Genomic DNA, 144,179 nt, shown 5'->3' with positions numbered 1-144,179 from the left:
CAGAACCATCACTTCTGGTTGGATTGCCAGCCGCAATCCCAACCCTGCGCTGCTCTCTTTATTTCTGGATAGGCCCGCACACAGCCCAGCAGCCAGATGCCTCCGGGCCCAATCTCTGGCCTAGCAGCCCGGGGAGCATGACACACGTCCACCCTGACAGCCGTCCAGGTGGCACAGAACATAGATCACCTGACTTCACCCGAATAAATAGGTTCTCCCAGCAGGCCAAGGGATTCAAGAAAAGCCCGGCCCATTGGCTGAGATACCCCATATACTCATAACCTGACCTTGGGTTGCCCTTCTCATATCTAGTACCACCAAGTACCCAGCCACCTAGTGGTATAAGAGAAAAGTGCAACAAGGCCAAACTTAGGAAGAAATCAATAGATCTCTATCAATCGACCAAGACCACTACTCCTGGCAAATAAATTTGTGAGGAGCTCCCTGACTAAACCCCAGGGTGCTACATCTAAAACAAATGTCACTGTAAAAAATGTATACTTAGCATATTTTAAAATTTAGCAGGTTGACTTTCTCTACTAGTTTCAGGCCTGGCTGGGCTTAATTCTTGCCCGACTGACTGGATTGAGTTCTGGCCAGTGTTTGTTGTATGTGGAGCAGTGTATAGAGGTCAGTAGCATGTATGGCAATGCACAGGGGTCATTAGTGTGTGGGGCAGTGTACAGAGGTCAATATATTGTAGGGTAGTGTACAGAGGTCAGTAGTTTGTAGGGCGGTGTACAGAGGTCAGTAGGATGTGGAGCAGTGTACAGAGGTCAGTAGGATGTAGAGCCGTGTACAGAGGTCATTAGTATGTAGGGAAGTGTACAGAAGTCATTTGTATGAAGAGCAATGTACAGGGGTCAGTAGTATGTAGGGCAGTGTACAGATGTCAGTAGTATGTAGTGTGGTGTACAGAGGTCAATAGGATGTAGGGCAGTGTACAGAGGTCATTAGTATGAAGAGTGGTGTACAGGGGTAATTAGTATGTAGGACAGTGTACAGAGGTTAGTAGGATGTTGGGCAGTGTACAGAGGTCAGTAGTATGTATGGTATTGTACAGAGGTCAGTAGTATGTAAGGCAGTGTACAGAGGTCAGTAGTATGTAGGGCAGTGTACAGAGGTCAGTAGTATGTAGAATAGCAAATCCAAAGTGTGTACAAGTACACAGTACATACAGCGCTCTTAGGAGAAGCGCAAAGTCCCTTGGTCCATTGGAACTTTTATCTGTATCTGTAGACCATCAACAGGGTAGAGGAATGGATGAGGCAACTGGATGGATGGCTGAACAGAAGAAGAGACCAAGACTGGAACCTCTGCAGCTGCTGCAGAAGATCTAGGTAGGATCACCTCAAACAAATAGTAGGGTGCTGAGGTCAGTATAGAATTAAAAACACTTTATTAACCTCCCTGACGGTATTCCAGAGTGTGGCTCGGGGTTAAATTTCAGCACTATTAGCGGTAACCCCGATGTCCCCCCCACGCTGTCTGCGAGGCTCTGTCCTCTGCCCGAAGCCTCTCCGTGCCAGGCTACGTTCCCTGCGAGCGTTGCGACGCATGGGGGTGGACTCTGGCGGCAAATTCAAAAAAAGTTAAAAATCATAACACATACAGTACTGTAATCTTACAGATTACAGTACTGTATGAAATCATTTAACTTCCATTTTGTCCCCATGCTTTGGCCCATGCCTTGCATGCAGTTTTTTTTTTTTTTTAACTGACAATTTTTATTATTTTTTTCACAAAAATATACAAATCTGCAGCATTGGGTACAAAAAATAGAGTTCGTAATATCACAGTTCGATTTGACAGACAGTCAGCTGAACGTTGAATGACGATGCCATTCGGTGCCAACATTTAGTGATTAAACAGAATGAGTTTACTGGATTATTATACATCTCAAACAGTATATCCATTAATACCCTTTGCACAAATATATATATACACATAAAAAAGAGAGAAGGAAAAGAGTAGAGAAGAAGGGAGAGGGAAAAAAGGACAGCCACCCACCTCCAGAGTCCAGGACAGCCCGAGAAGGAACGGGCCATAAATACGCAAATGACACAGATCATTAGGTCGCAGGAGTCTCCAACAGGACCCAGGGTTCCCAAATACGGTTATGCTTATCAAGAGTGTCGTTTAATGAGGCCGTAAGATATTCCATTCCTTTAACATCTCTGATCCTGGAGTGCAGCTCAGACAGTGAGGGGGGTTCCCCCTTTTTCCACTTTAGAGCCACCAAACAGCGTGCTGCAGTGAGCACATGGGCTAAGAGTTTTTTTGATATTTTAGAGAAGGTGGCAGGTGGGAGACCCAGAAGAAAGATCTTCGGATCGAGGAGCACCCCAGTATCAAAGATGGACTAGAGTAAGGATTGTACCATACCCCAATAAGGGATGATTAGAGGGCAGGTCCAATAGACATGAAATAACGTCCCCCTATCTTTATAACATCGCCAACAACGTAAATCGGCCGCGGGGTATATGGAGTGGAGCAGATCAGGGGTCTGATACCAGTGGAATAAAATCTTATATTGATTCTCTTCTATAAAGCGTGCATATGGAGCTTTTAGTAGCCTGGGTCCATATGGATTGCCAGGTCTTTAAGGATGGGTCTGTACCCAAGGCCTGCTCCCACTTAACCATATATGAATTTCGTGGCCCATCCGGTGAGAAATCTGTGACCAGGATCTGATAGGTGCGGGAGATCATGCCCTTAGGGGACGAACCCTCTAAACATAGCTTTTCGAAGTCTGTTTGGGGAGAAAATCTTAAGTTCGACACTAGTGATTGTGCATAGTGACGTAGTTGTAGGTAACTAAAAAAAAGTCTGTTTAGGAATATCAAAAGCAATTTGCAGTTCTCGGAAGGACCTTAGCAATCCGGTTTTAGGATCAATTAACTGGCCATAACGAAATGAAGCCTTATCCATCCAGAAATGAGACATCTGTGAGGTTAAGCTGTCAGGAATGTTGGGTGTAAATAGAAATGAGGTGACTGGGGAAGACGTGATAGAAAGAGGGTACTTCTAATTTGACACGTCGCCATGGTGTGCGTAAGAGGGCCATTGGTCCTAACAGTTGTACACTGCCAGGTGGTATATCAGAACTCCAAAGCATGGAGTTTGGGTGGATGGGGGCTAACCATAACTTCTCAATCTGTGTCCACCTATTATAGGCATGTAGGGTACACCAGGAGGCTACAGGTCTTAACTGGGCTGCTAAGTAGTACTTAGCTATGTTGGGGAACGCCAGTCCACCTTGATTACGAGGAGCGTATTAAACCAATCTAGCAATGCGATGTCTTTTATAGTTCCAGAAAAAATTTATCAGGTCACCCTGAAGTTTTTTTAGGTGTGAGGATGGGATGGGAATAGGGAGCGTCTCAAAAAGATACAAAAGTCTGGGTAGTATCGTCATCTTCAGGGTTGCAAGTCTACTGAAAAGGGACAATTTCAAAGATTTCCATTTAGTTAGGGAGGCTCTGATAGAGGTAAACATTTGAGGAAAGTTAGCTTTATATAGAGTGTCGTATGTGGGTGTGATATGTACCCCGAGGTATTTTAAAGAAGAGGATTGCCAAGAATAAGGAAATGTTTGCGAAAGTGTTGATAGTGTTTGAGGGGATAGATTGAGAGGAAGGACCTCGGTTTTGGAACTGTTAATTTTTAAACCCGAGAGGGTGCTGTGTCTATCCAACTCAGCCTGTAAGTTCCGAAGAGATATATGAGGTTGGGTGAAGGTAAGAAGGACATCATCCGCAAATAGGGAAATCTTAAAATCTCTAGTACGGACTGGGATACCATGAATACTTGGATTATTTCTGATATGGGCTGCTAGAGGTTCAATGCATAGGGCATATAGAAGAGGGGAAAGTGGGCAACCTTGGCGAGTCCCGTTAGAAATCAGAAAGGTAGGGGAAGTGGCAAATTGAGTGTGGACCTGGGCCGTAGGGGCCGAGTATAGGTGGGCGATAGCTCGGAGGAATGGACCTTCAATACCAGCCCGATTGAGAGTTGCAAACAGGAAAGGCCAGCCCAGCCTATCAAAGGCTTTTTCGGCATCCAGACTGAACAGTATTGCCTCCATTGTATTCCTGTTCACAACCTCAACCAAGTCGATGACCCTCCGGGTGTTATCTCCGGCCTGTCGAAAAGGAATAAATCCCACTTGATCTCTATGGACCAGGGATGGCATGAAGTTGTTTAATCTGTTTGCCAGCAGTTTCGTAAAAATTTTTAAGTCTGTATTGAGGAGAGCTATTGATCTGTAATTGGACGGAAGAGTGTGGTCTTTTCCTGGTTTTGGGATTAGTGTCAGGTAGGAATTTTGCATATCTCTGGGGATGGGTGTATCAGAGAGAAATGAATTGAATGAAAAAGAGATTTGTCATGTGGGGGAGTAAATGTGGTAGGAACGTCTTGTAATAAAGGTACAGTAATCCATCAGGTCCAGGGGCTTTATAATTTGGCAATAGTTTAATCGTTTCTGTTACTTCCTCCTCTGTGATGGAGGCATTAAGCATCTCCAGAGCAGAGGAGGTAAGCCTAGGGGTATCCGTGTCTGCTAAATAGGCATGGATGGCCTGGGATAAGTCAGGAGGGGATGGGTTGTGCGGGACACTTGGATCATTATACAGAGTAGAGTAGAAATCATGAAAAAGCTGTGCTATTTTGTTAGGGTGAGATTGAAGGACACCGTTTGTGTCTCTAAAATGTGTAGTGGTAGTTTTTGCTGCCCTGTCGCGAAGCTGTTTCGCCAAGAGCGTGTGTGGCTTATTGGCTTTGTCGTAATAAGTCTGTTTAAGCCTAATCAACGCCTTTTCTATCTTACCCAGGTCAATATCTCTCAATCCTGCCCTAACACTGACGAGTTCTCTAAGGATCGTTAGTGACGGGGATGAGAGCAGGCGCGCTTCTAAATGTTTAAGTTTGTCTAAAAGGTCGCAGCGTGTTGCATTAGCGTTCCTTTTCAGGGCAGTAGAAAGCGAGATACATCTGCCTTGGAAGACTGCCTTATGGGCCTCCCACAGAGATGAGGCGGAAATCTCAGGGGAACAATTTTCCGCAAAGTACAGCTTCAGGGTTTGTTCCAATTCTACTCTAGATGTAACATGTTTAAGTAGCAAGTCGTTCAGACGCCAATGGCATTTACGAAAGGAGCTTGAAGAGAGTGCCAGGGAGAGTGTAATCGGGGCATGATCCGACCATGAGATAGCCTGAATATCTGAGTCCATGCACGTTCGCAGAGTCGGAGCCTTGACAAAAAAATAATCTAGTCGTGAGTGGGATTTATGGGGATGGGAATAGAAAGTAAATTTTTTAGCTGATGGGTAGGTGGTACGCCATGTATCGAACAGGGCATATTTTCTAGTTAGTTGGCGAAATTAGGTGGCTTTTCTATTGATAGTTACTTGGGTTTTCCCCTGACCCACAGAATGCTTATCAAGACCCGGAGAGTGGATGAGGTTAAAATCCCCTCCAATCACCAGGTATTGATGGGGCCAAAAAGAGAGAAGAGAAAGCAGGACTTTAATGAGACATATCAACGCATAAATATTAGTTAATTGGCCAGGCACATATAGAGTTGGCCTGTATCCAATATAAATATGGTCCGGACATCAATAAAGTCTCATAATTCTTTTTCTCCCCCCCACAGCACTCCACATGCGCTTGCCAGGTTTCCCCCCTTCTCGTTGGGCCATAGTGTGTGGGGTGTCCTGGTTTTAATGGCAGCCTCCTCCCCTTTAGGGTATACCTCTGGGGGGCTGGTCCTTGCCTCAACCCCGGGCGAGACTTTACGGGTCGGACCACCTTCCCATTTTATCATCTATCCATCTAAACTTGTGAGTACTATTGTAGTTTTTGCTTTCTCGATATGTTTATGTCAATCATTAGATTAATGACTGCTTTATTATTTTTTAGTTATTATGCATCTGAACTCCTGATGATTGGTTGTAAGCCAAGAAACGCGTAGAGTTAACAACTTAAGGATGCCTACAATCTAACAACTACCTGTACTGTAACTGTATACTTTTTGTATCCACCATACCCTTGATTGATTGACTTTTATCAATTCTCTTTATGTCTAATGATGTATTAAACAATGTTTTATACGAATATTGCTGTAAATCCTTTGTGATTACGCCCAATGTCTCCTTGGTTATAGAATATTGATGTCCGGACCATATTTATATTGGATACAGGCCAACTCTATATGTGCCTGGCCAATTAACTAATATTTATGCGTTGACATGTCTCGTTAAAGTCCCGCTTTCTCTTCTCTCTTTTTGGTATTATTAATTGGGATGGAGACATATCAGCGTTCATAATGTTGGCATGGACAGGTCACAACCCCCCTTTATGTGCAGGTATTGATGGGGGGCCTCGAACAAGCGGTCAAAGACCTTAGACAAAAAGGGAATTTGATTCGTATTTGGGGCATAAACATTGCATAAAGTGAGATTAGCACCCTTCCAAAGGCCTTGGAGGATGAGGTAGTGTCCCAATGGGTCTGAATATAGAGATTGTAACTGGAAGGAGGAACCTTGCTTAAAAAGGATTGCTACCCCTGCTCGCTTATGTGGACCAGAGGCCTGGTATATGTGAGGGTAGTGTCTTCGCACAAATGTCATGGTGCCCGTTTTAGCAAGGTGCGTCTCCTGAATGAAAACAATGTCAGCCTTAGACCGTTTAAACTCTCGTAATGCTAGGCTTCTCTTAACATTCGAGTTAAGGCCTTTTACGTTTAGTGAAAATATGTCAATCATGGTGGATACATTGGGGAGGGAAACGGTAGCTTACCCAGTGGATTTAGTAGAGCCTCAGTGTATAGGAGGTCCACGAAGCGAATCTCCATGGTGGGTGCGGTTTGGAGGTCTGCGACCCCCCGAGCAAGAACCGGGTCCCGGAGATGGATGGCGTCCAAAAGGTTGAGAGGAAGAAAGACGAGAGGAATGGAAAAAACAGTAGGAAAGATGCAGAGAAAAAGGTACAAACAACAAACAAAAAAAAAAAAAAAAAACACAAAAATTAGTACAAGATTAAGGTTAGTTAACCATTCGCAGTATAACCCACCTGCACGAAGTGGTAAGCTGGGAAATTCCGGAGGGCCCCCTCTGACATAGGAGGCAAAGGTGCCACCGTCAGAGAAAATAGGGAAGGGAGCCATTCGGAGATCCCCGGGGGGAAGAGAGGGCGGACCCAAGGAGGGGGCGACCCTCTTCTGGGCCTGCTTGCATCAAAATTCAAAAAAGAAAAACTAATTAACAGAAGAAACATGGAACCTGCATTTATCAACTGATAACCGACATATCTATAATCATAACTATGACCCGAAAAAAAAAAAAAAAAAAAACCCGATGAGACCATTGATTCGGGGAATATTGAGCAATAATAAAATGTAGTCTGTGGATTCAAAAGCATTGAAGTAAAGGTACAGGGGTTTTCCCTCTTCATAATATTCCCCTAAAGCTTGTCCTTAAACAGAAGGAAAGAAAAAGGGGAGGGATATCCTTCCCAACCAGCCATGCCCTCCCCCTGGGGCAAAAAAGTAAGAGGAAGGGGAGGGAGGGGGAGAAAGGGAGCAGAAATAGGTAGATAAAAAAAAAGGGGGAGAGGAAAAGAGGGGAAGAGGGAAGAAGGGGGGAGCAGGTAGGGAAAGAGAGGGTGTGTTAGAGAAAGGAGGGATAAGGGGGAGGGGGGTGGTATATCCCAGCTAGCTGTATGAATTCTATCTGATGCTTATAGTCACAGTCAAACATGTATTGCTAACATAAAAGAAAACCTTCTCGCTAAATAGGCCCAAACGATGGATGAATAGGATGAGCAAGATATATCTGCGGGTTCTCAGGTAGAAAAATAGAAAACAGACAGAATAAGTCTATTATCAGACATCAAGGTGGAGTAGGGATTTAAAGAAGCAGCAGTTCATCTCTGACGAGGTGGTGGGGAAGGGCCCGCAGAGCGCGGTCTTGTACGTTTCCGGGCAGTGAATTGGATCCAAGGGTCTGGACGAGGTGGGGGTACCGGCAGCGGTTCCCACCAGGGGTAGGTGGGACCGGGATATCCAATTCCCTGCAGAAAGATTGAAGATCTTCTGGATATCGGAGGGTTGTGGACCTCCCATCTTTTTTTGCCGTGAGGCTAAAGGGGAAACCCCAATGATAGCGAAAGTCATGTTCTCTTAACAGGGTGAGAAGTGGTTGCAAGGATCGTCTTTGTTGGAGGGTGATCCATGATAAGTCCGGGAAAAGTTGGATGGAGGCTCTGTCAAAATCAATGGCGTGCATGTTTCGTGCCTTTCTCATAATATCCTCCTTAAGGGTGTAGTTGTGCACCCTACAAATCACATCTCGTGGTCTGGATCCTGGCCCACGGGGGCGCAAAGCTCGATGTGCTCGATCTAACTTAACTCGCTGATGCTCCGGGCGACCTAGAATGCTGTTGAAAATGGCTTGCAAAGTCACATTCAGATCTTCTTCCTGGGTCGCCTCCGGAAGGCCTCGGACCCTAATATTGTTACGCCTACCTCTATTATCGAGGTCTTCAAGATGGCGTTGGAAGTTTCTAAGGGTAGAGGCTTGTGAGGTTAGGCGATCATGTATTTGCGAGAGTTCAAGTTTAGTGTCGCATTTTTCCTCCTCCAAAGATGCGACTTTAGTGGACAGTTGATGAAGGTCAGTGCGAAGCATGCTAATCTCGGTTCTACAAGTATCCCTTACTTCTTAGATGAGCATACGGAAGTCTTGTTTTATGGGCATACAACGGACGTAATCTCTCCAAGATGTACATGCTTCAGGATCAGGTTCAAAATCCGGTGTGGTGTGAGCATGGCAGCCCTGCACTACGGCCGAGTATGAAGTTGGCATGGGGGATCCCCTCTGAAGTGGTAGTGAGGGGGGAGTAGTGCTGGATTTTTTGGTTATCGATGGGCCCTGCGGACTCCCCGTGTGAGAATAAGCCCCCTGGAATCCTGATGGCCGTGGGGCCTGGGGAGGTGCTGGAGCCTGGACTGCGTCTCTCTGGAGAGGGGAGAGAGAGGGGGCTCTGTCCCTATGTGGCTGGGAGCGTTGTGGTAGGGAACGGGGGTCCCAGTCCGGAGCATAGGAGTCCCAGGAGGGGGATGGCTGGTCGGAGGATACAGAGGACGCGGGTCCTATAAGGCATGGGGGAAAAGTTTGTGACAGGCTGCCTAGTATATGTCTTCCGGAGGGGGCCGGGGAGCCGACCGAGAGATCGGTAGGGGGGATCGGAGAGTGTGCAGTTGGCAAGTCCCCTTCGGATCCGTACCTGTTGTTCCTGCAATCTATGGAGGCTTGTAGAGAAGGAGAGGGAGCGGCTGCTGTGCATGGCGCCGGCGCCATCTTGGCCTCGTGCTGTCCGGCCGTAGCTCCCTGCCCAAAATACTCGGTGATGAGCGGCGGGGGGACCGTGGAAGAGCGGTTGGTGTGTCCCCTGGGGTCCGCTTCTTTGTTTTTGCGCGGTTTGCCCATGATTGATGGCGAAAAAGAGCAGGTTCCAGCTGTGTGCAGGCAGGCCGGAGCGGGAGCTTCAGAGAGACACGTCTGCCCGGGAAGCCATCCACGCCACGCCCCCTGCATGCAGTTTTATATTACATATACTGTTCTTTCTGCCTGGAAACTTGAGATTGTCCATAGCAACCAAAAAGTGTCCCTTTACGTCAAAAGTGGCTTTAGACCAGCTAGAAAACAGCGATAGTAAATTAGAACACTTACAGAAGTGAGCGATAGTGAATCGTGGGGAAATTTATTTTATTATTATTATTATTATATATATATTTTTTAAAATTATTTATATTTATTTATTATATTATAATTTATGATTTTGTGTTCCAAACTTCATCATACCCGGGATATCTACTAGACTCTTGGTGGACAGATCTAAGTGTGTTATTGCTAATAATTACAGACCTACAATATAAAACGCCAAATTTCTATGCAAAATAATTGTACAAAATCTGAAATAATCATACCGCCAGGGAGGTTAAAAAAGTAGCACACTTACATTGAAGTTAACATGAAACAGCATGGATAGGGAACACTTGAGACCAAGCAGGTGTGATCAGTGTGAGGCTATAGGCATCACTGAGTAAACAGAGATCGACGATGACAGGGAGCCAGCCAGCTCAAAGTATGGATATTAGTAGCGGCGTTCTAGACTGCACACAAGGATGACAGCTGCCAAAATGGATGGTGGATGTCGGGAGAGGGGGCGTGCATGACGTGTTTCCAAGGACTTTGCCCTCTTTGAATGCATAATTTCTGTCTCCAATGGCAACAAATCTTGTAACAGTCACTAACGGTAGTTGTATTAAACTATTGGTAGCGCAAATAGTTCTCCTCGCACTCTACAGTCTCTCACTGTAGGTCTTTACTCCCCGAGCTCACAGTCTCTCACTAGACTCTCAGATCCAATGGCCACTGGATCCCCTGAGCTCTTCCACTTCCATAACTCGGTATCTTCCTCAAGCGTCACCCCCGCTTCCCTGCTGGGTCCCTGGCTTGGCACTCCAAGATACTCCTCAAGTGTCACCCCTGCTGACCCGCTAGGTCCCTGGCTTGGCACTTGCTGATGCTCCTCCAGCGTCACCTCTGCTGCCCTTCTGAGTCCCTGGCTTGGCACTTGCTGAAGTTTTCCCACTTCTTCACCATCCCCGGCTGGTGAGAAGACTGCTCTGGTACTGGCTCCAGCTTACTCACAGTGGTCTCCGGTAACAAGGTGGATGGTCCCTTAGTAGTGACAGCTTCCCTTCTACCTCCGACCACAACTGGTTCCCCTTCTGGCTGAACCGTTACTCTCGGTTGGACTCCAATCCTGCATCCCCAACCCTTCTCCTGCTTCTGGATAGGTCCTCATACAGCCTAGCAGCCAGATGTCCCTGGGATAGGCCTCAGCCCGGGGCAGCATAACACACATCCACCCAGACAGCCGTCCAGGTGGCACAGAACCCCGATCACCTGACTCTACCCAAATAAATTGGCTCTCCCAGCAGGCTAAGGGACTAAAGAAACCCCCGCCATTTGGCTAAGACACCCCATCCATTCGTAACCTGACCTTACTAAGCCCTTGTCTAGCTAAGGTCACCAGCATGATGCCACCTAGCGACAGAAGAGAGAAGGTGCAGCAAGTCCAGAACTAGAGAGGAATCAGTGGATCTACTAAGAATTAACCAGGGCAACTACCGCCTGGCAAACTAAATTTTCTAGCAACCCTGCCTAAACACCAGGGTGCTACATGTGAAATGATTACAAAGCCTTTTGTGAATGGAGGAGGTGCCAAGCAAGCAACCTCCTGTGATATCCGTACTACAGCCAGCATTACAAGTCTTCTGGGGCCACGCATCAGGCACCTCTGTGAATACTGCCATCTCTGCCATCTGCAGTATGGATTGGGGAGGACAAAGGTGTCAGTAGCTGAAAAGGTGGGCATTAATTTGGGCAATGGAGCACAGCATTATTGTGGACACTGTGGTACATGGGAACCCTTTTGAGAAATGTGTGTAAAGGTAAACTTACCCTTTAACAGATTTAAGATCTCACTTATTAAATCTATTCTTGGGTATTGGCGATATGCAGTTTGCCAGAAGTATACAGCTGAACAAAATTACAAATACTTCAGCAAGTAACACATTTCACTTACACATAATTAAACTGTGCATTTAATGTTTAGGCTGGAGTACTGCTTTAAACTTTAACATGGAAGTTCAATCTTACAGCATAACTGTAGATATAGTTACTGGCAGGAATAGAGGCATTTTATTATCAGAGATCACTTTCAGCTGGGGATGGATGTATAATGTTCATTGATTAATGACAGTCCTCCTCCATGTGTCTCCATGAATGAGCACAATGTAAACCTATGTCTTGGAGACCTTGACGGCGTCCTTGGTGTGATTTTTATTCACTAGTGTGAAAAAATAAGTCCATTTTCTGTACTTGCCATTCATAAGGTACACTCACTCACTGTACTGAAACTAGCATTAGATTTAATCGATTTCACGTACTTTATCAGTCATTCTTATCTTACATGGAAATTCTATTTTTCTCAATTAAATAACATACTCTATAACCACTAAATGACATAAACATGTATTGAAATACTGATAAAAATTTTGTACTGGATCAGTAATAATCGGTAATATTATATGATGCCACAAAGGTAAAGATAAATGGGAAATTTATTAAGAGCTGGGTGCACACCAGGGACGTGCGGTGAGGTCAGTGGCTGGTGAGGCACTGATTAGTATCAGAGCCAGATGCACACAGGTTACATACCGTTAGAGCAAGAGTAAAAATTCTAGCACTAGACCTCCTCTGTAACTCTAAACACGTAATCTGTAAAAAAAAAAAATTATGCTTATGGAGATTTTTAAGTACTGAAGTTTGGCGTGATTCCATGAGTGTGCGCAATTTTAAAGCGTGACATGTTAGGTATCTATTTACTTGGCATAACATCATATTTCTCATTATACAAAAAAATCGGGTTATCTTTAGTTTTATTTTTATTTTTTATATATTCATGAAACAGTTTTTTTTCCCAAAAAAACGCGTTTGAAAAATTGCTGCGCAAATCCTGTGTAACATAAAAAGTTGCAATGATCACCATTTTATTCCCTAGGGTGTCTGCTAAAGCAATATATATAATGTTTCGGGGTTCTGAGTAATTTTCTAGCAAAAAAAAAAAAAAGATGATTATTACATGTAGGAGAGAAGTGTCAGAATTGGCCTGGGTGGCAAGGGGTTAATTGCCATAAGTAATATACAAATAATTATTATATATTGTTTTAAAGGTAATTTTGCTATATTTTCAAAAACTGTACTCAAGCAGGTGGCTTAACGCACAAATTACTGAATTCTGAAGTTATAACTTCAAACCAGTAATTTCACAGTAAATAGATAAATAATAAATAATTATCTTATAACATATAGCATAATAATATATGATTTACAGTGGGAACGGAAAGTATTCAGACCTCCTTAAATTTTTCACTCTTTGTTATATTGCAGCCATTTGCTAAAATCATTTAAGTTCTTTTTTTTCCTCATTAATGTAGACACAGCACCCCATATTGACAGAAAAACACAGAATTGTTGACATTTTTGCAGATTTATTAAAAAAGAAAAACTGAAATATCACATGGTCCTAAGTATTCAGACCCTTTGCTGTGACACTCATATACTTAACTCAGGTGCTGTCCATTTCTTCTGATCATCCTTGAGATGGTTCTGCACCTTCATTTGAGTCCAGCTGTGTTTAATTATACTGATTGGACTTGATTGGGAAAGCCACACACCTGTCTATATAAAACCTTAGAGCTCCCAGTGCATGTCAGAGCAAATGAGAATCATGAGGTCAAAGGAACTGCCTGAAGAGCTCAGAGACAGAATTGTGGCAAGAGACAGATCTGGCCAAGGTTCCAAAATAATTTCTGCTGCACTTAAGGTTCCTAAGAGCACAGTGGCCTCCATAATCCGTAAATGGAAGACGTTTGGGATGACCAGAACCCTTCCTAGAGCTAGCCGTCTGGCCAAACTGAGCTATCCGGGGAGAAGAGCCTTCGTGAGAGAGGTAAAGAAGAACCCAAAGATCACTATGGCTGAGCTCCAGAGATGCAGTCGGGAGATGGGAGAAAGTTGTAGAAAGTCAACTATCACTGCAGCCCTTCATCAGTCAGGGCTTTATGGCAGAGTGGCCCGATGGAAGTCTCTCCTCAGTGCAAGACACATGAAAGCCTGCATGGAGTTTGCTAAAAAACACCTGAAGGACTCCAAGATGGTGAGAAATAAGATTCTCTGGTCTGATGAGTCCAAGATAGAACTTTTTGGCCTTAATTCTAAGCGGTATGTGTGGAGAAAACCAGGCACTGCTCATCACCTGTCCAATACAGTCCCAACAGTGAAGCATGGTGGTGGCAGCATCATGCTGTGGGGGTGTTTTTCAGCTGCAGGGACAGGATGACTGGTTGCAATCGAGGGAAAGATGAATGCGGCCAAGTACAGGGATCTCCTGTACGAAAACCTTCTCCAGAGTGCTCAGGACCTCAGACTGGGCCAAAGGTTTACCTTCCAACAAGACAATGACCCTAAGCAAACAGCTAAAGTAACAAAGGAGTGGCTTCACAACAACTCCGTGACTGTTCTTGAATGGCCCAGCCAGAGCCCTGACTTGAAACCACTTGAGCATCTCTGGAGAGACCTGAAAATGGCTGTCCACCAATGTTTACTATCCAACCTGACAGAACTGAAGAGGATCTGCAAGGAGGAATGACAGAGGATCCCCAAATCCAGGTGTGAAAAATTTGTTGCATCTTTCCCAAACAGACTCATGGCTGTATTAGATCAAAAGGGTGCTTCTACTAAATACTGAGCAAAGGGTCTGAATACTTAGGACCATGCAATATTTCAGTTTTTCCTTTTTATTAAATCTGCAAAAATGACAACAATTCTGTGTTTTTCTGTCAATATGGGGTGCTGTGTGTAAATTAATGAGGAAAAAAAATGAACTTAAATAATTTTAGCAAATGGCTGCAATATAACAAAGAGTGAAAAATTTAAGGGGGTCTGAATACTTTCTGTCCCCACTGTAGCTTGATTAAAACATTACCTTTTCAACAGCAGCAGATTCTCATTCTCCCTCCTAACTATGTGAAAAAAACATGGGATTGTGGGTAAATCTTATACCAATAAACATTTTTTTTTCCCTTGTAGTTAAGAGGGCTGGGCTGGAAGGGAGTATTTGTCTTATGCCGCGTATACACAATCGGACTTTACGGCATACTTGGTCAGGCGTACCGGATTTTGTCGGACAATTCGATTGTGTGTGGGCTCCAGCGGACTTTGTTTTCTCAAAAGTTTGACGGACATAGATTAGAAACATGTTTCAAATCTACCCGACGGACTCGAGTCCGGTCGAAAAGTCCGCTCGTCTGTATGCTAGTCCGACGGACAAAAAACGACTCTAGGGCAGCTATTGGCTACTGGCTATGAACTTCCTTGTTTTAGTTCGTTCGTATGTCATCACGTACGAATCCGTCGGACTTTGGTTGATCGTGTGTAGGCAAGTCCGTTCATTCGGAAAGTCCGTTGAAAAGTCCGCTGGGCAAAGTATGCCGTAAAGTCCGGTCGTGTGTACGCGGCATTAGACACATTCCCTCTTCTATGACACTGCAGTGAGAGGTGTGCCTCCGCTGCAGCATTTTTATTGGACAGCTGGGGCTAATGGTACTTTACCATTGGTCCAAGACTCCAAGCTGTCCATTGAGCTCAGTGCCTCTGACAAGAAGTGAGGAGAGGCACTGTGAGCTCAACCCCTCAGTCTGCTGCAAACAGAGTGTGCCATCTTTAAACTTTAGCTTCTGACAGGCTGCGAAAGGAGCCCTCTATCTCCGGAACCATAGGTCGTAGGAGCCCCAAATATTTACTAGTGGTGGGGTAGGCTACTTGCACCCCAAATTTGTGGTCTCTGTGACCTACGACCCCCAAAGCTCAATTTAAAAAAAAAATGTTATTGTTCATGCCTCACCTGCCTCCCCTGACTGCATGTCCCTGGTGCACACAGCTCTGGTAGGGAAAATGGGGATCATGTGATAAATGACAAAAAATTCTAGTGAACTGACTGAATCTTCTGGACATGTATTCATTAAAATTTGTGAATACAGCAAGTATGAATACCTGAATCTGACATGCATTAAATTATTATAACTGTGCAGCCTTTCCTTAAGTCTACTTTTACACTCAGACTGCCCGAGCATTAGCGGTAAAGCACCGCTAGTTTTAGCAGTGCTTTTAACCCCAAAGAAGGGGTTAACAAGGGGTTAAAAATGCCCGCAAAGCGCCAATGCCAATGCGCCTGCAAAGCGATTCGGCAGCGGTGCTTTGTGGGCGCTTTTAACCCCTTGTTAAAAGGGCAATGGGCAGGGCAGTGCGGGAGCAGTATACATCGCTCCCACACCGTCCCAAAGATGCTGCTTGCGGGGACTTTGCTGATCATCCCACAAGCGCACTGCCCCAGTGTAAAAGCATTCGGGCTTTTACACTGGAGTGGCATGAGAGGCGCTTTACAGGCGCTATTTATAGCGCTAAAACGCCTGTAAAGCTCCTCAGTGTGAAAGGGGTCTTAAAGTGCATTTCTAATTTTGCTGCCAAATTAGGATAATGCCTACTTTATATTTGTTACATGCTCCATTCACGTAGTATAACTTAACATAAATATTTAAAAAATTGCAGCTTGTAAGTATTCCAGCTTTAGAAAGGGAAAAAAAATGTCTTCAGCTTGGAACTCTGCCGAAAAGACAATTGTACAACACTTCCAAGCTATGTTTAAGATTCCTATTTCTGCCCTCAAATATCTGTGTGCTAAGTATACCTTTTTTTTTTTACATAGGGGAGAAAAGACTCGGGACATCTGAGGACACCAGGGACCCACAACCTCCTAAAGAAGGGGAAATACCACCAACACAACCAGAGGATGTGGAGGAAGGATAGGTTTATGAAGTGGGCGAAATAGTGACCACAACAGGTGAGTGTCTGAGACCACAGCTTCAGGTAATAGATGGATGCCTGCATATTTATAATACATGCCTGCATATTTATAATACATTTATTTTAGGTGATGTGAATGTTGTGGAAGAAGATTCGCATTTCACAAGTGCAAGTGCACACATCCTCATCGGGGAGATCATGGTGTGCAATCGTGATTTACAAAAGATCAAGGAAGACATCAATGATATTGAAAAAAGACTCAAAAACATCATAGATGTTTTAGGCCGAATCTAAAAAACACCTAAAGTCTTCATTTTTTTGCTATTTTTCACCAATTTTTTAAGTATCTTGAAAGCCAAATTTTGAAGATGCACACAGTGTGTCAACATGTGCTATCTGCCATCACGGGATATCAAGGTACGTGTTTTAGGGGTGCAACCCCTTCCTCGCAACTAAAGTAGCTGAGAGGAAGGGGTTGCACCCCTCCGAAACACGTCCATTGATCACCCATGATGGGCACATGTTGACATTAGGCATGGGATCAGGAGGGAAATCCCCATTTTGACTCAATTTGTGTGCAGCTTCAAAATTTTGCTTTCACAGGGGTGACATCACCCCATCTGATGAAGGCAATATCAACACTGTTTGGACATACTAATGTCTGATATTGCCTTTATTTTTTCAAAAAGTTCAAAGTTTTGTGTTAAACATGCCTATTTAACACAAAAAAGGCTATTTGTACTGTCTATACCAAAAATGTTATTCCAAAAATATGTTGGTTTGTTAAAAAACCCTTTTCTAAAGCACATGCGAATGTGCACAGAGTAAAAAATTTTAAAATAAAAAATGTGTGGCTTCTTCTTTCAATGCTCAATAGCAGTTTTGGTACTAAGTTGGTGTTTACAGTGACAATGGGGGTTATTTATTAAAGGCAAATCCACTTTGCACTACAAGTGCACTTTCAGTGCAGTTTCAAGTGCACTTGGAGAGCAAAGTGGATATTCCTTTAGTAAATAACTCCCACAGTGCTTAATAATTTGCCACAATCATGCCATTTTCTTGACTCCCAAAAATTCATTCATGGTGCTGAAAATTATGAATCTTTTTATCATTAATGCATTACATACATTAACAACAAAAACAAGGTGTGTGTGTAGCAGACCAACAACATAATAGTTTGCTGAAGAAGAGATTGTCACCTCATGTACCAAATAAATTAAGTTTGCACCATTGAAGAAAATGGCCAAAAAGAAAAGCCCATTGGAGAACCTAGGAGGCAGCTAAAAGAAACACAAGCATTAAGTCAAACTAAATATTATTTCAGTTTAACAAAAAAATGTATTTTTAAAATGTTTCTTAAACATTGTCTGGCATATCAATGGCCCCCCTACCCACAAAGTACTCTAGATACTTTTCGTGAACTTCGTGGGTGCTTTGGGGGGGGCAAGCCAGGACAGCCAGCTTCAAGAGCCGTCAGATGTGTTGGATCCGGTAATAAGCCAGCCTCAGTCCCAACTGAGGCCACATAGTTTGATGCATTATTTCTTAAAAAGTTATGTAATATGCAGCATACAAGAACGATGTGATTGATTTTATATTCCGCCATGTTTATTGCAGTGAGGAATAGGCCGAACCGGCTGGCCATTATCCCGAAAGCGTTCTCCACCACTCTTCTGGCTCTGACCAACCAGTAGTTAAAAACCCTCTGGTCCAGGGTGAGGGTCCTTATCTGGAATGGCCGCATCAGGTGATCACCCAGCCCAAACGCTTCATCAGCGACAAGGACGAACAGGAGTCCTTCCACGTTCTCTTCAGCAGGTGGCAATCCCAAGCCACCATTCTGGAGTCGTCTGTAAAACTCGGTCTGGGACGATGACTCCACCATCTGACATCCGCCCATTCTTCACTCTTCATTCTTCATTCTTCCACGTCCACATAGAGAAACTCATATGTCGCCGACACCACCACTATCATCACAATACTATTAAACCCCTTATTGTTGTAATAGTATGACCTCGAGTTGGGGGGTGGCACGATATGGACGTGTTTCCCATCAATTGCCCCTCCGGAGTTGGGAAAGTCCCACCGCTGGGCAAATTGGGAATGATGAAAGAAATACAATACATTAGCAAACATTAAATACATATAATGTGATGTTAAAGTCTACCATTCCTGTGGGTTTGAAGGAAACTGTGGAGTCAAACAAGAAAAAAAAAATTGTCATTTTGCACATAACATTGCAAGCAGATTAAACACAAACATTCTTGGCCAACATAAGTATAACATTTATTTTAGGGAGTATTTAAAGACAAAAATATAAGCTCCACTTATCAGATTCCTCACCCCCTCTGATGGCCCATTGTAAAAAATTTAGAGGGGGGGGGGGAATGTTTTGGACAGGTAATCCTCTCCACTACATTGAGAGCTGAATGCATAGATAATGTGTGTTACTTTGGCTAGCCCCTCCTTACTTACACTATTGGAAGCCCACTGGACAGGTAAGAAGTGTCATAATACAAAAATATAAATACACACTGTACGAATTGAAGCACTTTTTGACATTCTGCAATTACTTAGCAAGATAATAGGAGAACAAAACTTTAAACAGTACCATTTGAAAGTATTCAGGCAGGCCCTTTCACTACATGCTTTGGTGAATTCATCCATAAATATGAACACAAAAGAGGTAGGTATAGTGTGTATGGGTTTGGCAAAGTCAGCAGATAGAGGATTGATATCAGTTGACTTAGCAGTTGGGGGGATAATTTTGGTACCCCAAAAAAAGCCTCTGGCACTCTGCATGAATTTAAACACAAATAACATTTAAACACATTTTAGGGGGTGTTTAGGGTAAAGCAGTACTATGGAACTGACAAAATACATTGTTAAGTGCCTAGACTAGGTGTGTATGGGCCCAGGATAGCATGCTGGGAAGGTTAGTGAAGGCAAAAATGCATGAAGGACAAAAAAGGAAGTTTAAAAACTTCCAGCATGCATGAGGACAAAGGGGACATTCACAGCATATTACAATCATGGTAATTAGGGAATGATGAAAGAAATACAATACATTAGCAAACATTAAATACATATAATGTGATGTTAAAGGAGAAAATAATGGCAGAACAGGTCTCTGGAATAATGATTCCCAGAGCCTGGGGGGAGATGCCTGTCGAGAACTTGATGTCCTGCAGACTTCTCCCTGTTGCCAAGTATCGCAACGTTGCGCCTAGCCTCTGCTCGGGAGTGATGGCTTGCTGCATGAAAGTGTCCTGCTTCGTAATATAAGGGGACAGCAAAGCCAACAGACGGTGAAAAACTGGGTCTGTCACCCGGAGATAATTCCTGAAATCATCAGGATTATTCTCCTGGATCTCCCACAACAAAGACATGTGCGAGAATTGGTCACGCTGGAGTAACCAACTCCTCCCTGCCCTGTTCATGGACTGGGCTTGGGTCAAAGTAATAAGAACCCCAAAACTAAGCCCTTGCACAGCACGAACTCTACGAGGAGTACATAACCGCAACATGGCTTCAAAATGGTTGGCTGGTCAGAACGAACTAACAGAATGCACTGAAAAACAGAAAGGCCTGAGAAGAGTGAGCTGAAAATCAGCAATGAGCGGACAAGAACGCACTGCAAAATCAAATGCGTACTATAAAATACGCACTGAAAAACAAATGCGAACTGACTACACGCACTGAAAACCAGATACGAACCCACAAGCACAAGCTGAAGAGCAGTAACGATCTGAAAAGCTTGAGGCTGAAAAGCGCGAATCGTCTCTCACCAAACTTCTACTAACATGAGATAAGCAGAAGGAGCCCAAAGGGTGGCGCACTTGGTATTGAACTTCCCTTTTATATGAAGTTCTCCCCCGCCTGCAACCTGTTGGGACATGTCACAGGTCCCAGGAGGCTGAAGGACCATTCACAAGGTGTGTGCAGCTCTGGATCTCCAGACAGGTAAGTTTCCTTTTCGTTAAAGTCAGCAGCTATTTTTTATTTTTCTAGTGTCTAAAGATCCCCATTCAGGCTCCATGCACACCAGGAGCAGAAAAAAATGTCAGCGTTTTAGCTGGAAAAAACATGGCATAAAAAACGCGAATTGAGAGCATATTATACAAAGTTTAGGCAAGTTTATGAGAGTTTATGAGCGTTTGAGTTTACAGGCGTTTTTTGCACTTAATAACACTCCCCTCTGCAAAAGCAAATAAAAAAAACTTTGTAACTTGACATTCACAACAGATAACAGGAGTTTAGGAGCGATTGACGTTTTTACAGCTCCTAAATTTCTCCAGAAAACGCGATTGAGAAGGTTTTTTTCTCCTGCCTCTGAACGTCCCTGTCAGAAAATGCCTGTAGTTGTCATAATGTGCAAAGACCCATAGAATACAATAGAAGTGCTTCTACAGGCAGGTGAAAAAAAACATCAAACGCCTGTAGAATCAACGTTTTTATTTTGCCAGTGTGCATGGAACCTAACCATATAGTTGAATAGAGTTCCCATTTGCTGTTGCAATCATACAATAGTGCCACAAGAGGGAGCTGCAGCATTATTTATTCTATAAAAAAAAGACATCATAAAGGCTGGCTGGATTGGTGGTTGCAATGTTGGTATTTGGAACCCGGAATATGCATTTTCCAATATATTTTTTTAACACTACACCATGGCACATTAGCTTTGTGATATTAACTCTGTTTCATACTTTGCTTAAGTACAGAGTCATGCTTTTTTTATTCTGTTTTTCAGCCTTTGCATCACTTTGCTGAGATCTGACTACCTAGCCCACATTTTCTAACTTTACTGGTTGCTAAAAGTGATCTGAATATGAGAAAGCCACTACTGTTTGTGCATGGAGCAAAATTGTCATCACGATCAGCAGGTAGCAGGAGAGGCGTAGCTCATCAGTCCGATTGTGGCTACAGGACGGCACTCTCCTCCTCTTGCCTCGCTGAGCTTGGTTACCATTCCATGTTGCTAGCACACAGCACGGACACTTCCCCATCCTGGGCTGTTCTCACCTCCTGCTCCTCTTCATTCAGGAAATGGCTCACAGCTTCTCCCCAGCCAATGGGAACAGAGGGTGTGGACTGTGGAAGGCAAAGTAGAAGCCTAGTACTGGAGCATGGCTGTGGGGCCCTAGGGCAGATCAGAGCTGGATTTTGTGGAGGATATGATAATATGACAGGGAGGCTGCAGGGGCCCCCTGGAGCTAGGGGCAGGGCTGCGATTGTGACCCCTGCAACCCCTTATGCTACGCCCATGAGTAGCAGGTAGCCATGCAATTTCTGAACTGCCAACATTTTGGAAACATCTACTATAACGCTAGGTTCACACTAATGTGACCTATGTTTTTCAAGTAGCAAGCCCATTTATTTTAATGATCTACCCTACCCTACCACGTGGCTTGGCATGCATGAAAACGCAGGACGGTTGTTGATGCGTGGGAGTAGTCTTAAGAATTTATGGCACCCGCGAGTCTGCTAAAATGCAGCGCATTTCTCTGCTTGACGCTGTCTTCATAGTAAATATGTGAAATGCATTTCAATTTGTATCTTCATATCTGGTTTTGGCACAGCACCATCCATAGCAATCACTTTGAGCACCCACCAATTATCCAAAGGTCCAGTACTGTGAGGAGTTTGGACTTTGTTATAAATACTGGTATCTTCAAACCACAATAATTTTTTTGCCGGGCCTGGCTGTTAGCGTTTGCTTTAAACTTGATTAGACAACTCTGGATTTTTAGGGGTAAATACAGCACATGAACTGTAGGGATGGAGATAGAAGCCTTATCAAGAAGATTTACAAGATTTTCTCCAGCTCCAAAAGTATACAGCCATCTCCTCTTTCTCTCTATATGCTCTTCTGTATGGTAAATTTCACAGTTAATGAAAGCTCAGCATCCAAGCAGACTGCTTGCCATCACTGGTGCCTTAAGCACACAATCTCGATGCCCAAAACAACACCCTTCTGCTAGGGTCACCTTTTTTATATAGAACCTTTTTTTTGTCCGAACCTGGCTTAAAATTTTGTGATAATTTGTAAATAAGTTTATTTTTATTGACTTTATTTTTATTGGTGGACATTCTTAAACAATGTCACTGATACCCACTTTCTAGAGACTTTGTCATCATAAAAAATCTTTTTAAAGTATTGCAAAAGAAGAGTCAAAATCCTTACTAGTCTAGCAGGGGTTACTCCAATTTTTAATACAAAGAGCTGCAGTGGCCAAAGAATTTTCATCATCGAATGTCTCCAGGCGGGTGCTGTGGTTCAGCTGTTATGTCACTTGTTTGTCCCCACACAGCATCTCCTGATGACACTAAGGACATCCATCAGTGGTGACAACAGCAGCTGGCCCCAATGCAGAGTGGTACTAGAGGTCTGCCAGGGATGCTGGACCTCAGTAAGGATGGCACCGAATTCATACTGCAAGGGATACTGGACTTCAGCACTACAGCACTGATCCATCCATCTTAATTGGAATTTGCTCACCAGAGGTCATAATGCCAGGTATACTGAACCTCGAACTACAGCACTGATCCATCCATCTTGATTAGAAGTTGCTCACCAGAGGTCATACTGCCAGGGATACTGAACCTCGGAACTACAGCACTGATCCATCTTGATTGGAAGTTGCTCACCAGAGGTCATACTGCCAGGGATACTGAACCTCTGGACTACAGCACTGATCCATCTTGATTGGCAGTGGGCTCCTTTCATCTTAGATGCAATTCCTGCTTACACATCACACATCTCCAATATGTAATTACATATCTTGTACTGATGAGATACAATATGCTTTCTGAATCTTTTTGACCTCCCAACCAGCTTCACCTAAAATATATGTAAACCCTGGTAATTAATTTCTCTCATTTTATAATCTCCACCTCCTTCTCTCTTGGTCAGCTGATAGCCTCCCATGGCTTTCAATATCATTTCTATGCTGACGACACCCAAATCTATCTCTCTAACCCTCAGCTTACAACATCAGTCTTGTCATGCATCACTAATTTACTGACCGACATATCCGCCTGGATGTCACACCACTTCCTCAAACTCAATCTATCAAAAATTAAGCTCATAATATTTCCTCTACCACGTGCCCCTTCCATTGACTTCTCTGTTAAGATCAATGGCACAACCATCAACCTATCTCCGCATGCCAAGGTTCTAGGTGTATTCCTGGACTCTGAACTTTCTTTTTGGCCCCACATCCAATCACTTTCCAAAGCTTGTCGCCTCAACTTCCGCAACATCTCCAAAATATGTCCCTTTCTAACCAATGAAACTACAAGCTTCTAATTCACTCCCTGGTCATCTCTTGCATTGATTACTGCAATTCCTTCCTCATTGGCTTACTTGTACATATGCTATCCCCCCTTTACAGGGTTGCCAACCCCCGGAAGCATTTTTTACTGGCAAAACATGGAAAATTTACTGGTGGAGCCCATTTTTTTACTGGCAACCTGAGAAATGACAGAAGTCCTATTGAAAACTAACACTGTGAATATTTGAACAGTAGAAAAAAAGGTATGGAAACACTGACAATACCTATAACAATGTAATTTGCTTGATTTACACTCAAAAAGTCAACACAGCATGAAATTATGAGCCCCTAATATTTACTGGCAGTTGTAAAAAAATCACTGATTTTTACAAACTGACAGTATATTTACTGGTGGTTGCTAACCCTGCCCCTTTAGTCCATCATAAATACTGCTGCTAGACTCATTCACCTTACTAATCGTTCAGTGTCTGCTATCCTTCTCTGCCAATCCTCTATTGGCATCTGCTCACCCACCTAATCCGCTCACCCAACTAATTAAATTCAAAATACTAACAATAACTTACAAAGCCATCCACAACTTGGCCCCCAGCTACATAGCTAACCTGGTCTCAAAATACCAACCAAATCATTCTCTTCTTTCCTCCCAAGACCTCCTGCTCTCTAGTTCCCTTGACTCCTCTTCCTTTGCTCACCTTCAGGACTTCTCCCGAACCTCTCCCATTCTCTGGAACTCTCTACCCTTATCTATCCGACTATCACCTACTCTGTCCACTTTTAGGTGATCCCTGAAAACTTTTCTCTTCAGAGAAGTCTATCCGCCTTCACCTATCAACTGTACTTTTATTTTCTCCATCAGCTCATCCCCCACAGTTATTACCTTATGTATCACTTGACCCTCCCTTTTAGATTGTAAGCTCTAATAAGCAGGGCCCTCTGGTTCCTGTATTCAATTGTATTGTAACTGTACTGTCTGCCCTCATGTTGTAAAGTGCTGCGCAAACTGTTGGCGCTATATAAATCCTGTATAATAATAATAATATTTGCTCCATTGTGGTCTATCCACACTATTGAAAACTTTTTGTTATATCTATTTTATAAGTATGAAAAATACCTGTTGATCCTGCTAGAAATATGGAGCGCTGATAAAATCCAGTACACTCTATCTATATTGCACTTAAATGTAAAGCAGTGTTATCTATCAGCCCTTCAACAGAACATGTTCCACCTATGTGATGGAGATGAGGGGGTGAGGTGTGCTCTGTAGTCATAGGCGTGTGCACAGGGTGTGCCAGGGCACACCTTAATCACCCCATGCATATTAGCATTATCGCTCTGTGTGCCAGCAGGAAGATGGGAAAGATCTCCATTTTACTGGCTCTGCCATAAGAGAAGTGCTTGTGCACCTCTCTTTCACTGTGGCGGCGGGGAGATTTATCTCCCTGTCTGCACCATATATACAGTATATATAGACACACATGTGTGCTTGAGCTTTAGGGTGCATACCGTAATGCAATAAACTGCGCACACCTATGTCTGTAGTCCAAGTCAGGAGCAAGCGGCCTAGGGAGACATAGCTGCTCCTCTCTAGATACAGTATGGTGAGAAAACATTGTCACCCTAGGATGGGGGTTATGTTATTGACAGAATCACCAAGTTAAAATAAAGAGAAAAGACTGAATAGGAAAATGAATGTAGCCACCACATCTAGGGACTGGCAACTGCAATACATTACATTTTGCACTTGGGTTTAGATACATAAAGCTAAATAAATCCTCAATTTAAACAATTTTTTTGAAATTGCATTTAATAAGTTTAGGGGCTACTATCTCAGGATTTCCACTTATAATTATCCTAGAGTTTCTCTTTGGTTTATTCAATAGCCGAGCTCTGCACATAACATACTAATTATTAATATACAATAACAATCATATAAGGTAATAACAGTCTCTTTGGTCTATGTTTTGCAGGTGATAAATCACATATATTTTTTTACCGGGTAATTCTATATTATGAATAGTGAATGTAATAGAAGAGTCACAATCAATATTTGGTAATCATTGAAGATGGCACGTAATTATGCAAAATATTTTTTAACTATAGCTTCTGCAGATGGACTTAATTGGTTGTATATTAGGTGATTCAGAAAGCCTATTGGATTCATCAGTACAAAATATGAAGTTACAGTGAGAGTTTTTTTTTTCTCGGGGTCACCTTAACCACTTCAGCCCTGGAAGATTTGGCTGCTGAATGACCGGGCCATTTTTTGCGATTCAGCACTGCGTCGCTTTAACTGACAATTGCGGATTGTCAGTGTCTCCCCAATTTTCTTATAGCCTAGGCCATATTTATGTAGAGCAACAATTCTTTTTTTCAGGTCCTCAGAGAGTTCTTTGCCATGAGGTGCCATGTTGAATTTCCAGTGACCAGTATGAGAGTGAGAGCGATAACACCAAATTTAACACACCTGCTCCACATTCACACCTGAGACCTTGTAACAAGTCACATGACACCAGGGAGGGAAAATGGCTAATTGGGCCCAATTTGGACATTTTCACTTAGGAGTGTACTCACTTTTGCTGCCAGTGGTTTAGACATTAATGGCTGTGTGTTGATTTATTTTGAGGGGACAGCAAATTTACACTGTTATACAAGCTGTACACTCACTACTTTACATTGTAGCAAAGTGTTATTTCTTCAGTGTTGTCACATGAAAAGATATAATAAAATATTTACAAAAATGTGAGGGGTGTACTCACTTTTGTGAGATACTGTATGTGTGTGTGTCTGTGTGCCTCTGTGTGTCTGTGTAAATCCAGGAAGTGAACAGGCAGCAGCTTCAGCTGCCCACAGTTATAATGGTTGCAGCCAGACTCATTGGAGGGAGATTTCTGCTGCATATTTGGCAAGTACAGAATCACAGTATATATAAAATAGAATGCAAAGTGGTTGTAGGGAAGCTTCAGAATGGCAAATATGTTTTTATTACAAGTTATGTGAGCAGACTGCAGTACCTCTTTAAAGGATATTTGATATAAATTGATATTTCCACTTTTGCAGTTGAATTTGAGAAAACACAACTATATGTTGGTTATATATTCCTATTTACACAGCATGTCTTTAAAAAATATTTCTTACCTTTTAGATGTTTCTAAGGGGAAGTTGTCATTGCTGATTCTAAGCATTTCTGGACAGTCTTTGTCTCCCCTCAGTGAGATATCCCTCATGGACCAACAAAGCAAGAGGATGTTTCTAAAATTTTAACCCTGTGCTAGGACAACTGCGAATGCAGTAAGGACAGGGTTAATTATGTTCAACATTACTCCACAGTCCCCATTTTAAACATTACAAAGCAGGGGGAGCGTATTAGGATTTTTAAGCAAGTAAAAATCACCTAAAAAAATAACCAGCAATTTTTTAATATTTCTTTTACAGTATACTATGTAACAAATATAAAGTATTATGTTATCCTAGTTTGGCAACACTTTACTATACAGAAGCCTTAAAGTAGAACTATAGACAAAACTTTTTTCAACTTTTTTCAAAACTTTTTTCATTTTTAATAGAGTAAAGGAGGGTTATAAACCCTGTAGGGTTTATTTTTGCCTTTTTTGTCGTGACGGGGAGATTTCCCTTCACTTCTTGTCCCATAGCCAAAACAGGAAGTGAGAGGAAATCACTGAAAATTATGGCAATCTACCCTCTATCCATGTCACCCCCCTATAAGGTTAATGGATTGATTCATGCATAGCATTAATCTATCCATGGCCGCCGCGGCCATCCCCTTTCAGGACTCCGGGCGCCTGAATTGCAGCGGCAGGGGTGTTTTTTGAAGCACCCGATTAGAGCCATAGGTTCTAATAGGCTTCAAAATAGGGTGGACTCGGAGCGCAGAGCATTGCGTTCGGAGCCCCCCCAGGTGTGTTGTAAAAGCAAATGAATATTCGCTTTTCTAACTCTGAATAGCCTCTTTTCCAATCAGGAAGCGTGGGTCTGTTACCCGTTTCCCGATTTGTTTCGCCCTCCCCCCAAACAAAAAATCACCAGCTGCCACTGCGTACGACAGAATAAAAATTCAGAAGTGATGTAATGCGTTGTATTGAATTTTCAAATGAGAACTGTACTGATTACATTTAAAATCATACGATCTGGTATTGTATGAGAAACATTTTTATTCTTGTCCCATTGCATAATTTTACATGAACTGTTGTGATCGGGTCCCGAAAGCTGTTTTATAACGATGAGATTATTGTGCGATCGCTTCGAAAGCGATATTTTTGAGGGCCATAAGGTAAATGCCTCTTAGACCTACTTTCAGTCCTAATGGTGACAATGGTTATTGGATAAACAGATGAATGAGGGTGAATCTTGCCTGTGGGGTCACAGGGAGCTGTACAAATGTGACAGTGCTTCTAACCCTTACCAACTCTGTCCAAAACAAAAAAAAATCCTTTAGACATACTTTAGATACTCCACCCATAGTGGAGACACCCTAAGACAAGAAGTGTGTTACTGGCTGGAAATCAAAGGGAATAATGTCTATAAAAAAGAGAACAAATGAAGCCACCACATTTAATGATTTGTAAGCTGCAAAATACTACATTTTTGTATTTGGATTTAAAGTGGTAGTAAACCCACCATTTCAACTTTTACCTATAATAAGGCTCACCTGTAGGTACAGTGACTATCTCCTAAGCTTGCACTGTTAAGGAGATATTCACACTGCATGCAGTGACATCACCGACGCATGCCTTCTAAAGGGGTCCGGCATATCATGCCAGATCTTCAGAGCCTGTGCCATAGCCGAGGACTCATGTAACCAGAGGCCTGCGAACCCGTAAGCAAGACTGGGGGAAGATGGAAGCCCTGTCATCGTTGAGAGCGCACTGCTGGATGGGCTTTGTATTAAAGTAAGTCTCGCATAATGTGCTAATATGCATCACAATATGCATTTGCCTTACAGCAAACTTTTTTTCTCTCTGCAGCGGTTTACTACCACTTTAATAACATGTTTAATTAGAAACATAGACATACTTATGAAAGGACTATATTTGCAGTCATATTTAATTTCACTCACTCAGTATGAGTTTGATTCCTCAGCTGGATTCAGGCGATTAGGTCAAATAAACCCTGAGAGTTGATGCAGTCAACTGCCTGACCTTGCAGGATTTACGGGCTTCCACGTGTACAACATGTGAGGTCAGGCAGCAAGCACTGGACTTCAAATGATGCATATTAAGGGGTTGGATATTGTATAATAAACATAAAACATTTTAGTTTGTTTCAGTCCATTTTTTAAACTCGCTATACACTCTACTGTCTGATTGTACAATCATCTTTAGATTTACCAGTTTACTATATGACAGCAAGCCTAAACAATCCATTCACTTTGTATCAAATGAGGCAGCCCATTGCACTATATAACCAATGGTAGATCTAAAGGAAATTGTACAATCAAATTACATAGTGTATGGTCAGTTTAATAACATCAAAACACCTGATGGTTATTTACATTAGAGGGCTGGAAGCTTGCCAAGATTTTGTTCTTATAGAAAAAAGCATGTGATATGAACTTTGAAAATGAATTTATCGACAATGCTTATAGATACAGAGATGAATGGGGAGCTTGTTTTTAAGTGCCTTTACTGTTTGTTTTGAATCTGTAAATATCAGCATGATCTGGTCCCAGCTTCACTTTAAACAGGAAGGGTAAATTTGCAGAACTCCAGATTTATTTCAACTGCAAATATATGGAAAAACTCCACTTCTTGCCTTGATGTTACAGCCTTTCACAGGAAATGAGGTGAATTCTCCATAAGGCCCGGTTCACACTGGTACGACATACTCTCCGACTTTAGGAGAACATGGCATGTGTAAATCAATGATTCCCTATGAGAGCCATCCTAACTGCTCTGACACAAGTCGGTCTGACTTTGAAAAAGCTTCCTGCACTACTTTGTTCCGACTTTAGCCCTTTAAATTTCATTGAAGTCGGATCAAAGTTGGATCATCATCTTAACTGATCCGACTTTGGCATGCGACTTGTGCTTTGAGGATCTTGAAGGGGAACCCCACACCAAAATGTAAAGAAAAATTGCGTGGGATCCCCCCAAGACCATACCAGACTGAAGGGTCTGGTATGGATTTTAAGGGAACCATCGCGCCAAAATAAAATAAAAGGCGCGGGGTCCCCCCTAAGATCCATACCAGACCCTTATCCGAGCACCCAACCTGTCAGAAAAGGGGAGGCAGCAAGTGCCCCCTCCTCCTGGACCATACCAGGCCACATGCCCTCAACATGACCCCAGATCCTGGCCCCCCACCCTATGTGAATGAGTAAGGGGTACGTCGTACCCCTACTCATTCACCCAAAAAGGTGTTACAAATTAATAAAAGTGCACTGATTTTTGACATAGTCCTTTATTAAAGCAGCTTCATGTCCTCTTCCTCCGGTCTTTACCCCTCTCCGGTTCTCCTGCCTCTTCAAATGATGTCTTCTCCCTTCTTTGGTTTTTCTCCCTCTTCTGGTGATGTCCTCTCCCCTCTCTGGTTCTTCTCCCTCCTCTGCTGATGCCTTCTCTGCTCTCCAGTTCTTCTTCCTCTGCTGTCTTCTTCTGCTCTCTTCTTTCTCTGGTACTTCTGCTGCCTCCGGTTCTTCTTCCTCTGATGTGTTCTGCCGACGCTAGCTCCTGCAGTTATGCGAGCTCTGTGGTGACATCACATGGGGGCGGGGTCTCCTGTGATGTCTCCGGATGGCTACACCCTGTGTCTATAAAAGAATGGAAGAGAGTGGAGCTCGCATAACTGTGGGAGCTAGCATCGGGTTTAGACATTGGAGGAAGAAGAACCGGATGCAGCAGAAGAACCAAAGGAAGAAAACAGAGGAGGGAGAAGAACCGGAGAGGGGAGAAGACATCAGCGGAGGAGGGAGAAGAACTGGAGAGGGGAGATGACATCACCGGAAGAGGCAGAAGAACCGGAGAGGGGTGAAGACCAGAGGGAGAAGACACAGAGCTGCTTTAATAAAGGACTATGTTAAAAACCTGTGCACTGTTTTTATTTATTTTTGACACCTTTTTGGGTGAATGAGTAGGGGTACCCCTTACTCATTCACGTAGGGTAGGGGGGGCCAGGATTTTGGGGCCCCCTTGTTAAAGGGGGTTTCCAGATCTTGATAAGCCCCCCCGCCCGAAGACCCCGACAACCACTGCCCAGGGTTGTCGGGAATAGGCCCTTGTCCCCATCAGCATGGGGACAAGGTGTTTTGGGGTGGGGAGCGCAGAGCAACCCCTGCTCCAAAGCACCCATCCCCCTATAGTGGCCTGGTATGGTCTGGGGGGGGGGCGACTATCATGTCGTACCAGTGTGAACCTGGCCTAATGGAGTCACAGACGATAAATATTTTGAGAAAAGTATACATTTTTCCCAAATCTATCCAAAACTAAAAAAAAAAATTCTGGCTTGTATTGGGATTTAACCTCTTGCTGACCACCTAACACCTCGGCGGCAAGGAGGGTGAATCTTGCATCACACATGTGCGTCCATGAATGACCAAAGTTTCTATGCTGACATTGAGAGCCGAACTCCTGATCATGTGACAACTGTGACAGCCAATCACAATTATCACATGATTGGGAAGTCCTCACACCTTCTGGTCTTTAGTTAAACCCAGTTAAAGGGCCTCCGGGAGGGGGCAGGAAGGGGTCAAATAGTTCTGTTGTACTACTGCTAGATGTAGCCACAGCATAAGCTGAAAAGTTCATCCCTTGCCAGAATGAGAGAGAAAGACCTTTGCTGTTTGTGTGAAAGCAGTGGTCTCTCTGCAGAGGTCTAATTTGCCCCTCGCTGAATCATAGCTAGAGCTCCGCTTTCAGTTTTAGTCATTTGGGTACTTCCAACCTTGCTGTCACAGCTTGGAAAAGACCGTTATCTGCTCCAGCATGATTGTACCTCTGTTGATGAGTTTGGTGTGGTGGAATTTGAATGGCCTGCACAGAGTCCTGGCATCAACCCTAATAAACACCTTTTGGGATGAAATAACAAACCAATTATAAGACGGGTCTACTTGTTCAAAATCAGTACCTGAGATCACAAATAATCCTTTGGCTGAATTGCCACAAATTCCAAGAGACACTCCAAAAGCCTTTCCAGAATAGTGGAGACTATTACAAAAACAAAGAGGGGCCAGTTCCATATAAATGTCCATGGTTTTGGAATGGGATGTCCAACATGCTCATTTAGGGGTGATGGGCATAGAGTGTAGGTAAATGAATGGATAGACAGATAAATAAGTAGACAGACAAATAGGGATATAGAGATTTTTCTGCCCCATTTTCATACATGTATGTGCACTCATAAAGTGTATTTGTCTGTCTTAATCAACATTAACTATTTTAGTCCTTATGCTTCTAACATTAGTAAATAGATAAGAAGGTATAATACATTTAGTTCTTTTAAACCTTTTTTTTTTTACGTTTTTTTATTTGCTTCCTGTTTTCTAGCCTAGGGCAAAATGATGTCATACATTCCAGGAGCCTTTATGGGCAATTTTTTTCTTTCATCTATATGAGGGGAGGAGGGTCTTTCTCAGCTAAGCACACCCTTCTGCCAGCAAGCCTGAGCTAAGGGCAGATGGATTCCAGGAATTAAATGCTACATCTGCCCTTACCCAGGATGGACGCGGCAAGAAATGCAAGGGGGTGTTTTTCAAAGTGATTTCTCAACAAAACAAAACATGCAGACATGGATGGACGAGCAAGTTTGCCTTGAATATTAAACAAATGAATTAAATAGCGTTTTTTAGCTTGTGGTGGTCAAATACAGTTTAGCTCTACTTTAAGACTTTCATCGAGATTTTTATCACATTTTAAGCTCCTTTAATGCAAGTTTTTTTTTTTTCTATTTGCTCTTCAAAATGTGCAATCCACATTTTTCTTTGTTTATTTACTTAGTAATTATAGCTATTATACTCCAGTTGCAAAGTTTTTTAGCTTTGATAAATGCAGATATTTTATTTTATTTTTTTAATTCATGACCATGTGCGCTTCATAAAGGGAATCTGTCAAAGAGCAACAAAAAAACACATGGACAGTAAATCACGGAATACATTAAAAGACCTTTCCACTAACAGCCTGTATCCAGATTGATGTTATAATGTGACAGATTTGATTTAATAAAATATGTTGTATAAAAATCCAGAGAAATAGTTTGCTGTAGCAAATGAAGAGGGTTAACCACTGTCACACATGGAGCATATAAACGTATTTCATACCACCGCCGTCCGATGTATACACACTGCGGTACAAAATGTTTTACATAGTCTGTACAGCTCAATCCTCTGAGCTTCCCCAAACATTCATTTTCCATTCCTACATATGTTGCTGTCACATTTTCCAAACACCTTGCACCTCCAGGCAGAGGGTTTCCTGAATTTCACATGCTCTCAGAAAGTGAACACAGGCCTATGTTTCTGGAGGGACCATGGAGAGACCAGAGCAGGGGGATAGAGCGTGAAGATTTTGAGCAAAAGTCAACAAGAAACACACAAATGGGGCTCGGGATTGCAGAAGATGGTCAACAAAAGTCTAACTTCCCTTTCCAGATGCCCTGCAGTGCTTGAGGATGGCCAAGAATAGAACCAAGGTCAGTATGAATTACATCCAGATGCAGGTCAGGTACACAGAGGAAAAACAGGCTAGGATAATCGGCCTTTCGCAGTTACCTGCTAGGGTCATAGCTCAGGGGCACAACTGGCAAAAGCTTCATCAGGCTGTTTGCAGAGACCCATTACTGCTTAGTGTTCTTTTTTTTCTGTTGTGTTTTATTCTAAAAGAAAAAAAAAAGTAACATTTGGCTTTATATCTTTATATATACATGTAGGCACTTCAAAATAAATAGATGAATTCATTATAAATAATTACTGGTACATCTATCAAACAAATGCATTAATCAAAAAATAAAACAACACCTTCTCAAAGCATACAAGGACAATTCCAGTTCAACCTGAAATTTGCCACTAATTATAATTGTAATTAGAAATAAAAGATGTCTACAAACTGTAATATAAAGTGATGATGATAAATTGATTACTGTGTTTTTTATTCTGTTCAATATTTCAAAAGGCAGGAAAAAAATGTACATTTTGTCACTTATTTAATTTTTAATATAGTTTAGCATGTATAGGGGATGTAAAGAAATAATTCATTTAAATGTTAGATATTTAGAGCAAAGGAGTATCACAAAAATGGCATGAGCTTAATTAACTATTATTAATAAAATATATATACTATAGAAACCATTCTAATAGTATAAAAGATATTTTATAGCACTATTTTACGTGCCAGACATTTTTAATATAAAAGAAGTGCCTCATAATGTACATGACTCAACTGCAATCTATCATAGTTAAAAATGCAAAAGGTTCCTTGTTAATGCCTAAAAATTGGATGTTATTCTTTTTTTAATCTCTATAATTTATTTTATAGGAAAATTCTGGTATACCCCTTTTTAGTTTAATTTCTATAACAACATTTCATTCTTGTGGAAAGGACCATTTACAATTGTACTACACGCAAAGCAAATATTAAAATGTAAATGTCAAATAAAATGTTAATAGATTTCACATATAATTTTTACCATATAATTTAAATCTTATATTTGAATATACTGCATTATTTACAGTTATACCCTTACGTTTAAAATTAAATGGGACACATATAAATCAATTTAATTTTACTATATTTAATGAGTAATAAAGTAGATATTGTCTGAGCTTCAGTTTTCATTCAAACATTGCTAATGAACTTGTCTGGGGTCTAACTACTAAAATTCTATTGAAAGTTATATAGAATGTTACCAGTAACAGTACAGTTATTTGTAGTATATTATTACTGGCTGCCAGTGACTTAACTATGTAGACTTGTGTAGATGCCTAAAAAGCCTAGATCTGGAGTGGCAGGGTATTTCTCATATTGCAGTCAAGCGTCATAATTATTCTCTCTTATTTTTTCTTTCTTTTATTTAATCACTTAAATTTCTCAAAATTAAAGGGTTAGTCTATCAGAAAACAATAACTAATATCTCAATATCAATATCTTCAGTAGAGTTGCAGGCAAGTTGAATTATTCAGAATCGTTAAAACTGGTCTCTTACTGTGGCCCTTCTAACAGAAATAATCCTGGATCCCTCCAAGTTTGATCAGTTGCTTCCTCACTCCGCCTTACGAACAAACCACTCTTGGACATGGTGTTTGTATATTACTGAGGGTGAAACAACAGCCAGTCAGACCTGAAGTGAGGCCACTGTAGGACACCTGCTATGTATTTCTGGGCTAAAACTGTTACTATTAGGCACAATAAAGGGAGACAGCAGAGGTATAGTTATTTTTTAACAAAAAATTTAATTGTAAAACCACACCACTGCTAAAAGGTCCAGATTCAACTTTATTCCATTAAATACAGAATACGGAATACTTTATTAATCCCAAAGGGAAATTGGGAAATTGTTAAATCAGTGGTATAATTCAAAAAGCAGCCAAGACGTTTTGGGGGTCCAAAAGTGCCCTCTTCATCAGACCTTGATTGACACTATGTGAACAAACCAGAAGTGAAGTGAACCTACAATGGTATATTTTCCAGGGTGCATTACAAACACAGGCCTTGCCAGCAGATTATTTGGCAACCAAAAATGCTGCTGACAAGGCCTGTGCTTGTAATTCACACTGGTAAAATGCCATTCCAGGTCAATTTCATTTCTTGTTTGTTCACATTGTTGTCAATCAAGCTCTGATGAAGGGGGCGCTTTTGGACCCCGAAACACATTGGATATTTTTTGGATTGTACCCCTGACTTTTATTGAAATAAAGTTGTATGTGGACCTCTTAGCAGTGATGTAGCTCATCAATCTCAATTTTTGTTACATTACACAACAAGCCAATGAGGCTGTGGAGATCCTCTGGGGTGTAGAAGCTGCCTGCCTGGGAACCAGATCATTTACACAAACATAATTACCTTAAGATAACAACACCAGCAAGATAACCCAGCGCTATTTTTCCACTTTCCTCAAAAGTTATTTTTTCACTGTAGGTACACTGTAAGTGCCACCCAGTGGCGGAGGGTATTTGTCATAAGAACACGTTTATACCCTCCAGTGCCACTGGGATCCAGGCTACCTACTAGCAAGAGGACCATATAACAAACTAAAAACCTTGTCCTATGCTTTGCCAGAGGGCATCACCTGAAACAAAATGTGCATTCTGTTTCCTGGCAGGAAAGACCCTCCACCCACTCATTGCCAACGTCACTCAGGGACTTCAAAGCTAAGATCTGACTCAGATCTCAGATCTTCCAAGGCCACGATAGAGGGGCCTCATTGTCCAATACACATATTATATATCACATTAATTGCAGCAGCAGGTGCTGGAAAATAACCCAAGGGATTCAGGAAGCCAGTGGGTAAGGCACCCATAATTAAAATACTTTTTCTTGAGTTTATCCCAAAGTTTAAAGAACTGCTAACACTATCCAAAAAATATTGCCACTATGCCATAGTCAGAAAGAGTGCACAATTCTTAAATTAATGCCTCTTGCCTCTTTAAGCTCATACCACAAGATTCTGTGCATGCAATTGGCTATTTAGTCTTTAATGTGTGTGAGGGCAGCTGCAGAGTGAACAGACAGGGGGTAGTGCTGGAACACAGGGATAATCAAGCCTACTTTTTGCAAGCTCAGATTTAAAGGTACTTTGAAGGAGATGTTGATGATTTATGCTGCAGGACACCTTGGTTAGTTTGGTAGTATATTGGGATATACAGTATTTACTGGTATTTCATAGGTTTTAATTGAAAAAAAAGTTTGCTTATTTTTTGTTTATTTATATTTAATTAGCTTAGCCTCAGTTATTTATCTAGAAAATACATTAAATATTTATAATAACAGGCACAAGAAAATCAATAATTTGTTTGCATAAATAATTAGTGTTACATTATGTTAAGGTACAGCTTTTTGTGGACTGTTGCCCTGTCTCCTCAACATCCTGTTTGCCAAGGTTACCCCTAAAATGTTCAAAGAGTTATAGAACCTAATCTTATTATTCTACTATAATACTACACCGTGATCTTGCTTGCTTTAACCTTGTGTCTTTATAATATGCTTGTAATGTTTGCTTTACCTTGTAGTCCATAAAAAAGTTTATAAAGAAAAATAAAACAAATTTCATAGAGTGATAAAATTTTCATGGGCTTGCAATCATGGAAATTCATTGCACATACCAGTGCGAGTTTTTGATGCTCATGAAATAAGTGCACATGTCATCCAGACCATCCAAAACATTTGAAGACATGAAATATTTTTTTACTAATATAAATATTATTTCAATTTTTTCAATGTATTATCTAAATTGAGTGACTGAGTATCAAAGTCAGATGGGACTTTGACCAGTGTGACCAGTACCAATGCTGTTACAGATCACATATAATACTTAAGAGTTATTATCAAGCAGGGATCAGTATGGCAGAGCTGGAATCATAAAGACCACTGCAGCTCACAGAAACTTGTATAGCAGGAAAATAGAGTATTTTCTGTGTCCATTTGGGGGAGATTTTCCCCAGCTCCTGTTGAGTTGACTGGTGTCAGACAAAAAAGGAAGTGAGGGGAAATTTCCACTATGAGTACAAAAATAACATTTACATTAAAAAAAAAAAACACTTCCCAATGCTATCCAAAACTAAAAAAAACTGTTTTGCCTGAAGCTGGGCTTAAATATATGACAATAAATGTACCTGTAAACAAGGTTAAACAGTAGGGTGTTATTTCTTATTAATGATGAACTCAAAACATAGTACAGCACATTGAAATATACATATGGGAACTGGTTTACCTGCAAAATGATTTGCACTTGTGTTATTTGTTATTGGTAAGATAATTCCTCATCACTCCTCTTCCGGCTTGCCACTGGACAATGAATGGGGAAGCAGCAATGATCATGCCATCCTTTTGCTTTCTCCTCTCGTCAACATGTTCAGACTGTTGACTGTACTGGTCGGATTCAGAGTACTTGAAAAGAGAAATTAATGGGACTTTATATGAGACCATGACCATCCGGTACATAGGTCTCCATCCCTATGTATACGAGAAAGAAGAGGGAATCAGGGGGAGGCGGGGTAATTGGGACTTTATATGAAACACAACACTAGGGCAAGCTAGGTCATCAATTAAAGATAAAATCATTTTATTGATTCCTCATGGGAGCAAAGTGCAATAGATGATGGACACATAAAATCAATAAGAGACGGTACAAAGTAAATAAAATATTAATTGTATCACATAGTAGTCATATAGTAATATCTTATACATTGTAACAAATGATATATAGTGATAGCAACAACATTACACCCAACATGAGTATGCATAGTAGATAATTATAATCAGATAGAATCGATGACCTAGACATAAAAATACTCATAGTAGATGCATGATTGCTGTGGCATGACATCAATTGGTGAATGCTGAATTGTAAATGCTCGACGCGTTTCGTGGAAGTTTGTCCACTCATCAGGAGCAGCTAACTGGGAGTACCTGAGGTATAGTGTAATAAAATAGTAATTAATGGTAATTAAGTTACACCAGGAAGAGAGGGAACACTAACTCTGATCCTATCACTCTTACCTGTGGATATGTAGTACACTCAGAATAAAACATCTATGGTATTGTTCATAGTAATAGGAAAATAAGAAGGGTGATAGTAACAACCCCCCGGGAGCTGAGGCGGTGACCAGGCGGCGGCAAGGCGAGGCAAACCAGGACTCACGTGTGAGGATAGGTAGCAAGAGGGTCCCTCCTCCAACATAATGGTATAGATTACGATGACCCCATATAACTGTAATATATAAATATTATAAATTGTATAGGTGTATAATAATTTTTATAATAATAGTAATAATAATAGTGTAGGGGAATATGTGGGAGGACCACTGAGTGAAGGGTGTGGTGTGAAAGGGAGTGAAAGAATGATGATGATTCAGAGTACTGTTCCTCTCAATGTAAAAGCTTATGTTCAGGGGGTTACAGAAGGCTGGTATTAGGAGAGATTTAAGTATTTATGATAGCTCTAAAAAAAACAAAAAAAAAACCAAACAAACAAAAAAACATTTTTTTTTGGGGGGGGGGGGTACTTATGTAAATTATTATTTTTTATCTGTCTAGAGTTAAAATACAATTTGTTTTAGTTTTGTAAAGAGTAGGAAATGGTCACAACACCTGTGATGTGTTTTTGCAATATTTGTTCTATTGATAAGATTAGAAATTTTCCCTCACTGTCATTCTTGATGAAAATTGTCAATGGCAGACAGCACTAAAAACCTGACAGTAGATCAGTAGATCTAACCCTTCCCCACTCTATCCAAAAAAAAGTAATATATCTATATCTATATCTATAGCTATACACATACATATACATATATATATATATATATATATATATATATATATATATATATATATATATATATATATATATATATATATATATATACACACACAATTTGTTTTGTTTTCAAAAGGAGCATCCAAAAATGAAAAGCAGCACAGATGGATAGCTGATCATATTCATATATGAATTTGTGTTTGACCTGGAGTTCTTCTTAATGTTTACCAAAAAGTAAGTCAACAAAAGACTTACAAAATAATTTGTGCCCTCCGGATTCCAGTCTCCTGGGAGGTTCGTATCTGGCTTTCATCTGTAAGCATTTAGAAACGTTGCTCCTTTATCTATAATTTGACCATTCACTGTGCTGTGAGCCACTAATTTCATTTGCCCGAAGAACAGAGACTTCCATAGATAGATATTAAGTCCTCAAAGCATTAGGAGTCCTGGGTTAATTATCAATGACATTTCTGGCAGATGATGTTTTGCGGTAAGAGCTGTATGCACTAGGCTGCTGAAAGCTTTAACAATCAGGAGCTGACTGCTGGGAGGGTTTGTATTGTACAAATTATCACTTATTGCTCACCGACTTTCAGGATTAACAGTGCTCACATCGGCAGTCAAGGGTTTTCCAGTTTTGTTGTACCTTTTATCATATCAGTTTTACATACCCTCCCTCGGTTTTTATCAGAAACAGCATTTTTCATTTATATTTTTCTTTTTTTAAGCCTGAAAATATCTTTGAAGTCAAACATTTTTATTTGCTTTGGATAGGCCTGGGAATAGTTAAAACTCCTGTTGATTTTTTCTTTCTGTTTGTGTCCCATTTAGGTGATTTATTTTTACTTTCTGTCTCACAGATGTAGCACGCTCTAGTGTGTGCTATAAGTTAGCTTAGCCATGGAATCTGGGTCAGGGTTCAATAAAGTTCAGGGCTGGATGACTCATCCTGGCAGCCCTCTGGTGCCTCTCCCTGGTCTAGAAGGTTGGAGAATTCTTCTAGAACTAGAGGAACGAGGTTAGGAGGAGCTGCTATATTAATGAGCCTTCAGCCAATCCCCAGTAATGGGCTGGCAGGGGGCAGAGAATACCTCATAAATAGACATGGGCCACGCCAGCAAAGGCGGTCAGGTAGAAGATGAAGATACAGTGTTGAGGAGGCTGTTGGAAGCCCTTAGGGGTGTTCTCTATCTGGGGGGGGGGTGTCCTGCCTTGGGCCGGGGCTCAGGTGCTGGAAGGATCCTGCTAAAACACAGGGCAGGATGTCTTCCTGGAGGCACTGGAGCAAGAGAGGACAAAGTGAGTAGTGCAACACTGTGGGGACTAACAAAGGGGGAAGACTGCCAAATGTAGCCAGTATCCCTTCAAGACTACGGAGTGCTTAAGTTTGCAGTCCTTTTCCTGGGAAATAGCCTGAGAGTCTGTCAGGTGGGCTGGTGAAGAGTCAGTTGGGTGGACTGATGTGGAAAGGCAGCCAGGAGGGCTGGTGAAAGGGGCAGCTACAGCCAGGTGGGTTGGCAGTGCCTCAAGAGGTAGTGCTGGGATCAGTGGCCACAGCGGAGAAGTTACATGCTGTTTCACTATATTTGAGCTACACTCAAATGCGCTGCAAGTTCCTGCCTGTAATGGGCTGTTGCTAAATCTGACTGGGAGCCTGTGAGATCATCTTAACCACTTGGCATCTGCGCTATGGCCGAATGACAGCCACAGCGCGGACCTGAATTCCCGGGAGGCCGTCATATGACGGCCTCCCCTGTGCATGCGCTCTGTGCGCGCCCTGCAGGGCGTGCGCCGAGCGCGCTGTGATCACCGAGTCACTGAGACTTGGGTGATCACCGATCTAAGGAAGGGGCCAGTCCCGGCCCCTTACCATGTGATCAGCTGTCAGCCAATGACAGCTGATCACATGATGTAAACAAAAGATCGGTAATCATTTTTTTTTCTACTCGCGCTGACAGCGTGAGTAGAAAAAAAGCCGATCACCGGCTCAGATGTGAGGGACATCGGTCCCGAAGTGGAAGAGGCACACCTGCCTCATCAGTGCCACCTAATAGTGCCACCTAACACTGCCCACAGTGCCACCTAACAGTGCCCACAGTGCCACCTAACAGTGCCACTTAACAGTGCCCACAGTGCCACCTATCAGTGCCCACAAGTGCCACCTATCAATGCCCACAAGTGCCACCTATCAATGCCCACCAGTAGTGCCAATCAGTGCCACCTAGCAGTGCTGCCTATCAGTGTAACTGATCAGTGCCCATCACTGCTGCCTATCAGTGCCCATCACTGCCGCCTCATCAGCGTACATCAATGAAGGAGAAAAATTACCTGTTTTAATTTTTTTATAACAAAATATAAAAAAATTAATTTTTTTTTTTTTTTAATTCAGTTTTTTACATTTTTTTTAACAAAAAGTAAAAACTGCAGAGGTTATCAAATACCACCAAAAGAAAGCTCTATTTGTGGTGAAAAAATGATACAAATTTCATATGGGTACAGTGTTGTATGACCGCGCAATTGTCATTCAAAGTGTGACAGTGTTGAAAGCTGAAAATTGGTCTGGATAGGAGGGGGGTTTAAGTGCCCTGTAAGCAAGTGGTTAAGATTGATTCAGCTGGAGCAAGCAAGTGTTTGTGCTGGATAAAAGAGGAGAAGAGACTGTATTTAGATGTATATAGGAAGTTGTCCTTAACCACTTGAGCCCCGGACCATTATGCTGCCTAAGGACCAGAGGTCTTTTTCCAATTTGGCACTGCGTCGCTTTAACTGCTAATTGCGCGGTCATGCAATGCTGTACCCAAACGAAATTTGCGTCCTTTTCTTCCCACAAATAGAGCTTTCTTTTGATGGTATTTGATCACCTCTGCGGTTTTTATTTTTTGCGCTATAAACGGAAAAAGACCGAAAATTTTGAAAAAAAATGATATTTTCCACTTTTTGTTATAAAAAAAATCCAATAAACTCAATTTTAGTCATACATTTAGGCCAAAATGTATTTGGCCACATGTCTTTGGTAAAAAAAATGTCAATAAGCGTATATTTATTGGTTTGCGCAAAAGTTATAGCGTCTACAAACTAGGGTACATTTTCTGTAATTTACACAGCTTTTAGTTTATGACTGCCTATGTCATTTCTTGAGGTGCTAAAATGGCAGGGCAGTACAAACCCCCCCCAAATGACCCCATTTTGGAAAGTAGACACCCCAAGAAAATTGCTGAGAGGCATGTTTAGAACATATTGAATATTTATTTTTTTTGTCCCAAGTGTTTGAATAATGACAAAAAAAAAAAAATATTTACAAAAAGTTGTCACTAAATGATATATTGCTCACACAGGCCATGGGCCTATGTGGAATTGCACCCCAAAATACATTCAGCTGCTTCTCCTGAGTACGGGGATACCACATGTGTGGGACTTTTTGGGAGCCTAGCCGCGTACGGGGCCCCGAAAACCAATCACCGCCTTCAGGATTTCTAAGGGTGTAAATTTTTGATTTCACTCTTCACTGCCTATCACAGTTTCGGAGGCCATGGAATGCCCAGGTGGCACAAACCCCCCCCAAATGACCCCATTTTGGAAAGTAGACACCCCAAGCTATTTGCTGAGAGGCATATTGAGTCCATGGAATATTTTATATTTTGACACAAGTTGCGGGAAAGTGACACTTTTTTTTTTTTTTTTTGCACAAAGTTGTCACTAAATGATATATTGCTCACACAGGTCATGGGCATATGTGGAATTGCACCCCAAAATACATTCTGCTGCTTCTCCTGAGTATGGGGATACCACATGTGTGGGACTTTTTGGGAGCCTAGCCGCGTACGGGGCCCCGAAAACCAATCACTGCCTTCAGCGTTTTTAAGGGCGTGAATTTTTGATTTTACCCTTCACTGCCTATCACTGTTTCGGAGGCCATGGAATGCCCAGGTGGCACAAAACCCACCCAAATGACCCCATTTTGGAAAGTAGACACCCCAAGCTATTTGCTGAGAGGCATGGTGAGTCCATGGAATACTTTCTTTTTTGACACAAGTTGCGGGAAAGAGACACATTTTTTTTTTTTTTGCACAAAGTTGTCACTAAATGATATATTGCTCAAACATGCCATGGGAATATGTGAAATTACACCCCAAAATACATTCTGTTGCTTCTCCTGAGTACGGGGATACCACATGTGTGGGACTTTTTGGGAGCTGTCCTTGCATTTTATGCACAACATTTAGAAGCTTATGTCACACATCACCCACTCTTCTAACCACTTGAAGACAAAGCCTTTTCTGACACTTTTTGATTACATGAAAAAGTTTTTTTTTTTTGCAAGAAAATTACTTTGAACCCCCAAACATTATATATTTTTTTAAAGCAAATGCCCTACAGATTAAAATGGTGGGTGTTTCATTTTTTTTTTCACACAGTATTTGCGCAGCGATTTTTCAAACGCATTTTTTGGGGAAAAAACACACTTTTTTAAATTTTAATGCACTAAAACACACTATATTGCCCAAATGTTTGATGAAATAAAAAAGATGATCTTAGGCCGAGTACATGGATACCAAACATGACATGCTTTACAATTGCGCACAAACGTGCAGTGGCAACAAAATGAAAACATTTTTAAAAGCCTTTAAAAGCCTTTACAGGTTACCACTTTAGATTTACAGAGGAGGTCTACTGCTAAAATTACTGCCCTCGATCTGACCTTCGCGGTGATACCTCACATGCATGGTGCAATTGCTGTTTACATTTGACGACAGACCGCCGCTTGCGTTTGCCTTAGCGCAAGAGCAGGGGGCGACAGGGGTGCTTTTTTTTTTTTTTTTTTTTTTTTTATCTTATTTTTAAACTGTTCCTTTCATTTTTTTTTTAAATCATTTTTATTGTTATCTCGGGGAATGTAAATATCCCCTATGATAGCAATAGGTAGTGACAGGTACTCTTTTTTGAAAAAATTGGGGTCTATTAGACCCTAGATCTCTCCTCTGCCCTCAAAGCATCTGACCACACCAAGATCGGTGTGATAAAATGCTTCCCCAATTTCCCAATGGCGCTATTTACATCTGGCGAAATCTAAGTCATAAAATGCTCGTAGCTTCCCTTTTCTTAGGCCATAGAGATGTTTGGAGCCACTCTGGTCTCTGATCAGCTCTATGGTTAGCTGGCTGAATCACCGGCTGCATTTTCAGGTTCCCTGTTGAGACAGGAGAGCCAGAGAAAAACACGGAAGACGGTGGGGGGGGGCATTCCCTCCCACGGCTTGTAAAGGCAGTCTAGAGGCTAATTAGCTGCTATGATTGCTTTTACATGAAAGCCGACCGCTGGCTGAAAAGAATGATACCAAGATGATACCTAAACCTGCAGGCATCATTCTGGTATAACCACTCAAAGTCGTGAATGGCGTACCTGAAGACAAAAAAATGGTTAACAATAAAGCACAGTAAACGGTAAAGTATAAAAAATTGCATACCTGAAAAACAAACATGATAAAACATAATAACAATAAAACATTGCAGAATAGAATACAGTAAAAAAGAGCAGAACAATAGAGAGAGAGAATAGAGAGAGAGAGAGAGAGAGAACAATAAAACGACAACAATTTTTTTTTATTTTATATATATTTTTTTTTTTTACACTTTTTTTGTAACTAACTTTTATAACTGTAACTGGTTCCAGGTTCGGGTCTCTCAAAATGCGATGGCATCTTGGGAGACCCTGTAAAAGTGTGCCTAGTCTGTGCAGTGCTGTACCCTACGCTAATACTCAACTAGTGCATGGTAGTGTTCAAAACATTCACCAATGCAAAGACCAGGATTGTCAGGACAGGAGGGACAATAATAGCGGGTGTCACGCCTATATCCGCGCTTGCTGCAGACACGACATCTTTTTTGGGGGGGTTCCTTGGGTAGGGGTACTCGGGAGGACATAAAAATGCCTCTCATGCAGCCGACTGCATTTGGTTGGGGATGTGAATGGGGGAAGTACGGGCGCTGCAGAAGTGGTGGGTTCCCAATTAGTAGGATTGGCGAATGCAGCAGGAAGGGCATTATGGGCACGACGGGCCTGTGTTTGTCTTTTTGGTGGCAGCGGGACACTACTTGTGCTTGCCACCTCACCAGCTTGAACTGCACTTATGGGACTCGCCACGTCACCAAGTGTTACTGCAGTGCTGGTTTGACTACGACCAGGGTGTACTAGGCCGCTGGTGCTTGCCAGTTCAATAAAAAGCTTCCAAAAAAACTGTTAGCGATCGCAGGGATCAGGCCTGACTCTGCGAACGCTGCAGTTATGTGTTTAGTATTTTGTAAGTGACAGTGATCGATCGATACTGCACTTGGGTGGGCTGGGCTGGGCCGGGCGGAGGGGCAAAACGCAGGTGCTAGCAGGTATCTGGGCTGATCCAGCTAACACTGCGTTTTTGGGAACCCTAAATTGCTGGGGACGCTAGTATAGATCTGATCGGATCAGATATTGATCCGTTCAGATACTATACCACTAAGGGAGGTGTACGGCGCGTGTGTGGGTGTTAGCGGTACTGGCGCTAACCTGACGCTGCCTGGGGCTGGTGCTTGCTAGTTCACCAAAATGCTACCAAAAAAACTGTTAGGGATCGCAGGGATCAGGCCTGACTCTGCGAACGCTGCAGTTATGCGTTTAGTGATTTGTAAGTGTCAGTGATCGATCGATACTGCACTTGGGTGGGCTGGGCTGGGCCGGGCGGAGGGGCAAAACGCAGGTGCTAGCAGGTATCTGGGCTGATCCCGCTAACACTGCGTTTTTGGGAACCCTAAACTGCTGGGGACGCTAGTATAGATCTGATCGGATCAGATATTGATCTGTTCAGATACTATATCACTAAGGGAGGCGTATGCCGCGTGCGTGGGTGTTAGCGGTACTGGCGCTAATCTGACGCTGCCTGGGGCGACGCATATCACCGCCGGGCGATCGGGGGGCTAAACCTTTATTCGGTAATAAACGGCGGGTTCCCTGACACTATAAAAAATAAACGAACTAACCAGCGTCACCCGTAACGGTTATACGGTGATCAGTGGTGAAAGGGTTAACTAGGGGGCAATCAAGGGGTTAAAACATTTATTAGGTAGTATATGGGGGTCCCTGTCGCTATAAAACAATGACGGCGAACCTAAATATTTACCTCACTAACTAGCGTCACCAGCGACACTAATACAGCGATCAGAAAAATGATCGCTTAGTGACACTGGCGACAGGGGGTGATCAAGGGGTTAAAACTTTATTAGGGGGGGTTAGGGGGGTATCCTAGACCTAAAGGGGGGTAATACTCACTGTCCCAACACTGTAACTGTCACAAACTGACACCAATGCTGTAATCAGAAAAAAAAACAAAAAAACTGCTGGTGTCAGTTTGTGACAAAGGGGGGGGGGGTGATTGGGGGGGGATCGGGGGGCGATCGGGGGGGATCGGGGTGTTTTGTGTGCCTGGCATGTTCTACTGTGTGTGTAGTGTTGTGCACTCACAGTTAAGTCTTCTCTCCTCGGCGCTGCAACGGAAAATACCGAGCCGAGGAGAGATGACATCATTTCCTTTGCTGCTGTTTAGCATACAGCAGCAAAGGAAGTGATCTGATTGGCCGGCGGCGATCGCGAGGGGGGGGCCACGAATGGATGGCCTCCCCCTCACCTCCGATCGCCGGGGGACAAAACAGGACCGCCTCGGGTATATGTACGTGATTTTGCCTGCCCGTGCCGCCTTGCCGACGTACATCGGCGTGAGGCGGTCCTTAAGTGGTTAAAGTTGTTGAAGTCAAGTGGGCATGCCATATCCTCCCATCCCTATCCAAGTTATTAACCCTAATTAACAAAAAACAAAGCCACAGACTGTTCTCTGACTCTGGGTGCTTGTGAAGATTCGGTGTGCCTGGCTGTGCAAGAGTGGAGGTCCCTTTCATCTGCAACTCCTATGGGGGTAGTGCTACACAGGTATAATAGGAAGTGAAAAAAAAATCTCCCTCCCATTAGGATCTTGACATTTGAAGCACCTAAGGTCCTCCCATGACATTCTGCTGAGGGAGCATTACAGTTAGCTTCAACTTAGTCCCTTTATTTAATACCTCCTTAGGTCCTTTTGAAAGTCTTTGTAGAGCCTGACTCCACTATCCAGGTTTTATTTTGCTGATTTATTCCTCAATAATATCTTCTAGAAAACCCCCGGTGCGATCTTACCATCTTCACTAGGAAAGCGAAAAAGGGGTGAGGACTGGCAGATCATCACCTTGACATTATCTAAGAGCTCCAAGAATGTACTTATTTTGGAAAATGCTTACAAAATCTTGTATAGATGGTATTACACGCTGTTACATCAGGGGGGAGGAGCTTTGTTACGGACGTCACCCGCTGCCACACTGTGTTTGTTGGTACTACACTGTGTTGTAGTCTGAATATTTTTAAACATTGCGACTACGAGCGCTTGCTTTTTATTGCTTGTTAGCAATTTTTTTAATAAAACCACACGGATTACTCTTATGCACTGTACACACAATCGGACATTGATCAGACATTCCGACAACAAAATCCATGGATTTTTTCCGACGGATGTTGGCTCAAACTTGTTTTGCATACACACGGTCGCACAAAGTTGTCGGAATTTCCGATCGCCAAGAACGCGGTGACGTACACCATGTACGACGAGACTAGAAAAGGGCAGTTCTGAACCAAGCGCGGCACCCTTTGGGCTCCTTTTGATAATCTCGTGTTAGTAAAAGTTTGGTGAGAGACGATTCACGCTTTTTCAGACTCGTGGTTTTCAGATCGTTTTCTGCTGTTCAGTTTGTGTTTGTGGGTTTGTATCTGTTCTTCAGTGCGTGCAGTCAGTTCGTATTGGATTATTCAGTGCATTCTTGTCCGCTCATTGCTGTTTTTCAGGTCACTCTTCACAGGCCTTGCTGTTATTCAGTGCGTTTTGTTACTTCGTTCTGAGCAGCCGACCGTTTTCTAGCCATGTTGCGTATACGTACTTCTCGTAGAGTTCGTGCTGTGCGGGGGCTTGGTGTTGGGGTCCTTACCTTGACACAAGTCCAGTCCATGAACAGGGTGGGGAGGAGTTCATGGACCAAGAATTGGTTGCTTCAGCATGACCAGTTCTGTCACATGCCTTTGCTCCGTGAGATCCGTGAGAATAATCCTGATGATTTCAGGAACTTTCTCCAGATGACGGACCCCGTATTTCACCGTTTGTTGGCTTTGCTGACCCCTTATATTAGCAGGCAGGATACCTGCATGAGGCAAGCCATCACTCCGGAGCAGAGGCTCGTCGCCACCCTGCGGTACTTGGCGACGGGGAGAAGCCTGCAGGACCTCAAGTTCTCGACAGGCATCTCCCCCCAGGCTCTGGGGATCATTATCCCAGAGACCTGTTCTGCCATCATTCAGGTCCTGCAGAAGGATTATATTAAGGTAAGATTTTTATCCTTTTATATCATATTTTATTGTATTTAATGTTTCATAATATATTGTATTTCTTTCCTCATTCCCTAATTACCATGATTGTAATATGCTGTGAATGTCCCCTTTGTCCTCATGCATGCTGGATTTTTATGTACTTATTTTTTTGTCCTTCATGCATATTTGCCTTCAATTACCTCCCCAGCATGCTCTCCTGGCCCTATATTCACCTCATGTAGTCACTTAACAATGTATTTTGTCAGCTCCATAGTAGTGCTTTAAAAACCCCCTAAAATGTTTAAAAATGTGATTTGTGCTTTAAATTCAGGCAGAGTGCCAGAGGCTTTTTTTTGGGTCTCCAAATCATTTCGAACCCTCCCTTCCCCCAACTGCTAAGTCAGCTGATACCAATTCTCTATCTATCCTCAATCATCTATCTGCTGACTTTGCCAAACCCATACACACTGTACCCATCTCTTTTGTGGTCATATTTATGGATGAATTCCCCAAAGCATGTAGTGCAAGGGCCTGCCTGTATACTTTCAAATGGTACTGTTTAAAGTTTTTGTATACTATTATTATCTTGATAGGTAATAGCAGAATGTCCAAATGTGCTAAAATCTGTACAATGTGTATTTATATCTTTGTATTATGACACTTCTTACCTGTCCAGTGTGCTGTCAATAGTGTAATTAAGGAGGGGCTGGCCAAAGTAATACACATTATTTAGGCATTCATCTCTCAATGAAGTGGAGACAGGGCCAGACTGGCCAACCGGGATACCGGGAAATCCCCCGGTGGGCCGGTGGTCTGGCTACCCCTGCGGCCGCCGGCCGCTGTGAGGGCAGCGGCGCCTGAAAGAAAAATGGCTGCGGGGGCAGGGCCGACGTGCAACTGCGCAGGCGCCAGCGCTGTTCCGAGGTTGGCCGTGCTCGGGAAAACCCGTACACGCTCGGCAATTTTCGGAAGTGCGGGCGCATGCGCAGTGACACGATGGCGCCGAGCGGCGCCATTTTTAAAGGTAAAGCGGTTGCAGCGCTCAGTGTCTGGCGTCTGGTGGCCTGTGCCTCTTCCTGCGTCCCCCCACAGCCTCTGACCTCCTGCCCGCCCCCCCCCTGCAGCCTCTGATCACCTGTCCCCCCCCTGCAGCCTCTGATCACCTGTCCCCCCCCCTGCAGCCTCTGATCACCTGTCCCCCCCCCTGCAGCCTCTGACCACCTGTCCCCCCCCTGCAGCCTCTGATCACCTGTCCCCCCCCCTGCAGCCTCTGACCACCTGTCCCCCCCCTGCAGCCTCTGACCACCTGTCCCCCCCCTGCAGCCTCTGACCACCTGTCCCCCCCCCTGCAGCCTCTGACCACCTGTCCCCCCTGCAGCCTCTGACCTCCTGTCCCCCCCTGCAGCCTCTGACCTCCTGTCCCCCCCTGCAGCCTCTGACCTCCTGTCCCCCCCTGCAGCCTCTGACCTCCTGTCCCCCCTGCAGCCTCTGACCTCCTGTCCCCCCCTGCAGCCTCTGACCTCATTGTCCCCCCCTGCAGCCTCTGACCTCATTGTCCCCCCCAGCCTCTGACCTCCTGTCCCCCCCGCAAGCCTCTGACTTCCTGCCCCCCCCCCTGCAGCCTCTGACCACCTGTCCCCCCCTGCAGCCTCTGACCTCCTGTCTCCCCCCTGCAGCCTCTGACCTCCTGCCCCCCCCTGCAGCCTCTGACCTCCTGCCCCCCCCCTGCAGCCTCTGACCTCCTGCCCCCCCCCTGCAGCCTCTGACCACCTGTCCCCCGCTGCAGCCTCTGACCACCTGTCCCCCCCTGCAGCCTCTGACCTCTTCTCGTCCCCTCCTCAGCCTCTGACCTCTTCTCGTCCCCTCCTCAGCCTCTGACCTCTTCTCGTCCCCTCCTCAGCCTCTGACCTCTTCTCGTCCCCTCCGCAGCCTCTGACCTCTCCTGTGGTCCCCTCCGCAGCCTCTGACCTCCCCTGCATCATCCGCAGTCTCTGACCTCCTGTCCCCCCTGCAGCCTCTGACCTCCTGTCCCCCCTGCAGCCTCTGACCTCCTGTCCCCCCTGCAGCCTCTGACCTCCTGTCCCCCCTGCAGCCTCTGACCTCCTGTCTCCCCTGCAGCCTCTGACCTCCTGTCCCCCCTGCAGCCTCTGACCACCTGTCCCCCCTGCAGCCTCTGACCACCTGTCCCCCCTGCAGCCTCTGACCACCTGTCCCCCCTGCAGCCTCTGACCTCCTGTTCGCACCCCCCTGCAGCCTCTGACCTCCTGTCATCCCCTCCTCAGCCTCTGACCTCTTCTTGTCCCCTCCTCAGCCTCTGACCTCCTGTCGTCCCCTCCTCAGCCTCTGACCTCCTGTCGTCCCCTCCTCAGCCTCTGACCTCCTGTCGTCCCCTCCTCAGCCTCTGACCTCCTGTCGTCCCCTCCTCAGCCTCTGACCTCCTGTCGTCCCCTCCTCAGCCTCTGACCTCCTGTCGTCCCCTCCTCAGCCTCTGACCTCTTCTGTGGTCCCCTCCGCAGCCTCTGACCACCCCTGCATCATCCGCAGCCTCTGACCTCCCCTGCATCATCCGCAGCCTCTGACCTCCCCTGCATCATCCGCAGCCTCTGACCTCCCCTGCATCATCCGCAGCCTCTGACCTCCCATGTACCATCCGCAGCCTCTGACCTCTCCTGTACCATGCGCAGCCTCTGACCTCTCCTGTACCATGCGCAGCCTCTGACCTCTCCTGTACCATGCGCAGCCTCTGACCTCTCCTGTACCATGCGCAGCCTCTGACCTCTCCTGTACCATGCGCAGCCTCTGACCTCTCCTGTACCATGCGCAGCCTCTGACCATCTCCTGTCTTATATCACGTCTGCAGTCTGGAGTGGAGTCAACAGTGGGAGTGCCTCAGGGATGGGGGTCATGGGAGAAGTCATACATGTATGGACTATGGAGAGGAAACTATGGGATAAAACCAGAGCCACCGAGCTGGAGCCGACTGACTGAGCCCTGTACGGTGCACCTGAGAGGAGGTCAGTGACAGCGCCGCCAGGCCTACCTGAGAGGGGGGGGGTCAATACAATATTGTAAGGGGGCACTGATATATAGGTTTCCCCCTATATCAGTAAACCCCCGTACCTTAGTGTTTTCTTTCTGCAGAAGGTGGTCTCTGGTCACCAGAGTCCTCCCCACATTCCCAGAGTTCCCCTTTACATCATAGTCTGCAGGATTCCACCTTACAGTGCAAGGGGGAACTCTGATGTAAAGGGCAATTCTGCAGACCCTGATGTAAGTGAGAACTCTGATGTAAAGGGCAATTCTGCAGACCCTGATGTAAGTGAGAACTCTGATGTAAAGGGCAATTCTGCAGACCCTGATGTAAGTGAGAACTCTGATGTAAAGGGCAATTCTGCAGACCCTGATGTAAGTGAGAACTCTGATGTAAAGGGCAATGCTGCAGACCCTGATGTAAGTGAGAACTCTGATGTAAAGGGGAATGCAGTGGACTCTGATATAAGTGGGGTCTCTGGTCACCAGTGCCCCCCTTTTATATCAGAGTTCCTGCTTAGATCATGATCTGCAATGTTCCCCTTTATGTCAGAGTTCCCTTGCACTGTAAAGGGGAATCCTCCTGATGTATGGGGGGAACTCTGTGCTGGGTTAATTAATCTGACCTTCATGTAAGAGGATAAATATGGTGTTTGACTTTTGTTTAACTTAACACATTGCTAATAGCAGTTTATAGCTTAAATATTGATATTTGCACTGAAACCTGCCATTTATGGCACCTTTTTTTGCAGTATCAGTAAAAAATGTGCCAGTAAATGCCATGATTTTGCCAGTAAAAAAAATAAAAAATTGCTGCTGTTTGTAAATTTCATGTCTCTCTTATCTATAGATAATACACTCTTCAAATGTGCTTTAAAATGCATGGTTTTCCCTTTTGTGAACAAAAAAATAATGACGTTATGCAGTTGGGCTGGTATAAAAATGCTATGGGGCTGGTATGAAATTATTTCCAGGGCTGGTTTTTATTCCCAGTCCGGCCCTGAGTGGAGAGGGTTACCTGTCCAAAGATCCCCCCCCCAAAATGTTAGAAATGGCCCATGAGAGGGGGGGTGGGGAATCTGATAGGTGGACCTTATACCTTGGTCTTTCAAAACTCCCTAAAATAAATGTTATACTGATGTTGTCCAAGAATGTTTGTGTCTAATCTTCTTTCCCTGTTTAGTTGCAAAATGATTTTTTTTTTTTCTTGTTTGACTCCACAGTTTCCTTCCAACCCACAGGAATGGCAGACTGTGGCCTCCCACTTTGTCCAGCGGTGGGACTTTCCTAACTGCGGAGGGGCAATTGATGGGAAACACGTCCACATCGTCCCACCACCCAACTATGGTCATACTATTACAACTACAAGGGGTTCTATAGTATTGTGATGTTGGCGGTGGTGTCGGCTACTTATGAGTTCCTGTATGTGGACGTGGGGAAGAATGGCCGGATGTCCGATGGTGGAGTCATCGCCAAGACGGAGTTCTACAGGTGTCTCCAGAATGGCAGCTTGGACTTGCCACCTCCAGAAGACAATGTGGAAGAACTCCTATTCGTCTTTGTTGCGGATGAAGCGTTTGCACTGGGGGACCATCTTATGCGGCCATTCCCTATGAGGACCCTCACCCCGGACCAGAGGGTTTTTAATTTCCGGATGGCCAGAGCCAGAAGAGTGGTGGAGAACACATTTGGAATCATAGCCAGCCGGTTCTGCCTATTTCTTACACCCATACACATGGCGGAGTACAAACTGAATCATATCATCCTGGCGTGCTGTGTTCTACACAACTTTTTAGGGCAAAATTCTGCCAACTATGCTGCCTCAGTTGGGCCTGAGGCCAGAATTCATAATGAACCAACCCTGACGGCGCTTGAAAGTGGTCGTCCTGGCTTGCCCCCCCTGAGTGCCTGTGAGGTCCGTCTTAGGTACCTTGATTACTTTGCAGGTGGGGGGCCATCAATATGCCAGACAATGTCTGAAACATTTTTAAGATAAAAAAATAATTTTAACTACTAAAATCTTTGGTGACATTTACTGCTTGTGTTTCTTTTAACTGACCCTGACAGAAATGTGGTGAATCCTGAAAATGGCGTGATTGTGCAACAATACAAAGCACTGTTGGGTGTTATTTACTAAAGGCAAAGACACTTTGCACTACAAGTGCACTTGAAACTGCACTGAAACTGCACTTGTAGTGCAAAGTGGATTTTCCCTTAGGAAATAACCCCCATTGTCACAGAAAACACCAATTTGAGCACAACAAAAGTTTGGGAGTGTTGAAACAATAATCCACACATTCTTGATTATCAATCTTTTTAATACCAGCACAATCACATGTGCATTTATCAAAGGTTTTTAAAAGAAGCCAATGTGTTTGTTGTATAACAATTTTTTGGGTCACATTACTAAAAGTAGAAATGTCCATTTAAGGTAAAACAGGCATGTTTAAAACCAACAAGAAAGACACAAATCTGGAACTTACAAAGTTCAACTTTTAAAGAAATTGAAGGCAATATCAGACCTGAGTATTTATAAACTGTGTTTGATATTGCGTTCAGATGGGGTGAAGTCACCCCTGGAAAAGCCAAATTTTGAAGATGCACACAAATTGCCGAATGTCAACATGTGCTACCTGCCATCACGGGGGATCAAGGGACGTGTTTTGGGGGTGCAACCCCTTCCTCCCAGATACTTTATTATTGAGGAAGGTTCTGCACCCCCAAAACGCATACATTGATCTCCCGTGATGGCAGATAGCACATGTTGACACACTGTGTGCATCTTCAAAATTTGGCTTTTCGAGAATATGTAAAAAAATGTGAGAAATTTTTAGATTCCAAAAAGCACAAAAAAGGGAAGGAGGGGTTTTAAACTCGCCCTAAAACATCAATGATGTTCTTCATTTTTTTTTGAACATCATGGATGTTTTTCTGGATGTTTTCCAAGTCCCTATTACACGCGATGATCTCCCCAATCAGGATCTGTGCACTTTCAGAGGTGAAATGACCTGGATCCACAACATCACGATCACCTAAAGATAGAAACAAAAACACACCATGTATTATAAATATGCCGGCATCCATCTCTTACCTGAGCCTGTGGTCGCAGACACTCACCTATTGTGGTGACAATTTCCACCACATCTCCTTCCTCCTCCTCCTCCTGTTGTCTTTGGTGGGTCTCCACTTCTTCCTGAGGTGGCGGGGTCTGTGGTCTCCTTGAATGAGGGCTGTCCTCCGAGTCTTTTCTCCCCTATGTAAAAAAAATAGGTATAATTAGCACACAGATATTTCATGGCAGAAATAGGAATATGAAACATTGCTTGAAAGTGGGGTACAATTGTCTATTTGGGCAGAGTTCCAAGATGAAGAAATATTTTTTCCATATGTCAAGCTTGAATACTTACCTGTTTTGTACAAGCTTCTCAGATGGAGACACCCCTATAGTATACACTGGAGCACCTGTGTGGGTGCAAATGCATATGGCCAAAACAATGGTGTTTTCTAGGCCGAACGAACAATGTTTCATACGAATGAACAATGTGCCCATGAACATGAAAGTTGCCATTTTAAACTGTACAACAGTAAAGAAAAGCACATGGAGCAGCACGAACGTAATAAAAAGAAAGAATAGGAAGACAGGACAACTACTTACTTTTTTGCAGCACTCTCCTGATCCTTCTGTACTGCTCATGCTCCCTTAATTTCAGGTCCGACCACCGCTTTCTGAGCTGATCTTTGGATCGTCGTACCCTGAAATTCCGGTGCCGACTCTTGACTACTTTTGCCATGATCTTGGCCTTTCTGACATTGGGGTTGGGGTAAGGTCCATATTTCCCGTCATAGTCGGCCTTTTTCAGGATGTCCACCATCTCCAACATCTCCCCAAAGGACATATTTGATGCCTTAAATCGTCCCTTTCTGGATCCAGATGTTTCAGGCTCCGGGCTTTACTCCTCCTCCTCTGACACCTGCTGTGTCTCCGCCATGTGCTCTTCCCCACTGCGCCGAACGAGAAGGGGCGGGGAATAGACTAGAAAGAACGTCAGGGGCGGGCGGAGTTTCACGCATGCGCAGTGTAAAAAAAGCGTAACACGCGTGCATCTTATGTACGATCTGTGAGCGGAGGAAGGAGTATCAGAGGCGCCGATCGTGATAACGAAGGTAAGATTTAAAATTGGGCCCATACTGCTTCTAGATTGAGGCCTGTATTTGGACAAGTTTAGAAGACTTTAGGCTGACATTAGGGTTTGTCTTGGGTTGTGTCTTGCAGTTAAAATGGATATCTTGAAGGATCATGAATTTATGCCAATCTTCACAGATATGTTCAGGGAGCTGCCCTGTCTGTGGCAGATAAACCACCCTGATTATAAGAACCAAACAAAGAGGAAGGCAGCGCTGGATAATTTGCTGCAATTTGTGAAGTCGGTGATCCCCACGGCAGACATTACCTATTTGAAGATCCTAATTGGTGGCCTGAGGAGCGCTTATCTAAGGGAGCACAAGAAGGTCCAGTATTCCCAGAGATCAGGAGCTGAGGATGACATTTATCTCCCCAGGCTGTGGTACTATGACAGGCTGCATTTTCTGTCAGACCAGAGTGAACCCAGGCCAGCACTCTCCACTCTTCCTTCCACGCTTCCTTCCCTCCCAGCTGAAGCTTCTGACGCCCAACCTGGGCCTTCCAGGCAGCAACATGTGGAGGAGCCCAGCTTGAGTCAGGTATAGCATTCTTCTAAATATTTCTGCCTGATACCCAGGTCCCTCCCCCCTTCAAAGAAAAAGTGGCAGGAAGAGGAGTAACCTGGAGGAGGCTGCCATAGGCCTATTTTGGAAGGCTACTGAGGCCCTCAGAACACTCCACAGTGTGGAGGAGGACTTTGCTGCCATAACTGCATGCAAAATGATGCAAATGGAGGAGGGCCAACGACTCTTATGTGAGTTTTTAATTTTGGAAGCTCTAAATAAGGGGTTGAGGGGCCAAATCACATGTGCAACCCACATTTGTCAGCTCACCCATAGTCCTCCTCCTCCTCCTCCTCCAGGTCCTCCTCCTCCTCCTCCAGGTCCTCCTCCTCCTCCAGGTCCTCCTCCTCCTGCCACACCTCCAACACCAGAGCCACAGCCAGGAAGGAAGCATGGAAGGAAGGCCAGGGAGTGATGGCCCTGGGTTCAGTCTGGTCTGGCAAAAAATGCAGCCTCTTGTATGACCACAGCCTGGGAACATAGATGTCATCTGCTGCTTTCATGATCTCTTGGACTTCTGGACCAGACTGCACTCCCTTATATATGGACTCCTCAGGCCACCAATTTTGTTGTAAAATAATTGATGTGTGCCCTGGGGGTCAAAGTCTTCGCCAATTTATGATGTTTATCCAGCATTGCCTCCCTCTTTGTTTGGTTCTGAGCCCTTAATAAAGGAATTTTTGTTTCAATTATACTCATGTGTGTTTTCCTTCAAAAAGGACAGTTTGTTTGTGAGGAGGCAGGTACATTTCAAAAATACAATGTGAAATTAACAAGAGACTCCAAGCAATCTCCTTGAGATTAAATAATACAAGATAATAATGGTGTTGTGGTAACTTGACACACAAAACACATAATATTATGGAGTAAAAAAAAAATCAAAAACCAAAAAAAAATCAGCCTTGAAAAAAAGACAAACCAAAAAAATAATAATATATATATTTTTTGTCAGATGTGACAAATCAAAATATATTGAGGGAATCACAATAAATAATAAAGAAAGAAGTTTGTGAGAAGTCTGTGTGAATATGAGAAGCAAAACTACTTCATTCTTGTAGCATTATAAAGAAGAAGAGAGTGTGCTGTATTAAACTATTTTAAACACTGCAGCCTGACGAAAGTGCTCTATCCATTCCGAACGCTAATTTTACCAGATCGAGCTGCTCCGTCTCGGAATCTCTTCTGAGCATGCGTGGCACTGTGCGTCGGAATTGTCCACACACGGTCGGAATTGACGCAATCGGATTTTGTTGTCGGAAAATTTTATAGCCTGCTCTCAAACTTTGTGTGTCGGAAAATCCGATGGAAAATGTCAGATGGAGCCCACACACGGTCGAAATTTCCGACAACAAGCTCCGATCGCACATTTTCCGTCGGAAAGTACGACCATGTGTACACGGCATTATTAGGTATCCTTTATATTTTTTTCATTGACACTTTGGAGCGGTCTTCCCCACATCTTCATATATCTGGCGGCTTATATCTCTGACATCTCCCTGATGGATGGCTGGTCTACTCGCCTTTATGACTGGATCTCCAGGCTTCAGTGATATCCTCCAGAGACATCACCAGGAATTACCATCATGGCCGTGGAGATACATGTGAGTTTGACCCCTGCTCTGCAGAGGTCCACTGAATCTGGTAAGTGCAATTGAGTATTTGGGTGAAGATGTTATACAAGACCGATTTATGCCATTTGAAGCCTACATAATATGGATTTGTCCTGATGGACATTTGTGATATCTATCCATTCAATTTGTGATCATTTATTTAATTTCTACCTATTGTGCTGCACTTACCCTTCATTTTTGTTATTACACGCTGGCCTGGCTGGTTTGCTTTTTCCCCTTGTATCCGCCGACTTGCTTCTGAGCATGCTTGCAGATGGTTGCTTCCAGATTTTGCACTCTCCAGTTTTAGTAAATTAACCCCATTGTGAATGCATGCTTGCTTTTTATTTTTATTTGATTGATAAATCTGCTGCACTTCGTTGGCGGTTCATGTCTCTCTCTCTTTTTGTGCTTTTCAAGAAAGTAAGCACCACCTGCAGGAGCTTACTTAGCAGTGGCGGATGGTGCTCAATATTTTTTTGGGGGGCGCAAACAAACTGAAAAATACTGAACTCCCCCCATCAATTGCAGCCTCACTGTGCCCATCAAATGCAGCCATTGTACCCATCAAATGTAGCCACTGTGCCCATCAAATACAGCAATGGTGCCCATCAATTGCAGCCATTGTGCCCATCAAACGCAGCCACTTGTGCCATCATACGCAGCCATTGTGCCCATCAAACACAGCCACTGTGCCCATCATATGCAGCCACTTGTGACCATCATATGCAGCCACTTATGGACATCATATGCAGCCACTGTGCCTATCAAATACAGCCACTGTGCCCATCAAATGCAGCCACTTGTGCCGATCAAACGCAGCCACTGTGCCCATCATATGCAGCCACTTGTGCCCATCATATGCAGCCACATTGCCCATCATATGCAGCCACTTGTGCCCATCATATGCAGCCACTTGTGCCCATCACATGCAGCCAGTTGCGCCCATCGTATGCAGCCATTGTGCCCATCATATGCAGCCACCATGCCCCATCATATGCAGCCACTGTGCCCCATCATGTGCAGCCACTTGTGGCCATCATATCCAGCCACTTGTGCCCATCATATGTAGCCATTGTGCCCATCAAACGCAGCCACTGTGCCCATAATATGCAGCCTCTTGTGCTCATCATATGCAGCCACTTGTGCCAATCAAATGCAGCCACTTGTGCCCATCATATGCAGCCACTTGTGCCCATCATATGCATCCATTTGTGGCCGTCAAATGCAGCCACTTGTGCCCATCATATTCAGCCACTTGTGACCATCATATGCAGCCACTTATGGCCATCATATGCAGCCACTGTGCCCATCAAATACAGCCACTGTGCCCATCAAATGCAGCCACTTGTGCCCATCAAACGCAGCCACTGTGCCCATCACATGCAGCCACTTGTGCCCATCATATGCAGCCACATTGCCCATCATATGCAGCCACTTGTGCCCATCATATGCAGCCACTTGTGCCCATCACATGCAGCCAGTTGCGCCCATCGTATGCAGCCATTGTGCCCATCATATGCAGCCACCATGCCCCATCATATGCAGCCACTGTGCCCCATCATGTGCAGCCACTTGTGGCCATCATATGCAGCCACTTGTGCCCATCATATGTAGCCATTGTGCCCATCAAACGCAGCCACTGTACCCATCATATGCAGCCACTTGTGCTCATCATATGCAGCCACTTGTGCCAATCAAATGCAGCCACTTGTGCCCATCATATGCATCCATTTGTGGCCATCATATGCAGCCACTGTGCCCATCAAATACAGCCACTGTGCCCATCAAATGCAGCCACTTGTGCCCATCAAACGCAGCCACTGTGCCCATCATATGCAGCCACTTGTGCCCATCATATGCAGCCACATTGCCCATCATATGCAGCCACTTGTGCCCATCATATGCAGCCACTTGTGCCCATCACATGCAGCCAGTTGCGCCCATCGTATGCAGCCATTGTGCCCATCATATGCAGCCACCATGCCCCATCATATGCAGCCACTGTGCCCCATCATGTGCAGCCACTTGTGGCCATCATATCCAGCCACTTGTGCCCATCATATGTAGCCATTGTGCCCATCAAATGCAGCCACTGTACCCATCATATGCAGCCACTTGTGCTCATCATATGCAGCCACTTGTGCCAATCAAATGCAGCCACTTGTGCCCATCATATGCATCCATTTGTGGCCGTCAAATGCAGCCACTTGTGCCCGTCAAATGCAGCCACTTGTGCCCATCATATGCAGCCATTTGTGCAGGTAAAATGCAGCCACTTATGCCCGTCAAATGCAGACACTTGTGCCCATCATATGCAGCCACTTGTGCCCAGTATATGCAGCCGCTTGTGTCCATCATATGCAGCCACTTGTGCCCATCATATGCATCCACTTGTGCCCGCCATATGCAGCCACTTGTGCCCATCAGATGTAGCCACTTGTGCCCATCAAATACAACCACTTGTGCCCATCATATGCAGCCACTTGTGCCCATCAAATGCAGCCACTTGTGCGCAGTATATGCAGCCACTTGTGCCCATCAAATGCAGCCAGGCTCGGCTGTCACTTCACTAACCCCCCCGTGCGGCCGGTCTGGCGGCACTTACCACTAGTGTGGCGGGGCTCTGCTGCTCTCCTGGAGTGAAGGGGCTCTCCTCCTCGATGGCCCTCCTCCTCGGCAGCTCTCCTCCTCGGCGGGAAGTGGCAGCTCTCCTCCTCGGTGGTTCTCCTCCTCGGAGGGAACCGGCGACTGCGGCTCCTGTGTCCGCTTGTCTCCTCAGGCTTCCTCCGCCATGTCTCCTCTTCCACCAAAGCGTTAGGCATCCAATAGGTCTCACTGACCTGCCTGCTGATTGGCAGGGAGGAATGTTAGTGTGAAAATGACGAAAATGAATTCGCTATGCCACACAACAGGGTGGGATCGGGACGCAGTGCTCTGCGTCCCAAGCCCAACCTATTTTGAAGCCTATTAGAGCCTCCGGCTCTAATCACGTGCTTCAAAATACACACCCCGCCTATCCCCGCCATACAATTTCATGTGTCCGGTGTCCTGAAAGGGGCTGGGCACATGAATAGGGAGGGCGGGCCACGGGCCACCACTGTTACTTAGCATAACTGATGGCATGAGATTTTGTCTACAGCCTGACTTCTAAAAATATAGTATATACCTAAATGAGAAGTCCAAATCTACAGAACATTATGGCACCCGTGCAGGCACTAGATTTTTACCAGCCTGGCTGTGCTACTGTCAGAGGCAGGAGGTGTAAGGTACATGCGAACCTATGGGAAATGGTAGTATTTAAGCCTAGTGTATTAAGGAGGCTAGGCAGAAGGTGTGACAATAGTGATTTGTTTGGAACCGCAAGCTGTGTGGAGAGAATGGGGAAACCCTACTGAACACAGCGGCAACCTATTTTTTCCCAGAAAGTCAGTAACAAAAATGGTCCAATTTAAATGTTGTGTGTGCTAGGTGACCATGAGAGGTGATACAGACCAGCTAAGAAAGAATGCAGGGATTTCATAAACCTCTACTAGAGGGTTTTCAAAAACTTATTATAAGGCCTGTCATAAGTGGCTCTGTTGTAAACCATCTAGTGAGTAATATACTTCTGTTAGTCTGAGTTTTGACCTAGCACTGAACATTCATACATCTCAAGGTCTCAACTTTATTCCATATCCCATATGTCCGAATCGAATCGAATTATCTACATAAAAGTAGTTATACTAATGTATAATATATAAGAAGATACAAATAAGTTAGTCACAATATACAGTTGTGCTCATAAGTTTACATACTCTGGCAGAATTTATGATTTCTTGGCCATTTTTCAGAGAATATGAATGATAACACAAAAACTTTTCTTTCACTCATGGTTAGTGTTTGGCTGAAGCCATATATTCACAATCAACTGTGTTTACTCTTTTTAAATCATAATGACAACAGAAACTAGCCAAATGACCCTGATCAAAATGATACATACCCTGGTGATTTTGGCCTGATAACATGCACACAAGTTGACACAAAGGGGTTTGAACGGCTATTAAAGGTAACCATCCTCACCTGTGATCTGTTTGCTTGTAATTAGTGTGTGTGTATAAATGGTCAATGAGTTTCTGGACTCTTGACAGACCCTTGCATCTTTCATCCAGTGCTACGCTGACGTTTCTGGATTCTAAGTCATGGGGAAAGCAAAAGAATCGTCAAAGGATTTGCGGGAAAAGGTAGTTGAACTGTATAAAACAGGAAAGGGATATAAAAAGGTATACAAGGAATTGAGAGTGCCAATCAGCAGTGTTCAAACTCTAATCAAGAAGTGGAAAATGAGGCGTTCTGTTGAAACCAAACCACGGTCAGGTAGACCAACTGAAATTTCAGCCACAACTGCTGAACTGGAAACTTGTTCAGGATGCAAAGAAAAACCCACAAATAACTTCAGGTGAAATACAGGACTCTCTGAAAACATGTGGTGTGGCTGTTTGAAGATGCACAATAAGGAGGCACTTGAAGAAAGATGGGCTGCATGGTCGAGTCGCCAGAAGAAAGCCTTTACTACGCAAATGCCACAAAGTATCCCGCTTACAATACACCAAACAGCACAGAGACAAGCCTCAAACCTTCTGGCACAAAGTCATTTGGAGTGATGAGACCAAAATTGAGCTTTTTGGCCACAACCATAAATACTACATTTGGAGAGAAGTCAACAAGGCCTATGATGAAAGGTACACCATTCATACTGTGGTGGATCGCTGATGTTTTGGGGATGTGTGAGCTACAAAGGCACAGGAAATTTGGTCAAAATTGATGGCAAGATGAATGCAGTATGTTATCAAAAAATACTGGAGGAACATTTGCATTCATCAGCCAGGAAGCTGCGCAAGGGACGTACTTGGAAATTCCAACATGACAATGATCCAAAACACAAGGCCAAATCGACCTGTCATTGGCTACAGCAGAATAAAGTGAAGGTTCTGGAGTGGCCATCTCAGTCTCCTGACCTCAATATCATTAAGCCACTCTGGGGAGATCTCAAATGTGCAGTTCATGCAAGACAGCCCAAGAATTTACAGGAACTGGAGGCTTTTTGGCAAGAGTAATAGGCAGCTTTACCATCTGATAAAGAGCCTTATCCACAAATACCACAAAAGACTTCAAGCTGTCATTGATGTTAAAGGGGGCAATACACAGTATGAAGAACTGGAGGTATGTAAACTTTTGATCAGGGTCATTTGTGTAGTTTCTGTTGCCATTATGATTTAAAAAGAGAACACAAGTAGAGAGGTGCCTCTGGGTGCAGTATTTAGGAAATAACGCTTTAATAATAGATGTAGATCAACTCACATTTTGTAGATACAGGCATGGTATTAATAATACAGTGACGCATCCCCGAGTCCTAGGCAGTATGGAATCCTTGCTGACAACTGTGAGATCCTCCGGCAGATGGAGGATGCCGACTCCGGAGAGCGTCCTCAGAGCGAGGCGTAGAACGCATAGGACAGCTTGCTGCGGACGGATGACATCACCACAGCAGCATGCCTGTTTATTCCTACAAAATGTGAGTTGATCTACATCTATTAATAAAGCATTATTTCCTAAATACTGCACCCAGAGGCATCTCTCTACTTGTGTTTTGTTGCAGCTGAGGAATTGGTTTCTAGCCTATCATGATGGCAGCCCTGCTTGCATTTTTTGGACACTTTTCTTCCGTTGTCACCATTCCTAAATAGACTCTTTCAGCCGATATTGATTTTATGGACTGACCAGACTCTATTTTTATCATTATTTCCTTTTTTTTTTTTTATTTAGCAGATTTGTATCAGAATGTTTATGATGTCTGACTTGTTTTGCGCCTATACTTGTTATATGATCTAAAAAGAGTAAACACAGTTGATTGATAATAAATGGCTTCAGCCAAACACCATCCATGAGTGAAAGAAAAGTTATGTAAACTTATGAGCACAACTGTATATTGTACATAGTATGTAGCACTTACCCCCACAGTAGCCACTAGTGATAATGGGTTCTCTGTTCTGCTACAACTCTTTAACTGCTTCCCGACCAGTGCACGACGATGTACGTCAGCACAATGGTACGGGTGGGCAAAAGGGCATACCCGTACGTTCTTCCGTCATAGCAGCATAGCGAACGTACGCACGCCGCCAGTGGTGCACGCACGCCCGCCCGCCATGCACCGTGGGTCCCTACGGACTCGATGTCCGCCGGTGGCCCGCAATCGCGGCAAGGAGAGGCAGAACAGGGAACTGCCTATGTAAACAAGGCATTTACCTGTTCTGCCTAGTGACATGACAGGGATCCACTGCCCCCGTCATCGGGAGCAGTGATTTCTGTCATGTCCTAGGTAGCCCATCCCCCTACAGTTAGAACACACTGTGGGAACACAGTTAACCCCTTTATCGCCCACTAGTGTTTAACCCCTTCCCTGCCAGTGACATTTACACAGTAATCAGTGGCTATTTTTAGCTCTGATCGCTGTATAAATGTCAATGGTCCCAAAAAAGTGTCAAAAGTGTCCGATCTGTCCGCCGCAATGTCACAGTCCCGATAGAAATTGCAGATCATCGCCATTAGTATTAAAAAAAAAAATAATAATAAAAATGCCATAAATCTAGCCCCTATTTTGTAGACGTTATAACTTTTGCGCAAACCAATCAATATACGCTTATTGCAATTTTTTTTACCAAAAATATGTAGTAGAATATATATCGGCCTAAAGTGAGGGAGACATTTAGTTTTTTTATATATTTTTGGGGGATATTTATTATAGCAAAAAGTGAAAAATGTGGCTTTTTCCCAAAATTGTCATTTTTTTTTGTTTATAGTGCAAAAAATAAAAACCGCAGAAGTGATCAAATACCACCAAAAGAAAGCTCTATTTGTGGGAAAAAAAGGACGTCAATTTTATTTGGGTACAACGTTGCACAACTGTGCAATTGTCAGTTAACCACATCAATACAGGGCTTTTATAGACCCTTCCTTCCGAGACCAGTTTTTAGCTTTCAGCGCTCTCACACTTTGAATGACAATTACTCAGTCATGCTACACTGTACCCAAACAACATTTTTATCATTTTTTTTTCTCATAAACAGAGCTATCTTTTATGTGGTATTTAATCACCGCTGGGTTTTTCATTTTTTGCAATATAAGCGAAAAAAGAGAGAAGTTTTTGAAAAAAAACACTTTTTTTTTAGTTTCTAATGTAAAATTTTGCAAATAAGTAATTTTTCTTCATGAATTTTGGCCAAAATGTATACTGCTACATATCTTTAGTAAAAATAACCCAAATTAGTGTATATTATTTGGTCTCTGTGAAAGTTATAGAGTCTACAAGCTATGGTGCAAATCATTGAAAATTGATCACACCTGATGTACTGAAGGCCTATCTCATTTCTTGAGACCCTAACAAGCCAGGAAAGCCCAAATACCCCCCAAATTACCCCTTTTTGGAAAGCAGACATTCTAAGGTATTTAGTAAGAGGCATGATGAGTTTTTAAAGTTGTAATTTTTTCGCATAATTCTTGGGAAAATTTTATTTTTTTTTTACATAAAATTGTCATAATAACAAGTTATTTCTCTCACACAGCACATGCATACTTGTAATGACACTCCAAAATACATTCTGCTACTCCTCCTGAGTATGGCGATACCACATGTGTGAGACTTTTACACAGCCTGGCTACATACAGAGACCCAACATTGAAGTAGCACCTTCAGGCGTTCTAGGAGCATAAATTACACATCTCATTTCTCAACCACCTATTACAGTTTTGAAGACCCTGGAGCACCAGGACAATGGAAACGCCCACAAAATGACCCCATTTTGAAAAGCCAACACCCCAACACATAATCTATGAGGCATAATGAGTCTTTTGAATGGTTAATTTTTTCCAGAAGTTTTTGGAAAATGTGGAAAAACAATGAAAACGCATTTTTTTTTAAAAAAACAAAGTTGTCCATTTATAAGATATTTCCAACACACAGCATGTACATAGCAAAAAGGAAACCCCAAAATATATTCTGCTACTCCTCTTGAGTATGGCGATACCACATGTGTGAGACTTTTACATAGCCTGGCCACATACAGAGGCCCAAAATCCAAGTAGCACCGTCAGGCGTTCTACAAGCATAAATTACACATCTCATTTCTTAACCACCTATTACAGTTTTGAAGACCCTGGAGCACCAGGACAATGGAAACGCCCACAAAATGACTCCATTTTGAAAAGCTAACACCCCAGCGTATAATCTATGAGGCATAGTGAATCTTTTGAACGGTTCATTTTTTTTCCAGAAATTTTTGGAATAGCTGGAAAAAAAAGAAAACGCATTTTTTTTACACAAAGTTGTCCATTTATAACATATGTCCAACACACAGCATGTACATAGCAAAAAGGACACCCCAAAATACATTCTGCTACTCCTCCTGAGTATGGCGATACCACACGTGTGAAACTTTTACATAGCCTGTCCACATACAGAAGCCCAACATCCAAGTAGCACTGTTAGGTGTTCTAGAAGCATGAATTACAAACGTAAATTTCTGCCAACCTATCACATTGTTGAAGGCCCTTCATATTTCTAACACATAGCATGTACTGTACATACCAATTACAAACCAAAATACATTCTGCTGAGCAAAGGTTAAAGAAAAGATTACCTGCGGTTTTAGTAGTGCAGTGGTCCACAGAGGAGAGCATCGGTCCAGGCAGCAGGCAGGAATGTGGACAGCGATAGCAAAACAGGCAGCAGGCAGGAATAGTCAGTACAGGTAGAGATGTTGTCAGCACAGCCAAAGCATTGGTCCAGATATCAGGCAGGGATGTGGTCAGCAGCAGCAAAAGGACCGCCCATGCAGCAGGCAGGAATACTGTCCATAGTTAGTACATGCTGCAGGCAGAAATATTGTCAGCACAGCCAGAGTATTTGTCCAAGGAGTAGGCAGGACCATCAAGCTTAGGGCATCGATCAGGAAAGAATGGGGACAGGGGTGGAGGCTTCTCCCACCCAAATCGCTTTGAAGCCTCCGGGCAACCAGACCCTGTTCTGGGAACACAGAAAACCAAAAACTGGTTTTCTCAACTCAGAGCACTATTCTGGAGCCTCTCACATATGTGAGACCCCTGTGTAGCAGGGTGAAATATCCAAGGGGCAGGCAAAAACATGGTCAACAGGCCAAGGTCAGTGCAGGTAAAAGGCAGAAATAGACGGTAGGCAGAGGTATAGCCGATATAGTCCAGGGTCAGTTCACGTGAAAGGCAGAAACATGGCGGATAAACAATGCAGACGGCAGGCAGAGGCATAGTCGAGGAAACAGGCCAGGGTCAGTTCACATGGAAGACAATGATGGTTGGTTGAGGCACCAGGGAAATATTCAGGACAGAAATTGAAAACGGGGAAATGGCAGTATATTAGAAATATGGGCTAATAGTTTACAAGAGTGTGATAGTGTCTGAAGCATTCTCCGATGCAAAGGCCAGGTTGGGAGGGACATTGGGCACAATGGATACTGGTGTCTTTCCTAACTCCTCTTTTGGTGCACACCCGACATTTTTTTTGGCGTCGTCTTCTGGATCCTGATGGTGGAATATGGTCCGGTAAATGGCGCTCATGTAGTCTGCTGACACAATCAGAGCGAATCCTTTCTGGGGGGGATACTTGTTGATAGATCAGGGCAGTGACAATGTCTTCAATAAACTTTATGAAGGTGTTGGGCGTTTCTGTCGATTTTTGGTAGGTGATGAAAGAATTTAAAAGGACCGAATGAAAAAAGTAAATTGCGACTTTTTTGTACCAGAAGAGGGATTTTCATGTTGATAAATAGGGCTGCAACATTTGATCATTTAAATCCCTCCCCCATTAATTTATTGTACTCAATGATACAGGAAGGCTTTCGAACGGGACCTCATCTTCTGCGAAGTTCCACCGAGGTGTCATCATGGATGGTGGACATGATGTACACATCTTTTCTATCCCTCCACTTCACAGCCAACACTTCCTCGTTCCTCAAGCTTGTTGATTCCCCCCTTTGTAGTGTTGTGGTGACTAGACTCTGTGGGAAGCCCTTTCCCTTTCTTTTTTCCTTGCTGTACCGCAAGCCAGAGTATTTTTCAGGTATGGGCGGAGAAGGGGCAAACTGGTGTAGTAGTTGTCCATGTAAATATGATACCACTTTTGGAAGAGTGGGAATGCCAACTCCCAAACAATTTTTCCGCTTATTTCCATGTACGATGGACACTCAGGGGGCTGGAGCTGGGAGTCTTTGCCTTCGTACACATGGAATGAGCATACATATCCGGTGGAGCTTTCACAGAGCTTGTTGAGCTTCAATCCATACCTCGCCCTCTTTCTGGGGATATATTGCTTAATTCCCAGCCGGCCTGTGAAATGGACCAGGGCTTCGTCCACAGAGATGTTTTTGTCAGGGATATAAATTTGGGCAAATCTCTTGCAGAAAAAAATCAATTAGGGGCAAATTTTATATGGTTTATCAAAGTTTGGGTGATTTCGGGGGGGGGGGGGGGGCACTGTGAGTTATCACTGAAATGCAGGAACTGCATTATAATTTCATATCGGGACCTGGACATGACCGATGAAAAAATTGGCATGCGGTGGATAGGGTTGGTCGACCAATATTTATGCACTTCATTTTTTTTGTAAGCCCAATGTTGCGCGTTAGGCCTTAAAACAATTTAAGCTCCTCTACTGTTAGGGGTCTCCATTCAAAAGGGCAGGTATAGCTTGAGCTGGGGTTGTTTTCAATGAATTGTTGGGCAAAAAGATTGATTTGGTCCACGATGCCTTGAACTCATTCGTCAGGGAAAAATAAATTAAAAAAATCAATTTGGGAAAAACCTGCAGTGTTGACCTGCACACCTGGCTGTGCTGTGAAAGGGGGGATTGTGGCTGACCCTGTGCTAGAAGGCAGGAACCATGGGTTTGCCAAGGCATCTGGAAGCTGGCTTTGGGCCCTAATTCTTTGGCGTGCACTTGTACTGGGCCTTTCCTCCTTGGGTCTAGCAACGCTTGTACTGGGCCTCTCCTCCAGGGGTCTAGCTGGTAGCTGCCTGGTGTTCAGACCGTCTTCTTTTTGGATGGACTGCTTCCTCCTCTGATTTGGATCCTGATGTGCTGCCTTCAGGGGGCTCATATTCTGAACCAGAATCAGAATCAGAACTGGGTGGTGAGAGCTCCCCGTTGCTCTCATCAGTCAGGCTCAGAATCTGATATGCCTCTTCTGGGGTGTATAACTTTCTGGACATAGTGGCTGTATGACGGGTACTCTGGTGGCAGGTACTCTGGCGGCGGGTACTCTGATGAGGTGGCAGGTACTTTGGTGGCAGGTACTCTGGTGGCGGGTGCTCTGATGAGGTGGTGAGTACTCTGGTGGTGGGTACTCTGGTGGTGAGGTGGAAGGTACTCTGATGGCAGGTACTAGGATGACAGGTACTCTGGTAGCAGGTACTCTGATGAGGTGGCGGGTACTCTGGTGCCGGGTACTTTGGTGGCAGATACTCTGATGAGGTGGCAGGTACTCTGGTGGCAGGTACTCTGATGAGGTAGTGGGTACTCTGGTGGTGGGTACTCTGGTGGCAGGTATTCTGGTGGCAGGTACTAGGATGACAGGTACTCTGGTGGCAGGTACTCTGATGAGGTGGCGGGTACTCTGGTGGCGGGTACTCAGGTAGGCTCCAATCAGTGGAAAAGAAAGGCTAGCAACATCCTTCAAGAGGAGAGTCCCAGGTGCTGGCTGATGCGAGGCAAGGCAGAGAAAAGTGAAGGGATCTGGAAGCCGCACACCGGTCTGATGATAAGTGCCTTTATTAGTAAAAAAGTTGGATCATGGAGGTATACAAAAACACCACAGCAGAAGTGTATAGGTATCAGCTGACACGTTTCGCACTCACAGCGAGTGCTTACTCATAGCTGAGAGCTAGTCAGCTATGAGTAAGCACTCGCTGTGAGTGCGAAATGCGTCAGCTGATCCCTGTACACTTCTGCTGTGGTGTTTTTGTATACCTCCATGATCCAACTTTTTTACTAATAAAGGCACTTATCAGACCGGTGTGCGGCTTCCAGATCCCTTCGCTTTTCTCTACTCTGATGAGGTGGTGGGTACTCTGGTGGCGGGTACTCTAGTGGTGGGTACTCTGGTGGCGGGTACTCTGATGAGGTGGCAGCTACTCTGGTGGCAGGTACTCTGGTAGCAGGTACTCCGATGAGGTGGCGAGTACTCTGGTGGCAGGTACTCCTGATAACAAGTACTTCTGATGACAGACCTTCTTTATTTAGGGGGGCAATCTGGGCACAGTAGTATATATAGTATATATGTATATCTGTAACTCACTGTTAGCTGATCTCCCCCTTCACACTGGATTGGTGTGTGAAGAGGAGAACCCAGCAACAGCAGTTACACCTCAGGTTTGTTTACATTTAGTGACCGGCTGTGATTGGACACAGCTGGTCACCTGGTAAAGAGCCAATTTCATTGGCTCTTTACCCTGATCATGGCTTGGCTGTATCCGAGGGAAAAGCCTCAGACCTGATCGGCGCGCGTGAGCGCCGTGCACGCCGCTTCACATGCCGCTCTGCATGGTGACCGGCTGTGATTGGATACAGCCAGTCACGCTGCTCCCCACACTCCGCCATCCGCTCATTACCCTCATCGGAGAATAGTTGTGTTGGGGAACACACTGGATCCCCGATCGCCGCGCTGCAGGCCCCCGGGGGCCCGCAGTAGCGGTGATAAGCCAAGGACATCATATGACGCCCGCCCAGGGTGGGAGATTCCATCTGCGGATGTCATATGACTATGGCTGGGTAATAAAGTGGTTAAAGCGACGCAGTGCCGTATCGCAAAAAATGCTCTGGTCATTAAGGGGGTCAAATCTTCCAGGGCTGAAGCGGTTAAGCTGCTCGGTTCCCCACTGACACACCTGGTTGTAAGCTGGAAACTGCTAAAACCTGACTTAAGCATTAGTATGCTACTACTCTATAATAATACACAGAAAATCGGCCACAAGCAACTGGGTAGTAAATCAAATAAGTATATTATGGCAAAGCAAGTTAGACAGGGCATGAATCAGTAACCTGACCGCTGGACATGTTTGAACAAACCTAACTTAATAGGGTAAACACCAAACTATACTATGGCAACTACCTAAACTGCAATTAAGCAAAATCAAAAATAAATAACAAATAAGGTGCAGTGACTTGGGGCATACACTCCTAATAGTGAGTGGGGGAATGCACTCTATAACGAGTGGTGCGTTTGGTGATTGTGCAAAAGTACTTGGTGCCTAGATAGCAGTATTAAGCCAGCTACCATTGGGGCCCATCAGTAAGTTAGTGCACATTATGCAGTCTCTTTAAGGCTGTGCACAATGGATGGCTGATGGGCTGCTGGTAAGGAGCACTCTCTATTGGCATTACCTGTGGGCACTAAGTGGTTAAGCGTGGTTGTTCCACTCACCAGCCTTGGTATGCAACGGGTCCAGGCCAGTATGCTTGGTGGTCTGTTGTCCCAGAAAGCTGAGTCTTCACAATCAGTTCCTCACGATCACAGTAAGGTCCTTAGTGGCTCTGTCTCTGGTCTCTGCACAGGCTGACAGGCAACAGGTCCCAATCTCTGGTTTCCTGCACTGCACTGCTGTGACACCAGTCCGTGTAGTCTGTATTTTACCCTTCCCATTGCCCAAAACAGCTGAGAATCTAATCCCCCAATACACACTGTGGGATCACTTTTGTCTTTACCAATCTATCTGTATGTTATTTTTTTTTGTTTTTAAAAGCCTGTGGCGTGTGAAACACACCCAAAAACTCCACCCGGTGCCAAAAAAAGTGCACACACATAAAGAGTGACACAAAACGTGCAATGGGTGTTACACTGATCCTCCCTAGGAAGGACCTTACCCTGATCCCCCGGGGCATTAGGCTCCAGACGGCCCCCACTGGGTCCATCTGGCCGAAACCAGACAGACCCCCTTTCTATCTATCTGTGTGTTATAGTGAGGAGACCCATACACACATAGTTGAAATATACAAACTCTATGAGGATAGCAAATCTACTAGGATTCAAACCCAGGACCCAGAGCTGCTCAGAGAGAGGACTAACCACTTAACCACCATAAATTATGCTTTCTTCTCCAGATTGCTGGTGTTGGGGGATTTTACTATAGAATTAATTTATAAAGTGAATCAGTTAAAGGTGGATAACTTCTTTAAAACTGTAGTTCATGCTCTATTTTTATTCAGGGACATAAGAATAACATAGGAAATTCATTTTATTGGGGCTACTCAGGAACAGAGTGCTTATTCAAAATATTAGCTAAGCTCACCTGAAAATAACCTTAGTTAAAAGTACAGCTAGCTTGGCTTCATAGTCATTTATTTTGGCAATAGAATAATGGAGGCCATTTCCTGAAATGTCAATCATTTCATTCAGGTCAAGTTGAGAGATGTCCACAAGTGCTCCAGATTGACATTGTTCTTGGCTAGACATGTAATGTGCAGTTCTTTAGTGAAATTAGATTTAAAAAGTAATTGTTGCTATTGCAAAGATGATTTTAAACCTGCCATGCACAGTTCTCTAACTGAGAGCCATGTTTGGCAAAGGATCAGATCGTCACACCACTGTAAGGTACGAATCTGGCATAAGTCCACCTATGTTTCAACTAAAGTATGGATAAAGTTAGAACGAACAGTTTTGCAAACTTAGCATTATCAAGAAGGGATCGTGTACCTAAGAATGTAATAGGGTCGATGGGGGATACAAGGGAATGTTCATCTCACTAGTACCTCTGGATAGATATTAACCTCCCTGACGGTATGATTATGTCTGATTTTTGAAGCTCAAAGCGGTACATTGTTGCGCATGGATATTTGGCATTTTATATTGTAGGCCTGTAATTCTTAGGAATAACTCACCTAAATCTGTCCAAACAGGAGTGTAGCAGACCTCCCGGGTATGATAAAGTTCGAAACACGAAATCATGAATTATAATATAATAAATAACTATAAATAATTCTAACAAATAATAATATAATAATAATACATTTTATTCAATAATGTAATCAAATCAAAAACACTGTAATTTGCTCAGTCACAGAATCGTCACTGTCATCACTTTCAGTGTTTGATGACGAATTTCCCCATGAATCACTATTGCTCAATTCTGCAAGTGATTCTAATTCACCGTTGCTGTTTTCTAGCTGGCTAAAACCACTTTTGACGTAGAGGGACACTTTTTGGATGCCATGGACGTTCTCAAGTTTCTAGGCAGAAAGAACAGTATATATAATATAAAACTGCAGACAGGGCACTGGACAAAGCACTGGGGACAAAAGGGAGGTGAAATGATTTGATACAGTATTGTATGTGTTCTGTACTTTTCATTTTTTTGAATTTGCTGTCGGACTCCGCCCACATGTGTTGCGACGCTCGCAGGGAATGGAGCCCAGCACAGTGATGGAACGGAGCCCGGCACAGTGATGAATCGGGTGGAGGACACAGCCCGTGGATACAGTGGGAGGACATCGCAAGATCCTGGGGAAAAGGTAAGTAACTTTACCAGGATACCGCAATGCAATCCCGAGTGTGGCTCTGGGTTACCGCTTTTGGTAATGAAAACTCACCCCGAACTACACTCAGGAATACCGCCTGGGAGGTTAAAAACACCGGTTGATCCAGATATGTATTTATTACAAATCAGTAAGGGTCTTTTAAATGCAGTTTAAGCTTTAAGCCTAAGTACTTTAAGGTGACCCTGTCACTACAGGATAACTGGTAAACTAGGCATAGCCTGTAAAACAAGATCATGTTTACTTACCTTTCTGGTGGCCTGTTAATTCCAATTCTGGTGCAATACTGCTCACTGACTGCTGCAGGTATTCCTCTCTTCTGGGTGTCTGAAAACCTGCACCTCCCTCCGCACTCTGTATTTCCTTTCACCAGCTTGTCACTACAGGACGCATGAGCCTGTGGATGGAACCACAGTTCATGGTGAGGATATTCAACACACCCAACAGTGTGGAATACCTGCAATGGCAAGAAGCTTTGTACAGGCTAAGCTTAGTTCACAATTGGCCCTAAGGTGACAAGGTCAAGATAGAGTTGAGAAGCCTTAAAACCCCCATCAGTCTGTTTTGTTTAATTGAGAGAGATTTCTCTATAAATCTAGAAAAATTCTCTGATTGGACAAGTGTCGCTGGAATAGGTGTCCATATTGGAAGATTTATCCTCACTTTGAGTGCAGTAAGGCCCCTTTCACACTTGTGCGACTTGTCCTGCGACTTGGGACTGCAAAGTCGCATGACAATTCGTACCCCCTGATTTCCAATGAGTACCATTCATATCTGTGTGACTTCAAGTCACACCGACTTCAAATTAGTCCCTGTACTACCTTGGTCCAACTGTGATGCGAGTTGATTTCCATAGACCTCAAGTTTACACAGGCATTCCCTGAAATTATGGCAAAATCGTGTCATAATCATGTCAAAACCATGCGACTTTCAAGTCACCACAGTGTGAAAGGGGCCTAAAGGTAACAGATCTAAATCATTTACACTCATACATTTTTAGTGCATATCTAAGTAGCAAGGTCTCTGGCTTTGGCCAGTCTAATGAGGACCTCCAAGGCCAAAGATAGTTGACATCCTTCAATATGTAGTGGGTTGTGAGGCATAGTGGGTGCAAAGATGGTGAAAGCCATTGGGCGCCAGACACTTCTTGAATGTAAAAGTGGTTTTATTTCTTTTGACAGTCCTTTTTGTATTTTTGGGGGAAAGAGGGTTAGGGTCAAGAGACCCGTAAGTAGTTGTAGATTCAATTGGCAGACTCTGAGACTTCAAAAGGAAGACAGCCGTGCAGGGAAAGGTCCCAGCAAGGTGCCACTTCTGCACATGCAGGAATGCTGTCTCCTATGGTAACAGTTTTTAACAGTTCCTAACTCAAATGTAACAGTCCTTTCAGCTTTACTACAACTGCCTGTTGCAGTTTTTCAACACTGAGCTCCCAGTCTCTCACTAGACCCTCTGATTCACTGACTTTGAATCCCTTGGGCTTCTCTAAAGTTTGCTGTGGTATCCCCTCAAGCGTCACCTACACTTCCCTGCTCGGTCCCTAGCTTGGCACTCCACATACTTCTCAAGCTTTACCCCTGCTAACTGGTGAGGTCCCTGGCTTGACTCACAAGGCTGCTCTGCAAGCGTCTCCTGCGCAGGTTGTGTCCCTGACTTGATTACCGCCTGAAGTTTCCTGATTCTCCACCGTGCCCTTTCGGTGAGAATGTTGTTCCGGTACTTGCTTCAGTTACTCACTGTGGTCCCTGGTGGTCCCTGGTAAAAGTGGTTCATCCCTTTGTGGCCACAGCTTCCCTTCTACCTTGGACCACTGACAGGTTCTCTGGCCGGAAGAACCCTCACTTCTGGTTGGACTGCAAGCCAATCCTGCGCTGCTCTACTTCTGGATAGGCCCTCAAACAGCCTAGCAGCCAGATGCCCCCAGGATAGGCCCAATCTCCGGCCTAGCAGCCCGGGGCATACAACACATGTCCACCCAGACAGCCGTCAAGGTGACACAGAAAGCAGATCACCTGACTCCACCCAAATATATAGGTGTTCCCAGCAGGCCAAGGGATTCAGGAAAGCCCCTGCCCATTGGCTGAGATACTCCATACACCCATAACCTGAACATGGGTTGCTCTTCTCATATCTAGTATCACCAAATACCCGGCCACCTAGTGGTAGAAGAGAAAAGTGCAACAAGGCCAAACTTAGGGAAAAATCAATAGATCTCTATCAAGCAATCAGGATTACTACTCCTGGCAAGTAAATTTGTGAGGAGCTCCCTGCCCAAACTACAGGGTGCTACATAAGGGCTGCCAGACATAACCAATCACATCAAATCCCAATTCATCCAATCTGGTTTTGGTAAAGGGTCAGTTCACCCAAAAGTCATAAATTACTTATTGGAATAGCCTAGTGGCCTGATGGCCTGACTCACCCCTGGCTTCTTTCATGTTGTGAACACACCAGCAACAAAATGTCCCTGCCATAATACTAAATGTTGTTCCTGTCCATCTGGCAATTTTGGGTGTTGCTTTGAATGTTCCAACTCATCTTGTTCTATTCTTTATTATATAAAAAAACAGCAGGAAAAGTAGAGCCCTCTCAAAATGAAGAGCCCAGAGATCTCATTTCACCAATAAGGGCCATAAATAAAAGCAGCTCTCAAGTGGCTTAAAGAGGAGCTTCAATATCCCCCAAATACTGTAGCTGCTGATTATTAATATAAAGACACTTACCTGTCCAGGGATCCAGCGCTCTCCCGAGCCGATTCTGCAATGGGCCTCATATCCAGGTGCTGGCATCTTAACTAAGGGAAACTGGCAATGCAGCCTTGTGGCTTCACAGCCAGCTTCCTACTGTGCATGTGTGGTCCACCTTTACTTTGTGAATGGTCCTGCAGTCTTCTGGGACCTGTGATATGTCCGAGAAGGCTGCGGCAAAGAGGGGGGGATGATCAGGATGGAAGTGGCTGCGGGTACCGGTCAAAACCAGGTACCCGCCTCCCCCCCCCCCAAAAAAAAAACTTGGTGCCAAATGTGGCAGAGGAGGGGGGAGAAAGCAAACATGCAGAACTTCCTTTTTGGGTGAAGTTCTGCTTTAACTCTCCAGCATTTACCAAAAAAAGCAAAAAAAAAATCAGTTTTGGATAGATGCACCATTCCAAATAGTGAGAACTAATACCAAAATAATTCATATAACTCAAAAGTCCCATTGCCTGGTATTTCTAGATATCATCTGGGTGTTGCTGCAGCACAATAGGCCAACCTGAGTTGAAGAACTTAGGACCATGCCACTAAGGGACCATAAGGTGTTATCTGCCGCTTGGAAAGTGTTGTTTTCTTAAATCACAACTTCAAGCTATAAACAAGCTGATTCAAGATATTATTCCAGTCAATGATTCTGTGTATTCAATGATGACGTCATGTACATATACTTTATAACATTATCACTTGCACCATAGACTATGTCACATAAGGGGGTATTTACTAAAAATGGTGCACTGAGAATTTGGTGCAGCTGTGTATGGTATCCAATCAGCTTGTTCAATTAGGCTTTGGCAATAAAACCTGGATGCTGATTGGTTTCTATGCAGAGTTGCACCAGATTTTGCACTCTAAAACTTTATTGAATAACCCCCAGTATGTCAGAAACACGAAGGGCAATGTAGTAGTGAATGAGGGGGACGGTATTGTTTTGAATGGACTTAATGTTGGGGATTATGATATGGGTGCATTTCTTGTGAAGATGTTGTGTTAGAGAGTGGGATACCATAATTTATGGAGGTGAGGACTTTGGAGTACTGAACTTTTGAGGGCTTGACAGTACTGGATGGAGGAAGGAAGGGGAGTGGGGAATTATATGCATGATTGATTTGGGGAGATTATTTGTTGGGAGTTTTTTTGCCAATAAGTAGGGATGGTCCCGATGTTCGAGTCGAACGTAAGTTTGAGTCGAACATCGTGTGTTCACCTGTTCGGCTAATGCCGAACATTATGGGGCGTTTGCAAATTCGAGCACCGAGATCGCAGTGCATTGATGTCTGATTGGCCAAAGCATGCACCTGACCTGCATGCTTTGGCCAACCACAGGGGGCTGCTGTGAGAGCCATGATAGGCCAAAGGCAAGTGACCTTGCCCCTTCTGATGTCATGTGATGTCATGTGCCCTCAGAGGGGGCGTATTCATCCCGTTACGTCAGCGGGTGGCCCCGCCCTTGCCTATATAACAGTTGTCACAGCAAAGAGACAGCAATCTTTTGCTCGCCACCCCCCCATCCTGTCCTCCAGGCTGCATGCTCAGATAAGGGTCTGGTATGGATTTTGGGGGGTACCCCACGCTAATTTTTTTTTCATTTTGGTGTGGAGTTCCCCTTAAAATTCATACCAGACCCGTAGGGCCTGGTATGGATTTTGGGGGGGACCCCACGCTGTTTTTGTTTTTATTTTGGCGTGGAGTTCCTCTTAATATCCATACCAGTCCCGAAGGACCTGATATGGACTGGGGGGGACCAACGCGTTTTTTTTGCTTGATTTTTATCTATATTACCGGGATCCCGCAAAACATTATAGCAAGTTTAAATTACATTTTTTCCTTTAGAAATGTCATTTTGCTGTGGGACTGTAAACCACATCAGACAGATGCTCCACTTTACAGGCAGACTAAGGGGACCCCCCAGGCACGATATTTAAAGGAATATATCATTTTTATTGTTTCACGTTAAGCATTCTTAAAATCACTGCTCCTGAAAAAAATGGTTGTTTTAAAAACTTTTATTTTTCATTGATACATGTACCCTGGGGCAGTACCCGGTCCCCATACACTTTTTTATGGCAATAACTTGCATATAAGCCTTTAAAATGAGCACTTTTGATTTTTCATGTTCGTGTCCCATAGATTTTAATAGGGTTTGATTGTTCGCACAAATTTTTTGCCTGTTCGCATGTTCTGGATGCGAACCGAACCGGGGGGTGTTCGGCCATCCCTACCAATAATTATGGGGGTAAGGACACTGGACATTTCAAGGTTGAAAGTATTGGATGGGTTAGAACTCACTAGGAGAGGGATGTTAGAGGCATGATGGGCTTAAAGAGATTTGTGTTGGGAACTTTCAATGCCAGAAATTATAGGGATAAGGACATTGAACACTGGAAGGCTATAAGGGTTGGGAGTACTAGATAGAGGAGTCATGGAGGTGAGATGTTAGATGCATGATGGGCTTAGGGAGATTATGTGTTGGGTGTTCTTGACACCAGAAATAATGGGGATAAGGGCACTGGACATGGGGCAGTTAGGAGAGTTGGAAGTAATGGGTGAGAAAGGGGGGTACAGGGGTGTGGTCTTTAAAACAAGAAGGACTACAAGAGTGTTGACATATTTTTTGTCCAGCCATTCTGAAATATTCAACCCTTGTCTCTGAACAACAGAAGGTGTTAATCTGAAAACTTTAAAGAATCTTCTAAACCCTAAAGTGAAAACATATGGTGCAATTATGAAATAAAGTAATGCCTATGGCGGTTTATAATCATTTTATAAATTGTGACATTCTTTGGATTGTACACAGAAATGTCTATGGAAGAGGTAAATAAACACACCTATAGCTCCGTGCCTCCGTCTTTCCTTTCCAAAATATAAAATTTTAATAAGGTGCTAGAGGCCCCGGTTCTAGCTGGTGTCTTTGCCATCATAAATCCTTCCTTTACACAGGCATGGATGAATGGGAGTCAAATAAAACACATTTTTCCTCCAGAAATCGTGTTATTTCTATCATTGAATTTATGATGTCAAACTGTAAATATCACCACAACTATCACATTCACTGCTTACTTCCACCTGAGTTATTTTGAATATAAAATATTAGAAACACCTTGTACATTGATGTAAAACAGCTGTAATAATTTGTTAAAGCATTTATTGCGGTGTGCGAAGAGGCCAGTGGTAGCTGGAGGTAATTGCCTGGCCTTGCTGTGTCACGTACAGCACAGAGATTAAAGCAATAAACATGCAAAACAAATAGCTATTTATCGGGGTTTGCTTTACATTTCGGATGGATCACTTAGAATTAAGAACAATATTCTATCCACCTGAATATTACTATGATGTTAGCCACATGGTTTTGCGGGGGTGGGTTGAATACATAGAGAGATAAAAGTTTTATGTAACATAATGACCTTTTTTACGGAATTTACAAAATTGCTGCTCAATACACCGCTTACCTGTGCCCATAACTTGATATAACGCTTCAAAATACAGTAAAACCTTTGATTGTGAGCATAATTTGTTCCGGAAACATGCTTGTAATCCAAACTGGTATAGCAAAGCGAATTTCCCCATAAGAAATAATGGAAACTCAGATGATTCGTTCCACAACCATTTATTCATAAACCCTTCAGTTCATAGTCCATATAAAAAGATTATAGTAATGTAATAGGCTGCGTAACCATAAAATATCCATCCACAAATGGCAGCCTCCATAAGGGGATTAGAAGCAAAATCCAGCTGGAGCTACAGAGTATAACAAGAGAAGAGAGGCGCCTCTAAGTGTAGCAATATGGTTCCATTTACTGAAAGGGGTTGTAAACCCTTGTGTTTTTTCACCTTAATGTACCCTATGCCCCCCTCCCCCCGTTTTACTCACCTGAGCTCATTCGTTTCCTCTGCAGAGATGCGCTCACCCTCTTTGCCCGGGGTTCTCGGCTCTCGATTGGATAGATTGATAGCAGTGCAGCCATTGGCTCCCCCTGCTGTCAAATAAAATCCAATGATGCGGGCGCCGGGGGTGGAGCCGAGTCCGGAATCCTATGTCTATAGACACAAATGCTGGACTCGGGAGCGCACGCGCAAGGTAACCCCCTGGGTGAGCGCCTCTCCTAGGGGGTTTACTGATGCGAGGAGGAGCTGCGAGCGCCCCTGGGGGACCCACAAAAAAAACAGGATTTACAACCCCTTGAAGGTACAACATTTAGCAACTCCTATGGTTGATGATTAAAAGAGGCACATCTAAGTATGCAGGCATCCAGGGTAAAGCTGTTCACATAGACCATCCTCCACACCGCTGGCTCTCACCACCTGCAATCATGACCGGAAAGACTGACCTGCAGTAGAGCGATCTGGAGGCGAGGCTTGAAGCGCTTATGGAGTGCAGCGTGGAAGGGATGACGTTGATGGCGGTGCAGAGGATGGTCTATGTAGACAGGTCTATGTAGACATACTTAGATGTGCCTGTTTTAATCAATGTGAGTTGCTAAATATTGTACCTTCATTAATTATAACCATATTGCTACACTTATGCCGCGTACACACGGTCTTAATTTCGGAATTTCGGCCCGCAAAAGACCGATGAGAGTTTTTCGTCGAAAAATGCGACCGCGTGTATGCTCCATCGGTCTTTTTCTGCCGGAATTCCAGCCAGCAAAAGATTAAGAGCATGCTCTTAATTTTTCGGTCGGGAAAAGTTCCTATCCGTAAATGCGATCATCTGTGGCAATTCCGACGCGCAAAATCCCTACGCATGCTCGGAAACAATTCGACGCATGCTCGGAAACATTGAACGTCATTTTCTCGGCTCGTCGTAGTGTTGTATGTCACCGCATTCTTGATGATCCTAATTTCAGTGAACTTTTGCGTGACCGTGTGTATGCAAGGCAAACTTGAGCGGAATCCCGTTGGAAAAGCTGTCATATCTTCTTCCGACGAGGAAACCGATCGTGTGTACGCGGCATTAGAGGCGCCTCTCTTCTCTTTTATACTCAGTTGTGACATGACGCTACTTGTATATTAAGACATCGCTTGTTTATCAAGTCAAAATTTACAAAAAATAAAAATGCTTGTCCTGCAAAACACTTGGACCAAGTGGACTCAGACCAAGTAACTTTCAATCCAAAGTTTTACTGTACAGAGAAAGCAACATATATTTTACTTTCTTTTGAATACATAATTTTAATAATGTTTTCCAGCAAAAAATATATGGTTAGAATATACAAAGAAAGAAGGATCGTACAAATATCATCATACAATAAGAAAGATGTTCCTGAATATCATTTCTCATCATTTTATCTACAATATATGTCTGGTAGGTGGGACATTTATCTTCTATATGTTTGGGTCTGCATTATATAAACTAAAGCTATATGGCATCTGCATATCTGACAATCTGACAAGTTACAACAATCTAATTTACCAATAAAAAAAAAAAAAACAACTAGATTCAAGTGATTTCCCAATTGATGGTTCTCTGTAGGTAATAAAAGAAAAAGAAAGGCTTGACATTGAAGGCAGGTCCTCCAGTAGGCTGCGCTGCAAAAGTGTTATGCTCGCATGCAGAGATAGCTGATTAGAACATATGCCACGTTTGCTGCGGTCCTAACTCTCTAATTTTTAGAGTCTCCCAAATTGGAGAACATTCAGTAAGTCTCCATTTACACTAATGTGTTTCTTGATGCTTTTTGCAATTTGCAGAAACGCAGGGACTTTTTTTAACATAGGTTCCTATGGAACACATTCACATCAATGCATTTTTGTGCCTCTGATTTTTTTGGAAAGGGTCTGAGACTTTTTTCCCGCCAAATGCAGCGTTTTGCATGTAATAGACTTCAAGTACTGAGTTTTTACCGCGAATTTACTGCGATTTTGCCATGATTTGCGGTTTGCATAATTGTGTCTTTTTTTTTTTTTTACATTCACTGTATATAGCTGGTTGCTAAGGAGCTAAGGGAAAAGACGGCACCGGGAGAGACGGCGGCAGGAGAAGACGGCTCCAGGAGAAGATAGAGCTATTTTTTTAAATAAAGGACTTGTCAAAAACCGGCTCTTGTTTCTTTTTACATTTCGCTGCTTTTTTGGTGAATGGGTAGGGGTACAATGTACCCGATACCCATTCACATGGGGGTGGGGAGTGGGATCTTCCAGATTCCGATAAAAACCCCCACCCGCAGACCCCCACAACCACCAGCCAGGGTTGTCGGGAAGAGGCCCTTGTCCCCATCAACATGGAGGCAAGGTGCTTTGGAGTGGGGGGAGCAGAGAAAAAATGTTGGCGTGGGGGTGTCCCCTCCAAATCCACACCAGACCGAAGCGCTTGGTATGGACTGGGGAGTAGAGAAATAACATATTTAGAAATGAAGGGCTGCACACCCCAAAAAAATTGCAATATAGAAGAGTTCTCCCAAGGGGAAAATTGATCCAAAAAAAAAAGGAAGTAACTGTTTGTAAAATAAATTTTATTGCCATTTGAAATTCCAATAGCATGTATGAATTAATATAAGAGCTCTGGTTATACAATACAAAACACATTGCATCATGAATAGCAATGTTGATGTGGAGCAAAACATTACATTACAGAATGCCAGCCACATAGCTACCCCGATGCGTTTCAACCTGTCCTGTTATGGTTTTCCTCAGGGATTTTATTTACTCCAAAAAAAAAATACAAATTAGGAACCTTAAAATTCACGGCAATGGTATAGACTGGAGGGGGGGACGCCCGCTGACAGCTGATAACTCATCTGTTGCTAAGAGCGTGGCGGCCGGCTTTCTGACCCGCTCTTTAGCAACCAGCTATATACAGTGAATGTAAGAAAAAAAGACACAAATCGCAAAAAACCATAGTAAAAACGCGGGTAACAAAAACGCAGAAAGCACAGCAAAAAGCATCACAGAAACTCTCCAAAGCAACATGCATAGATGTGAATCGAGCCTAAATAGCAGTTCGATAGATTAGGGACAGGTGTGCCTGGAGGGAGCTCACCCCTCTTCAAAGGCATAGGGACTAGACGAATGGAAATTTTGGTGCCAAAACTGAAACAGAAAATGCAGGATGCACTTGGCCGAAAACCGAAACCGAAAATGAAAGTTTTTAAAAAAATATATAAATTGTTTTATATAATTGTATTATATTGGACTTTTTAATTTATATCATGAATTTAAATGAATATGAATGTTATGGTCAGCCATTATCGGCACCATTTGCATAAGAAAAATGCATCCCTTTAAATTCTATGTATGTCTTCACACTGGTCCGTTGCACTTCCATTGTGGTGATAAAAATCTTGCTTGCTGCATTTTTGGTCAGTTAAAAAAAAAACACCAAAAAAAGCACCTCCAGTTGAAATGCATTGAAAATGCAGCAATAACGCATATCAATAAAAAACCTGTGTTACATTTTTGATGCGGTTTTTGAGTCACATGCCCTATGAAAAATACACCATAAGCACAGTAAAATCACAGCAAAATCACATGCATTTTTGGTGTCATTATTGGCAACTTTTGTTATTGTAAAAATGCAGTAAACCCCATTTTCGCCCAATATGTTCAGCCGCCGAAATTTTGGTGCATCTCTAATAGGGATGAGGGGGATACCCAGCAAGGACACAATAGAAGCTGAAGGTATCCTGTGCATGCCAGCACCAATCCACAAACTGTGCAAACAAATGGCAACCATCCCAACCTATAACTAGCCTTTGCAGTAAAGAGCACATGAAAGGGTAACACACATCAAAAACAAACAAAATTCCCAGCTCACTTACTAGCAGGCCTGCAACAAAACCAATATGACCCTGTCTAACAGTTCTCATTAACCACTAAGCCACCGCCCACCGTCATATGACGGCGGGACGAGGCATCTCTTGTTCTGGGCGGACGTCATATGATGTGATCGCCCTCCCGAGCCACTAGGGGGCGCGCGCGGGACCCGGTGCGTGTGCCCGGCAGCCGCGATGTCCGCCGGGCACCCGCGATTGCCGGGTAACAGAGCAGGACAGTGGATCTGTGTATGTAAACACAGATCCACGTCCTGTCAGAGAGGAGAGGAGACCAATGGTGTGTCCCTTGTACATAGGGACACCGATCGGTCTCCTCCCCTAGTGAGTCCCCTCCCCCCACAGTTAGAATCACCTCCCTAGGTCATACATTAACCCCTCGATCGCCCCCTAGTGTTAACCCCTTCCCTGCCAGTCACATTTACACAGTAATCAATGCATTTTTATAGCACGGATCGCTGTATAAATGTGAATGGTCCCAAAAATGTGTCAAAAGTGTCCGATATGTCCGCTGCAATATCGCAGTCACAATAAAAATCGCAGATCGCCGCCATTACTAGTAAAAAATAAATAAATAAATAAAAATGCTATAAATCTATCCCCTATTTTGTAGACGCTATAACTTTTGCGCAAACCAATCAATATATGCTTATCGTGACTTTTTTTAACCAAAAATATGTAGAAGAATACGTATGGGCCTAAACTGAGGAAAAAATTTGTTTAAAAAAGAAAAAAAAATTGGATATTTATTATAGCAAAAAGTAAAAAATATTGTGTTTTTTCAAAATTGTCCCTCTTCTTTTGTTTATAGCGCAATAAATAAAAACCACAGAGGTGATCAAATACCACCAAAAGAAAGCTCTATTTGTGGGGAAAATATGATAAAAATTTCATTAGGGTGCAGTGTTGCATGACCGAGCAATTGTCATTCAAAGTGCGACAGCGCTGAAAACTGAAAAATGGCTTGGGCAGGAAGGGGGTGAAAGTGCCCTGTTTTGAGGTGGTTAAAAAGGGGTTTTGTTGCACACATTTGCAAACAAATTAAACATTTTTATATATATGTTCAATAATTATATTTTTTTTAGAAGAGACCCTAGAGAATAAAATGGCAGTTGTTTACATTTTTTATGTCACATGGTTTTTACGCAGCTGTTTTTCAAATGCAATTTTTTGGGAAAAAAATACACATTAATGAATAAAAAAACCCCATAATATATACTTCAGTTTTTTGTACAGTATGAAATATGATGTTATGCCGAGTAGATACTTAACATGCCACGCTTTAAAATTGCACGCGCTCGTGGAATGGCGCCAAACTACGGTCCTTAAAAATCTCCATAGGCAATGCTTTAAAATTTTTTACAGGTTACCAGTTTAGAGTTACAGAGGAGGTCTAGTGCTAGAATCATTGCTCACACTCAGACATTTTCGGCGATATCTCACATGTCTTGTGCAAACAACTATACTTATGTTGGCGTGACCTACGTATTTGTTCAAAATTGGGATGGGGGAGCTTTAAAAAAAAAAAAAAATACACTGTCCTTTTAAAAAAAATGTTTTGATCACTTTTATTGCTATAGCACGTGATGTAAACATCCCTTGCAAAAACAATACAGTATGACAGGTCCTATTAATGGAGAGATCTGAGGTCTAAAAGATCTCAAATCTCTCTACCCATAAAAGCAAACGATCAAAAAAAAAACATTTTTCTTTTATCTTTTGCCTTAAGAAAAAAAATCATGTTTACATGACCCAAGATCGGAAGTGACATTGACATTGCTCCGGTCCTCCAAGGGCATAGAGATGAGCGGTGGCCATCTAGCCATTGCTTATCTCTATGAAAAAACCCTGCTGATGCTGGATGGTTCCCGGAGGTACCGATCAGTAACGTTAGCCTGGGAAACACCAGGAAGCGCCGGGGGGGGGGGGGGGGCAGCAAGATCACTTTTATGGGAAAGCCAATCGCCTAAGGAAAAATAATATATACCAGGGTTATGGCATCTAGCTAGGTTGGCAAGTTAAGCTGCAGTGGCCATATCAAGGCACCCCAGTTTACTGCGTTCCTAACTCTCTAATTTTGAGAGTCTCCCGAATTGGAGCTTTAGCCTTAAAAAGCAAAAATGTAATATATTGCAGCTTACTAGTTCTTAGATAGGGTGGCTGCATTCATTTTCTTCTTTTTTTTTCAGACTTCTGTCACTGGTGATTGTGCCAGAAATACACTTCTTACCCTTGGATGACAACTCTCATTCATTGTACTGTATCTATAGAGGAGGAGCAGCATTGACACTCTAGGCTGCTCTCCTGATATGGACTGCAAACTCCTACCACACTCTAGATCTCCATTTCCTAGGAAAATGGAAAAGGCATTTTGTAGTACACAGAAGATAGCTGGGAAAGCAGATAACATTGCTTACTAATAACATAGCTTCAAGCTTAATCTGATTAAGGGTCTGGTATTGATCCTTAGAACATCAAACATTTTTTTGTGTGATGGTCCCACTTAAAATCCATATCAGACCCTGGGGGACCTCCCACGTTTTAAAGATTTTTTTTGCAAGGTGTACCCCCTTAAAACCCATACCTGGCTCAGAGGGTCTGATATGCAGTTTGGAGGGATTCTACACATTTATGCAAACTCATGCAGTTTATTTGCTGGCAAATGACATTTCATTGCTACCATTACTAAAAAAGTCTGTGTGACTCTGATACATGTTCCCTATGGCAGTGCCACTCCCCTCCCCACGTGCTATTTTTTGACAGATCTGCCTCTTAGTCCAGAAAATGTGCATTTTGGATCAGCTCCCATTGATTTAAAAGGGGTTCTGGTTCAGAGCTTCTTTGAAGTTTGCCTTACCCTGCTAGAACCAAACTCGGGGCAGTTTAGCATTACAACGGAGTATCAGAGGAACAAAAAGACAGTTAGATTGTGCATTTTGCAAGTGCAGTTGCTTCAGAGCTTAGTAAATTAAGCTTCTCTTTGCAAAGAATACCAATCACATGCAAGGAAAGAAAATAAAAAAACAGCATTTTTGCGTGAACATGATTGGAGGATGGAAATCAGCAGAGCTTCTCCTCATTTAGTAAGCTCTAGAGCAACTGCACTTCCAGACTTCACAGTCTATTTTTCTTTAGTAAATCAACCCTAGTATGTACAGCTTGTTGGGCTGCCATTAAAGTAGACCTGCATGGGCACAGCATAGGTTCATTTAAAAAAAATGCCTTTGGACACCCCACCTGCCAAAACTACAGTCTAAAATGAACACACAATCAATAGATTTTACAAGCAAGTGCTAAACGGTGGCAGTGCTACCTTTAAAGTGGTTGTAAACCCTTACAACACACTTTTTGCTACAGAAAGTAATAATATTATGGGTGGGTGGCAATGGCAAATATAAGGCACCAACATCCCTGTATAAAAATATCAGGAAAGAGGGAAATTATTTGGCGGCACTTTAAGGGTGCCTACGAAAGAAGGGGAAGGTCATACAATGCTCGACAATTAGTGTGTAGAAATTAAAGATTTATTTATCACATACAAAACATGATTAAAGTTCAAGTATGAATTATGCGCACATGTTCAAGGATACATCTAGAAATTTTAAAACAGATGGTGAAATGTAATCACTCTATAGTAGCATTGGAGTGATTGTCCCAACATGTTTCGCCACTCTGGGTTCATCAGGGGACGTTTTAAAAGAAAAATAGATGTAACACTGCATATAAAAATAAGATACAAGCATTGCGTCAGTTTGGAATATAATACAGGAAAATAAAATAATAACATAAAAATACAAATACATGTAAATACAATAGGGTATACTGCCGACCACCAGGTCCATCAACACAAGCTCACCCATATGCAGGTCTCATGCCTGCAATTCAAAGTTGAGAAACAGGGGAAATCCAGCTGAAATCTAGCCAAAAAATTTATAGACATGTAAGGTATAATTGAATTAAAGTGTATGTATTACTCAAAGGGGGGGGGGGGGGAGAGGGGAGAGGAAAGGAGGGGGAGGGGAGGGGAAAGGAGAAAGAAAAGAAGAGGGAGAAGGGAAGGAAGGGGAGGGGGGGGAAGAGGAAAGGTGAGTGGGAGGTGGGGGGGGGGATCGGGGGGGTTGGAAAGGGGGAAAGGGAAAGTGGGTGGGGATGTAAGGGAATGGGCAGGGAGGTTGTGAGGAAAAAGTGAAAAAAATATATGAATAATGAAAATCTAAAAGACGGATGAAGGTCCGAAGTAAAGAGTGATATAACTGTGCACAGGGTAGTGTGAGATAGTTAATACATGTCAAAAGGAAAAAACGTTTACTTACACTCATGATGGCAATAAATATGGAAAGGCCAAAAGATGCCAGAATTTGGGGACCAATATCTATTGGGGAGATGTATAAAAAATATTGATGAAATAAAATAAATAAAGTTTAAGAAGAATTTGTTAGAGGAAGACAAGGCTGTATACTTTAAGAAAAAAGACAAGATAGGAAGAAAAAGAGCATTGTTCATATTGTAGACCCATTTATCCTTTTACTAGTCTACACCTTTAATTATACCACTCAGCGAGGATTTCCCCTGTTTCTCAACTTTGAATCGCAGGCATGAGACCTGCATATGGGTGAGCTTTTGTTGATGGACCTGGCGGTCGGCAGTATACCCTATTGTATTTACATGTATTTGTATTTTATTATTTTATTTTCCTGTATTATATTCCAAACTGATGCAATGCTTGTATCTTATTTTTATATGCAGTGTTACATCTATTTTTCTTTTAAAACGTCCCCTGATGAGCCCAGAGTGGCGAAACATGTCGGGACAATCACTCCAATGCTACTATAGAGTGATTACATTTCATCATCTGTTTTAAAATTTCTAGATGTATCCTTGAACATGTGCGCATAATTCATACTTGATTCTTAATCATGTTTTGTATGTGATAATAAAATCTTTAATTTCTACACACTAATAGTCAAGCATTGTATGACCTTCCCCTTCTTTCGTAGGCACCCTTAAAGTCCCGCCAAATAATTTCCCTCTCTCCTGACACTTTTTGCTACAGGTAAGCCCATAATAAGGCTTACCTGTAGCTACCCTGGATATCTCCTAAACCTAAACGGTTTAGGAGATATCCCCTGTATTTGCATGTGCCGACGTCATCAGCACATGCGCACAGAAGCAAACTGAAGCAACGGCACGTACATGCCGTTGCTTCAGTTAGACTGTGCCGTTACTGGCGGCTCACGCGCGCATGCGCAGGAGTGACGTCATCGCAGCTCCGGCCAATCACAGCACTGGAGCCCGCGATACCCAGAAGTAACTCCGGGAGTGATAACGCCGGCCGGAGCGGTGAACGAGGACCGCTGCGGGGGCTTCGATCTAAGGTAAGTAATACATAATGAGCTAGTATGCTATGCAAATTGGGTGAAATGTGCTGCGCTTTTGTGATCATATAAACTATAACAAATAATATGAGTACAAAAAACGTGAATAATAAATGATGTGTTCAAAAATACTCCAAGCAGTCCTCTATTATGACATGTGATGTCTATAAATAGAGGAACTTGGACGTGTGATGTCCAAAAAAAGTCAGTGACAAACTTCAATCATGTGTGATGATAATCCTCAACCACATGTGGATATGATATAGTGACAGTCTTTAACTTTAAATATATATGATGTAATAACAGTTGATAGTAGATCCACCACCAAAGACACCAGAAGCTGCTTACCAGAGGGATTTAACTAAAATCACCCCAGATGATAACTTCTAAGTCGAAACGCATGGGGAGGATATGCTGAGATCACTGTCTTCTTTTATACAAGCGCTTGATTTTACTGCTAAACACGTGAGTGTATTTCCTTTGCTTTTCATGTATTAAAATTTCCATACGGAGTTACACTATATGCCTTCCTCTTTCTCTTAATGGTGGGGCTGACTGCCTATATCTACTGAGTCCATCCATACCTTAACCTGTTCGGAGGTCCATCTGGAGGTCATATCTGAATAGAGCATCTGATCCCCTTGGTATATTATACCACAAAACTTGATTGACTCACTAGGTGTACACCTATTTGAGTCCAATCCCTCTGGTAAGCAGCTTCTGGTGTCTTTGGTGGTGGATCTACTAAATCAACTGTTATTACATCATACATATTTGAAGTTAAAGACTGTCACTATATCATATCCACACGTGGTTGAGGATTATCACCACACATGACTGAAGTTTGTCACTGACTTTTTTTTGGACATCACACGTCCAAGTTCCTCTATTTATAGACATCACATGTCATAATAGAGGACTGCTTGGAGTATTTTTGAACACGTCATTTATTATTCATGTTTTTTGTACTCATATTATTTGTTATGGTTTATATGATCACATAAGCACTGCACATTTCACCCAATTTGTCATTTTTGCAACTTTATCCACTGATGTGCTGGCTGATTTAGTTTTTACAATTTTTGTTTGATTTCTTTTATAGACAGTGCGGTATATATGTGTTTATAATTTATAGTATGCTATGCATACTAGCTCACTATGCCTTTGTCTTGCAGATTTTTTAAATTTTTTCACTAGGGTTTACAACCACTTTAACATGTCACCTTGACCTTGCTAACTTGCAAATGTTGTAAAAAAATATTTTTCACTCACATCTGAGTTATGATTTCTTTCTAGCAAGAAACCGAGATAGCAATTTTATACTGTACACACAACGTTGGTGCTGAAAGCCATCATTCCCATTAAACCTATTTTAGAGTTATATTGCACTTAAAAAGTGCTGTTCCTGACAGTGGACATTTTCGAGTTACCAACTGTTATCTAATACAACACAGACACTATTGTATCATTAATAACAATATAAACACCACTGCAGAGTAGCAAGTAAGAAGATACAGCAGAACTATGTCAGCTGTATATACTGGAGGGCCGTGAATATAAGTATCCATTCAGTGTGTCCACGAGTAAAATATCACATCCTTTAAAAGCTGTTTGCAGTCATTTTGCTGGAAAGTGCATATTTGCCCGTAGGCAATACTTGCTATTGAAGGGGCGTTAGTTAAAGATTGACTCTAGCTAGTGGAAATGTGCATATGCCAAAACATCATCTCCTCTCTTTCTAAAATAGACACACAGACACTGTCGTTTGTACATTTAGCTACATAAAATAATATTATTTTAAGCAAGAAGCTACAGGCCACAAGCATTTTACTGAAATAGCAACCACTGAAAATACTTAATAGTTTTTGCAGCCTTTAAGGATTAGACCTTCCTCCAATAAAATAACTTTTTTTAAACTTTGAATTTTGGAATTATAAGAAACTGTTGGATTTTTGTGGAGGCACTCATGTTGTATAGTTTTCTTTAAAGTCTCTTTGTCACTTAAAAAAAAAGCCTGTAAGAGAAGTTGACTGTAAATGGGTTCTTCGCTGTCTTCTAAAGTGACATCAAGAGCTGGAAAATTTAGCGTTCTGCACTTTTGAGTGTTTTGGAATTCTGCTACCCCTGGTGGGCACTGTTGTTCCCACGGAACTAATTTAAAATGACACTAAACAATATTGTTTCTTTCCAAAAATAATCTATTCACACCCAATATTTAATGGCCCTGTATCTATTTTTCACAAAATCATTTCTTACTTTGTTTTACTGCCTCCTTGTAACATCCTTTGTAAGCTTCCCAAATCTCTCCTTTTCCCCCTTGTGTCCCTTTGTTTGAAATGGGCAGTGCACATTAGTTGTGTTCATGTGCACTGCTCTATGCATACATAGAGGTTGGTTTACTAAAGGCAAATAGACTGTTGCCCTCTGCAAGTGCAGTTATTCCAGAGCTTAGTAAATGTGCAGAAGTTTTGCTGACTTCCATCATCCAATCGTGTGCAAGCAAAAATGGTGTTTTTTTTTATTTTCCTTGCACATGATTGGGTACTCTTTGCAAAGTGAAGCTTTACCTCATTTACTAAGCTCTGGAAAAACTGCACTTACAGAGGGAAACTTTGCAAAGTGCACAGTTTTTTGCCTTTAGTAAATCAACCCCTGAATGTCCATTGGTCCCCAGCCCATCTCTGCATTGACCAAGGGAAGGATGCTACATTCTTACATACAGTGGGACCATGGCAGAATAACGTAGTCCTCCCTTAAGCACAAAATCGAATTACATCAGCAAAAAAAATAGGAATTTAAAAATTTGGAGGCAGCTGGGAGCAATAGAAGGTACTTTTGTTTTTTTGTTTTCTTTGCTTCTGGCCTTTCTATAACTAAAAAAAGTTTTGACTTTAGATACACTTTTAAATATGTGTTAACTGAAAATACACTTTATGTTTTCTACTGGGAAAAAAAAGAAGCAATAGAAGTCAAAGATGCATGTACATAGCAAACACAGCTCCTAACTCTCCTTTATCTGTAGGGATAATCCTTCTTTTGGAAACAACTGCATCTGTCCTCATCCATACCTCTTTTTGGTTTGTCTTTTAAGCTTGTATAAAAAATTTACTATTGAATCACCAAAACTGTTCTACTGATTACATTTTTCATCTAACCTCTAAATGATTGCATTTGTTCCGGTAACAAAGGTAACCAGTGTAGCACTGTCCCTGTAGGGCTTGCTGAGTGTTCACTTCCTAGGCCTCTTTCTGTTTACCTGCAGCTGGTTGCTAATAGTTTCCACTTGGCTGCGGAGGATTCCCACTTGGGTGCTGAGGGTTCCCACTTGGTTGCTAGGGGTTCCTACTTGGCCCACCCTTCTCCCACTTGCTTGCTACTCATTGACCAGTCCAGGGTATTTGTGTTTTTGTATTTTATTTTGGAACTTGGATGGGAGAAGGGATTAGTGGGATACTTCAACTGGAACTATTCACAAAGGAAAAGGACAACTCTCATTTGACCTCACCGGATTATTAGCAGAAGCAGTCACACTGCTTTAACCATACAGCCACATTTATGGAGGAATTAAGTCTTCTTGCTCTCACTAGCAGCAGACTTGATGCACTACATTATCTTCAGGACACTCTCTAGCATCCCCTTTACTGACACCCATCCACTGACTCTTACAGCTGAAGGGAGTGGCCCTCACTCGAAAGGCCCCAAAGACACAGATCTGTACTCACAGTAGGCAGAATCCGATCTTTCCTGGTGTCTCCCTGCCAGTCAGCTCTGCAGGACCTCTGGGTTCAGCTTCTCTCTAGGCACCTGGGTCGACCACCCAGTGCTGCATGATCGCCTCCGCGGAGGAGAGGGCAGCTGCCCGCTCCCTCCTGGACTCTGTTTCCCGGCTCAGCTAACTCTGAGCACCTGTACTCTGGCTTTATATACAGTATTCCAACATGCAATGCAGGACTTTTCCACTGCCAATTGCCAGGGCTGTAACAAAGCCTGTGCACTCACTTGTCAGGTCCCCTCCCATTGTCCAATATGCCTCCCTATTGGACCAGTGAGGGACAGTCAGAACAAGCTGAGCTGCAACTGAGTACAATGAGCAGACCTAACTAATAGATCCTGCTCTCTGGTAGGCAGAGAGCACTCTAAGTTTTACACGACCACCTTCCTGTTAAGCAAAAACTATACTCTCTTCTAGCACCTTCCTAGGAGGGTGCTACACCAGTATAAAGGATCTAGCATTAAAAAAAAAAGAAAAAGAGAGGTGAAAAAAGCACTTGGGATTTTTAACCAATCATTTTTGCCATGTTCTTTATGGTCCACGTAACTGGGGTTGTGTCATTTGCTAACATAATTTGCGCCAAATGGTGTCCCTCTTTCTCTTTTCAGAACATTTGAAGTTTTGAATAGTGATGAGCTAAGGTACAGGTCAAACTCAGCTCTGACCTAAACCCGGGGGAAGCTACCACATGATAGCAACTGATGCCAGGAAATGTCCCCATAGATAGCCGCATTTTTGGTCAATGTCATTGGCCAAATATGGTTATGTGGCCTTATTAGGTCAATGATCAGCATTGGCATTGGCATCTCAGTCCTTGGTTACATGTAGCTGTGGGGTAGAGAAATTCCTGGCCACAGCTCATTGGGTTGGCAGCCTGCTAACATGTAACAGCTTTCTGCTAAGGTTTGGGCTGAATATAGTTTGGCTTGAACTTGCGGGAAGCCCTCACATGATAGCAGGTTACCAACTAAATCAGCTCTGGCCAGGGAATTCTCCACTCCTGGTTTTTAACCAGCTGGCTTCAGGGATTTCCCTCCCAGAGCTGCATATTTGGACAATGTCATTGGCCAGATATGTTCATGTGTCCATATTAGGTCAATGTGTCCACCAGCATCCCTGCCCGTTATTACATGTGACTGCAGGATGGAGAATTCCCTAGCCGGCAACCTGATATCATGTAATAGCTAAGGTTCAGACCCAGTTTGGCCAAAATCCTAGCAGATCATTTGTTATATATCAGGCACAATAGACAGCCCCAGTTCACTGTATAAAATCAGAATTGTAATTGCTCTCCAGTTAAATAAGGGACAAGGAACTGTCAAAGAAAGGACATCGTCTGACCTTTCCTCTGACACTACTTCTTCCATGGGCTGTGTGTTTGGAGGGGTACTGCTGTCACTACCTTATAGCACCTAAAAAGCCTATGTTTACACTGATAAATGCTTACCAGGCCACGATTCCAGCAAAACACATATATTTTCAGTGTATATAAGTTGATTTTTTTAGAAGACATGGAAAAAGAGGATTAAATAAACTGAGGCCTGTGGGAATACAGAGGAAACGCATTGAGACTGCTGTCTGTTATCTTGTCTTATCATGTACCACACAGTACTTTTATACTCCAGATACAGCAGTGTCACACATTTGTAAACACTAACACATTCCATCCATAATGTTCATGGTGACAGCAAAATTACTCATACAGCAATTCATAATGGTGATGAAATGAGAAAAGGCAGACAACGTCCACACTCCACACTCTGTTTTAATGCTGATATCTGAAGACAGGGTGTGTAGACCATCTGTCACAAATCACCAGTGTTCAGGGGGTGAAACAAGGGGTGCTTTATTGGCCAGCACCACTGATGGCATCCTCATTTAACATTTTGCTGGGGGGCCCGTGATTGCTAGTTACACCAATGGCCAATGCAACAAACGACCACCATGTGTCCCTTCCAAACATGTACTTCAGAAGTGTGTAATTATTGCTACAAACTAACACCGGACTTTACCCCCCATATTTCTGAACAGGATGTGAGCCGACACCATGGTAAATCACAGTATTGCTTGAAGTTTTATTGTAAAGTGGTGTAAACAGCACAGTAAGTCAAAGTGTTTCAGCTTAAAACAGCTTAATCATCAATCTCAGTATTGATTAAGGCTATTTTAAGCTAAAAGACATTGACTTTCTGTGAGGTTTACACCGCTTTACAATAAAACTTCAAGCAATACTGTGATTTACTGTGGTGCCGGCTTTTCTCCTGTGCTAGATGGGTTTGGCGGCTCTTAGCAATCCACACCTGAGCACCGGCAATTTCAGCCATGGAGGATACCAGGGAAAGTAGTAGCGCTGCACCTTTGCTGTTCTTAACAGGATGGTTTCCTAATGCTGGGCATACACAGAGCGAATTTCTGGTGAACCAATCAAAATTCACTTTATCGGTGGCCCCATCACAGCAGGCATCCTTCAATGAAAAAAATCGAAGGAACTGGGCGGAATGTTGTTGTTCGAACAGTAGCCTCATCCATACAGATGAGATCAGCACTGCGGATTGTGTCAATCCACCCTGTATACAATAGAGTGGATGGAGGAACCTGTAGGTTAAACAGAAAAAAAATCTATTATTGTATGGACAACTTAAATGCCAGGGAAACCTTCCAGAACAGTCACCAGTCTCCAATACTTGTGAAGGAAACTTTTCCCATTTCTTTACTAAAATATACTTTAAAATCCATTTGGAGGAGTACTTTGGAAACAGGAAATCATGCACAATATCTACTATGTCTATATTAATACACTGCTTACAGGAACGATATGATCCTCGGGAGGCTGTATTTGAAGGGAATTTATTAGGTTTCACAAGCTTTTTTCCCTCTCGTGTGGTTTTAAATTACCATGGAAGTCTTTGCAAAAGAAGGTCAACTGCAGGTTAAATGGACCTGTCAATGAATGCTGAATGATCTCAAAAGTGTTTCAAACTGGTGCCAAATCTATGCTCTAAACACAAGCCCAAAGTCTGTCAACAGGGTTTTTTACTTTGCCTTCCACCCTCTGATACCTACTTTTACTGCCCTCCTTTATTACTCTGCTCACCTAATCCAGTGGTCTCCAAATTGCGGCCTCGGGGCCAGATGTGGCTCTTTGTTTGACTTTATCCAGCCCTTGGGGCACTATTCCTCCCACTCACACCAACAATGGGGCATAATTTCTATCGTTGATACTAGGGTTGTCCCGATACCGATACTAGTATCGGTATCGGCACCGATACCGAGCATTTGCCCGAGTACTTGTACTCGGGCAAATGCTCCCGATGCTTCCGCCGATACCTGGAAGTCAGCTGTGATCGGCGGTGGGGGAGTTACAAGATTCTCCCCCAGCGGCTTTCAGCAGCTTTAGTGACATACAGCGGTGATCGCTCACCGCTGACTGTCACTGCATCCTCCTCCATGCCCCCTCCGTTCCTCTGTCCCCCTCCGCTGTCCCCCTCTGTTCCTCTCTCCTTCTCTGTGCCTCTCCGCTGTTCCCCTCCGTTCCTCTCTCCTTCTCTGTCCCCCTCCGCTGTCCCCTCCGTTCCTCTTTCATTATCTGTGCCTCTCCGCTGTCCCCTCCGTTCCTCTTTCATTATCTGTGCCTCTCCTGTCCCCTCCGATCTGCTGTGCCTCTCCGCTGTCCCCTCCGTTGTCCCCTCCGTTCCCCTCTCCTTCTCTCTCCCCCCGTTCCACCGTCCTCCTCCTCCTTCCTTTGTGAATAGACAGAGTCAGCTGACTCCTAGGGCACCATTCCTCCCACTGACACCAACAATGCGGCACTATGCTTCCCACTGACACTAATGATGGGGTACTATTCCTCCCACTGAAAACCGATGATAGGGTCCTGTTCCTCCAACTAATACCAATGATAGGGCACTATTCCTTCCACTAAAATCAACAATGGAGCACTATTCATCCCACTGATGCCAATGATGGGTCACTATTCCTCCCATAGACACCAATGACGGGGTACTATTCCTCCCACTGGACACCAGTGGTGGGGCACTAATCGTCCCACTGACATCAATGATTAGGCATTGTTTACACTCATTGACATCAGGGCATTTTCTACTCTCACTGGCCACAGTCCAGCCCCCCTCAAAGTCTGAAGGACAGTAAACTGGTCCTTTGTTTAAATAGTTTGGAGAACCCTGATCTAATCCATGTGTAAAGATGGCCATACACTGGTAGATTTTTGTACAAACATTCACATGAAAAATCTTGTCAGTACATTTGATATTGCCATCAGAGACCTGGTAAATGCTGCTCAAAAGTACTTTAAAATTTTGTTTGCTTTTAACACTTCGATTTTGGAATGAATGGAATTTTCAGAATAAAAACCACATTTGCTGCTAGAATTAAAGTTGTTTAAGAAAAAAAGGTCCATTGTTATCCTTTTATTTTTTTTTATCTCTACAGTCAGAAGCACTTGTCGATTTGACCCCACTGGCTGTTGGAAAATTAAACAAAGCTCCAAAGTCAAATTTTTTGAACAAAATTCTTCCTGTTTATGGCCAGCTTAAGCTTTATGTTGGTCAGTGACTGAGCTTACATTGGTTTAATGTCCTGCTTCTCCTCCCCTAGTTTCAGGCCTGGCAATTAGCAGCCCATTGCATACCAGTAGGATAGGCAGAAGGTCACATGTTCTTCCAATCCTGAAAGTATTTCTGAGAGCTCCGAAAACTAAATGGATCAGAGCATAGGGAAGGTTGGTAACAGTGGGTGGGGGAAAGACTTTAAAAAAAAACTGATACTTTTTCTTTTTTTTTTTTTTTCTCTTCCACTTCAGCCGACTCTTATAGCTTATGATCATCTTTCAGCTCATTGCTTTCCCTACTTTTGTCTCATCATAGTAGCTTAACATATGCTATAGTAAGAATATAACTATCCACAGTTTCCCAAGTCTCTCCTTCATTCAATCCCCAACCCAAATCCCCTCCAACCCACCCCTCAACCCCCACCCGTCCCTCCCCTCCCCCCCACCCTTTGTTATTTCGCCCTTAAGAACAGTTTATTTCACCGACTTACCTGAGTCTAAGAAACTCTTATCTCAACTCCTCTGCGTAGCTCCAAGATCTTTTGAACGCCCTCCAACAGGCCCATTTCGCTCTGAACCCTTTGTTGTTATCTTCAAAGTTTGTTCTTAAATTCTCTAGTCTGAAAGTTTCCTCCACTGCATTAATCCATTCCCATATTGGGGGGCTTTCCTCCTCTAGCCAATTCTTAGAGATAAGTTTTTTTAGCTGCGTTTAGCAGATGTGGAATCAGGGTGTCCCTATATTGCCTCACTTCTCCCTCTACTCCATGGAACAGCACCACCCACGGGTCCTCCCTAATTTTTTAGTGATTTCATTTATATACTGAATAATCTTTCTCCAGTAATTTCTGATTTTGGGACAGAACCACCAGATGTGTGCCATTGTCCCTCAGTCGGCACAACCTCGCCAACATTCTGCTAGTCTGTCCTTTTGAAATTTACTAATTCTACCGGGGGTAGTGTACCATCTTGCTAGACATTTGTAGTTCATCTCTGCAGTTTTAGAGCCATGTGTCATGGTCAGCATTTTTCCAATACTAGTTTTATCCCTCTATGTCCCCAGCTCGTGTTCCCACTTCTTTATGTATGGCGGTATCTCCACCTCATTCATCTTCAACATCAGGTTGTAAAGCTTAGAGATCGTCTTTTTAGAGTTGTTCGTACAACACATCCTTTCCAGGGGGGTTAACTCATCTCCGGACCTAATAGGGTGCGGAAGACTCTGTGTGAAGTGATACAGCTGGAGATACCACCACTCATCCATCCGCAAAAAATTGTTACTGTGTTTTAACTCCGAAAGTGAAAAAATGTTCCCTTTTTTTATTATATCTCTTAACTGTGTCGTGTCTTTTTTTATCCAATTTCCCCCTATACCCTTTACCCCTGGTGCAAAAAACTCATTGTCTTTTAACCCAATTAGTGGTGAATTGTAACTTCCGTTTAATTGTTTATACGTTTTATACCATATTTTTAAAACATTTCGTGTAAGTGCAGGTATATTTACCTCAATTGTTCTATAATGCGGTGGGTTCCATATTATTTTTCCTAATTGTGCCCCATTAAGTGTTTTTTCTATCTTGACCCATCTTTTTTCGTTCTTTTCTTTGGCCCATTCCACCACTCTCGTCAGGACAGTAGCTTTATAGTAACTATATATGTCTGTTACCGCTAAAAGGACTGCGAAAGAGATTCTCGGTTTTCTATACTTCCATATTGTGTTCATAATTGTTGTTTTTAGTTTTTTAAAATAATATAAAGGCAGAGCTATTGGCAACATCTGGAACTTATAGGAAATCTTTGGTACTAAAACCATCTTTATGAGATTTATCCGGCCAATCCAAGATAAAGGCCTCCTAGCTATTCTTTTCCACTCAGTTCTGATTTTGTCCAGTAATTCTAAAAAGTTTACTCTGTAGATTCTGTTCACAGTATTTGCAAGTTTAATCCCCAGGTACTTTATATCTCTCTTCCAGGCAAATTTAAACTCCGTTCTCAGTGTTAGTTCTTCTATCTTACTTATGTTTATATTGAGAATTTCTGACTTTGCAAGGTTTAATTTGAAATTAGATATCTCACCATATTGTTTTAGAGTATTCAGTAAATTAGGTAAGGAAATTTGTGGGTTAGTAACGTAAAACAATACGTCATCCGCATATGCTGCTAATTTATGCTCCTCTTCCCCAATCCTAAATCCACTTATATCGGGGTTCTTTTGAACCATAGCCAATAAGGGTTTAAGAGAGAGAACAAATAGGAGCAGGGATAGGGGGCATCCCTGCCTTGTCCCGTTTTTCATCTCAATGGGAGAGGATAGTACGCCGTTTATTCTGATGGTTGCTGTTGGATGGTGATATAGGGTTTTGATCCAATGGATCATTCTTGGACCAATTCCCATCACTTCCAGCATCTGTATCATGAACCTCCAGTCTACCCTGTCGAAGGCCTTTTCGGCGTCTATTAACAGGAGTAGACCCGGGGGCCCCCTTTCTTTTATCTTCTGGAGGAGAAGGAGTGTTCTTACCCCATTATCTCTGCCCTCCCTTCCAGGCGTAAAACCCACCTGGTCCGGGTGGACCAGGGAGGTCATTACTCCTTTAATTCGCCCTGCTATAACTTTGGCGTACAGTTTTGTATCCGCATTCAGCAGCGAAATATGCCTATAGCTGGAGCACCTCGTCACATCCTTCCCCTCCTTCCGGATGACTGTGATTATTGCAGACAGTGCTTCTCCCCCCATTTCATAGTCTACTCCAAGGCCATTCATATATTGACATAGCCTAGGGATAAGGATATCTTTAAACTTTTTATAATAAAACGTTGTAAACCCATCTGGGCCAGGACTCTTCCCTTTGGCTGAGTCTGCGAGAGCCCTGCTAATTTCCTCCTCTGTTATCGCGACTCTAAAACTATTCTCATACTCTGGGATTTTGGGTAGTTCTACTTTTTCTAGGAATTTTTTTATCTCTTTTTTTTTATCTCCTGTCAGACCCCTGTCATATGTTACCTCGTACAAGTCCTGATAGTAATTTTTAAATATTTCCGCTATGCTCTTAGTGGTATGAGCCATTTCCCCTCCTTTTGTTCAAATTTTGTCTATAAAATTTAGGGATTTTTTCTTTTGCAGAATCCAAGCTAATTTTCTGCTGGCCTTATTTCCCCACTGATACCTTTCCTTAGATATTCTATTAAAGACTCTTGTAGTTTCCTGATCTATGAGATCTTTCAGTTCTTCCCTTTTCCTAACTAACTTAAGATATATTTCTGTATGGTTACCCTGATATTTCTTATGCTCCTGTTCTATTCTGAAAATCTCTTCCGTTAGTTTTTTGATTTTCTCAGATCTCTCTTTTTTTTCCTTGATCCTGTTTTTATCAGAATCCCCCTTATGTAGGCCTTATGTGCCTCCCACAGGTAGGACCCCGCCACCTCTCCTGTATCATTACTTTCAAAATATTGTTCTAATTTCTTTTTTACCACTTCTGATGTCTCCTCATCTTGAATAAGCTGCTCGTTTAGGCGCCAGGAGTGTAACTGTCTAAAAATACCCGGGACCACCATTTTCATTTTTACCGTGGAATGGTCTGATAGTGTTGACATCTCTATGTCGGCATGTTTCACCCACTCAATCAATCTATCTATGCTCAACAAAGATATAATCTATAAGTAAGTATGTCCCGTGTGCAGGAGAGAAAAACGAGAAATCTTGTTTTTTAGGGTTAAGAGTCCTCCATATGTCTACTAATTGACACATACAAATTTATGTTTTACCCTTTCCAGTTGTACGTTATTTGTCTCCTGCACACAGGACGCACTATCCCGACTTAGGTCCATACAAAAGTTCATGTCACCCATCAGGATCACATACCCACTCTTGAAGTCAATTAACTTGCCCAAGATGTCCATTAGATATTTAATCGGGTTCTTATTCGGGGCATATATGTTTGCCAATGTACACTCCATTCTGCCGAGCTTGCCTTTCAAGAAGAGGAATCTTCCCTCAGGGTCTGTCAGCCTATCTTCTAGTTCAAATTTAACCTATCTCGAGAACCCTATCGCCACTCCCCTAGCTCTCTTTGTGATGGTGTCCCCATAATACCATGTTGGGAAATGGCGCGAGTTCAATTTCACATTGGACTCGTGGGATAGATGAGTCTCTTGTAAAAAGACCACCCCTGCCCCGTGTCTTCTGAGTTCTTCTGAGATCTTATATCTTTTAATAGAGGAATTTAGACCCCTTACGTTGTAGGTCATGAAGGTTAGTGGGGTCCCTTCTTCTAACTTAGATTTCGTTAGATGCCTCCTGCTTGGGTTTCGGTAGGGTAGTCATATTTCTTAGCGAAACAACAGAGGATCCCCCCTTACCACCCTCCCCCCCACTCTCCCCCCTCTCCCCTCTCCCCTCCCCCCCAGGCCCCATACCGGCCCTGGTTTCACCATCAGGTCTCTTCTGGTGACCATCAAATCCTGGGGTGAAGCTCTGTTCGCGGCCCCCGTTGTCCATTTTCTCCCCCCGTTTGGGGGACAGGACCAAGCCCACTGGAGAAGAGTACACCCACCACCCCGGTGTCCCTTATCCTACCCGGACTCCCCAAGCCGTCTTTGGGGTCCTCCCCTGTCCCACCCCCCCCGCTCCCGCAGACTTATACACACTTTCAAGCTCTCTGCCAGTGACCGCCCCCCCCCACTCCTGCCCATTCCTGTCCACTCAGAATGTTTGGTATTGGAATCTCCAGTTTTTTACAAAATTCATTGAGCTCTTCTATAAATTTCAGTCGTATTGTCCTTCCCTCTTTCTGGACTACTAGTGAGGCTGGAAACCCCCAGTTGTATTTAAGATTAGCAACCCTCAGCTGTTCTAGTAAAAGTTTAAGCTGTCGCCTCCGCGCTAAAGTTCCCGCTGACAAATCAGTAAACACCTGAAGGTTTGTTCCATCATACTGTGGGGGGGGGGGGGGGGCACTCTTCTCAGGTTGCTCCAAATTTTAGCTTTATCTTCATATTTATGGAATTTTATTATAACGTCTCGGGGTGTCTCTTCCTTCAGCCCCGGGGGCTTCCTTACTCTATGCACTCGGTCTATGTTTAATTCATGTTCTTCACTTCTACCCAGTACTGGATTAAATATTTTTCTCATTTTTATGGCCAAGTCTTCCCCCTGCTGTTCTGGTAGAGCTCGTATTCTGAGGTTTTGACGTCTGTTATGATTCTCTTGGTCCTCTAACCTGTACAGGAGATCTCTCTGGGCCTGTTGTAGTTTCTTTACTTGTACCTTTAACTCCCCAATTTCCTGGGCTTGCTGTCCTGTTTTTTCCTCAGCCTCTTCCACTCTCTTCAACAAATGGCCCATGTCTCCTCTTACATTCGTAATCTCCCATTTAATAGAGCTCTCCAATTTAGAAAACATTTCTATCATTTCCAATTTAGTAGGCATTTGGGCCATGCTGTCCTATCTTGAGAAGTGGTTGGGTTAAGTGCCATTCTAGTTTTAAGTTTTAATGCCTTCCCTGGATTTGTCTTCCTGGGCTCCCTTAGTTTTAGTCCCCTCTTTCTTTTTCACTTTTATTGTCTCCTGTTTCTTCTCCTCTCCTAAACTTTGGGGGCTTTTCCCTTTTAAATACTTCTGAAATGAGCTTGTATTTAAGCTTTCTCTGGGGGTCTTAGGCTCGGTTGTTCTCTGCGTTCTCCCTCTCATTCTTCTTATTTCGGTTCCCTTATATAGAGGTATCCTAGGTGAGCTTTTAACAATGGACTATCTTGTCATTGCCACGGGCCCTGTGTTATAAAAGAGGCCTCCTTCACGCCAAGTGACAGCCCCTTATTTGGTGAATTTTCTTATCCTGTCTCCAATATGGGGTACACATGGGGCGACGGCCGTCCAACCCGGTCCCCCTGCGCCTATGTATTGGCTAGTCAGGCAGTAACAAATAGGCTCATTTGCTTCCCTCCCCCACTAAAGTGCAGTCCAGTTCCCCGGTATATACTGGTCAGGGTTACTAGTTACAAATTTAACATTTTTAACTATTGTCACCTATTAACTTGTAGGCTTACCCGACCAAACAGTATACCATGTGTTTTCAAAGCTGCACCTCACCAATGGAAACCATACAGTTCAGATATTTATTACCTGAAAGGTGTTTTCTTTCTTCCTAACACGATTTTCCAGCCATTATTACCTGAACCTTGTTTGTATATGGCTTCCCTCTTCCAGTCTGCGCTCCTCTACCTATTAATTGTTAGGTGAGCGGCATGCTGGCCGACTTGAATCCTTGTATACCATCGGGCTTGTGAGTGGCGAAGCAGGGGGGCACCGACCGGTTTAGCAAATGGGGAGAGATGAGGGGGGTGGGACAGAAGAGAGGATGCGGAATCAGCAGCAGCAGGCAGCGGCTCCGGAGAGATCGCCTAGTGCTCCGCCCGCCTGCCTGCCCATCCAATTCAACAGCTTCCGATCCTCCTTCCTCTGTGCCAGGGGCTGTGCCGCGGTGCTACCAACGGCTGTCGCTGCCACACAGGCGCCCCATCCTGCCTTCCTCCGCCGCGGCTCCTCCGACTCTCGCTCCTCTCCGATCTCGGCTGGTCACGGGACTCTCCTCCATGGGCTCGTACAGGTGCCGCTACAGGCCCCTCCCCCCGAACGTGCACGCTACTCACGTCCACATCCTCCGGGAAAACCTGGATGCCCCTGATACTTTTTCTTAAATGGGCAAAATGGCAGGTTCTCTTTACCATTAAACTCTGAGACTTTCTTGACAAAAAAAATTTCATGGCTTCATGCGGCACCAAAAAGTCTTTTAGTGGGTTCTTCATCTTAAAAATCATATTTTGCCTGCTTTTTGATAGTGCTGTTTATAGGATAGTGGGCAAAACCTTGAATAACCTAATCTGGAATAACACAGCACACATTTGCTTTGTAAAACAAAATTTAAAAAAAATGTATTGGTTTATAAAACGACAGGTGATCTTTACTCGAGCCATTTTCTAAAGTTATTTATGTTACTGTTCAAGTTTTCATGCATATCTCAGGAACTCCCAAAATACAAAGTATCACATTGCTGGAGACACGCTATGTTTGTGTTATCTCGACTATGCTTTTAAGCTGTGTATAGCCTGTCAAATTTGCTGTCACTATGAACTGATACCAATGACAAGTCCTGACCTATTACATGAACATTGCCTGCTAACCACTACTGGTGTAATGCAAGGTTGAAAAGGTTTATTGTCCCCAAAGATTGATGAGATTTGCATGGCAGGGGTTGTACAAATAACTGATGGATATTAAAATTTAGAATTTGCAGAAAATTATTATTTTTACAAAAATGTGTCAATTTAATAAGATATTTCTCACACGCAGCATGGGCATACTTAGAATTACACCCCAAAATATATTCTGCTATATACAAGTGCAAACTACAAGTGCACTTGAAATTGCACTGAAAGTGCACTTGGAAGTGCAGTCACTGTAGATCTGATGGGGACATGCAAGGAAAATGAAAAACAGCATTTTAGCTTGCACATGATTGGATGATAAAATCAGCAGAGCTTCACCTCATTTCAGATCTACCCCTCAGATTTACAGCGACTGCACTTCCAAGTGCACTTTCAGTGCAATTTCAAGTGCACTTTGCACCTGTAGTTTGCACTTGTAGTGCAAAGTGGATTTGCCTTTTCGTAAATAACCCCCAGAGTCATCAAACAGGCAAAGCATATGCCCAGGCAGCAGGTAGAATTGTGATCAATAAAAAGACCAGGGTTAGCACAGGCAGCAGGCAGAGACAACACTGCACTGATGTGGCGGTGATTAGGGATACTGTAACTATTGTGCAGTGATTAGGGACACTGTAACTGGTGTGGTGGTGATTAGGGAGTGGGACACTGTAACTGGTGTGGTGGGGATTAGGGTGCAATATGACTGGTGTGGTAGTGATCAGGGAAAATATGACTAATGTGGCAATGATTAGGACCACTGTACCTAGTGTGACGGTGATCAGGGACAATGTAACTGGTGTGGCAGTGATTAGGGACAATATGACTGGCACAACAGTGATTACGGAACCTGTAAATGGGTGATGGTGATCAGGAACATGACTGCTACGGCAGTGATTAGGGACTCTGTGAGGGGGTGGTGGTGATTAGGGATACTGACTTGTGCGGTGGTGATTAGAGATACTGACTGGCAGCACTGGTCTGCTGACATTATACTGCTGTGAGGGTGATCAGAGATAATGGCTGGTGGCACTGACATACAGTGATATTAGAGCAGCCAGCCATTGTACATACAGTGATACAATGTCACCTTAGCGACATTGCATTTGCACTGTATTTTATTAAATAATTTTTATTGATGCATTTATTATTTTACAATTTGTTTTTACTTACTGTCAGCAGAGCAGTGCGGTGTCACCGTAGTGACACTCTACTACTCTGGGAGGGAGGGTGGGGGGGGGGGGATAAGGGATGTTTTTTTACACTCTGATTGCTTATTACAGTGATGATCACTGTAATAAGTGTATCAAGGTCCCAGGCCTCCTTTGGTCTAATAAGGACCTCCAGGGCCAGAGATAGCTAGACATCCTTCTGTATGTAGTGGGTTGTGAGGCATGGTGGGTGCAGAGTTATTAAAGTTATTGGGTGCCAGAGACTTCGTGAATGCAAAATAAAGTTTATTTCCTTTAACAATCCTTTTTGGGGGAGAGAGGGTTAGGGCTAGGACACCCTTAGTTAGTTGCAAGATCAATTGGCAGACTCTGAGACTTCAATAGGAGGCCAGCTGTGCAGGGAAAGGCATCCAGCAAGACTCCACATCTACATGTGCAGGTAAGCTGTCTCCTATGGCAACAGTCTTTAACAGTTCCTAACACAAACGTAACAGTTCCTTTCTCTTTCACTGCAATTATTCTTTGTAGTTCTTCAGCCCACTGAGCTCCCGGTCTCTCACTAGACCCTCTGATTCACTGTCACTGAATCCCTTGAGCTCCTTCAATCTTCACATGGTATCTTCCTCAAGAGTCACCCCGCTTCTCTGCTGGGTCCCTAGCTTGGCCCTCAAGATACCTCTCAAGTTTCACCCACGCTGGCCTGCTCGGTCCCTAGCTTAAAACACAAGGCTGCTCTGCAAGCGTCACTTCCGCTGGCTGGGTCCCTGGCTTGATTCCCACTGAAGTGTCCTGATTCTTCACCATCCCCGTCTGGTGAGAATGGTACTTGCGTCAGTTACTCACTGTGGTCCCTGGTAATAAGGTGGATGGTCCCTTACTGGCAACAGTTTCCCCTCTACCTATGACCACGATAGGTTCTCTGGCTGGCAGAACCATCACTTCTGGTTGCTTCTGGATAGGCTCTCAGACAGCCTAGCAGCCAGATGTGCCCAGGATAGGCCCCATCTCCGGCCTAGCAACCCGGGCAATACAACACACGTCCACCCAGACAGCCGTCCAGGTGGCACAGAACACCGATCACCTGACTCAACCCGAATATATAGACTCTCCCAGCAGGCCAAGGGATCCAAGAAAACCCCTGGCTGAGATACCCCATATATCCATAACCTGACCTTGCATTGCCCTTCTCATATCTAGTACCACCAAGTACCCGGCCACCTAGTGGTAGAAGAGAAAAGTGCAATAAGGCCATACTTAGGTAGAAATCAATAGATCTTTATCAATCAACCAGGATAACTACTCAAGTGCATTTGTGAGGAGCAATCCTGCCTAAACTCCAGGGTGCTACATCAGCAATCCGTAACACTCTTCAAAGGTTTCATTCATGAAACCTTGCTTACTACTGTAATGCTGTTATTGATCACAGCTATCACATAGTACAGGGTCGCTGTGATTGGCCCTGGTTCCATGTGATCGCTGTGAACAATCACACAGTAGTAAGCAAGGCATCATGAATGACAGCCTTGCTTACTACTGTGACTGTGATCGCTGTGATTGGCCACAGCAGTCACATGGTGCTAGGGCTGCTCTCAGTGGCGTGGTACTACAATTGGTTGTCCGGTGGACACAGCGGTAACAGATTGCACTGCTGCATGCCCCAGGAAGTGCACGTGGTGTGTGCTTCTGGGAGGATATGCTGTTACATCCACCAAGAACAGCAGAATACAAGCAAGAAGTTAAAAATGCAGGTAGAAGTACAGAAAAAAAAAATAGTTATTTACTTGCAGTGTTTTTCTTTTACAAAAATTATTTATTATTAATTTGCAATGCATTTGAAATTGCTAGAAAATGTGATTACTTCAGCGAGAGTCAATTCACAAGCTCAGCCCCTCCATCCGTGCACATCATAGCCCTCTGCTATGTCTAAGTCTAATTAATTTTGTGCAGATATTCTTCTGCTTCTCCGCTCCTCCCCTCAACTACATACAAACTACATACATAGCTTATGGGGGAGGGATGAAGGGGAATACTAAAGAGTGTCATTTGAGTGACAGCTATAAGTCCGCTTGGGCTGACATCACATCCAAGATGGCGGAACCTAGCAGCTTTTGAATGTCCACACAAGGTATGCATTTACAAATAAAAAGCATGCATAAAAAAAACATTGAATGCACATATAATCTTATGGGACGGTTTTGTGTTAAAACAAATGGTCTGGTGACACGGTCTTTTTTTTTCTGATGACAGGAAAACTAAAATTGCTTTGGGTCCATTTTATTGTACTTGTTTTATTAAACTCATGTCATAAAACAAAACAACCAATAAATGGTGTATTACATGCTGTGCATACTCACTAGGAGATTTGTTTTATGTATTCTGAAAAAAAACAAAAAACTGGTTGATCCTGCTGTTCTCTATCACTATCATTCCCCAATGCAGTTAGGGATTTTGCAGAGCAGCATTGACAGCTCTGCACATGCTCCGTTTTCAGTGAGTTTCTATGCTGAGCATTTCCTCCAATCACATTTGAGCAGCCCGTGTGACTATAGAATCACACATGTGGGTGTATTCACAGTGGTAAATGACAGCCCACTCTCTCCCTCCTCTTCCATGCCCACAAACCAGCTAAACACAATGAAGGTGGGATATTAATGTAAATTAATGGTGGCTTCATCTCCCTCTTATTCTAAGACACAGGCTGGAGGGGTGTGATACAGCCTGTGACTGGCAGAAATCTGTGCACACCATGTTATTGCCAAAAGAGAAATTAAATTTGATTTCAATTATATATTTGTATGCCAATTTAAAACAGTTTATTGATATTAATTGTGTAGGTTTTATTCTGTATTCCAAAGGCTATTTTTTTTTATTTTGAACATGTGACCAGCAGCAGAAGACTAGAAGCTCCTCCTGCTTAAAGAGGAGCTCCATTCTGGGCAAAAAAAATAAATAAAAGTCACCAGCTACAAATACTGTAGCTTCTGGCTTTTAATATAAGGACACTGTCCCTGTCCAGGGATTCAGCGATGTCAGCACCCCAAGCTAATTTGTCAACTGGCTTTAAGTTCAGGCGCTGGCATCTTCACTAAGGGAAACCGGCAGTGGCGCCTACTGTGCATGCGTGAGTCCTGCTGTGCTTTCTGAATGGTCCCGCCATCTTCTGGGACCTGTATGGGTCCCAGAAAGGCAGCAGGGGGAAGGAAGAGGGGCCAGAAATACTCAGAGATCGCTGCAGCGATCTTACCCAGAAGTGGGAGCGGGTACCTGTCAAAACCAGGTACCCGATCCCCCCTCCGTCCCAAAAAGTGCCAAATGTGACAGTGGATGCGAACAAGTGGAGCTTCCCCTTTTGGGTGGAGCTCCGCTTTAAGTTTCCCTGCAGACAGGCTGGGAAATAGCTGGGTCATGTGACAGTTGTATTTTTATTAGGAAAGAAGGTACTTAGATGTTTTTTTCTAATCAAAATAATTATAGAGCCAACATTGATTTACAGAAATATTAGGGACAGTCTAAATGAAACAGTGTGTGTTTGGTATCACTTTAAGTTTATACATTTTGCTACTGTTGTTTTATATCTTCTCAATCTTTACAAATTATATATATAACAAAACCCTTTTTATCTATTTATTTATCACGATTTATCTTTATATATATGTTCAGGAGGCAGCAGGATCAGAGAATGGGCAGGTGTGAACATAGCCTTGCAGTTTGTCCCAACCTTTGTCACTGTAGCTTTTGGTGGATATCTTGGCATGTATGCATGTGATTATGATTAAAGAATTAAATAAATAAAGGAATGTTGAATATAAAAGAATTTAATATATAGCATATTGTGTTCAAATCGAATAGTGTTATCATCATACAGTTTTATTTTTATGTAGTAGTGGTCCTTTTACCTGGAAATGTCCGAATGCTGACAGTTATTTTATATCTTATAGAGTATAATCTTATGTTCTTTCCTAGATCTGAGGACACACTCCAAGATCAGAACTTGTAACAAGCATTTTTCCTTGTGGAGGGTGTGAAAAGCCACACACTGATATACAGCCCAGGTAAAGTCTATGAAGAAATGGCTTCAGCTTGCCTCCTCCTGGAAGCCATGCCCCTCTAATGCATTTCACCTGCCCATGGACTTATTCATAGACTAATCCCATGGACAGGTAAAATGCATCATAGCGGTGTGGTCCTCACTTACTCTCCCAATGACACAACAGGGAGCAAGATAAAAACTCTGCAAAGTGGGGAAAACCCCCTCTTTGACAGTTGTCATGGGATTACTTCCTTTTAACCTCCCTGGCGGTATGATTATTTCGGATTTTAGGTGCTGAAAGCAGTACAATTATTTTGCATGGAAATTTGGCGTTTTATATTGTAGGCCTGTAATTCTTAACAATAACACACTTAAATCTGTCCAAACAAGAGTCTAGTAGATATCCCGGGTATGATGAAGTTTGAAACACAAAAACATAAATTATAATATAATAAATAAATATAAATAATTAAAAAAAATAATAATATAATAAAATTATTTTTTCCCTACGATTCACTGTCGCTCAATTCTGCAAGTGTTCTAATTTACTATCGCTGTTTTCTAGCTGATCTAAAGCCACTTTTGACATAAAGGGACACTTTTTGGTTGCTATGGACAATCTCCAATTTCCAGGCAGAAAGAACAGTATATATCATATAAAACTGCATGCAGGGCATGGGCCAAAGCACTGGGGACAAAAGGGATGTGAAATAATTTCATACAGTACTGTAATCTGTAAGATTACAGTACTGTATGTGTTATGATTTTTACATTTTTTTAATTTGCCGCCAGGCTCCGCCCCCGTGCGTTGCGCCGCTCGCAGGGAACGGAGCCTGGCACGGAGAGGCTTCGGAGAAGACAGAGCCCACGGACACTGCGGGGGACATCGCAGGATCCTGGGGACAAGGTAAGTAATGCCGCACCAGGATCCTGCAATGTAATCCCCAGTGTGCCTCTGGGTTACCGCTAATGGTACTGAAATTTAACCCCGAGCCTCATTCGGGATTACCCGTCAGGGAGGCTACAAACTTTGTTTTTTGTGGGTAGAGATCGTGTTGGACTGACTCAATCAGTTACTGTTTGTAGATAGGAGGTCAAAGGGGCAGATAGGAAGGGTTTCCTTTCAAAGATTAGTGCCGACTTTTTTGGGAGGCTGGTGGGCCCTGTTGGGGGCCTGGGCTACTAGCTCGAGGTGCGGCCTGATAGTTGCTTCCTTATGTGAGTGGGTGTAAAGGAGCGCCTGGTGTACAGTAGAAGTAAATATAAAAATGTTTTATTGAGAGTACAGATGATAAGATAAAGCAAACGCCTTTCGGAGGACAAAAGACTCCCCCTTCCTTAGGGCTGTTCAGAAGATAAAAAGATAAACAAAAACATATGTATAGAAGAATATACAGTGCTCAAAACAATTAAAGGAACAATTTAAAAGATATCAGATCTCTATGGGGAAAAATATCATGCTGGTTATCTATACCAATATGGACTGGGTAATGTGTTAGAAACTAAAGGATGCCACGTTGTTTGATTGAAATGAAAGCTATCAACCTACAGAGGGCTCAATTCAAAGACACCCCAAAAATCAACGAGAAAAAATGATGCAGCAGGCTAGTCCATTTTGCTGAAATTTCATTGCAGCAACTCAAAATGGTACTCAGTAGTTTGTATGAACCCCATGTGCTTGTATGCATGCCTGACAACATAGGGGCATGCTCCTAATGAGATGACGGATTGTGTCCTGGGGTATTTCCTCCCAGATCTGGACCAGGGCATCACTGAGCTCCTGAACAGACTGAGGTGCTATCTGGAGGCGTTGGATGGATAAAACATAATGTCCCAGAGGTGTTCTATTGGATTTAGGTCAAGCCAGTGTTGGGGCCATTCAATGGTATCAATTCCTTCATCCTCAGGAAACCGGCTGCATACTCTCGCCACATGAGGCCATGCATTGTCATGCACCATGAGGAACCCAGGACCCACTGCACTGTACCAGCACAGGGTCTGACAATGGGTCCAAGGATTTTACACCGATACCTAATGGCAGTCAGGGTGCCATTGTCTAGCCTGTAAAGGTCTGTGCATGCCTCCATGGATATGCTTTCCCAGACCATCACTGACCCACCACCATACCGGTCATGCTGAACAATGTTACAGGCAGCATAACGTTCTCCATGGCTTCTCCAGACCCTTCATGTCTGTCACATGTGCTCAGGATGAACCTGCTCTCATCTGTGAAAAGCACAAGGTGCCAGTGGTGGACCTGCAGAAAAACCTTCCAGAAAATAGGTTTCAGAGTGTCCGAGTTGGTATGTGGAGAAGCCGATGACTGTAGCCCGCTAGGGAGACCGCACGTTAAAAAGTTTGGATTTTCCTTTGTTTCAGTTCTGGTGAAGAGGGTTTACACTTTACAGGACAAATAGAGAGGGTGAATATCTCCAATAGGGACACAGACTGCAGCAAAAACCTGACAGAGTTTCCAATCCCTCACCACACTATCCAAAACTTTAAAAAAAGTTTTGGTTTTAGATACACTTTAATGTTTTTCGTTTTTGCTATTGTAAAAGCCTGTTTTTTTTTTATAAAGCTCAATAGCTCAAACTGAAATCTACACACACCAGTGAATGAGTGACTCATTCCTACTGGACTGGCCCATCCAAAATTTCAATGATAGTGAAAGCACAGCACATGAATTTCCCTTTTAGGCATTCCGGCCTAAAAGGGAAATTCATGTGCTGTGCTTTTACTATCCCATTATGCTCTTGGAATCCTTTATCATGTATTATATGTTTATTTTAAAAAACAAAGTTTGTATACACCGCAGAAAACACTGATTTAAAGCATTAGTTTTAAAATGTATTAGCTTAAAAAATAGTAAAATAATACGGAGAGAAATTTTTCCTTTAAATCTTCCTTCATTTTTAAAATTGATTCAGCTCGCAGATTAACTTGCATTCAGATTTCATAGCTATATTTAAGCACCATACAGAACCAATCAGAATTTCTACAGGAAGTTTATGAAAGCTGAATTTATAAACACACAACTCTCTCTTTCTACAGATATTAATGGACCAAGTCGCACACACAGACTCTTGCTCCACTGAAATGCCAGGATGACATCTGGAAAACAGATGCTTGGCCATGACTGGTCCATCATTGCAAACGTCTTCATAGAAAGGCCTTGGAAGCTCCCAGCATGCTTTGCATATTCCCAGCATGCACAGGAAACTACCAGCGTTCATGACTCTTGGCAATGACAAGATCACCACTACATTTACTAACACATCAACTTGATGCTCTGTTAAAACACATTTTATCAAAGAGTTCTGCGATATCTCAGTCATTCCCAGTCTGCTCCTAGGAATTCCTTTTTTTTTTTCTAAGCTTTCGTGAAGCTGCGGAAAGATAACTGAGATGCCCTATAGAAAAAAAAAATAAAATGAATGAACGTCTCATTAGAAATGATTGTATTGAAGCCAGTGTAATAATTTATCAATGGGGGATTGTTTATGGAAACGAAGGCATTACAGGTTGTAATGTAAATAGTAAGTAGCCAGTCACATTATATCATTTTGAAGGGCAAAATGTGTTGTTGTGTATCAGTGATGTGCAAAAAGTGAGAGTATGAAGTCTGTATCATTTCTGTAATAATAATGTGAGACTGTATAGTCAGATGACAAGAGGCTACAGTCCCGCACAGAACCTTAAACAAAAGCTTACTGAATCTGGTTCTGGGTGATTAAAATTAATATGATTCAGGTTAATGCTTACCACTCCAGTAGCACTTACAATACTTACCTCCCTTAACCCCCCCCCCCTCACCACCACTCTATTAACCTGCTGGGAGTGAAAAGAGGAAGCTCTGTGTATTAAAGCAGAAAAAAAGTGGTCAGCTGCACATCTAAAATCACCTTTATTGTTCATACTGATTAAAATCACATCTCCACAATTCAGCAGGGAAAAAGCAGAAGCAAACAACTAACGCGTTTCGTGATTTGCTATGTCAGCTGTAATTAACCCCCCTGGCGGTATTCCCGAGTCTGGCTCGGGTTGGATTTTTCATACCAAAAGCGGTAACCCCGAGCCAGACTCGGGCTTGCATCGCAGGATCCAGGAAGAGCATACTTACCTTGTCCCCTGGTTCCTGCGATGTCTCCCCGCTGTGATCGGCGAGCCGCTGTGTCTCGCTCGATTCACAGTGCCGAGCTCCGTTCCCTGCGAGCGTTGCGACGCACGGGGACGGAGTTCGGCGGTAAATTCAAAAGTGAAACACACAGTATAGATACAGCATACTGTAATCTTACAGATTACAGTACTGTATCAAATAACTACACATCCCCTTTGTCCCTAGTGGTCTGCCCAGTGTCCTGCATGCAGTTTTATATATATAAAACTGTTCTTTCTGCCAGGAAACTGGAGATTGTCCATAGCAACCAAAACTGTCTCTTTACATCAAAAGTGGTTTTAGACCAGCTAGAAAAAAGCGATAATAAATTAGAATCACTCGCAGAATTGAGCGATAGTGATTTGTGAGGAGATCCGTCATCAAACACTAAAAGTAACAAAAGCTAAAATTCTGCAACTGAGCAAATTTCAGTGTTTTTGATTTGATTACATTATTGAATAATTTTTATTATTATTATATTATTATTTGTTATAATTATTTATAGTTATTTATTATATTATAATTTTTTATTTCGTTTTTCAAACTTTATCATACCCGGGATGTCTACTAGACTCTTGTTTGGACAGATTCAAGTGAACTATTCCTAAGAATTACAGGCCTACAATATAAAACGCCAAATTTCTGTGCAAAATAATTGTACCGCTTTCAGCACCTAAAATCAGAAATAATCATACCGCCAGGGAGGTTAAAGTGACACTAAAGTTACATTTTTTTTTTTTTAAATAACAAACATGTCATTCTTACCTCCACTGTGCAGCTTATTTTTGCACAGAGTGGCCCCGAACCTGGTCTTCTGGGGTCCCTCGGCAGCTCTCTAGGCTCCTCCCCGCTTCAGATAACCCCCCAGGAGAACTGCTCTCACGGGGGGGTTAACTTGCGGGCGCACTCCCGAGTTCAGCATTCGGCGTCCATAGACGCCGAATGCAGGACTCGGCCCTGCCCACCGGCAGCCACGTCATTGGATTTAAATGACAGCAGCGGGAGCCAATGGCTGCGCTGCTATCAATCTATCCAATCAACAGCCGCGAACCCCAGACAGAGAGATGGCGCATCCCTGTGAGACAAGTTCGAGGGGTCAGGTAAGTAAAACGGGGGGGGGGGGTTGGCTGGTCACTGACAGGTGTTTTTTCACCTTAATGCATAGGATGCATTAAGGTGAAAAAACACAAGCTTTTACAACCCCTTTAAGCACTTATCAAGAGTGAAATGCGTTAGCTGTTTGCTGCTGCCTTTTCCTGCTGAATTGGGGAGATGTGATTTTTAATCAGTATAAACAATAAGGCCTCATGCACACTGGACGTTAAAATAACATTATAAAAACGTCAGTAGCTTTGCAGTGAGTTTTTCAACTTTTTTCAACGTTTTTGCAATAGCGTCTTTTAGCATTTATTAGTGTTTTTAGCGTTTTAGCATTTTTGTTTTAAGAAAAAAAAATATGTTTTTTTTCAATGGATCAAAAACGTTAAAAAATGCTGGTGAGCGATGTTTTTGAGCGTTTATCGACATTTCTCAGCGTTTATCAGGGTTAGAGAATTTTTACAGCTGAAAAACATCTCTCAGAACCCACTAGTTTTGGGGTTTTTTTACTGCTCAAAAACGCCACTGCCCAAAACTGCTGATAACAGCCTATGTGTGCATGGACACATAGGATAACATGATGGAGAGTTTAATGACTGTAGAAAAAAATGTCTACAGCCAAAAACAGCTGCTGTAAAAACGTCAAAAAAACGTCCAGTGTGCATGAGGCCTAAAGGTGGTTTTACGTGTGCGGCTGACCACTATGTTTCTGCTTTAGGCCTCATGCACACTGGACGTTAAAATAATGTTATAAAAACGTCAGTAGCTTTGTAGTGAGTTATTCAAATTTTTTCAATGTTTTTGCAATAGCGTCTTTTAGCGTTTATTAGCGTTTTTATAATTTTCCAGTTTGCATGAGGCCTTAGTGTGTCAGCAAGGGTGGATCAGCGGACCGACCTGGAGCAGTTCTTTCTTTTCAGGAAGCTCTGTGTAATTTCCAGGCTCCAACTTTGGGTCCATTAACACCTATGCCTCTGCAATTTAGCATCATTTTATTTATGATGGACAATGTGCATTGTAGCATGTAATCACATGATGCATTAAAGCGCATGTTTCTGCATTTTAAGTGCATTTTTAAATGGGGCATTACTAGTCAGCAGTCAGCTTGATAAGGCTGGCAATGCTTCAAAACACACATATGATACTTTTTAATGTTTTGCCATAGACTTCTATAGACCTTACAAGGCTGTAGAAAGGAAAAGAAAATCAGACAGGTCATATTTTCCAAATTGTGCTGTAAAATAGCACAGCGATGTGAACACTACTTATTTATAACATTAGGAGTATGAGCATTAGCAGCAGTGCTTATGTTGCAATGTTCTTGTTGTGGGCTGACAACACATCCCCTGGAATTCATAAAGACTGGCGCAAACAGATTACCCATCAAGAACTGAATTTGGCGCGGGTGTTGCACCACAAAGTTGATGTGGAAGAGATTACAACTGAATTTGACACACAAGTCGCTGGCAGAACCAAAGCTGCCGTAGATGTTTTCTGGATTAGGTGCAACATATTAACAAGAGCAATTATTGCCAGTAAAGTGGCACAGCAGATTTATTGAATTCACCCCACTCTGTGTTTTGATGACTGAAAAGTGCAGCTTTGCCCAGTTTTCTTTTGTGAAACAACTGAAAGTGGTTGTAAACCTCAGACATGAAATATGAGCAAAGCATTTCCCATTATTGCGTGTATTTCTCTCATTCAAGAACACTGGGAGGTTTATTTACTAAAGGCAAATCCACTTTGCACTACAAGTGCACTGCAAGTGCAGTCGCTGTAGATCTGAGGGGAGATCTGAGAGGATCTGAGAGGAAAATAAAAAACAGCATTTTAGCTTGCACATGATTGGATGATAAAATCAGCAGAGCTTCCCCTCATTTCAGATCTTCCGCTCAGATCTACAGCGACTGCACTTCAAAGTGCACTTTCAGTGCACTTGTAGTGCAAAGTGGATTTGCCTTTAGTAAATCAACCCCTAAGTGTCATTTTTGCTTCCTTATTCCTCTGCTATCAGCATGAATCTTTTCTGACACGTTTTCCTGACACCAAGAGAGAAAAAGGTGACAGGGGTAGGAGTTCCAGCCGATTGACAGCCTCAGCTCTGTTCCTGTGTGCTATGTGAAGGGGGGGTATCCCTTCCCTCCAATCAGCTGTCAGAGCTCTGCTCACTGAGATCTGTAGTGTGTAATTTCACCTCTTTGTCACCTTTTTTCTGACAGCTCAGACAAGCTTTATAAATTCCTAATCAAGGTAATTACCGCTCCAGGTGGTATCGCTTGTGTTCACACCATCCTAGTGTATAGGAGATGAAGGGTGCCGGCTCAGCAAAGTCAAATGGCAGAAAATGGAAAATGGATGGCTGCACTCCAAAATAATACCTTTATTAAATAAAGCTAAATCCATACATCAATCAGAGACACAGGTCCAGGTGATGACTGACGCGTTTCGTACCATGCCATTAATGGTGCAAAATGCATCACCTATCATCTGGACCTGTGTCTCTGTTTGATGTATGGATTAAGCTTTATTTAATAAAGGCATTATTTTGGAATGAGGCCGTCCATTTTCCATTTTCTGCCATAAGCTTTATAAATTCTGGACTTTGAATGGATGTAGAGAAGAGCAGACTGCAGATAAACAGGAGGATTTGTTTCATTTCTGTGTATCACCTGAGGCCAGTCACTTCACTGGGTACATGTAATGGTTTATAACCACTTCAAACCCTCCAACTATCACTACCACATGGACACTAAGACCTCTTTCACACTGGTGCGTTTTCAGGTGCTTTAGCCCTGGAAATAGCCTCTGCTACGTGCCTGAAAACCGCCTCCCATTCATTAAAACGAGCAGCACTTTAGAGCCAACGCACCTGCGGCCCCAGTGTGAAGGGGGTCTAATTGTTCTGTAGTAATAAGATAAGAATTAGGAAATACACCTATTCTCCTTGACATAACACAGGAGGAGTGCACAAGACACAGGACAGCTCTGAATTTCTCACACGATCAACAGGTATTTTTTTCACTTATCAAGCAAATAAACCAAAAGGTTTTCAAAGGCAAATTTGATTTGGATCTCTAAGCATTTCTTCCAATGAAGACTGTCACTATTTTAAATTTGTAGTTCTACTTTAACAGACCAAAATGAGCAAATATGAGGAAGAAGAAGAGAAGTTTATAGATCTACTTTAAGAATAACTGGACCCCATCAGTAGCAAACCTGTCACATACACTACTGTTTTGTGCTGCTAAAAAGGATAGCTATATATTATTACTATCATAATATAATATGAGACTTTGCTATAGATTTGGGGCCAGCAACAGGTCATCTGCAACCTCCCTGTCATTTTCAGCCATGTGAAGGGCAGATCACACCCCCATCATGGCAGTTGCCAATTTCTGATCCTGTCCACAGATTCACAGACCTCAGATCAGAGTGGCAATGGGGATTACAGAGCTGAGGAAAGGTCTAGGCTCCTCCTCAGCTTTGACACATCACAACTTTGCTCACTATCAGATGCCAATGCATTTGAGAGGAATGTGGGGATTTGTGCTTTGGGCGTTTTTTGCTTAGAGAGGCGGATGCTTTTACTGAAAGGGGGTATGTTTGGTGATGGGGGGATATGTATTAGATACTCTGCACTTTGTGTTATGCACTTCTGACCTCTGTACCATGCATTACATACTACTTACCTCTGAATTCTATGGTACACACTACTAACCCCTGCACTCTACATGACATACTACTGGTCTCTGACTCTGCTGACCTCTGCACTCTGCATTACTCACTCCATGACCTCTGAACTATAAATTACACACTACTGATCTCTACACTCTATTTTACTTACCCCTGACCTCTGTACTCTGTGTTACATACTATAGACCTCTGAATTCTGCAATACTTACTCCTGACCTCTGCACTCTGTGTTACATACTATAGACCTCTGAATTCTGCAATACTTACCCCTGACCTCTGTACTCTGTGTTACATACTATAGACCTCTGAATTCTGCAATACTTACTCCTGACCTCTGCACTGCTTACCTATGAAATTTGTGTTACATTAACCCCTGCACTCTGCGTTACATACTATTGACCTCTGACTCTGAGTTTCTAACCTCTTATCTCTGAAGTTTGTGTTATGTACTACTACCAACCTCTGAATGCTGTGTGTTACGCTGTATACCAAAACCATCTTCAAATACTGTTGTTAAAGGTACCTTTTAACTCCCACACCATTGCTTCATAGCCACTAGGCTTCATTTACAAAAGAGAGTTATCACCTTGTAAAGTGAATGCTCACTTATAGCTTAGTAAATAAGGTGAAGTTAAATATTTCAATCAAGTGTAAGTAAAAATCTATTTATTTTTGCAAAGACTTAGGTTCGCCCTAAATTGTAAGCTAAATGAACATTCATTTTGCTAAGTCATTCCCCAACAGCTTCAATCACTTCCACTGTATTATCATAACCAGGACTGATACATGTATTGCATTTTCATCATCGCCAGTCTGCAGTGCAATACATGCGGCAATCTTATATATATATTCATTCTATAAATTAAATATATAGGGGAGATTTTAAAAAATCTAAATCAAATACAACAGTCCCTTCATATCAAAGTGTGGATATTTCAAATACAGTTAGCACCCAAAAATATTTTTATCGGGTACCCAGATGGGTAGATTTACTAAAACATCGCCTGTCTAATGAACCTGTGCTGGCTTCAGACGTTTCTACAAGAAATCAGAACATTACTGTAGCTGATTGAACGCTTGGAGAGCAGAGCACACATTCAGAATGCGGATTTTAGTTTTTGATTGTCTATTTGATAATTGGAGGCTCTGATCGTGCATTGATCATAGATCTAAAAAATGCCCAATTCAGATGACCTGTACAGGTGATCAGCTGGATTCTGAAATCTGACGATTCTCGTTTCTATTATCTTGTTAGTGCCTAATTAAAAAGCAATTCAATCCTATACTTTTTTTTTTCGTTTTAATTAAATAAAATGTGTGTTGATCTTAAAATTATGCACGTGTATGATTTGCAATTCAATGGTTGCAAAAACAAAACCGTAAACTCTAAAGTAATTGCATATACAACAATGGCTGATCAATTACATCTTAAACCCGACAAAAGGAAAACGGGATAAAATGTAAATATTGGGAAACATAATCATGTCCGTATAGTGTCTTTTATATTTTCCTTTCTATCCAAAAACCTCAAGATTGGAATATTTTCCTTTTTCCTCCGAATTAACATATTCATATGCATAGATCTGCAGAGTATTGCTCTTTGTTCAGCATCTATTCTCACCTATTCCTGCAGAACATCTGACTCTTTTTTTGTCGGATACCTACTTCTGCCCAAAATGTACAATATTTTATTAACACATCGTGCAAAACATCTCACTTTTGATCAATTGCTTAATTTTTTAAAACTCATTTTGTACTGAATTTATTGAGGGATCTTTTATACACGTGTTTTGTGACGTTATTTACTAAAATATGACACCTCATCCTACCAGAATAGCTGTATTTTATTTGATATAATTCAGTTGTTTGTTTTGACTGATTATGGTGATAAATCCAAACCAAGAGTGTAAAAGTCATTTGATTACTCCCATCTCCCAAATTAATAATACTGTGTTATAAGATGCTGTATGGATGAGCCTGTTCAATGGCATTTCTTGGAAGGAAGATACTTTTTTATGGTCCTGGAAAAGCAATCTGTGGACCTATATTTATGTATGTATGGATCTATCTCTAGATCTATATATCTATATCTATCTATCTATCTATCTATCTATCTATCTATCTATCTATCTATCTATCTATCTATCTATCTATCTATCTATCTATCTATCTATCTATTTATCTATCGCATGTATATCTATCTATCATCTGTACCTGTATGGAGATACATTTATAATTTTCTTTCTTTCTTTTCTTTTTTTTCCTTTCCTTGTACATTATGAACAAGTCGGGGTTGCAGTGTCCCAAAAAAAGGCCCACTTTTGCTCCACGTATCATATTATTCTCTATTACTGTACAGATTAGTTATATGACTTCTAATCTGTATACCAGACTGATGCATTTATGTATATGATACAACATGACTTACTAAAGGCCTAATGATCTACTAAGCAAAGTGTAGTCAGTAAATTAGGTTATGATGTGTTCATTTTAAACATATGCAAAAAAAAATCCTGGCTTAATTTCTCTTGCCACCCATCTAAAATGTTTAATACACAGAAGCTATAAACCAAATCTCTATCTATCTATCTATCTATCTATCTATCTATCTATCTATCTATCTATCTATCTATCTAGTATCTATCTATATTGTTTTTAATACATATAATAATAAAACAGTAGAATACAATGCACCTGTTCAGTAGATACACAAATACATATACAATTTCTCTGAATATAAGATTATATAGAAGGATGTAGTCCGTGTATGTGTATGTATGGATCTCTCTCTATATATAATAAAATTAAAATTCTATATTTTTTAAGTACAATAACAATACCCAACTTAAACTATACTAGGGACATGCAATGCCATTTCTCATATCATAGTAGAGTAATCGAGTGTATGGATATTTGTATGTATGTGTTTCTCTCTCTATATATATGTATATAAACGAAACAGTAGAATAAAATGCACCTGTATAATATATACATAATATATACACATACATATTTTAATTACGATAATATCCTTAAGTAAACTAATTATTTGGGCTCGGAGTATGTAATTATATGTAATGATCACTGTTGCATTTCTCATGTCAGCCGGAGAAGATCCTATTTCTATAAGTCACTTTGCCTTATTTATGGCCATGAAGCAATCACCTGGTGATTTACTGTAAACTAAACTAGGAAATGCCTGGTGATGTGTGCAGATTTATCATCTGTATCTGTGTCTATCATTGTTGAGGTGTAATCACACCATTACTCAGGATCATATAATTGGCTTGTGGGCCTGTTTTGAATTAAAAGTAAGAGTCTAATCTTGCTGATAATTTGCCATGGTGGGAAATGATATGTTGGAGAGGATTGCAGTGTGATCGGCCCCGCCCCTTTCCCCTCCCCTTTGCTCTGTTCTGTCTTGGAGATCAGGATATCATAGGCTGCTTCTCACAGAGGGGCGGGGCTAGCGAGCACTCCCAGAGAAGTTTGGAAACTTTCAGGCTGGTGTCATTCCCTCAAGCAGACTTCACCGAGCTCCGGGCCAGGACGAGGGAGAGGATCTGTGACTTCTCTCATCGGGGTCACCATCTACAGGGGACACCGGGCTGTCACCCCCCCGAGGAGAATGACAGGGGGTCCCAGGGAGTTCCGCAGACATCTGGGGGCTTCGGACTGTCCGCTCTAGCTCATCATCGGACTGACACAGAGTGTGGGACCGGGAGGGGGCTTGTGACCGAGGAGAGCACCATGCAGCACCCCCTGGATATCGGGGCGCACTACTTCCCCCATGAGACGTTCGCCGATCACAGATCTCACCGCTACCGGAGTTTCATGATAGAAGAGATCCTCACCGATCACCAGGACCCCAAAATCTCCCCTCCTACCGGGGAGCTGCTCAAGTTCGGGGTTCAGGCTCTGCTCTCTGCCAGACCCTACCACAACCACCTCGGTACGATTGCTGTGCCTATCTACTATCATCAGCGTAGGGATCAGTATAGTGATGGGAGCAGAACATATACACCTACCGTACACAGGGCACTGAACCTTTATACAAAGTGTGTGTGTATATATATATATATATATATATATATATATATATATATATATATATATGTATGTATTTATATAAATATATATATATAAAAAGAATAATATATATATGTATCAAAGATAGACAGTTGCACTCCATTTTAGTACTCACTTATCACTTCGGTGGTGTTCCGAAAGTTACTAGTATTTTATTTATTTTTTAACATAAGAGACTGGAAGTAACAGACTTACTTGTCACCTCTATCTAATGGTGTGAAAATGTCTGTTTCGTGAAGCTACTGTAACTATACACATAATATGAACACAGGGGGGTACATGTATATTTTGTAATATGCTTGTCTATAAAGAAAACGTTATTGTCTTCTCTTTCTTTGATATATATATATATATATATATATATATATATATATATATATATATATATATATATATATATAAACATTACTATTGAAATAATTCAATAATACAATGCCTTAAGGGGGGCAGGTACTTGCTGTTTATAGATTTTAAACTTGAAAACATTTGTATTTTTAGACCACAGAAACGGGCACAGAATTTTACATTTATAACATTAGTCTATATTTAGCTTTGATAAGGAACTGTGGCTCTACAATAAAATAATAATAATAATGATAACGATAATAATATAATAATAATAATAATGATAACGATAATAATAATAATAGTATATCTTGTTATAACATGTTTGTGCTCTGTGATTTCATCCATGGCCTGATCCTCTTGGTGTATAATGTCCTCTGTATAGTGCCTGGACATCTCCTATTTGTAGCTATCCCTAAGTAATATTTCACCGCTAACCTACAGCTGTATGTTTAAACAATAAAGCTGGACATGCATTATACAATTTTCTTGTACAATTTTCCTTTGGATTTACCAAAGCCATATAATATGAGGCCAAACCTAAACACTTTCAACTTGTATGCAATCAGGTAGGTCCTCTTACTACATAATTGAAGGTAAATCTAAAGGAAATGGTATGAGAACATTTTATAATGTATGTTCAGCTTTGAGTAGAAAGAAATTCGCCAAATGTAGCTTTCACATGGATACAAATAGTAACAATTTCCTACATGATAGAGTTATTTAGTATTTGTAATCTGCTGTAAACTTGCAGACTTCTACACTTCTACTCTACCAGCACAAATTTAATCTGGGGTTACTAAAAATACATACTTTAATAATAACAATACACTTTATAAATATGTGCAATATACAGGTCTTCCTGGCAACCACAAATATCCGAAATATGATATCATATTATCCTGAATGCACAGTCTGGGACTGTTCCTATGCTGGTTACAGTTTCCACTTCCGTGTATGGAATATTTAATTTAAGTCACCCAAGTTATCAAAATATCATATTGAATACAATATCTCATATATATTATCCAGCCTTTACCTAATATTTACCTATGTTAAATGTAGTACATTACATTTTTGTATTGCATTTTTTTTATTGTTATTTTATATGCATTTGTGATCAGTTGCTTTAAAATGTACCAAAAATATAGGTTTCTCTATATTTGGATACAATTGGACTAGTTCGGTCCAAATATATACATATTCAAGTGATATTTAAAATATATATCTTCTTGTTACCTGTTCTTTCCTGGAATAGTTTCCAAAATATAAGTTGATGTAATTACTAAACTATGTGCGGCTCTAAATCTGAAGTGCAGACAGGCCTTTGTAAATGTAATATTATTGTAATTACAATAGATTGGCCACATAGACTAGATGGGAAAATAAATTAGGTAGTCATCAAAGATATATCATCGATATCATATCATGTAGATATTATAAACCGTGTAGCAAAAGTTTATATAGAAGTTCTTGTTGAGTGAATTGTCCACCATGCTCTATTATGCTGTACAATCTTCCAGCACTATTATATATCGCACTATATTGCATATAAAGTACTATATACAGTATATAGCACAAAGACAATCTATACATTTAGGGCAACACATAGAATATAAGGGAAGTAACATTATTATGGAATGATATACTGATGACTGTGAGCCCAGGAGGTCCCAATATGGATATTACATTTGTTTCTTAATACAGATATTAGATTTGTTTTGGTTTCTACACCCTGTTTTTGCTTCTATACACAATCTGTGTGCAACAAGTGTAGCATAGTCCATGAAAAGTTTCTCTTAACCCACTAGTTGTTAGGATGATAATGTTTTATTCTTTTATTTACTGTATTTATGATTTACAAAAATTGGAACAGGAAACTCTTGAAAACGGTGCTGACATCCATAGCAAAATCAGGGGCAACTTGGCGGATGGTTACCTACATCTTGTTCCAGTTTTTAGTAAATTAGACTATTTTGCTGAAATGTATCCTATGATTCTAGCTAATAGTGCTTTTTCTGGTCTCCCCACAGCCCTACTAAAGGCAGAGCAGGCCTCGATCTTCAAGTTCCCCCTGGGTCCTCTGTCCTGCCCCGGCCTGGGCTCCCCCATCAGCTCCGCACTGCTCGCAGCCAGCTCGGGCCTCCAGGGCGGGTCCAGCTCCGCCCACCACCTGCCCCTAGAACTGCACCTGCGGGGTAAGCTGGAGAGCGGGGTGTCCGAGCAGGGCAGCAAATCCAAGAAGGGCAGGAGAAGCCGGACTGTGTTCACAGAGCTGCAGCTTATGGGGCTGGAGAAGAGGTTCGAGAAACAGAAATATCTTTCCACCCCTGACAGGTAAATGGCCTTATTGCACATTTTACACAACCCCAGTAAATACAGATGACACTCCATTGCTATGGGCTGCATGTGCCAGGGAGGCTGATTTATGGAATCTGAACAGCAGCAAATCTGGTTTCACTTGTCAAATGAATATAATAGTGTAATTGGTTGTTATGGAAACAGGATGCAATTTGCTTCAGTTGTCTAAAAACAGCCTATGGGACAATATATTATACAGCAATCATAGTTATGCAAGATTTTACAGGTAATAGGAATTAGTATGTAGGAACAAAAGGGACATTTTTACTGTAGAGTTAAAGATTATATGAAGATATATTTTAAATATATATTTTATTGTGTAGTGCATAATAAAATGCACACATAGAAAAATTTATATATATATATATATATATATATATATATATATATATATATATATATATATATATATAATTTTTCTATGTGTGCATTTTATTATGCACTACACAATAAAATATGTATTTAAAATATATCTTCATATAATCTTTAACTCTACAGTAAAAATGTCCCTTTTGTTCCTACATATATATATGAAATGCAACAGTGAACATTCGATATAACTACATACTCGGAGCCCAAATAAATAATTTACTTGATCTTCTTTTAATTAAAACATGCATGTGTATATATATATATATATATATATATATATATATATATATATATATATATAAAATACAGGTGAATTTATTCTATTCTTTCATATATATATATATATATATATATATATATATATACAGAGCGAGAGAGATAGGGAGCGAGGGAGAGAGAGATACATTTTCTTATAGAGTAAAAGATAAAAAATGTTTGTTTTTTTCAGATATCTGCATTTTAATCTTTGACTCCGCTGTAAAATATATAATTATTTCCTAATATATTTGTAAGAAGGTGGTGGAGAAATGCCAACATGGTGTTTATTTGTTAATATTCCACTCAATTAATGATAGATTTTCAGGTAATAGCGTGTATTAAACATTATAGATGGGTGGCAAGATAAATTAAGCCAGGATTTTTTTTTTTGCATATGTTTAAAGTGAACACATCATAACCTAATTTACTGACTACACTTTGCTTAGTAGATCATTAGGCCTTTAGTAAGTCATGTTGTATCACATACATGCATGCTTCAGTCTGGTATGCAGATTAGAAGTCATATAACTAATCTGTATAGTAATAGAGAATAATATGATAAGTGGAGCAAAAGTGGGCCTTTTTATTTGGGACACTGCAACCCCTAATCCGACCTGTTCATAATGTACAAGGAAAGGAAAAAAAAGAAAAGAAAGAAAGACAATTATAGATGTATCTCCATACTGGTACAGATGATAGATAGCTATATATGCAGTAGATAGATAGATAGATAGATAGATAGATAGATAGATAGATAGATAGATAGTTTAAACTAACACAGAATAAAAAGGAAAAACGACCGCTGAATTCAAATAGAGTATGACAGTCACACAGCTAAAATATATCTCTGTGCTAAAGCCAAATCGATCCTCTATGTGTCCTTCATTTCACACAAATCAAGCAGAAAAACACATTTATTTGTAACAATATCATCCACTTACTAAATAAAATTCCGCATCTGAACTGTTTACTGCTATAGTATATAACTGCTTTTCTGGCATTCGATTTTTATGTATAAATAGAATATGTATAGGATTCTAAATTCCGTACGTTAACGCTGTTTAATATTAATTGCAATATTAATTTATATATTAATTGTTGTTTAATATATATGTTCAGAGGTGTCTGGCGAAGAGTGATTATATTTATTGATACAGTTATGTTCAAAGCAACGGCAATGTACTTGAATCGTTTGTAAGAGATTTGACCTCACTGAACTATAAAACGTCTCCTTTTATTGGTAATACCCTATAACCATGTATGATAATAATAATAATATTTAATAGTATAACAATATTAACAACAATACCAACCATGTTTAATCAAAATACAATATAACCATGTATTCGTGATTACTTAGGGGAATTTTGCTCGTGCCTAGAGCTAGAAAATGCATGAAAAATATTGAGATACAAAATTGCTTTATAATGAAACTGGCGTACATTTGCTTCTGCCCTGAATATAGCAGCTTGAGTAATTTTCTTTGGGATCCAAATTATTTGTTAGCAATAGAAACTGGAAGATTTTCATTCTTAGTTGTCTGAAAAGAAAACGTTAATTTTACACCAATATACTGATATTATTGTGTAAATTTGAGTATATATATATATATATATATATATATATATATATATATATATATATATATACTGTATACACACATGTTCAGTTTCCTAACTTTGGCCTTCTAACTGTATGTGGATACAGTAGGAGGCATACAAATATGTGCTGAAACTATCTTTGACAGCACCGTATTCTCTATAGACTTTAGGGTCAGATTTATTATAACTGGAATAATAAGAAGACAGGAGATGTTGCCTACAGTAACTATTTAGATTTCAGATTTCAGAAATCTGATTGTTCTTTTTTTCGTTTCATTTTTATCCAGTTTTCATGAATTTACCGCGTGTATGTTTCACAGATCCTATAGGCTGAAAATTAGGGTCAGATTCACTGAAATTGGAGAAAAAAATAAGCATAAAAATGAAGGCTTTTCCAAGTGTTCCAAATCAGCTTCCACCTTTTACTTACTGGTATCATGCAATATTTTTAATGGGTGTTAAGGGCAGCAACTCAATTTTTATAATTTTTTTTTTCTTTTCTCCAGACTCAGCTCTTTGCTGTCAATTCATAGAGAAAAAGACCCTTTCAGTTATATGAATGATCCTTTTTCATTTAGAATGTTTTAAAAGCCACAATAAACATTTAAATCCCCTGTAAACTTCTGCTGGTGATTAGGAAGTGTCAAGAGATAGTTCTGGGAAGCCTGGGTTGCATTTGTTGTAAAAGTCAGCTCATTAGCATATGACAGTGTGGATTAAATGTCAGATTTACTGAGCTTCAGTAAGAATAAGAAGAGTCTCTATACTACAGCCAAGAATCATTCTCAAGCGATAAAGGTTTTTAGAGTCAGTTTGAAGTGATTGGAGATGCTTGCACTTAGAGATTATTATATATGATGGGAGGTTAAGGAACGTGGAGGTGTACTCAATTGCTTTTAATCAGATCCCCACTGTCTGTATATACTAAAAATGAAAATAAGAATGCCATTAGCTGCTGGGAGTATTATCTACACACAGTTTAGCTTATCTTAATTTTTTAGTACATTTTTTTATATAGAATTCCTACTGTCAACCCCTTTTCAGGGTGAAGTTGCATAGACACTATGGGGTTGCTTTACTAAGTAATTGTAAACTGTTCAGTGTTTCTGAATAAGGTGTGTTCATTACTGAATGGTGTGCAAGATGACACAGGAATTTTGCTACTAACACATGACTGCATGATATAAGAGAATATATATATTTATATATATATATATATATATATATATATATATATATATATATATATATATATATATATATATATATATGTATATATATATATATATATATATATATATATATATATATATATATATATATATGTATATATATATATATATATATATACATATATTTTTATTTATTAATGTATTTATATAGCACTGAAAATTTATGCAGTGCTTTACATATATTGTTCATTCACAGTTCCCTGGCCTCAAGAAGCTTAAATCTAAGGTCCCTATCTCACATGTATACATATATAGTACACATACTAGGGCCAATTTAATCAGGAGCCAGTTAACTTACTAGCATGTATTTGGGGGTGGGAGAAAACCATTGTACCCAGAGGAAATCAATGCAAGCACAGGGAGAACTCCATTTACTGAGATCAATGAACATTCAATTTGCAAAGTGTATATTCTCTACTGCTGGTAATCAACCCCAATATGAGTTATTTATCAAGTTGGGAATTCTGAAAGTCATCCAGATTTTACCACCTTTGTGGTCAAAGCATCTTCTGTTTTTAGGCCTTAGAGCAGGCGTACTCTGCATACAAAAACAAACAAGAAAACGGAACCGCTTTAATCAATGACACAGTTTACATATACTCTGTAGCCTATGGTGCATTTAAACAAAATAATGCCTTAAGCAACGCATGTATGTGAACGACGGTCATTGAAAACAATGACTTTATGGATGACATGCGAATTTAGAATGTTTTTGACGCATCAAATTCGTCATGAACTCGCATCAGTGTGAACCGGCACTTACCGTGTAAAAAGGGCACATTTCCTCCCTCTCACTTTGACTATGCTGTAATGTTGGCCAAGATGAGGAGGAAAAATGTACCAGGTCCTAGTGGTGCAGCAATTTAATTCAGCAAATTGGACAGATTTGTAATAACCAGTTGTCTTCGGTGAGAGATCTGTTCATGTACAACGACCAGACCCCAATTCCCAACTATATTATCATTGCTGTTTCCTGTTACCTCTTTGTTGTTTGATTTGTTCACAATGTACCACCAACTGTGTAACAATTATAAAAGGGCGCTTTGTAGTAAACTTTTTTTTTCTCTTTTACCCTCAGGATAGACTTGGCAGAATCTTTGGGGCTTAGCCAACTACAGGTGAAAACTTGGTACCAAAATCGGCGCATGAAATGGAAAAAGATTGTAAGTGAATTTTGTACTCTATCCTGTTTAATCTCCTTATCTATGTCACTAAGGGGTGGATTTACTAAAACGGGAGAGTGCAAAATCTGGTGCAGCTCTGCATAGAAACCAATCAACTTCCATTTTTTTTCCCAAAGCTTAATTGAACAAGCTGAAATTGGAAGCTGATTGGCTACCATACACATCTGCATCAGATTTTGCACTCTCCAGTTTTAGTAAGATTTCTATTGTATCTACCCAATGTGCTTGGAAATCTTACATTTCCTTCTGCATTGCAATTAGATTCTGTTTTCCCCTATTGATTATATTTTACTTTTCCCATTCCCTTCAGTTTTCCTCCTTCATTCAATTTCACTTACTTAACTTAATTCTCCATTTTACTGTCCCTCTTACTTTTTCTTTACTTTACTTTTCTTTACTTACTTTTTCTTTTCTGCTCTATACACCACCCATCTCCATTCCTACAAGCTGCCTCTGGTTTCCCCTCTTTTTAATTTTTTTTAAAATTACAATTAGTTACAGTATATAGTGCCATCAATTTACACAGTGCTTAACATATATTGTACACATCAGTCCCTAACTCTTAAGGAGTGTAAAATCTAAGGTCCCTAACTCACATTCACACATACACATATTAGGACCAATTTAGACAGAAGCCAATTAACCTACCAGCATCTCTTGGTTATATTTTACTCTTCATGTCCCTTGTAGTTTCTTTTCATGTATTCTCCTTTTCTTCATGCTTTCTCTTCCTTTCTCCAATTTAGGGTCACCTTACACATTGTAATCTGACCATATATTCTGTGTACAATCAACTTTAGATTTACCAATGTAATATGAGGAAACATCTCATCTCCCCAGTCAATTTGTATCTGATCAGGCTGGCTCTAACTTAGACTACTTAGTTGTTAGTTGAGCTAAAGAAGATTGGATGATCAGATTGTAATGTGTGTAATGAGCTTTAGTTTACATTTTCCTGTCCCACTCCCACTCTCCTGCCCTATAAACTTCCCATTTTCTTGTTACTTCCCTCTTTGTTCCTTCTCGTCTTGCTTTAGGGCCAAAGCCCTATACAAAGCTCAGCATTATCAGAGTAGAAAATCATTTATCTGTTCTTATTTTACCTCTTTTAATTTTGCTTGTTGAAATGCAATTTAAAAAAGCTGAAATCAGTGTTCCAAACACAGGTTGCCATGTGATATATGTGCATTAAGCCTCTTTCACATGGGCAGCCAGGGGGGTGGCAAAAGCAAGAGGTTGAGCCATTATTTACTGCCCTCGGACCGCCCACCTAAAGCCTACAATACAGCTTGGGGCTGTTTAGATGCACTGCAATCACATGGCATGATGAGTTAATAAGTGGAAGGCACTACCATGGACCCCAATTCAATGGGCCCACACCACAACAATGAGCCAAATGCTTGGCTTGTGATTGCGGTGCATTGGTTCCAATGGAAATTGCTGTTCGTCAAAAAAAAAAAAAAGACTCATTCGGGAGAGGGTAGAATCATCTCTTGAATACCTGACAGTGGCTGCATATCGCTTTTTAGACTAAACAAGTTTGAACTTAGTCTTAAATTGGTGTTTTTTTTTTTTTTTTACATCACAGACATTATTTTATTTAGTACTGTGATAAAATGCTATTTTGAGTGTTATTTTAACAGTTTGGCAGTGTAGTTTGGTAGTAGAAGGAGTGGAAGAGATGCCCTGTCATTGACTATTCCCTTTTCTTTTCACCAAATGTTTAAAGCTGATCTCTAGGAAAAAGAAAAATGCTCCCTTACAGTGTTATTGCCCTTTCACTGCAAGGGTTAAAGGCTCATTTAGGTCTAGAGGGCCTGCAAAAAGCAGTTTTACTTGCCCAATCTCTACATGCTCTGGAGGCCGCATCCAGGCTGTGTACATGAGGCCTAAGGCTTCAGGCTCTCTTCCCCTATGTTCTTGTGGTCATCATCCAGACTAATGCAGAACCCAAAGCCCTGCACTGGACGTGAGGATCCAGAGTAACAGCGTAGGGGAGAAAAGGAGAGTGCCAGCTGTGGGAGCGGAGAAACTAAGACTTAAAACTGCCGTTCCTGGTCCCCTAGACATAAATTAACATTTAACCCTTGCAATGTGGGGGAAGTCTCAAGGGAAGGGATGATTTATTCTCTCCCTGGAGATAGGCCTCAAAGGTATAAGGATTCCACATGTAAGGGATATCTTTGCTACCTGCATAGCAATACATAGCAATTTACATTTAAATTTAAATTTTGAAGGTAATGGGGTTGAATTACTAACGGCAAATAGATTGTGCACTTTGCAAAGCACAGTTGCCCTCTGCAAGTGCAGTTGCTTCAGAGCTTTGTAAATGAGGAAAAGCTTCACTTTGCAAAGAGTACCCAGTCTTGTGCAAGGAAATTTAAAAAAAACATAATTTTTGCTTGCACATGATTGGATGATGGAAGTCAGCAGAGCTTCTGCTCATTATTGAACTCTGGAGCAACTGCACTTTGCAAAGTGCACAGTCTTTTTTGCCTTTAGTAAATCAACCCCAATGGATCATTAGCAATTATAAAATAGCAATATCAGTTTTTCTGAGCAGACCTACTATCTGAAATATTAGGTTGATTTAGATATATATCTGGCGACCATCAAGCAGTGTAGGGAGGGCAAGCACATCTCCTGACCACCCAAAATCTGTTCAGATATTAAAGAGGAACTAAACTATCCTATCGTTTCCAGCCACAGAAGCTGCCATGATCTCAGCCACTGTTTTCAACCTCCATGATACTGCACATGTGATCAGTTATGACACTAGCCATTTGATGGTTTGACAGTTTGGTTGAGAGCACAACCAATGTGACAGTTAAGTTCCTGACACATCCCTGGAATGTAACTGTTTTTTGAATCTGTTTAAAGTGGACCTTCGGCCCTATAGAAATGTAATTGTCCCCTGACTTCTCTTCCCTTTCATACTTGTATATTCCTTTTTAAAATTTATAGTGTTTTTGTGCTGAGGGGGAAAGAGCCCTCTGGGGTCTGTGCAGGCGTGGAGTCTGAAGTTCCTTTTTAAATTTGTGGTGTGGAACAATCCGCTTGCAGTACAACCCGATTGATGGGTGTCCAGAGACATTTCATTTTTTTGTGAAGTCAATTTTATTGATAACCTCTAACTGTAAAAAATCATTTAAACTAGTACAAGAACAAAAACATGTTTAGAAATTACAACTACATGCTACTTTCTTCTGTGCCATGCAACCGCATTCAATTAATGTAAAAATTAGGAAAAGATGGTTCTATTTCTTCTTGGTACAATGAGCATTAGATAACACCAGAAACGTGTCATAAAGCCACCCAAGGGAGATGATCATTTTACACCACAATAATGAGTAATAAAAAATAGCCTTTCTCTTCCTGTATTGCATTTCAAGCATATTTTATAATTCTGGCCCGGGCTACGTACACACAGCCGTGAGGATTTTACTGATCATATAGACACGATTTTTCTGGCACAAAAGTTCCTGTGTAATGATCCATTTGTGTTTAGAATGCAGCTGCGTTGTTTTCAATGAAGACATTCACACAATTGCGTAAACTTGCACTGCGTTCAGATGTGTAACATGAAAGCCAACACTCTGCACATGAAGACACACGTATACACGTATACCATTTAAAAAAAAGAACAGGACAATTTTAATGTATTAAAAAATGTATCTATTTACTGATCATAAAACAGGAACTTTTCTTCCTGGCCTAATGTCTAGTAAAGGTCTTACGCCTGTGTTATGGCCATGTGAATGTAGACTTAATGTGTACTTTCTTGTTCTCTATCCTCCTGCTCTGTCTTCACTCCCAGAATGCATGTTTTGTATTTATGTATATGTGCATTCACACAGCGTAAAATACATATGCAGATTTTTTTTTTTTGGCAATGGATCTGAATGTAGCACATTTGTGTGCATGTCACCATTGATTGAAAACAATAGAACTACATTCATATCTGTAAACCAAAGCTAATTTGAATTGCTTTTTTTTTTTTTTTTTTTTGCGTGCATGTACCCTCTACACATCTGAGTAGGTAAAATATTGCCTAACATGCTATTATACTTCTAATTGTAGAAAAAGCAGGGCTTTTTTTCTCAGAGAATAGGCGCATGAACTCCCCCTTTTAGGAGTTACCCATTGTCTTTGCCCCTACGTAACTCTGAGCACCAGTCCTTGGTTCCACCCCCTACCCACCTCCCAGTATTACCCCTTTTGGAGAATTCAGAACCAAGTTACATTTGTGGTACTAAGTAATTTGTATGGAATTTGTTATTGATAACAAGAAAAGAAGTAAAATAGACCCCCACAGCCAACAACAATAGACCCACCAGCAACAATAGATCCCCCCTGCAACAATGGACCGCCTACAACAAAATACCACCAAGCAACAATGGACCCTCTAGCAGTCAGCTATAATAGACTGCTCCCTCAACAGTAGATCCCTCCCAGCGACAACTGACCCCCCAGCAACATAAGACCCACCCCAACAACAATAGATTCCCCACCAGCAACAATAGACCTCCACAGCAGCAATCAACCCTTCTGCAGAAATAGACCCCCTCCAGCAACAATAGATCCATCAGCAGCCAGCATCGATAGACACTGTAGCACAACCCAGCACTCCTTACCATTACATACATTCAGTGGTGGAGGTGCCAGAACTGCGTTCCCCCGCGTTCCCGCTGAAAAAAAGCCCTGAGAAAAAGTATAATTTTTCAAGAATATTGAGTTTTGTGAGTTGTCTATCCTTACACAGCAACTACATAACATGGCATATAAATCAAATAACAGGCCTAATGAAGCAAAAAAGATTTATAAATTGATCCTATATAGATGTCCATATTATTTAACTTCTTCAACTTCTCTATTCCCCCTTGTGTATTTCCCTCTGAGCCTTTCTTTCCCACCCCTCTTCATCTAATTGTCTTCCTATTTCCTCCCTATCCCAGTCTTCATCACCTTTTATTCTCCAACTCATCCTTCCTTCTTTTTGTTCTTCCCTTCTTTTTTTGCCTACACACCATTTCTCAATCTCTAGCTCACTGTAAGTCCGTGTTAGTCTCAGTTACCCTATTCTTCACTGGCCCTTATTTTCCTTTCCTTTCCTTCCCTTTCCTTTCCTTTCCTTTCCTTTCCTTTCCTTTCCTTTCCTTTCCTGTCCTGTCCTGTCCTTTCCTTTCCTTTCCTTTCCTGTCCTGTCCTGTCCTGTCCTTTCCTTTTCTTTTTTCCCTTTCTTTTCCTTTTCTTTCCTTTCCTTTTTTTATCTCATATACTCAAATGTCTTAAAGCTGCAGGCATATTATTTGGGCTTTGCAAAATATATTTTAGCAGAGTCAGTTTTTCCCGCCTTCACATACATTTCCCTTATGGTGGGGAAGATAGCGAGAGAAAGCTTATAATTCTGTTCTAGACATTTTGGCTGCTACATTTTATATTAATATTTAAAACATTTTTACTATTTAGAGTTTATTGATGACATATGTAGTCATAACTGAACCCTTTGAATACCTCCTGGTATGCAGAGATTGAGAAAAGTTATTTTTGCCATTCATACCAATCAATCAGATTCATATTCTTACAATTTACTTAATTTATTTATGTAATGATCACATCATTTCCTGGGATATTGGATATGTGTACCAGTAGTAGAGAACCTTTGGTGTAATTTACCAAACACAAATACCATAATGTTTTCTAGTTCTAAAGAACGCACATGAAAAGAGCTGATGTATCTTAGATGGTTTTAATTTATCTACATGTGCTATAGCCCACTAACGTACATATGTTTTTTATTAAGGTTTTGCAAGGTGGTGGACTTGAATCACCAACTAAACCCAAAGGTCGTCCTAAGAAAAATTCCATCCCAACCAGCGAACAGCTTTCAGAGCAGGAGAGGGCAAAGGAGGCAGAGAAACAGACTGAGGACCTCCATTCACCTTGCGAAATTAATCAGGAGGAGTAAAGGACCCCATTGCGGTGCCGGGGCAAAACAGTCAAATAACAGACTCATAGAGAACTCATAGACACTTACAATCAGGAGGATAAATGTGTATAGTGGAATATAAGGAGCATACTGACCTACCTAAGAGCAAAGAAACACTTACCAACTGTCCAGTCCCAATAAGCTCTAAGCATGATGACTTGTCTCTGACTTATCAACACCTCCTCAGAGAGGTTCCTGTGCTTGCACTGTGGGATTTTAGGGCACCTCGCCCTCTCACTGGTAGACTTTGCTCGTTTTAATTATTCTGATTCCAGAATGTGGATTTTTAATATATGGAATAAAGCACTTAAACTGCAAATTCCAGCAATTTTTTGTTTTCCTTTTATTTTTTTTAATTCGTCTGAAGATGCAGTAAAGAACAAGAGTGACTCAATGGTTAGTAGACAATTCTCTAATATTATCTGTTCTTAATATTTAATATGACATTTGTTTTGTTCATGTGTATGTATATATATATATATATATATATATATATATATATATATATATATATATAAAATTAAGCAACACCAACATTTCTAACTTTGTCTTGTACCTGTTTTAACTTTGCTAAATTTTGTATTTTAAATATAAAAAAATAGATGTACAAGACAGGAGCTGCTTTTCAATTTGATATTGTACCTTACAAAACATAGATTTGGCTATTCTTTTAAACATGATTGTTGATCTATGATGTTGATAGGATGATTATACTATAAGAATATTTTTTATGTCCGGGGAGGTAAGTGACTTTAGCTGGAAAAAAAAATCTTTATATTAGCTTTTTATGCACCAAAATATTCCTATAGTAAATCACCAATCAAATAAGCAGGGGTAACGGTCCATGTTGCTTAATAAACTACTATTTTTTGCAGTTGACATTGCCTCTGAAATTTTTTTAAACAGCTTGAAAAGTTGAGGTTTAATAACCTGGTTCAATGTGACAGTATTTCCATGCTCTTTTATATGTTGTGTAAAAAAAAACAAAAATTGCATATTTCCAAAACATTGCATTAAAAAACGTGTTTTTTTAAATATCTGGTATGCCTCTATTTTTTAAACCTTTAATTTTATCCCAGTGAGTGGCTGGACTATACATGGCAAACAAATAAGAAAAAAAATTGTCTTTTTTGAGTTTGCTCTTTGTTACATCTAGGAAAAGGTCTATACCCTTGCCTGTGCACAATGGGGAAGTTGTAATATGCAAAACCTTACTGCAAATTAATACCATGATAAGCCATGTACTACAACAACAGTGCTCTGCTCAGTGGCCAATCTATGGCTAATGTTTAAGAAAGCTCTAAAAAGTATTGCCCATACTATACCCAGTAGATTATAATATATATACATTCATATATAAATATAAAATATTTAAATATATTAAAATACAAAATATAGCATATATATATATATATATATATATATATATACACATATACACACACTATAACTATATACAGGTGGTCTCAGCCTGTTCCATTGCCCTTTACCCTCTCTTAAACTACAGCCTGTCAATCAAGGAATAAATAGAGCTAATAAAAGCACTGTTCTCCTAGAGGCCCTAAAATCAGAGAAAAAAGGAAACTTCGTACATACTTTAAATTGAATCATTCACTTTACCCTCCTACTCAATCCACTATAGAAATATTATGCACAATACCTCTCCACCAGCAGTAATAAGCTGTACTTTTTTTTTTTTTTTTTACAATAAGTGATTTTTTTTTTTTTAATTAACAAATTTCATATTCTTATTTTGAAGGGCATAGGGAAAGACTAGATAATTAGAACTACACACACACATACACACACACACACACACACACACACACACACACACATATATATATATATATATATATATATATATATATATATATATATATATATTTATATATATATATATATTTATATATACATTATTGAATATACTATATATTATATATCACACACACACATTATATATATATATATATATATATATATATATATATATATATATATATATATATATATATATATATATATATATATATATATATATTTTTTTTTTTGTTTTTTTTGTTTTTTTTGTTTTACAATAAATAAATATATTATGCATTACAATTAATTCACTATTTTGATTTAAATAGAAATTTATTATCAGCCAAAAGCCAAAAAAGTTATTTTAGCAAACATATTTAATAATAATATTTAATATTTATATCATTTCCAATTATTACACAAGAGACCCCCCCCCCCTCCTCCATCCCATGCCCCACCCACTTTAAATCATGTTCTTGCTAGCAGTCTGCATGTGTTAAAAGCAGACACATCATGGAAAAGACTACATTTTGTATGTATGGGGCACAAAATCAAACGCAACCACACAGTGGGAAGACAGGGAGACTTTTCATCCAGGCGCTGATTGTAGGTGGAAAATTACAGGGCTCCTGATGAAAACGTCTTTGAACCCTTTATTTAAAGCAGAGGTCATCCCAGCACACATCCTTATGTCCTTGGGTATCCTTCATTGATGTTGGATTTTTTCCCCCAAATAGGTAGGAAAGAAAAGTGTCTGTGTTGCCCATAGCAACTAGATTTTTTGCCAGTATCAGTTATAAAGTAGAAGGATCTCACTGCCTCTGGCAGCCATTATTTTATAGGTTCATTGATGAGACTCTCCAGGGCTGACTATTATTCCATTTACTTCAATCCGGGCTCGAGGGAGGTAGGAAAATCATGCCAGTGTATTATATACTCATTAATATGACCGATGAAGATGAGGATGATTGATGAAAACAGGAGCAGAAGTAGAATTGTTATCCAACTAAACAGCTCTGAAAATGTACAGTTAAAAAAACAAACACACAAACAAACAAATAAACAAACATGGTGTGGGTAAAACACTTTTGACTGAGGTTTCATGAATAAAGAGAGATTGACAGAGAGAAACCAAAAATTAAAATAATAATAATAACTGTGGTAGTTCTATGATTTGATTTTTCTGTCATTCTCTCTCATCTCATTCATGAATCCTCGAACAAAGTTCTACTAACTACTACTATCTATCTATCGATCTATTGATCTATAGCATTATTATTATTGTTAATATTATTATTTTCTATATAATTTTTAATTATTAAATCTATTATATATATATATATATATATATATATATATATATATATATATATATATATATATATATATATATATATATATATATATAAAAATAAAAGCAGAAGTTATATATATAATTATTATTATTATTATTAGTAGTAGTAGTAGTAGTAGTAGAAGTAGTAGTGGTAGTAGTAGTAGTAAACTGAGCTTTTGTTCAGGGATTTGTTAAAAAATAAAATAAGAATATTATTATTATTAATAATAATAATAAGAAGAAGAAGAAGAAGAAGAAGAAGAAGAAGAAGAAGAAGAACTGTTATTATTATTATTGTAGTTATTAATATTATTTTTTATTATTATTAGTAGTAGTAGTAGAAGTAAGCAATATTACTACTACTACTACTAGACGTAGTAGTATTAAACAAAGTTAAACTCTCGTTTTATTTTTGTTTATTTATTTTTTACATGACCACAGAGATCGATTATTGATATTATACTATGTAATCCACTGATTATACCTAGCCAATAAATGGAATAAATAGATGTATCCAGCAAAAAAAAGGATATTATCGTGTAACTTTTCAGTGACCATATTCTGTTCTTCCTCCTATATCAAATTTCATGTTTGCACTGCACATCAAAATCAACATACAGGGAAATAAAAGGACTTTAATCTGCAGTGTAATTTCTGATAATAAGGGAAGCTCTCCAAATAATAAATATAATTCTTGGGTCAGGCTTTCAGACAAGAGATGTTCCAGTCACTCTGATGGGTTTATGGTGTGAGAATCACAAGTCATATCATCTCCTGTCATTCTCTCTGTATAGTTTGTTACATTTTGTTCCCCTTTTACATTTTGGTCTTGCTGCACATGACATTAAAAAAAGTGACACAACAATCAGTTGTATTATCAATATCACAATTGTTGCCAGGGATGACACGTTAATAATGAAACCGTTTGGTCTTGTTTGTCAATAAAAGTGAACTTGTGATAGATGTAAAATTTATTTTGTTGTGACCAACTGCAAGTATCCCAAGAGATTACGAAGTGACGTCATCATGGCTTCCAGGTTGGGGGTCTGAGGCTCGGTTCTTCCCCACCATCTTCCTTGGCAGAATCCAGTTGCACTGGTTACACATTCATGTTGGATGGATCCAGCAGCTTACACCATGCTCTTTCTGGGTGACATGTTTGGGCTCTGATAAAAACACTTTATTTCACCTCCAGACTCCCATCACTTGGACTGGAACAAATCGGTTCCCTGCCCCAGGTTACTGCAAAATATGCAATAGAAGCTTGTTCTGCTGTGCAGAATCATCTTAGAATAGTGGAGAGCTGCAGAGCAATGTATTTAGGGAAATTATAATGAGGTGGAATCTGTATGACAGAAGCATCCATCTTTGTGATTGATCGATGGATAAATAGAATAGCTGGATAGATAGATAGATAGATAGATAGATAGATAGATAGATAGATAGATAGATAGATAGATAGATAGATAGATAGATAGATAGATAGATAGATAGATAGATAGATAGATAGATAGATAGATAGATAGATAGATAAAGAATTGATGTTTAGACAGGTAGATTGGTTGATAATATAAGAATCGATGTAAGATAGATAGATGAAAGGAATGGTTGTACAAATAGACAGAGATAGATAGATAGATAGATAGATAGATGGATAGATAGATAGATAGATAGATAGATAGATAGATAGATAGATAGATAGATAGATAGATAGATAGATAGATAGATAGATAGATAGATAGATAGATAGATAGATAGCAATGTAGAAATATATTTTAGTTAATAAAACATCTAAAGCTATGTTATAACGTGTATAGAGGTATAGAATGATATGTATGGCATGCTGCACTCATGCAATGATTATATGGAGTAGTATGATCCCATCTGAAGAATCATCTCTCCCGGTGTCAGTGTGCTGTGGGGATTTACCTTCTGTGTTGGGATAATTGGAAGAGCTAATTACAGCCCGCAGCCATCCAGTCACAGGGATTTGCTGGGACTTGGAATCTGCACCTGTCAGATTTTCTTGGCAGGAGAAGGTAGAAAGATAGGTCAAAAAGTTAGATAAATTGTCAGTTTATGGAAAGGCAAGTGCAGACACACACCTTCACAGTCACACTACTGACTCCAGAAGGCGTGTATAGTACAAAATAGTAAAGTATAATGTAGTTTATAGTATAGTATAGTATAGTATAGTATAGTATAGTATAGTATAGTATAGTATAGTATAGTATAGTATAGTATTGTATGATAAGACAATATAGTATAATATTGTAGAGTATACCGTAGTAGAGTATAGTATAGTATTGTATGATAAGATAATATAGTATAATATTGTAGACATAGTATAGTATAGTATAGTATAGTATAGTATAGTATAGTATAGTATAGTATAGTATAGTATAGTACGATAAGATAGTAAAGTATAGTATAGTACAGTATAGTATAGTATTGTATGATAAGATAATATAGTATAATATTGTAGAGTATAGTATAGTATAGTACTGTATGATAAGTTAGTATTGTATAGTATAGTATTGTATGATAAGATAATATAGTATAATATCGTAGAGTATAGTATAGTATTGTATGATAAGATAATATAGTATAATATTGTAGAGTATGGTATAGTATGATCAGATAATATAGTATAATATTGTATAGCATAGTATAGTATGATAAGATAATATAGTATAATATTGTAGAGTATAGTATATGATAAAATAATATTGTATAATATTATAGAGTATAATATAGTATAGTATGATAAGATAATATAGTATAATATTGTAGAGTATAGTATAGTATGATAAGATAATATAGTATAATATTATAGCGTATAGTATGATAAGATAAAATAGTATAATATTATAGAGTATAGTATAGTATAGTATAGTATAGTATAGTATAGTATAGTATAGTATAGTATAGTATAGAATGATAAGATAATATAGTATAGTATAGTATAGTATAGTATAGTATAGTATAGTATAGTATAGCGCCTCACTGTGTAGCCCTGTTCTGAGTGCTGTTAGCATAGCAATACACTGCTGGATAGTGAGTAACGTAGTACTAGAGGGATATAGGTTAGTCAGTAGTAATTATATATTCAGGGTTACAGGCTGGTCAGATAGTGCTATTTACTAAGGAGGCGCAGCCAGTAAGCATAGCTGTGTATTCAGGGGTGAAGGCTAGTTAGTAATGTAGAGCTACTTACTAACGGGTGCACGATAGTCAGTAACGTATTTATTAAGGAGGTACAAGATAGTCAGCAAACCAGAGTTCTGTATGGCTGCAGACTGGTCAGTAATGTAATTCTGCTTACCAAGGTGTACAGGCTGGCACTAATCTGTATTCAGAGGCACAGGCTAATCGGTAATATAATGCTAACCAGGGGAGTTGGCTGGTCAGTCATGTAGTGCTATTAACTAGGCGCTGCAGGTTAGTCAGCAATGTAGTGCTATTTATTAAGGGGTAAAGGTTAGTCAGTAAAAACCAATGTTCTGTATTCACTGGTGAAGACTAGTTAGTGCAATTTACTATAAGGGGTGCGGGTTAGTCAGCAATGTAATACTATTTATTAGGTGCAAGCTAGTCAATAAAGCAGAATTCTGTATTCAGGCTAATGTAGTGCTATTTAATAAATAGTACAGACTAATCATTCAAGTATTGCTGAAGAGGAGCAATTTATTGAGAGGTGCCGGCTAGTCAGCAAATCAGCGTTCTGTGTATTCAGGACAGATAACTAGCCGGTAGTTTAGTTCTAGGTACTGAATGGGACAGACTGGTGTTTTACTCTGAGGGGCTCGGGAGGTGTGCAGTACTTTGTATTTATATGAAGGTGGTAGTGGGGTCCCTGATAAAGTTCCCGAAGAAAGCTGGTTGCAGAAAGGCAATACTAAATCTGTTTTGGGGTACAAAGTGTAGCTCTTATGGGTCAGTATGAAAAGAAAAAAAAAGCTTTGGCATATGAAAGGATATGAAAATACAGAACAGAAAAAAAAGATGTGATCAGGATTTTCCAAGGCAGTTTCTTCTGCAGTGATTTCATAAAAGACAAACAGCTGCCCCTTCCGAATTCTGCCTACAATGCATAATGCAGCACAATAGTCTCCATGCTGAGATAGGTAGGTTCACAAACATATAGAACCCATTTACTAAATGTCACTTTTCATTTCAGGTCTGGGGGTGTCAGAAGTAGGTTACTAGGGTGATTGTGGGTACAGGGGTGCTGGGCTGCCCCAGGCTGTGTAGTAGAAGAGTGTCAGAATCCTAAGTGTTTGCCACACAGAGAATAGGAACTAATTATTCTTCTTGTTGGTTTTCTGTGTAAAATGTAGAGTATAGGAATCTCTGTAGAGATGGTAGCGCAATAGTAAACCTATCAAGCTATCTCCCAGCTATCTCTATTAGCAAAATGA

General features: G+C 41.6%; 1 protein-coding gene and 1 long non-coding RNA gene across 2 annotated transcripts; both read left to right on the top strand.

Moving 5' to 3' along the window:
* The first annotated feature begins 32,903 nt into the window (after nt 1–32,903).
* On the top strand, nt 32,904–113,840 carry LOC141102430 (uncharacterized). The gene is made up of 3 exons (XR_012235104.1): nt 32,904–33,433; nt 110,175–110,263; nt 113,296–113,840. It is a non-coding gene; the product is annotated as an uncharacterized lncRNA (long non-coding RNA).
* Nucleotides 113,841–122,684: 8,844 nt separating this feature from the next.
* On the top strand, nt 122,685–137,142 carry BARX1 (BARX homeobox 1). Its single transcript, XM_073592330.1, has 4 exons — nt 122,685–123,143; nt 125,659–125,962; nt 130,528–130,612; nt 136,437–137,142. Exons 1-4 carry the CDS (start codon nt 122,942–122,944, stop codon nt 136,599–136,601), a joined length of 756 nt encoding a protein of 251 aa, XP_073448431.1. The 5' UTR covers nt 122,685–122,941; the 3' UTR covers nt 136,602–137,142.
* Nucleotides 137,143–144,179: the final 7,037 nt, after the last annotated feature.

This window comes from Aquarana catesbeiana, linkage group LG07 (assembly GCF_042186555.1).
Source record: "Aquarana catesbeiana isolate 2022-GZ linkage group LG07, ASM4218655v1, whole genome shotgun sequence".
NCBI lineage: Eukaryota > Metazoa > Chordata > Amphibia > Anura > Ranidae > Aquarana > Aquarana catesbeiana.
The sequence above is the reverse complement of the archived record's forward strand: the minus strand, read 5'-3'. Positions and strand labels throughout refer to the sequence as shown.

Excerpts from the sequence above, each read along its gene's own strand:
- BARX1 (XM_073592330.1), top strand. The coding sequence starts at position 122,942 with ATGCAGCACCCCCTGGATATCGGGGCGCACTACTTCCCCCATGAGACG. Across the intron at positions 123,144-125,658 it reads ACCCTACCACAACCACCTCG|CCCTACTAAAGGCAGAGCAG; the intron begins GTACGATTGCTG and ends GTCTCCCCACAG. Across the intron at positions 125,963-130,527 it reads TATCTTTCCACCCCTGACAG|GATAGACTTGGCAGAATCTT; the intron begins GTAAATGGCCTT and ends TTTTACCCTCAG.